This window comes from Periplaneta americana, chromosome 1 (assembly GCF_040183065.1).
Source record: "Periplaneta americana isolate PAMFEO1 chromosome 1, P.americana_PAMFEO1_priV1, whole genome shotgun sequence".
In the NCBI taxonomy this organism is placed as follows: domain Eukaryota; kingdom Metazoa; phylum Arthropoda; class Insecta; order Blattodea; family Blattidae; genus Periplaneta; species Periplaneta americana.
Genome location: NC_091117.1, coordinates 174,751,017 through 174,888,199, shown reverse-complemented (window position 1 = coordinate 174,888,199; position 137,183 = coordinate 174,751,017). Strand labels below are relative to the sequence as shown.

Below are 137,183 nucleotides of genomic sequence, written 5' to 3'. Positions count from 1 at the left end.
TGATGCTCTTGAGGTTGTAAGGGAGCGAAGAAAGCAGCTATTTGTAAGGAGGAAAAATATATAATGGCGAATTTTCCGTATCATATCACTATATTATGTTAATATACTTACGTTAATAAATACTTAAACCTGACATAAAGAAAATATCCTCGCTTCACAGCTTGTGAACTACGCTTTTAACTCATTTCAATAACGCTCCCAACTCGCTGATATTTGATCTAAATGTTTTCCAAATAAGCTATATGTAAATTTAAAATGAAGCTTAATATATCCAATTTATTAATTATGAATTTATATTAACATACTGCAAGGAAATGATTCCAGTGTAAAAGCCTCACAATGTCCTATTGCATGTAATCGGGAGTAAAATATTTTCTTTAACATTTATGCACTAATGGTCCCAATAATGCTTGACGAACAATGAAAGAGTATTACTTTGAAATAATCAGTACCTACTACGTAAAATGAAAAACTGTGTTCGTTTTTTGTTGTTTCCAAATTACTGCAATATTTATATTTTCTTCAAATACTGTATAAAAATCATGTTAATGATGATTTATAAACCATTGATTTGTGAATTATAACTGAATAGTTGTCAAATAAAGACACTGGCAATAATAATTGTGTTTTTTTCCTTCTGCTAAGTGTGTTTATAATGTCCAAATGTCAATTTAATTGAACACTAGAAGCGCAGAATAGATTCTTGTACATCCCTCCGGCTAAGAACTGGTAAGAGCGACACGTGAATGACGCAATCTGCAGAGACTGGCAATCCACGCACATACACTGCACATTCAGTGTTTTATTTCTAGCATGCCTGCCATAGTGGATCAAGTCACCAAAGCGTTGCATCAATTATCATCACAATTTTTTATATTTTATAAATCTAGAATCTGAGAATTGAGCAATAAAATTATTGCTAGTGAAATTAGATAATGCACTAGAGCAGGTTAACTTTAAGTCCTACTATCTCAAAATTATGTCTCATGGACTTGATCCACTTTAGCTCCGAACGCTTATGTTCAGGATAATCCTCAAGTCTGGCCACAAAAATTGATTAATATCTGTGTTACGAGTGCATTTCAAAATTGAACTTTCCCAGACTTGGATTACAAATAATGCTTATCTAAGGAAATCACGAGATAACTTCTGTCTGAAGACAAAACTCTTTGTGCGTGCTATCTGCATATCTCAACTTACAGCCTAAAGAACTTCTTCAATGTGTCAAGCTTTAATCTCTCATAAATTCTTAATTATGCATTTTAATTTCATTGTCGTCGAATCACACAATTATTTCTTAGGTTACATTATTTGTATAAGTGAAGCAGACAAAGCTAGGTTAAAAATTAATATCAAGAATACTAAAAAACTATGAATAAATTCAATAGTTCACACAAGATTAGAAGTAACGAGTGAAACAGTTGACTAATTCACTTACGTCAGCCGTGGCGAAAATGTCATCGTGCGCCGAGCCACTGTGTAACCTGCAGCGTGCATAGCACCTATGGAGGAAGGCGGACATCCGAAGGGGAAGTGAAGCAACTCTCTGACTTATTAACGGATTTTCATTTTCCTTACGTCAAGCACTTAAATACAATTTTATACAGTACAAGATTACAAACTATTGTTTAGTATCTGTAGGCCTAACGAAGAAAGAAATGAATAAGAAAACATGGGACACATTATCACAACCTGAAATTAACTCTCTTCAGAATGTCTCTGCGACAGAGTTTCAAAATCAGGAATTATGTCACTTACTGCCAGTCGTAGCTGATCACGAAGGTATTTGTCTGTCAGTCGTGATCTAAATTTGGTTTTTACTATTTTCATTCTTGAAAATAATATTTCACAAACATAAGTTGTAGCGAACATGGCTTCAAAAGAGCAAGCGAAAAACGAAGCTTCGGATATTTATTTTTTGGCAAAGATTTGAAAAGTTCAACATTTGTCAAGTCCTTACATTTAGCTTTCATTGTAACATTACATTGTAAATCTGTGAGTTTCAAATTGAAGATCTAACCGCATTATTCGTACATCTGGTGAAAAAGGATCGACGTACAGAGATGATGATGATGATGATGATGATGATGATGATAACAACAGTTAACCTTTTAATGTTTCATCAGTAACATGTAGTATAATGCCGTTTTATGTTATACAACCGTTTTCCTCGTAATACTTGTGAACAAATCATACATTCAATATTCTCCTCATATTGGCAGCAAAAAAAAAAAAAAAAAAAATAAATAAAAATAAAAATAAAATAAAATAAAATAATAATGCCTCCTCCCACCCTACCTGAAACTTTCGTTTCCGTAGAGGTACATGTATTCGAGAGAGACATTGCGACGATACGCCACTCGCAGGTCAGAGACAAATGCAAATGGAACGGAGTTTGACTCCAGTGAGTGAGGGGCGGGGGTTGGGGGAGGTAGAAATCGCATAGCTATCATTGCGAGCCACAATGTGCTCGTGAGTCACATTTTCGCCACGGCTGACTTACGTATATAGGTAGAGTAATGACTTCTAGGCCTATGTAGTCCACACCTGTGCAGTAACGGTCAGCGCGTCTGGCTGCGGAACCAGGTGGCCCGGGTTCGAATCCCGGTCGGGGCAAGTTACCTGGTTGAGGTTTTTCTGGGGTTTTCCCTCAACCCAATACGAGCAAATACTGGGTAACTTTCGGTGCTGAACCCCGGACTCATTTCACCGGCATTATCACCTTCATATCATTCAGACGCTAAATAACCTAGATGTTGATACAGCGTCGTAAAATAACCCAAAAAAACTAGGCCTATGTAAATCTCTGTTTGAGCAAAATACTTTGAATACTTGGCATAAGATGGACTATTCATCTATTATTCTCTCATTAGGGAAGGGCTGGGACAGGACTGTCCTCGCACGCAGGCCGTTCGAGTGGGCCCATTGTACTACCCGGAATGGAATGTTGTGGATATTCTAAATCCTCCGCACGCAGATCCCGCTGCGCTCCGCCTCCGAACTCTCCTACAGCCTACATGATTCCTTTACCATTCCGCGTAGACCTCACCGCGGTCCCTCAACCTCGGTTCCACGAGTTACCATGAGCCCAGTGGAGAGCCTACGGTGCGTAGCGCTACCACCAGCAACGAATGTCCACATATCCACGGGGTCTGTGTCCGGTGGCAGCTCGCAGCCGACTATACATCGAAATAAGCTCGAAACCTAGGAAAGAAACGGAAAAGATGATGAAAGGGGGGGAGCGTAATTATGATGGCGAAATGAGTCCGAGGTCCAACGCCGAAAATTATCTACTCATCAATTCTGTTTCGATTGGTTGAGGGAAAACTTCGGAAACAATCTCAACAGGGTAACTTGCCCCAACCAGGATTTGAATCCTGGCCCGCTCGTTTACGGCCAGATGTGCTGTTATTCCATTATTCCTCGGCGATTAACATCAGATAACGTAAGTAATTCTGCATTTTTTGAAATTATATTGTTCAGCCAGCTGTCTGAATAAATAAATAAATAAACAAATAAATAAATAAATAACTAAATAAATAAATATTCGTCAACTGTCCGAATATATATAAATATTACAGTTCAGTCAATATATTGTTGTTTAGTCAACTTTCCGAAGACAGGTTGGAACCTCATAACTGACGCCAATAAGGTATCACTCACGAGGCAACTAAGCCAGGAGTCGTTTGGATGAATGACGTAACTTAAGTATCCGCCATTAGATAGAAGAAAATGGTATGAAAGGTCACTGAGTGAATCAGTGATGTGATTTCGCAGAAATTATTCCAATTGGTGATATTACTTATACAAACTGAAAGGGAGAGGTTTGAATCCGGGCGAAGTCATGGATACCAACTTTGAACATAGTTAAGCCTATAAAATGATCGGTATTGAAGAATCGTGGTAATTGAAGAACAGATCTGCACCGCATGGTAGCCTTGTCTAGGCTAGTCGCTCAGCGACGGCTAATCAGCTGATAATGTTTCCTGTATCTTGATTTAGTTTGGCTATATAAAGCGTGATAATTATCGAAAGATTTAGCGTACTTGTGTTTGATCAGTTTAAATTGTACCAATTGTATGTATGTATGTATGTATGTATGTATGTATGTATGTATGTATGTATGTATGTATGTATGTATGTATGTATGTATGTATGTATGTATGTATGTATGTATGTATGTATGTATGTATGTATGTATGTATGTATGTATGTATGTATGTATGTATGTATGTATGTATGTATGTATGTATGTATGTATGTATGTATGTATGTATGTATGTATGTATGTATGTATGTATATATGTATGTATTTATTTACACTGCAAGTGGGCAAGCACCCGGTGGCAGTGGTATACACAATATAAACAATACACAATAAAATGATAAGCAATACACAATAAAATTTACAATACACAATACTATTTTACAACACATATACAATTTTATACACAATACAATAATAATACACAATACAATTTAACACAATAATAATAAAACATAAATAAAATACCTAATTTTACAATACAACCTACATAATTATGTATAGGTACTACATAAGTTTCAATAATCATTCACTTTACTCTCATCTCACTCCTTGTAGTGGCACTATGACGCATTTCACTGACACTTTAGCACACATTTCATTGACACTCTGTAACACATTTCACTGACACTATAGAACACATTTCATTGACGCTATAAATTATCACTGATCGGAACTGTTCACTGCACTGTAAAACCATAACTTCACTGACTCACCTCGCTTCACTGATACAACAGTTCAAATAAGTCAAATAATTACATCCTTATGCATACTTATAAACAGAACTATATTTAAACTAAACATTTCTAGTCTAAGGCCCTCTTACACGCTAGTTTTAAATAATTTACAATTCAAACCAAGGAAGTAAGCTCGTCAGCCTAGATAAATACATGTCACCTTAAAAAATTAAATGTTGAATGTCACCTTAGTTTTAATTTGCACTTTATACACAACTTTTTAAATTATTCTTGAATCTCCTTAAGGAAGGACAGCCCTCAAAGACCGCTGCAGGTAGGCCATTCCAATCATTTATAGTTCTATTTAAAAATGAGAATTTACCTACATCCGTTTTCTGTTTCCTACATTTGATTTTAAAATCATGATCGTTCCTACCATAGTACGTTGGCTTTTCTAACCGAGCCGTTATGTCTACCCATACTTTCTGACCTAGATGTGCTCTATACAATGATGTTATTCTAGTTTTCCTACGTCTGTTTTCCAAAGTTTCCCATTTAAGTTCTTTTATCGTATCGTTTCCATCTTCTCTTTTACCTTTAACAAATTTAGCTCTCCTATACTGGATTCTTTCTAAGGAATTTATCTGATATATTCTATAGGGATCCCAACATGTAGTTTCCTATTCCATTAACGGTCGCACTAACGTCAGATATGCTATTTCCCTCGATTTGGGGCTAGCCTTTCTCAAGATTCTCATAATAAAGTGAAGTGCCCTCCATGCTTTGCCCGTAACATTATCAACATGCTCTCCCCAAGAAAGTTTGGAGTTTAAATACACTCCTAGGTATTTACAACATTGTTCTTGCGGAATTACAACACCACTGAATTCGTAATTAAGACTAGTTTCCTCTCGGGTTTTACAAAATGTTATAGATTTACTTTTAGAACCATTTATTTTCATCCTATGCTTTAACGCCCAGTTATAAATTTTATTCAAGTCTGTTTGAATAGCATCTACATATGAATTATTTCTAATCTTTCTATAGATAATGCAGTCGTCTGCAAATAGCCTCACATTTGATGTAATATTCTGGCATAGGTCATTTACGTATATTATAAAGAGTAATGGACCCAGAACGCTGCCCTGTGGCACCCCTGAACTTATATTTCCAATTTCCGATATTTCATGACCTACTTTAACTCTCTGGGTTCTACCTTTTAAGAATTATTGGATCCATAGCACCACTCATTTATCTATTCCTAGCCTACTTAACTTATCTATTAATATGTCATGTGGCACCAAATCAAATGCTTTCGAAAAATCAATCACAACTGCATCGATTCTTCCGCCTCTATCTACCTCTTCAGCTAGATCCTGAACCAGCGACGCAATTTGACTATCACATGAGAAGCCTTCCCTAAAACCATGCTGGCGGTTGTAAAACCAGTCTTTCGCATTTAGAACCAAGCTTCTTTCAGCATGCGTTTGATATGGTGAAGTTAAATTGGACTTATCAGATTGAGTTCATTGCGGGTTTTATTAATAAACTTTATCTTAAAAGCAAACATTCTGATGGGGACAGATAAAAAAGTTACTTTTTTTCTTTCACCATGTTAATAATGTCAAAAGAAGTGCTTATACAAATTTTGGCCACTCGACCGCAATTACGAGGCCGTAAAAAATAAGTTCGCCAGAGGCCGCTAACGGAGAGGAAACACAATTTCATTGGAAACATTTATTGGAACAGACACAATAATAGTTGAACTATTTTTCAACAGTAATCTCACTAGAGGTTTTGATTTTATCGATAAATCTGTGAGTGAAACACGAGCAGATTTATCTAGAGAAAATCAAAACTCGAGTGGGATTTAATTGACTATTACACGATTAGAAGAAAGTATATAAAGATTAGAAGTAACGAAGTACTCCAATACAATAAAATATTAATTGGCTTACGAAAATACAAACCTGTCTTCAATTAATGCATTATTGTACCACCTGAACATTACAAATATTACGCGAGATGCATGCTAATTGGCAGTGGTGTGTTATTTATGTGATGTTATCAGGTGTGCCAACTATGGAATCTTCATTGAACTCTGTAGACGGTAACTAGTCAAGAAGACTTTGTTGATTTAATTTCATTTTTATTAAAATAGCTGCATTCCACCTCAATTATCCGGATCCCAGTAATCAACGTCACTTGACAGATAATTTTCAATAAATCTTAGTATTAAACCATCTCTGATACGTGACTATCCATAATATCATATAGCAGAAGCTGTAACATAACCTAAATAATATAAACAAGTGTTTTAATTAAAATTCTTAATTAGGGATGATGAAATAAACAAGAAAAGTTTTAATTAACGATGATGACATAAAAAATAAACATGAATAATTTTAAAAGAAACAATTGTTGAATGTTTTAGTGGTTGGTGTTAGTGTTTTATATTAGACGTGTGCGTAAAAGAAGTGCAACTCGTTGATGTACATGGTGTATTCCTAAATTTATTCAGGATTTCCGAATGGTGCTCTTCATTTATTTGTAAATAGGATTTCAGGGAAGATGCATAGGGATGACCAGTGATCTTTATTAATTCTTGTTCTTGAATGCCAATGCGAATGATATTTGAAACTGCTGTGCATCGACTGGAGTGGTTTGTAATTTTCTGTTTCTTTTTTTTTTGACGTCCAGACCAGCGCAATTTGAAATGTTGGCAGACAAAGAAACAAATGCTAGGGACGCGATAAAATTAAACAAATGCTAGGACGCGATAAAATTGTGCGATAAGCAGCCATGATTGGTTGAAATACGTCCTTTCGTACCGTTTTATTGGTCAAAAGTAGTATGACGTAGTAAAAGTGTAATAGTCAACATAATTCTCACCGGAATTTAGACATTTGTCACATCAAGGGATCGACAGGGAAGTGCCAAACGCTGGTTCCGATCCCAGGAGGCTGACTTCTACGATACAAGAATACAAAAATTGATTCCATGGTATGACAAATGTCTCAATTTCAGTGGGGATATTTTGACAAATAGCGCAACAATTTCTGTATCTGTTTCAATAAATCTTTTCATGCAATTGTGCTTTTTTCTGAAAACGTCGCCAGGGAAAATCACTTACTGGACGGCCTCGTAATTGCGGTCGAGTGACCAAAATTTTTGTAAGCACTTCTTTTGACATTATTAACATGGTGGAAGGAAAAATTTTAACTATTTTTTCTGCCCTATCACAATGTTTGCTTGTTAAAGAAACTTGACTGTTTTATCGGGCCCTTGGGGGAGGGGCAGTTATTCCAGCAGCTTCTACATTTAACCTAATTCCTTTCGTTAACCCCTTTGACATTTATCTTAAGGTCATGTGTGACGAGAACTGACGATGGGTATCCCGGTGCACAGTCCGTCCGTATCTAAATTGGCTTCTAAACAATTGGGTAATCTTTCACATTTTAGTGGAGAAATAGGATACGAAACAGGTTTTTATCAGAGTCGCTCAAGTACAGCAGCCATTATCATTATAATCTTGCCACATTGTAGTAATATTTTCATCTGCCAACTTGCAGTTTATTTTTGAGATCAACTTAGATGAGTGTTATCATTATTTGAGTGGAGATTAGATTTATCTGCTAAATATTTAATTCCACTTCACACAATCGTTACGGTTCTTCTTCGTATCATGTAGTTGCTGTCCTGAGTAGTTGATTAAAAATGTTTAGACTATTTTCGGGAAATCTACAGGTGATATCTAATACGTATGCGTAGAAACTAACAACTATCTAATGGCGATTACATGAAACACATAATATGATAGTTTATAAAAATAATAACCAAAATTAGGACATTATGATGTACCGAGGTACATATGTGCTATTTCCATGCAGAAATTCTGCGTTACCGTATGATGAAGGATGGATAGAACAAAGAAAAACTCTCTCTGGCACCGGGACTCGAACCCGGTTTTCAACTCTACGTGCTGACGCTTTATCCACTAAGCCACACCGGATTCCAGTTCCGATGGCGATCGAATCCCCTTAGTTTAAGTCCTATCTCTCAGTTTTCCTTTGGCGGCCTACCCTCATGTACTGTGTTACAGAATATCTGACAGTGACACAATATCCAACGTACTATGTACAGAGGTGCACTCGTTACTATTGACTAAGTGGCCGGGGTCCGACGGGATGAGAAAACTGAGAGATAGAACTTAAACCGGGGGGGTTCGATCCGGCATCGGAACTGGAATCCGCTGTGGCTTAGTGGATAAAGCGTCAGCACGTAGAGCTGAAAACCCGAGTTCGAGTCCCGGTGCCGGAGATAATTTTCTCTGTTCTATCCATCCTTCATCGTATGGTAACGCAGAATTCCTGCACGGAATTAGTATAACCTATGTTCTTCGGTATATAATAATAATAATAATAATAATAATAATAATATGATATGCGTAAGTAATCACTTAGTGATTCAAAACGGCGCTCATCCCGTCAGATCCCGGCCACTTAGTCACTCTTAATGAGTGCACATCTGTATACAGTGCGTTGGACATTGTGCAACTGTCACATATTCTGTTACACAGTACATGAGGGTAGGGGACCAAAGGGAAAACTGAGAGGTAGAACTTAAATTGAGGGGATTCGATCCGGCATCGGAACTGGCATCCGGTGTGGCTTAGTGGATAAAACGTCAGCACGTAGAACTGAAAACCCGGGTTCGAGTCCCGGTGCCGGAGGGAATTTTTCTCTTTTATCCATCCTTCAACAAAATTAGGACGTCACAACTACTTGAAATAGGAACGTCGTACTCAAGTTCTTAAATTTAATAAATTGCTACAACTATACAATAAATGTAACTCATTTTCAACTGCATCATTATCGCTATTAATTTCAGGAGATATAATTATGCAAACGAGTGAAGTTCATCACTTTTGTCGGATTTTATTTACAAATGGGAAGTTGATTCTAACCTATCACTGCGGAGCAATGATTATCATTCCCGTTTGTGTTTGAGAGATCCGTGGTTTGTTTCTGGGGGCAGACTATCTTGATTTCAGTGTTTCGTGGCTTTCCAAGTCTTTCCAGGCGAACACTGGGAGAATATAAACTTGAATTATTAAAATCTGGCTCATTTTCCATCCTAACTCAGAACCATTACTTGTCTGCTTTTCCGAGTTCCGCTTGGGTGTCGGTTCAATTTCCGCTTTCACTGGTTGCCTATACTATTTTCGTTGTGAAGCTGTAGTCGGGTGGTCCGGCGATAGTAAGATATTTTTTCTCCTATATAAGTTATAGTATAGTTTCATTTTAGATATTTCTATATTTCTTTGAGATGTTTGTTTAACCTACGCCACGGGGATCACCGAAGCGCGTAATAGGCTCTTTATTCACTCAGTCTGACAGGCGCCTAACGCATTTTAAACCAGTAGACGCGAGGTAGGTTACTGAACTTTAGTACAGCATAAAGGGGTTTTTCCTGTCTAGGAACGCGCTGGTAGCGTTGTTTGAATCTTGCAAACAATAGTAGCGTCTGGTGAGCGCGTCACCTTAGTGAGTATTTAAAAGGGCGTGAGCCGAGCGTGTGCCCCCAGACGATTGCCGGCCTGTGAGCCGAGCGCGTATTTTCGCAGAATATCACCGGCCAGTGAGCCGATCGTGTGTTTTTCTCAGAATATTACCGGCCAGTGAGCCGATCGTGTGTTTTTCTCAGAATATTACCGGCCAGTGAGCCGATCGTGTGTTTTTCTCAGAATATTACCGGCCAGTGAGCCGATCGTGTGTTTTTCTCAGAATATTACCGGCCAGTGAGCCGATCGTGTGTTTTTCTCAGAATATCACCGGCCAGTGAGCCGATCGTGTGTTTTTCTCAGAATATTACCGGCCAGTGAGCCGATCGTGTGTTTTTCTCAGAATATTACCGGCCAGTGAGCCGATCGTGTGTTTTGGTCAGAAGACTGCCGGCCAGTGGCGTGTTTACTCACTTATATAGTCTACGGCCTGTAAGCCGATCGCGTGAGTATTAATAATATTTCCGGCACTTGTTCCGATCGTGTATATCTTATCATTCTCCGTTTTCCAGCCGATCGAAGTGATAAAGTATAGATTTCGCACTTTTTAGCTTTGTGATTTACTCAAAAAGTGACAGCAGCGATTTTAAACTGGCGTTAGACGAGAAGCCGAAATCACACGGAAGACAACAGCCAGTATTCCGTCGCTTGGACTCAAGCAAGGGAAGTGAGCCGAATAAATACACTTAGTGGATCTTTACTCCTTGGTTCCTTTTCGTGAGAACGACGAACATCACATTATATCCTACGCCCACAAAACCACAAGGTCCCTGAGAAGAGATCTCCTCTACCGGGGGACAGGATCCTCCAGCATCCACCGACGTATGACTGAGCTAGTGGACTTCTCCTATGCCGGCGGCGCGACAGAGAGGAAGATAAACAACAACAACGCGTAATATAAACACAAGCACGTGGCTGTCATACCTGTGATTGGCTCCCAGTCGAAACACTCATATGACGCAGGAAAATATAGTTCCGTATTTGGAAACCATAATCTTGTATTATTTGAAAATAAAAAATTGAATCCTATTTGTTAAATACGATGAAACACATAACTTCACTTATATGTAAAAAGCTATGTAAAAGAAAAGCTACTTTTATGTTTTGTTATTTACTATGAACGCGGATGAATACCAACAGTAATATCGAGGTAACAGCTCTCTCATTTCGAAAAAATAGGAACCAATTATGACTGCAGCAGAAACAGCACACCATACAGTCAGCCTCAAAAGCAAGTGTGTTTCTAATCAGACCACACCACAGTCTAGTATATACAGTCACGAAGCTCAGTACGTAGTAAATATGCATCCATAGATAGTTGCTAACCACTAGGATCGCTAATATCGCCTCATTACAGACAATGTGCAATAGTACCGGCACAGTCTATTGTTCCTAGCACCCTCACAACATTTTCCAGAAGTTATTCCACGAAATCTGAAGAAAAATAATCCAACCAGACAGGATTTCATGTGTAGTATTGCGAGAGACTCAAAATACAAACAAATTCGACACGAGCAGATACTACTGTCCGGAATGCAATGTGCCACTGTGCGTAATACCCTGCTTTCGAGTCTATGACACGACAAGCAACATTTAACACCTTGATTGCAGCACTGGTATTGTACCTCATAAATTAATCCATAAAAAACACATAAGTTGGTAAATAGTTTAGTAGAAAATCAAAGTGGGACAACTACCAGAACTGGAATCAAAGTGCACGAGATAACTCGGGATAATAATTCAGGTATGTAAGAAAATTAGTGATGTACAGTGATTCTGTATTATTAAATGACCTCTATACAAAAATTAAAAAACATGTTTTTTTTTTTTTTTTTTTTTTTTTCACAAAATTGGTAAAATATATCTGCAGTGCTCGGGAAAAGTGACATAAGTCAGTTTCCACAAACCTTTTTTGATAATTTATTGACAAATTACACTGGTTTATCTCGATTTGATTTTTTTTGTATGAATTATTGTAATGGGAGAAATACTTAGGCCTATGTATTTTTTTCCAAGCGAGCAGATGTTCCTTAAGTTGTCAATAAATTATCAAAAAAGGTTTGTGGAAACTGACTTGTGTCACTTTTCTCGAGCACTGCAGAAAGGGAAGAGGTTAATATCATTCTATGATTTATACATTTAAAAAATAAATACAAGCCACTTATATACAAAATATATTTCAGTACATAACTAACACAATATTTATAACATAAAATAATACAAATATTTAATGTATTTACATAATTAACAAATCAATAAAAATCTTACATTGTCCATATTCATTTGTAAAAACGTTCTTCATATTAATTTTGTACTCTAATAAATGTGCGTATTGAGTTGAGTTGAGCTATAGTATGTTAATGATTTCTATGATATTATTTTTCCAGGAAAGTGAAATTTAGAGCAATATTATTTCAAAGTCTTTTTAAAACTGTACTGCAATGATAACTAAATAACAATAAGTGCACTGTAATGTCTACCGAGCACGAAATTTCCGCCCATTATCCTTGATACGAATTCCACTTTCTCTTCAATAGCTCACCGAGTGGCACAACAACAATAAAACACAAGACTGTTACGAAAATATTTGACATGTAGCAATTAATGGGCAATTTTGCGGTTTGCAAGCAGCCTTAGTTACGTGAGCAGTCTTTCTTGAAACAGAGACTAATTTTAAACTTTACTCTGCAACACAGATTGAAATGTATGTTTTTGCACGATCGTGTTTTTTTGTTGTTGTATTTACAGCTATTGTTGTTAGGTGAAGACTAGGTAGAACGGAAAAGAATTCTTTCCGGCACGGAACTGAAACCAGGGTTTCCAGCTTTACGCGCTGACTCTTTATCCACTAAGCCATACCGGATTCAAGCTTCGATGTCGGGTTGAATGCCTCTCATTTTTAAGTTCTACCTATTGTGTTCCCCTTTGTTGGCCTACCTTCGTGTACCGTGTCACAAAACAAAAATCGGACTTAAATAAAAAACTAAAGATTATATACAATGAAAAAAAAAAGTAAAAGCCGAAAGCATTTATGTTAATAAAATAGAAACTAAAAATATAGAAATATAAATAATAATATATTAATTAAATTCATTTACGGACTTAAATAAAAAACTAAAGATTATATACAATGGAAAAAAAAGTAAAAGCCGAAAGCATTTATGTTAATGAAATAAAAACTAAAAAGATAGAAATATAAATAATAATATATGAATTAAATTCATTTACGGACTTAAATAAAAAACTAAAGATTATATACAATGAAAAAAAAAAGTGAAAGCCGAAAGCATTTATGTTAATAAAATAAAAACTAAAAAGATAGAAATATAAATAATAATATATAAATTAAATTCATTTACGGACTTAAATAAAAAACTAAAGATTATATACAATGAAAAAAAAAAGTAAAAGCCGAAAGCATTTATGTTAATAAAATAAAAACTAAAAAGATAGAAATATAAATAATAATATATTAATTAAATTCATTTACGGACTTAAATAAAAAACTAAAGATTATATACAATGAAAAAAAAAAGTAAAAGCCGAAAGCATTTATGTTAATGAAATAAAAACTAAAAAGATAGAAATATAAGTAATAATATATGAATTAAATTCATTTACGGACTTAAATAAAAAACTAAAGATTATATACAATGAAAAAAAAAGTAAAAGCCGAAAGCATTTATGTTAATGAAATAAAAACTAAAAAGATGGAAATATAAAATATATGAATTAAATTCATTTACGGACTTAAATAAAAAACTAAAGATTATATACAATGAAAAAAAAGCAAAAGCCGAAAGTATTTATGTTAATGAAATAAAAACTAAAAAGATGGAAATATAAAATATATGAATTAAATTCATTTACGGACTTAAATAAAAAACTAAAGATTATATACAATGAAAAAAAAAAAAGCAAAAGCCGAATTTCTCCATACATTTTAACCAACTCACAACGTATTTCCAACACAACTCTATTCATCAACTCTCAACTCTTAAAATAAACATTAAAAATTGTGTGACAGACAGCAGGCACAATGTCCAACCACAAATAAAGAGGTGCACTCATTACGTGTGACTAAGTGGCCGGGATCCGACGGAACATGGTGCCGTCTTGAATCACAAAGTGATTACTTACGCTTTATCATACTACTATGATGTACCCCGGCCACTACGCTTCAATCACTCGTAATGAGTGCACATCTGTACTTGTGGTTAGACATTGTGTCTGTTGTCACACTTACAGCTCATGCATTTTGTCCAGACACTCCCCCACTCTTCCTACAGAGCTGCGCAGGAGACCGGATGAGTCTATTTACGAATTATAGGGGAATGGGTTAAGGCTCATTCACAATGAAAATTAAACATAACGTAAGCGTTAACTTAACGCTACAGTAAAATCAAGAAGTCATTCCATCATTCACGATGGGAACATAAACATAACAGCAAACATACTTGGTAACCATAGAAACATAACAACGACGCCATTTCCTCATATTCTGTCGTATAGGCTACTTCAGCGCTCCACGATTGCGTTCTGTTTGCAAATCACGTAAGCATAAGCATGAAAGTTTGGAGTTTGTAATGTTTATGTCAATGCTTATGTGAATCATTGTTAATGATCCCATTTGGTAGCCTGGGCGCAAACATCTGTGTTTATGTTACGGTTATGTTTAATTTTCATTGTGAATGGGCCTTTAGCCTTTGGCTTGAATTCGGTAGACACAAGCCCGACCTTCTCTTCTACTCCTACCCCCTCCATGGAAACGTTGTTTCCGTACTGCGCATCGCGTCTTGACAAAATGCATGAGCTGTACTGTGACACGGTGCACGAGGGTAGGCCAACAAAGGGGAACACAGTAGGTAGAACTTAAATGAGAGGGATTCAATCCGGCATCGGAGCTTGAATCCGGTGTGGCTTAGTGGATAAAGCGTCAGCGCGTAAAGCTAGAAGCCCAGGTTCGAGTCCCGGTGCCGGAGAGAATTTTTCTCCATTCTACCGATTCTTCACCTTATGGAAACGCAAAATTACTGCACTGGAACGCCATTATGTACTTCCGTACATCATAGTAATATTGTTGTTAGGCCTTGAAAGTTAGAATTCCCACACAGAAACCATGCTTCATAACATAAAATTATACTGAAATAGACCCGTTACAGTCAAGAATGATTAGTCAAAAATGAATTGTTGTAGGCCTAATTGCTTATTTACTGTCATATAAAAATTGTTTGTAATATAAATTAACGTAAAATGTTTTTCATCGACCTAACAATTTATTAATTGTACAACAAATCACTATTCATTCGCACACACATACATATATGTACAGTGCATTCCATTCACTCAAAGTCACACTCATACGTTTCATTGAGAACATTAGCTTAAAATCAGTTTCCTATAGTTAATCTCAATTTCGAAAAGGCATATTACCTCAACTCTTACGTTCTATATTATTATTCACTAGTCTACCTAAATTTAGTAAATACATTCAATGTCAAAAATTTGTATCACTGCAACACTTATTTGTGTTGCGTGAACTACTTATTTAGTTTATAAAGATCGAATTTCATATAGACAGTGAACCGTAAGTAATGTCATTAATTTAAAAGGGTTATTCTTTGAGATATTTCGAACAAAAAAGTTTAATACAATTTTGCTCGTTTTTGCTTCCTTTCCAAAAAAAAAATTGTTTTATGTCAAACATTTCCTAGCGTGTTTTGGAAAATCCATTGACATAATTCCCAATATGCTCAGTCAATTTAAGAGAGCAGTGTATTGTGATAGTAACTGATTGAAAGAATTTTATTTTTGTCCTTTAAATGTGCAGAAATTTGATCCGAACATATGTAACATTTTAAAATTCTTTCGCATTTGTTCGGATCAAATTTCTACACATTTAAAGGACAATACTAAAACTCTTTCAGTATTTTACTATCACAATACACTACTCTCTTAAATTGACTGGGCATATTTGGAATTAAATCAATGACTTTTCCAAAACATGCAATGAAATTTTTCGTATAAAACAATTATCTCGAAGAGGAAACAAGAACGAGCAAAATTATATTTAACTCCTTTGTTTGAAATATCTCAAAGAATATCCCCTTCAAATTAATTACATTATTTACGGTTCAGTTTGTATAATTGAAGAGTATGATCCCAAAACGCGTTAAGTCCATTTTTATGAAAAGACTGGGCTAGTTTTTGTATCCACCGGTCTACGGACTGAGCGAGTTTTTAAGTGACATGCACAATAATACAACCTTTTAGACAAGAATTGACGTTGTTTTGGAAAAAGATATGTTTAATATAACTTATAATGATAGAAGGCTCAAACTTAATCATATAGGCCTACATGTAAGTTACAAATATTATAATAAAAATGGCCAAATGGACTGAGCGAATTTTAGGATCACACATTTAATTGCAATTCTTAATATCGTCTACATAGCCACTTAATTGTTATTGTTGGTCAACTGTCCGAAGACAGGTTTGAACCTCAAAAGTGACACCAATAAAGCATCACTCATGAGGCAATTAAGCCAGGAGATAATGGGGTAGGGTGGCCAGTTCCTTTCCCTCTCCATTCCATACATCGCCGACTAGCTACATATTCCACTAATCAGACTTCACTTGCATACAAACTATTGTTCTTCCTCTGACGCATATCGTCAAGTGAGATGTAGCCTACTGCCTGCTAGATATACATATCAGCCAGAACCTCAATCAGTGGGACATTTAATTGTAAGAAGTATAACTTCGATTTCGAATATAGAAGTAATACAGTACTCTGCATGTCTTGTACAGTAGTGGCAAAAAAACCGGACCGACGGAATAATCGAAGTCCCCGAAATGAACCACTGCGCATGCCACGCCCGCATTCACAAGATAGCGAGTAATCTATTGAAATTGTTGTAGTTTGACTGCTGACGTAGCCCATTTCGAAAGCCATTAGAAAATAAGCTGGTAAAATTCCTGTTCTGGAAATAATAAGTTAATTAAGTAGTAAAATATCGCTGCGATCGAAAAGTATTGAGAATAAATTTGAATAAGGAACAAAAAAAGTTTCCTTCCCAGGCAGGATTCGAACCACAAAAGTCTTAGTTACCAGTCTATCGTGCTGTCATTGTAAACAAGGCTCTGAAATCAGCTACAAGAGTCGGTCCGGTTTTTTTTTGCCACTACTGTACATACTGTAATGTTCTGTAAAGTAACTAAATAATAATCTTATTAATAAACGGCAGAAAGATTAAGCCTATTGAGTACTCAGGATGTGCACAAAACGAGAGCTTACCATTTTTTTGCCGTTACTCACAAAGATATGAATGCTCTAAATTTAAAACCTCCTAAAGACCATTTTGTTCAGAACTGAGTAATGCCACATCTGCTTGCTAAGAATTAATTCTAAAGATTTATATACAGTAGCTTGAATTCAAAAAACTAATGAATTTAAAGCAAAAGGTTTATTAAAAGTCACTGTTAGGTTGAAAATTCCCTCTATTTGCCACCAGTTACTGTCAAATTCCTTTAATTTGTGATGGTGGATATAAGAGATTTTGAATCTATAGGATTCATATTAAAATTTCGATTTCGGAAAGAAGTTTTACTGCTATATTTACTCGTAAAATATTTTGTATAAATGATCACAATCTTAACAAATCGGGTGTGACCGTGTCGAGGGCACGATCACGTGTTTTACGTGAATACGTCTAGTTTAAATCGAAAGATCTAGACGGGATATTTTGTTTGGCACCAAAATCAGCGAGCTAGCACATTGGAGTCGCGAGATATACAGCCCGGAAATCTTCTCCCACTCCAGTCGTCGCGAGCTCTCATCAGTGGCTCGCTGACGCGTGGCACCAAGTTAAGCTCATGCTCGCATCGCAGTAATATACCCGATCGATCAAGACCACGTTTATTTCAATAGTCTTTTTAGTCACGAAGTTGTAGTGTCGAAATAAATCGCCCTGCAGACGCTACATCGCCGTTTCCGTCCTGGTGACTGTTTGATTTTAAAGACGTACTCATGTTAAAAATTTTATCTGTTGAATTATGATAAGAATGATAAGCTACAGATGAGCTTTTGTGGTCGAACAGATTCGAATCACAAATTTGGAATTCACTATTATTCGAAACGATTAAATGTCTGTGTTAAAAAGACGTTCTATCGCAGTTCTCCTGTTCGCATTTATTTCAAGACCTACGTTACACTGTTATTTAAATTTTTTGTCACATCGGTCGTACACAATGCCACAAGTGTATTAATTCAAATTTATAGTCAATTGTAAAATTTTTCTAACGGAACCACTATCAGCAGCATCGCAGTTTGCCCAGTCCGGGCTGCGAGAACTCATCTCCAATTTGTTTGAGTGACTTCTTGAAGGTTTCTGGCAGGAACACGAACACGAACACGGTCCCCACACACGCTACCGCTCCGAAGAAGAAGAACCCTCCTCCAGTCCTCTCGGAGTCACCCTTCAGGGAGTCCTCGAAGCCAGGATATAACTTGATGGCCGCAAACCCCATCACGTTGGCGAGGCAAGTGGTGAGACCGCCGGCTAGCCCCGCCACCCTCGTTGGGTACAGCTCCCCCAGCAGACCCCACGGGATCAGATTGAATCCTATCGCAGCCAAGCCCTAAAACGTGCAACATTAATTACATGCTGAATGAAGTGTATTAAAATGCGAAGTGTTACATAAAACAACGAAATACATGGTTGATTTTTTAGTAGTGGCAACTACCGATTCGAGTCTGGGAATTATTCTAGAAAGAAAAATCAAATATTTAGGTAATATTCTGTTTAGAAATGAGTCAGCAATTATGAAAACATGTATCTTTTGTGTGGAAACCGCTAATTGGAAATCGAATTGGCTGAAAGAGCTGGAACGAGAAATAAACAGATTAGGTCTAAATTGTCTATGGAGAGAACTAGGGTCTATAAACACGAAAACTATTGGAAGAATAGTAAAAGAGAGGGCAAACGAAATTTCGAGACAAGATATTTTTAGTAATATTAAAGACCTAGGATCACTAAAATACTATAAGGAGGTTAAACAGTTTTGGGAACAGGAAGAATATATTAGACTAAATTCAAGAGAAGAGAGAACAGGAATGGCATGGTGGAGATTAGGTATCTGGAGGCTCAAGAATAAGAGAGGGAACGTAGAGAAGGATGAATGTCCTTTGTGTGGACTAGCTGAAGACGCAATGCATATTTCGTTAAAGTGTCAGGCATCGAATGATTTGAGAAACGGTTGGGTGGATAAAAAATTTCTACAAATAAACGCTGTAGTAGGCCAGCTTATAAAAAAATGAATGGTCCCCTAAACGCCATAAATATGCATAAATTAGGAAAATTTCTTTGTAGAGTTAAAATTATATGGGAAGAGAAAGTCAAAGCTCTAACGGAAATGAAATTATAAATGTTGAGTAGTCGGACACGATAGGAAACTACGAAAAGTAGTCAATGAAGTTAACAGAATAATTTTTAAGCGATTGAGTATAGAAGTGAAAAAGCTAAAGTAAGAATTTTAAATACAAGAGCTATACTTATTAGTTTATTATTATTATTATTATTATTATTATTATTATTGTTGTCATTATTATTATTATTATTATTATTATTGTTATTATCATTAATATTATTATTGTTATTATCATTAATAATATTATTATTATCATTAATAATATTATTATTATTATTAATATTAATATTATTATTATCATTAATATTATTATAATTATTATCATTAATATTATTATTATTATTATCATTATCATTAATATTATTATTATTATTATTATTATCATTATTATTATTATTATCATTCATATTATTATCATTAATATTATTATTATTATTACTACTACTACTACTATTATTATTATTATTATTATTATGGTGCACAGAGGATAGGTTCAATATATATTAGTTCTTGTAATGTTTATACAGAGAATGATGGCGGATTAAGAACTGGAACACATCTAATCCCCCATGACGTGAACAAAGATTGATAAAATAAATAAATATTATAATTATCTAAAGTAGTGGCAACTATGCTACAGAGATTCCGTGCAAAGGAGCCAGACAATATAGTTTATACCACAGGTTGCTTATATGCCTCCTCTCCCTCAGAGCTAATGAACTCGCCCTCCCCCTTCATATTCGTTCACAGTGACAACAATAAGACAAGCAGTTGTGAGCAAGCGGCCGCAGAATACAGTCCCAGTGTTTCCGAAGGAGGAACAGAGAAACTGGTTAAAAAGGTGAGTTAGAACCAGAGGTCTGCATCGGAAGTTTTGGCTCGAGCGCCAAGTAGTTCATAGCATAATCCGATAGGTAGCGCACATGCATGATGGGTAAAATTGTCGCGAGCGATAAATCCTCGAACGGTATAAGTCGAGCGTTAGACATTCGTTATTGTTACAGTGATGAACTGTGTAGTAACATCATAGATGTTTATCATTTCAAAACTTTACAGTGTTTAACTAACCTCTCCACAGTACAACTACAAAACTTGCTTTAAATTGTAATATAAATGTTTTAGGCAATTTTTTTTTTTCCACACTGGAGTGATTTTGTTTTTGCCACATCTGATAGATGTTATTGGATGTAAATGTAATTATTATAAACGGACCAGTTTTGATTTGATTGGAGTGGAACGGATCTTATGGTCCATACCGTAATGCAGATGATGATTATAAACGGAAAACACAATCACGATAATGCAAGAACCGTATCAAGTTTTCTAGTAATAATAATAATCTCTAATATAATTAGTGTATCAATCTCTGTCTGTAACAGTTGTGCAGCATGATTATTCGTTTTCTCATATTTTTTGTGACGTTATCTCTGTACTAATATTGTTATTAATCTACTGCTATATCAATAATATTTTGTAAAACGTTTCTACATTGCCGCAGAATATAGGCGGAACATATTATATATGTGGTAAATCAAATATTGAATAATTATTAATTAGCAATAATAACTGTATCTCGAAGTTTTTCATACTATTTTATTTATAACTTCATGTTCCTGTTTTGGTACGTTCCATTGACTGTTCCATTAAACGTTTGTCATAAACGCAGAAAACAAAGCCTTACTTTTACCGTGTGAGCAAAACATATGTATCTTATCTGTCGCCTTCCATACAAGATAAGACATGTCGGTGAGATGATCTTGTAATGTGCTTCTATTTATTACGAGCGTATCACGACCGATCGTATCTCACTCGAGGTTGCGACATTCGACCGAGTTCAAGCGAGCAATTTAACTCCAATGCAGCAGTCTGGTTAGAACCTTCAGACAAGGACGCGAAATTGTGTTGGACATGCCTGGATCTGGTCCCCACCAGTAAGTGACGAACATGTACAGACTGTGTCCGCGTTAGTGGAGACGGATCGAAACTTAAAGATTCGTGAGTTAGCGCAATATACAGGATTAGCGCCTTCGACTGTGCTTTACATCCTGAAGGACCGCCTGAAAATGCGGAAAATTACCTCAAAATGGGTTCGAGAAAAAAATAGTTGCCAGAACTAAATAATCAACCTCTGTAGGCCTACAATCGTGAGTATTTGTAAGGCGAGCCATTTGAGTGAGATGAGAACTTACAATATAGGCCAGGATCAACACGAGCGGCAGCCATGATAATTCTGTACTTCCGTCATTCAGTTCTTGGTACACGCCGAGTCCGATCATGGTCAAGGCCATTCCTGTGCCAGATATCAATGACACTGGACGTCGTCCACACCTGAAATAATAATGTGACGTAAGTAATAACACGCATGCTGTACACAGATCATCGTACATATCTATACTAATAATAAATCTGTAGCCGAAATTTTTCTGGTAATTTTCGATTTTCCAAAAATAATTGCTCCTAACATATATAATTAACCACCCTGGAACCGAAAATCGCTTTTTTGACATTTTTGTTTGTATGTCTGTCTGTCTGTCTACATGTTTGTTACCTTTTCACGCGATAATGGTTGAACCAATTTATACGAAAATTGGAATATAAATTACGTTCGTCGTAACTTAGAATTTAGGCTATATGGCATTCAAAATATTTTATTTAAAAGGGGGGTTATAAGGGGGCTCGAATTAAATAAATCGAAATAGCTCGCTTATTATTAATTTTCATGAAAAATGTTACATAAGAAAAGTTTCTTTAAAAATAATTTTCTATAAGTTTTATTCTATGCAAAATTTTGACAGGACTGATATTTAATGAGTCAAATGAGTTTTAAAATTACAATAACAACACCATCTAAGGCGGTGTAATGAAATAAAAAAACAAATGACTTCGTCTATAAGGGGCCTTGGACAACAACAATCGAAGGCTATGAAACATAGCCTACAGAGAATGTTTATGTATATGTATGAAGTAATATCGGAAGCTAAATTAACCGATTTGTATAATTAATTATTAATCCACCATTGGGAAGTGTAGTTCCTATAGATGAACATAATGCTATAATGTTATTACAGTAACTTCTGAGTGAATCCAGGACAGGTAAGATTAAAATAGTTTCTTACGCACAGAAAACTTCATAGGCTGTTCTGTACATTCGTTATCTGTATTTCCTAAAATAATGTTTATGTCTCTGGATCAAAATGATCGCATTTTAATTTTTTTTAATACAAAATTAAGTAACATACTAAACGATGTATTCTTCTATCAAACACGAATGTTCCCTGGATCAAATGTCCTATTTTAATTATGTAATTACTTTAGATTTATTTCTAACGGGTGCAGCGGAGCGCACGGGTACGGCTAGTCATGAAATAAAAATGTGGCATACAGATTAGAACATAAGCGCAGAATATACAGAAATAAGATTGTAACATAGAGAACTGAACGCACATAGAAAAAAATCGCATTGGAAACTTTGAATTTCTATTCGATATACATGAGAGTCTGTATTGTGCATAAGAAGCTGTAAGTAATTCTGTTGAAACTTCTTATTTCCAGCGAGTTTCGTGGCATTGTGATGATATTACTCATACAATGAAGCTAAAATAGGCACTTTTAAGTTGAATTTCTTATACCAGGGCCGGGTATTTACAGAGATCGCGAAAATCACGACATAATAGATATACAATAGATTTTTACTCATCTTTACGAATTAAGTGATTCTGATTAATAATATGCAGATAAAACAATTGCGACAAATCGCGAATTGGATTTCGAATAGCGAAATATGAACACATTCGCGAATTATTACTATTGCGTCGTTTTATAGCGAATATCATTTTCTGAGTTCTTTTTCGTTTTTTTTTTCACTTGAATTTGTTATACTATATCCAATCAGGCTACATTATATGGTATTCCAGGTGTTCTGATTACATTAATGAACCCAGAAGACAGAGAATTCAACATTTCACTAATAATTTGAAAGTGGTAATTTGAGGACTGCAAGTTTTTTCCGTTTTTAATGAATGTGTGTTAAACACTGTCTCAATCCAACAAATATTTGCTCCTTGTCGAATCTTTCGTACACTACTTTTAACACTTGAATATAAATAATTGATTAAATGGCGATTTTACTCGTGTTAATTATGTAGGCATGTGCGTCTTACAGCTGTTTCGGTGATATTCGACACCATCCTCAGAGCCTACTAGATCTCGGCACTATCTCAAATTCAAAAACCATAAACTCAACACACTAGAACAATATGAAATATACAGACACACTAAAACACACCCCAGTCAAATTCTTAACACACAGATCAATTTCAGAACACGCACACTATTTGACACAACTCTTCATCACACGAATGCATATCACACCTTTATTAGAATCTAACGAACTTTTGATGTTAATTATTTGGAAAATAATATTCATACTGAGTTAATATTTCAAGTCCAAAATAATTGTAGGTCTATTTTCCAAAATTTTCATCAATCTCCAACAATCTCCGCCAACACTAATATTAGAAAAGACAAGTGATGAAATGAATCTCCGTAAGTACCTTCCCCTGCTTATAAGGCAATATATTTACGTCTAATTCGATTTATAGCTAATTCCACCGAAATAATTGCAATTAACAAATGAAACAGAACATTTACGTTGTAGGTTAAAATTTGTATTTCCAATCGAATTTACGATAAATTGAATAAAAGATCTGAACAATGGGTTTACTCTCCCCATTTGGAATGTGTTTCATTATTGTAAATATTATTATCTAATCAACATTTGACTTCTATAATTTAATATTGTGATTAATTCCGTTTCCGCTACAATTTCTTATATAACATTTTAAAGAATTGTGAAATGGATGTATGTTGTTTTCATATTATTTGCTGATGTGGACTACTGCATACAGTTCCACTTACTTATTGAAGGCAATGCTAGCTCCTATGCCACCCAAAAGCTGAACGGTCCCGAGCAGAACCGTAGCTATATAGAGATCTAGCTGAACACCGGCTGACTCCATGATCTCCACAGCATACGAAGCAACCACTTGGATGCCACCAAACTGCATGAAGAAGAAGTAGAAGTTATGGATGACAAGTGGCTTCCATGTATCAACACTACCCAAAGACGCCACAGAACTGCAAGCTTTGCTACAGCAAGACTCCTTCTTGGCAGCAAACATTGTTGGCTTTTCCTCCATGATATTCGAAATGGTGGAGATGCTTGGGGCTTCATCATTAATCTGGCCAACTCTTTTGGTGTTGGCAAGTAACTGTTGGAATTCCAGATCCAATTGTTCTGGCATTTTAACGTCGCTACCAATTTCTCTTATCCATCTAAAAGATTTTTCAGCTTCGGACAATCTTCCTCTCGATATCAGCCATTTTGATGTTTCCTTCAAGTATATGAAGGTTAGGATAGAAGAGAGAGCGGGCAATGCTATGGTGATGCCAGCTACAAGCCTCCAGTCGTTCTTGATGCCCAGACCGAGGATGTAGACAAGTAGGATGCCGGTGGACATTCCTATGGAGGGCCAAGTGACGAGCATCCCCCGCTTGCTGTCAGTAGCCATCTCGCCGATGTACACACATGCTGGGATGCTGACCATTCCGCTGGCTACGCCTGTGAGAACTCGTCCGAGGAACAGCAGTGCCAGAGGCGCTGGTTGCGGTAGGGAGCACATGATGATGTATCCGATGATGAAAGGGGTATTTATCACCATGAGAGTTATCCTTCTGCCGAAAGTGTCAAGAAGCGGACCGCACAGAAGGCACCCGACCACTTGTGAGAGGGACACTACGCTGGCTGTGAACAGAGAGAAGTAATCGTCATATCCCCTGGTGGTCTAAATTATATTTCAGACTTTTTAATACTTTCAATTCCACAAAGACTAAAGAAAAAAAATATACAGGATGTTTCAAAAATAGAGGACATAATTTCAAGTATGTATTCCCCATATGTAGACAATACAAGAACTTCAATACCACATGTGTACGGAAATGCTTGGTTTCCGAGTTATGGCCTTCAAAACAGTTATATTCACCGGAACGTTTTCTTTCCCCCAGATAGTTGCCTTTACAGCAGATGTTCAAAATGTCCATCTCCTGCTCGAATACAGGCCTCACATCGATGTCCCAAGGCCCTGCGACCGCGATCCCAAAATCCAGGAGTATTGCAAATTTCCTCACAACTTGTCACAATTCGATTCCGAAGGGATTCCATGTCAGGCACCGGAGAGGAATACACTAACGATTTTAAATGGCCCCACAAGTAGAAATCGATAGGGTTGAAATCAGGTGAGCGTTAAGGTCAAGCAATTGGGCCACCTCTACCTATCCATCGATCAGGATACCTCTCCTCGTACAAACGACGAGCCAGCGCAGCATTACTGTCCGCTTTACCGTACATGAATGCACTTCTGCCAGCTCCTGATTTGAGTACATGTCGCACAGTACAACGCCAAACACAACACTCAAAGTATTCTTCGCCTTGGAATTAACTGTTAGAGTGTCCTCTGTTAATATCTTCTGTCACGGCACTGTTTTGAAGGCCATAACTCGGAGACCAAGCATTTCCGGACACATGTTGTAATGAACTTTTTGTACTGTCTGCACATGAGGAATACCTGAAATTGTTCCCTCTATTTTTTAAACATCCTGTATAATATAAAGAATTTATTTCCGTCCACCGAGTTAGCCCCGTGGTAAAGCGTCTGCCTCCAGACTAGTCGGCCCGGGGTCGATTCCCGGCAGGGTTAGAGATTTTCATGTAAAATTTCTACCTCTGGACTATGAGAGATGGCGGTGCACACCTTCTAACCATTAAATTGTGCAACAATATGCCTGAGTTAAATCCCAAATCTCTCCGCAGTGCATATGAAGAGGAGACACATGTCACTGTTGATAGTGATTCGTCTGTCGGACGACGTTAAAGGCCCATTCACAATGTGAATTAAACATAAACGTAACATAAACACAGATGTTTGCGGTCACGTTACTAAATTGGATCATTCACAAAGATTCACATAAACACTGACATTAACATTACCGTTAGACGTTAACATAGTTAAGGTCCATTCACAATGAAAATTAAACATAACGTAGCCGTTAACTTAAGAATGTAAACGTTACAGTAAAATCACATCATTCATGATGAGGACTTAAACATAACCGCAAAGATACCTAGTAACCATGGAAACATAACGACGACGCCATTTCCTCATATTCTGTCGTATACTTCAGCGCTCCACGATTGTGTACTGTTTGCAAATCACGTAAGCATAAGCATGAAAGTTTGGAGTTCGCAAAATTTCATGTTAACGTCTAACAGCAATGTTAATGTCAGTGTTTATGTGAATCATTGTGAATGATCCCATTTGATAACTTGGCCGCAAATTTCTGTGTTTATGTTATGGTTATGTTTAATTTTCATTGTGAATGGGCCTTTATACTTAACATTTCTTTCGGGTCGTTACCGCAATAGAGCGCTGCAAACACTGGGCAAAGACTATTTAATCCCTGTTTAACGGTGTTTCATCGATGGACAAGTGTAATCAAAGTTTCGCTATTTATTTAACATGTAGAATCACCTCTTAAATTTTGGTGCATCGATCCCCTTCCACTCAGTATACAACGCACAATCATAGGAATGACAATAACCATGTACGAATGTGAATGAAAATATGCGATGTAAGTAGGACTAAATAATACGTCATTATCTTTATTTTGCTAATTATATTATTTATTGTTCAATTCAGAAAATATTCTTATTACATAAATATTAGGGGAAAGCCTCTTGTGATAGTAAGTTTTATAATTATAATTTAATAATATTGTTGTTGCAGAGAGTCCCTCAGCCTGTAGTTTACAGAACTAATAGAGGATTAACCACTGTCATTTTCTTGGGAAACAGTCATATAGCTTAGTAACATAAGGTATACTGTTAATAAGAGTAACATAAACTTCTACTTACCGAACCAGGAACTTTCATCATCCGTGAGATTATCGGAATTTTTCAGTTCCGTCAGAGAGATGGCGGGGAATCCCAGACTCATTCCCGACGCTACGAGGGACAGCGAAGCTATCAAGCTCGCTATCACCTAAAAACACATTATTATTATTATTATTATTAATATTATTACAGGAACTAATTGGTAGGCATACAAGTAAAAAGTACGAGTACATTATTCAAGTAAGTTAGAACTGCAACAGTTTTAAAATTTTACAGAACAATTTATTGGTATCCTCTTTCTGTTATAGGAATCGGAAACATGGATCATCACAAGAAAATATAAAAAAGAATTGAAAGTCGCTGAGATGTGAATTTTCAGGCCATTATTATTATTATTATTATTATTATTATTATTATTATTATTTTATTATTATTATTTTCCCTTCCCATTCTCCAATACAGTTAGTAATTCGTCGGTTATGTGTCCAAGATAAACTCCAGACCACATGTAGAGTACAGACTGATTATTTAGTCTTGACAGCTCGGCGACGCGAAAGAGGGGAAGTAATGGAATAGTGGGGATTGCTTCAGAGCAGAGATAAGGGCGAGTGGTCAGTAAAGAAATGCAGTACAGCTTAATTGTACTGGAAACACACAGCTCTACCGCACGTGTGACATCCGATCGCTCTGAATGCAAGCGATTGACTAACCCGAACACCCCTTGGCGTAACTTAATGTATTCGCCTGACCCAGGCGCACATTGTCGGCGACTGTCACGACTAAATAATCGTACTGTAGAGGAGGTAAGATCTATCCTGTGACCCTATCATGTGCCTTGGCAATATCACCAATGAGTATGGAAGGGGAAGATAGGTTTTAGTCTGAGATAAACTTCTGTGACAGTAGATTCGTATAATATTAACCATTATGACACAATCTCTCTTTCTGATACCGTAGCTCATTCTTTCCCTTCTCGCATGCCAGTTCTCGCTTACTCATTTGTCCTCATTGACCTATAAATCTCATAAAAATGTACAAATAATAATAATCCGTGGCGCTACAGCCCGTGAAGGGCCTAGACCGACCAGTCGGCTGCTCGCCTCACGCCCACATGCTGAAGCAGAGGTGGACAATCATCCAACCAGAATGGAGGTATCGTGTGGTTAGCACGATGATCTCCCCCCAGCCGTTATAGCTGGTATTCGCAACCGGATTTCGCTACCTATCGTAGCATCACGATGCTGGGTGGGCACCGGTCTCATACACTGGCCGAAATTTCATGAGAAAATTTCTTCCTCCATGAAGAATCGAACCAGCGCGCATTACGTAACGCGAGTCCTAGGCGGGGACAAACAATAATAATGCCTCGAATTCTACGTAGTATTGACTTTCTCAGTTGCTTTTTATAATCACCGATCCTATAATGATTACTAAAACGTCATTCTTCTTTTTTTTCTTCGACTTCTCTCTACAGGTTTGCCATCTACAGTCTCCACTTGCATCCATCATTCTAATATCCCTCTTTCAAAAGTCTATATATTCGATTATTGGTCTGACTTAGATTTTCCGTTTCAATTTTGGTCTATCACGTTTATTTCTATCCGGTGGTGATCATTGAAAAACATATTTATAGGTCATCATTGATTTCCCATTCTTTGCACATGGCCATCCTACCATTTCCGGTTTGTTATTCAATTTTACATGATTTATTTTCACAACAGATGTAGTGGCATTCATTTCCTTCTATAGAAGTGCATTTCTTACTTTATCCTGCAGAGTCCACACCTTTGGAGTAATGATTAGCGCATCTGGCCGCGAAACCAGGTGGCCCGGGTTCGAATCCCGGTCGGGACAAGTTACCTGGGTTACTTGGTTGAGGTCTTTTCCGGAGTTTTCCCCTCAACCCAATATGAGCAAATGCTGGGTAACTATCGGTGCTGGATCCCGGACTCATGTCACCAGCATTATCACCTTTATCTCAATTCAGACGCTAAATAACCTAAGATGTTGATACAGGGTCGTAAAATAACCTAATAAGAATTATCCTGCCGTGCCTTCTAAAGGTTTCTATAAAGTCTAAGTCAACTCTCCTAATTTTACTTTAATTTAATTTTGTTGTATTATTACTTTTTATATTATTTATTCATTTGTAAATCGGCCAATGACCAAGCTTCAATTCTATATACAAGAATACTTTGCATAATGCTCTTGTTATATTTTGTATTCCAAGTTTTTCTATGTAAAGTTTTGGTAGTATTTTTTGCCAAGGAAATTTTTATCTCTGCATCTCTTTCACATGTTACTAAACTTGTGATAATTTACCCTAGATTTCTGAAAGATTCGCCTTTTCCAATTTTGCCTGTTTCACTAAGAAGCTCATCCACATCCTTTCCTAGACACATATTCAGTGTTTTGCATGTCGATACGTTATATCATCTCATTTCCAACCATTTTCCCGAATTCTCATTCTCGAAACCACAATCTCGAACGTGAGGTTGGTTGAATGAACATTTTCCCGAATCCGTTACTCCGAAACCAGAATCCTGAACATAACCTTGGTCGAAAGGGAATTTTCGAATGTTTAATATCAGGAATACCGTATATTATTTGTAATTGTGACGAAGGGAAACGAAATTGTTACGGTATAGAATATATTTCTACATTGTTGACGTTGCTATGAGATTTACAAAGTTCATGGTGAAGTTACCAGTACATAATAAATTTAAAGTTCAATTTTACTTACACTTATAGGCCTACCAAAGCGAAAATTTTAAGTTGAAATGAAATTGTTAATGAACGGATACATTTATTGCAAAAGTAGAAGTGGTACAAACGGAAAAATTATCAAGATTGTAAGGAAGTTCGAAGGAATGCAGCTTACAGATTATCAGAGTGAGACAATGTATACAACTACAAAGCTTTCGGAGTTTAGAAAATATCACTGGTTATATAGTCGTCTATTTAAAATAACAGAAGTAAATCTACTCCATTTATTCGGTTATTGGAAACTAAAATAACGTATATTTATAAGTACTATAAAGCATTTGTATTTGAAACAATGCTTTATTACAGTCTTTAGATTTACTTAAGTTATTTTATACACGTTACAAAATACGTAAATTACTTATTTCAGTTATTTTACAATGAGGGGGATGTCCGCTAAGGTGACCAATGGTATTTTGTAAACACCGAACGCTCTATAAGAGTCGCTAAAATGATATGGACTCTCCACATTCTCATGCACCAAATAGAGAAATAATGAAAGCAAACCTGAAAATTGTGGTTCATCATCTTGAATTTCGTCTTGAAAAAGATACAGTACGTTTGGGGAGAAATGTACTGATACATCCAAAGAAACAATGACTGTCAATACAAAATTTGTTCTGAATAATCACTATGGAAATATAAAACTATAAACAAGAGAACAAAGTTATCGATTTCCTTAAACGTATTAATTGTAATTTCACACTTTAGGTAATTATATTCATTACAACGCAGTTATTGAAACTGTTCTGAATAATAATGAATTTCTCAGTATAGTGATATACAATTGAGCGAGTTGGCTCAGACGGTAGCGTGATTGAGACACGCATTCGGGAAGTCGCGGGTTCAAACCCCGTGGCCGACCAATCTGACTGGGGTTTTTCATGATTTCCCTTAGTCATAAAGGCAAATGCCGGATTGGAAAATACATGCCATGATTCATCACTGTCTCAATTACCAATACCAAAAACATTAATCAAAGTCTATAATCAGTTACATGAACATAAGCCATCTACAACACACAATAGAAACAGGAACTCAACAAGAGTAAAAACGGCCTACTGATATAGCCACACATTCTAAACACGCGACATGACCACGATGTTAAGTCGTGAATAAAATAAACTTAACAAAAAAAAGATGCACAGTAAGGTTAACATAAAAATTATCTTCTTACACAATCAACTCTATTAATTTGGAGTGATTTATTAAAGGATGCATTCAAGACTAATTTAGAAAAATGTTAAACGAATTATCCTTGCACCAAAAACGGATGTTCTCTGAACCAAATGACCATATTTTAATTATTTGCATGTAATAACAATTAAGAAACATGTTAAAGGAATTATCATTGCTCTAAATGAGTGGTCTCTGGATCAAAATGATCGTATTTTAATTATTTAAATACAATTTAAATTAAGTGACATTAAACGATTTATTCTTCTATCAAACACGAATGTTCCCTGGACCAAACGTCCTATTTTAATTATGTAATTACTTGATATTTATTTCTAACAAATGCAGCGGAGCGCACGAGTACGGCTAGTTTTGCAATAAATAATTAAAATTTACAGAGCCAAAAATAAAATCATTATTATTTTTGTTGTTGATTAATATTTCTGGCTTTGAGCCAGATGCCGTTTTCGGGTCTCACACGCATAGAATGCCCTCTCCAGCCATTATACATAAAGGCCAAGACGTGTAAAAAAAAGAGGAAATGAAAAAACATACAAGGGAAAACATGAGGCGTCCTCATATCCAGAATACACTTAATTTTCTTGAGTAGAAATATTTCAAGAAATACAAAGTTACACATATACAAAATACTAATCCAGAGTGTGGCATTATGTGCCTCAAAAGCATTGACACTCAACAAGAAAGAAGATACTTCTTCTAGCACTTGAAATGGACTGCTTGACGTTCTTGCATGATTCTCCGTATGGACAAAGTAAGGAATTAGAAAATTAGCGGAATGGTAAATGTACATGACACGTTATTAGATAATACACAAAACAAACAATTAAAAATAGTATGGTCACCTAAAAAGAATCGGGAAGAAAGAATACCGAGGCAGATATTAAAATAAACTAACCAGAAAGGACGAAGCAGAGTCGTCTCAGATTCTTCTGGCTGAGTGGAATAAAACAGATAATGGCAACAAGAAGACTGGAGCAAGATGCATTGATAAATAGAGAATAATGGCGTCCAGCTATCGGAAGACGATGAAGAAGGCTTTGAAATCTATTTACTACCACACCACCAAAAACCACCACAACCACCACTACTACAATTATGAAAACTACAAAAACTCTTTGCAATATTCTATTCATGCTTCTCAAACAATTACAAAAAAAAAAAAACACAATAGCCTGCACTACATTACGCACAAATGAGTAGTTCCTTGAGTAGCTCACAAAAAACTGAGGTGAACTGCACTCAAACAACGCCCGACAAATGTCCTTGAACTTCGGCGTGAAGCCTAAAATTTATATCATAATATATACCCAGATTGCTCGGCGTTATAGGCTTTGATGGTAACTTTTGTCAGGTTTACTATGCTGCCATCTAGTTGTTACATAAGGAGTCACGTCATAACTTCCATTTGAATTGCATTAGCGACTGTACTGCCATCTCGTGTTCGTTTACGGCGGATGGGTGACGATCCTGGCGGTTGTTCTCTTCAAAGTGCAACCGATTTTAACATAGGAATGAGAAATCTACAGGGTGTTTCCGGGCTAGTGTTATAAATTTTCAGGGATGATGGGGAAGGGCACATGTATCAATTTGAGATTATTTCGATATTAAATGTCACTTTCAGTTCACCAATGATTCATCATCAGCAGACAATCATCTAGGTAAATAGTTCTTAATAATAGTAATCCGTGGCGCTACAGCCCATGAAGGACCCAGACCGACCAGCCGGGTGATGGTCTCACGCCCACATGCCGAAGCAGAGGTGGACGATCATCCAACCAGAATGGTAGTATCGTGTGGTTAGCACGATGATTCCCCCAGCCATTATAGCTAGCTTTCGCAACCGGATTTCGCTACCTATCGTAGCTCCCCAAGTGCATCACGATGCTGGGTGGGCACCGAGCCCATACACTGGCCGAAATTTCATAAGAAAATTTCGTCCCCTATGAGGACTCGAACCAGCGCGCATTCCGTAACGCGAGTCCTAGGCAGGATGTCTTAGACCACGACGCCACGGCACGGAACAACTAATTCTTAATAGACTCTGCAATTTAAAAGAATATCAGGCCTAAAGTAAATAATTACATGAGAGTGACAATATTAATGAGGATGATGATGGTGATTGCTCTTATTTGTAACACTGCCGCAGTTCTTTATCAAAACTGCTAGAGCGTTGGTTTTACATGGTGTAGACCTGTGTTCAGTTCTGGGTGAATTTAAGTTTAATTTGAGATTAACATAGGGGAGAGTTGGGTAGAATCGGACATCGGGTAATATCGGACAGTGCGTTTCTTTCATCTACCACCAGATCGTAGTACCTGAATGACGTGGTTACGTTTCTGTATGCGACATCACAGAAACGTAACCATGTCATTCAAGGACTATCGTATGGTGGTAGATGAAAGAAACTCACTGTCCGATATTACCCGATGTCCGATACTATCCAACTCTCCCCTAAATGATGCTTCAGGCAGGTTCTCGCGGGATGCTTTCAGTTCTACTCTCAACATCCCATCATTTCTCCACTAAACATCACTATCTAATTAAAGCAATGCATCTCCGATGATGCATTATTGGCAACATCGAAGACTGTAAAGTTACCTACAGTATCGGCTCATTACCCATACAAGGGGACACTTAAGGTTAGACCATGAGTATGCAACGAATCGCTAACTTCGCATCATATGACAAACACCGTCATCACTTATGCCCTCACAACGACTTCACCAATGTACAGTAGTGACAAAAAAAAAAAAAACCGGACCGACCCTTGTAGCTGGTACAAAAGAATCCTGTGCTGTGTATTGTGTCAAACTGTGGTAATGTCAATATGGATAGTGAAGCCAGAGGTATCTTTGCCGAATAGAGGTAGAAATGTAATATTGATGCCAGATGAAAATAAAACTCTCAAAGTTTTTTCGTCTGTACGTTTGAGGCACTGAAGGAAACAAAAGAGGTAAGAATCGAACAAATGCAATAAATTTCATTGTTACAATTAATTATACAAGATTGATGTGTTTTGTGACTTGCAAAATTTGAATCTGTGACTCTGAAATCAGCTACAAGGGTCGGTTCGGTTTGTTTTGCCACTACAGTACACATCGTTAAAAATAGTAAAAAAAATTAATAGTGGTATAAACATATTATATACTACTATAATTAAGTTTCATATGGAATAAATTTATGATATTTACCTGTCTGATCTCCATAAATAATGTTGACTGGATCGAATGTTTCCGATGACTGCAGAGATAAAACTAGGCATGACTATCAAGAAGAACTAATATATATGTATAGCACGTGTCGGTATTATCTTGCAGAGATAACGATTGAGTGATGCGATGATATTGAATATATCAGACTAGTATCGCACAATGAAGTTCTTTCACACCTATCAAATTCCCACATAAACAAATTGCGAAACTCTGACCTTCCTCAAAGAAAATAAACTTACACTACAATCTAATGAATAATAATCTAAGTAGTAGTAGTAGTAGTAGTAGTGGTAGTGGTAGTAGTAGTGGTAGTGGTAGTGGTAGTGGTAGTGGTAGTGGTAGTGGTAGTGGTAGTGGTAGTGGTAGTGGTGGTAGTGGTAGTGGTGGTAGTGGTAGTGGTGGTAGTGGTGGTAGTGGTGGTAGTGGTGGTAGTGGTGGTAGTGGTGGTAGTGGTGGTAGTGGTGGTAGTGGTAGTAGTAGTAGTAGTAGTAGTAGTAGTAAAATATATACACCTATAGGCACCTATAGACAGTAATAGCGGCATCAACTTACATTACATTCTATTGAAGACTGAGTAGTAGGATAACATAGATTTCGCCTAATATAGTAATAACTGAGCGAAATTACACTACGATCTATTGAAGAACGGAATAGTATACTTAGCCGAAGATATTATTTTGAAAATGTCTCTTACGAAAATGAGGTTCCTGAGTCCCTGCATTCTTGGGTGCATTTAGAATCTAATGGAAGCATGAGACTCTTTGATTCCAAAGCTGAAACTAATATTTGGTCGCCATTTTGCTGTGAATAAGAGTCAGCTTGATTCCAATAGCCACTTTTAACGCAAGATTTTAGTGGTTTATAATAATAATAATAATAATAATAATAATAATAATAATAATAATATAATAATAATGATAATGATAATGATAATAATAAATAATAATAATTTATTTTAGCTGGCAGAGTTAAGGCCGAAAAGTATATAGCAAAAAGTATACCAGCAAAAAGTATACATACACATGTATGAACTTACAAGCTACAAAGAATTCAACAATTTGATTTAGATAAGAGTTACATGTATACAAGAATTATTTATGAATTAAACAGCAAAATACTATGAACTATTAATTAAACAATGAAATATAAACTGTGTAGGCTAGCGCGTCTGGCTGCGAAACCAAGTGGCCCGGGTTCGATTCTCGGTTGGGGTAAGTTACCTGGTTGAGGTTTTTCCCGGGGTTTTCCCTCAACCCAATATGAGAAAATGCTGGGTAACTTTCGGTGTTGGACCCCGGACTCATTTCACCGGCATTATCACCTTCATCTCATTCAGACGCTAAATAACCTGAGATGTTGATAAAGCCCCGCAAAATAACCTACTAAAATAAAAAACAAACAAACTGTGTAGCAGAATTAAACTAAAATATATAGAATGTTAATATATTTTAAATAATGTTAGATAATAGAAAGAGATTATTATGAGACAATTTTCAAAATACAGCGCTATCAGGACGATGTCTAAAGGAAGAAGTAACAATATAGTCAGTGATAGTTCAAGTCGGTATGATTGGAGTGAATTGCTAAGAAGATTATCCTTTAAGCTATTTTTAAAAATGTTTATTGTCTTGCATCCTCTAATACTTTGTGACAAGGAATTCCATTGTCGCGAGGTGGATACTGTAAAAGATGATGAGTAACAAAATATTCTATGAAGAGGTATACTTAGCGTGCCACAGATAAGTGAACTTGTATTTACGTCGTGGTTAGAGTATAGGTAAGAGAAACGAGATTGAAAGGTAATTTGGTGTTGAAGTGTGCAGAATTCGAAAGAGTAAAGACAAAGTGTGTAAAGTTCTACGGTCTTTAAGTCGGAGCCACGAAAGACTTGCCAAGGACGGTGATATGTGATCGTATCGTCGGGTGCTGCACATATTCTGAACTCGCTATAACTTGACTAACAGTTCAGAACTTAGGTCACTTTTAGAGGGGGTTCTGAAGCCAAGTCCTGGCATTTGTATGATTGTGATTTTATGGTTATTTAAATGTATGATATTTTTCTTGTGAATCATAAGAATTCTAAGAACATTTCTTCTGGAATATCTTACTTGTACGTAGGAATAATAGTATAAATTATAGTTAATATTTATTTAGCCAGTATACAACACATTGATTTCTCTTTTGAGAATCAGCCTATTGTGCGAAATTTACGGAAGAAACTACGAAATTAACAGTTTGAAGAATGGAAAAAAAAAAACAACCACCGTGGTAAAGGTATTTCGCATTATTCAGAATGGTCAAAATCAAATTCTGGGATTTCAACCAAGAAAGGCCTTTCCACCTCTCAACGGACTAACGCTATAAAAATGAATTGCAATGTCATCGCAGACGTATATTACGAAAATAATTTAAAAAATGCCTACTAAACTGTAGAGATCGTTTAATCTCATGAAAAAACATGAACTCCAGTAATAAGCATTTCATTTCATGAAAACATGAGACGAGGGTTGACTGAAGAAAAAAAAAATGGAAGAATCAAGAGCTTCTTTCTTGAGATTTCTAATCCTAAATACTTCACAATAATAATGAAATAAAGAATTAATCTTTTTAATACGCGCCGACCTTACTGCATCTGTCAGGAATCGAAACTCGATGCTTTTGATTAGATAATGTCTGTTCGTTATGCATCATATTTGATATGTCGGAAGATAACATTTTTATAAAAGGTTATCCAACATGGATTATTGCTTTGCACTTGGATGCATATCATTTTTCAAATATAGATTCGCGGCATTTAATGTTACATGACCAGTCACAAATTGACGGATTACACTCTAGATAACTATATAAATGTTGAATATATAATTTAACAATGGATATCAGGTGACGGGATTATTTGGATAAGTTTTTATGGAGATGAAATGTCCTCGATGACTTTGAAATACCTTAGACTGCACTAACATATTGCGTGTCTTAACCTCTAATTGCTTCATTAAGTTCCATACATTCAATAAGAAGAAAGAATAACAAATTAAGTTGCGGAAGAAATCTCAGGAGAAGGAAACACATTGGGCTGTACATAATTACGACATTTAACATAAAAGTTCTTAAAGTGCGTAAATGGGAGAGTTTAAATAATAGATAGCTATGGCTGGCCGAACACTGTGAAGTTGGCAACTAAGAACAGATATAGGTAGTCCATAAGTGTAATAATGTGATATGATATGATATATTTGATGTCAACATTTACAACCATGTAATGTGGACCTCACAATTTTTGTATCCGGTGCCACAATTACATTCGTTACAGCTATACCTTATGTAGACGCTCTTATACTTGACTTTCAACCCCATTTATATTGATCAGTATTCTCCCTTTAAATCCTAACAACTTAATTTAGATCATTCAAAATTTACACTTTTACGACTCCGTTCTTGATTTTCAGTACACTTATATCGTACACACACTGTTTCAATAATACTTGATACTAAAACGTACTATACCATTGTCCAATATCTTCGTTATTATGTCTGTTTCTTGTGTAAATTTCATTTTCAGATCCCACTAGTTTTCTACATATTATCCTTCACTATCCTAGCTAACCTCCCCCGCCATACTCCTCACCTATTTTCCTTATCTCTATCGTTTTACTTAATTCCTATTACACTACTCTAGTTCATTCACAATTGACACTTTATCACTCTGTTCTTGATTTTCAGTTCACTTCGACTATATCAAGGACACCTGTTTCTAACAATACTTGTCCTAAAACATATTACACCATTGTCAATATGCTCGATTTTTGTCTGTTTCATGCGTACCTTTCCTACTCCGATCTCACTCATTTCCTATACAGGGTGTTTCAAAAATACGGGGCATAATTTCAGATATGTATTTCCCACATGTAGACAATCAAAATAGTTCATTACAACATGTGTCCGGAAATGCTTCATTTCCGAGTTATGGCCTTCACAACATTGAAATTCACCGGAACGTTTTTCTTTCCGCAGGTCGTTGCCGTCAAAGGAGGCATTAAGAGGGCACTCTGACAGTTCATTCCGAGGCGAAGGTTACATTCAGTGTTGTGTAGGCGTTAGACTGTGCGACATGTATTCAAATCAAGAGCTGGCAGAGATACACTTCATGTACGGTAAGGCGGACGGCAATGCTGCGCTGGCTCGTCGTTTGTACCTGGAGAGGTACACACAGCGACAATGTCCAGATCGGAAGACATTTGTACGTCTCCATTACCGTCTGTGCGAGTATGAAAAATTTAACTCTCCTGGTTTGGGAAGGGGACGACCAAGATCTACAACTCCAGAAGTACAGGAGGAGATTCTGGAGGCTGTAAACATGACTCCTTCTATCAGCACACGAAGGGTAGCGTTGCAAGTCAATGTTCCTCATACGACTGTCTGGAGACTGTTGAAAGAGTATCAATTGTATCCTTATCATTTGCAAGTGTACAGGCCCTGTCACCAGCAGATTACCCTGCACGAGTTAGGTTCTGTCAGTGGTTCTTGCAGCAGTGTGGTGTAAATCCCAACTTTCCTGCCATAGTATTATTTACAGATGAAGCACAGTTTACACGAGATAGCATAACAAATTTCCACAATCAGCATGTATGGGCGTATGAAAACCCATGTGCAACTGTTCCATCTCATCACCAGGTGCGGTTCTCCCTCAACATGTGGGCCGGTATCATTGGTGATCGATTAGTTGGACTCCATGTACTTGTAAACAGACTTACGGGGCAGGTGTACACAAACTTCCTGGAAAACACCATACCTCATGTTTTAGAAGACACTCCACTGATCAATCGTCAACACATTCACTTCTTGCGTCCACACCTGTGGAGTAACGGTCAGCGCGTCTGGCTGCGAAACCAGGTGGCCCGGGTTCGAGTCCCGGTCGGGGCAAGTTACCTGGTTGAGGTTTTTTCCGGGGTTTTCCCTCAACCCAATACGAGCAAATGCTGGGTAACTTTCGGTGTTGGACCACGCACTCATTTCACCGGCATTATCACCTTCATATCATTCAGACGCTAAATAACCTAGATGTTGATACAGCGTCGTAAATTAACCCAATAAAATAAAAAAAATAAAAAATTCACTTCTTGCATGATAGCGCTCCTGCACACTTCAGTCGTACGGCTCGCCGGTACTTGGATCGAAGGTTTCCTGATCGATGGATAGGTAGAGGTGGCCCAATTGCTTGGCCTCCACGCTCACCTGATCTGAACCCTCTCGATTTCTACTTGTGGGGCCATTTAAAATCATTGGTTTATTCGTCTCCGGTGCCTGATTTGGAATCCCTTCGGAATCTAATTGTGGCATGTTCTGAGGACATACTCAATACTCCTGGAGTTTGGGATCGTGTTCGCAGGTCAATGAGACATCGATGTGAGGTCTATATTCAAGCAGGAAGTGGACATTTTGAACATCTTCTGTAATGACAACGACCTGCGGAAAGAAAAACGTTCCGGTGAATTTCAATGTTGTGAAGTCCATAACTCGGAAATGAAGCATTTCCGGACACATGTTGTAATGAACTATTTTGATTGTTTACATGTGGGAAATACCTGAAATTATGCCCCGTATCTTTGAAACACCCTGTATAATATATAAGTGTAATATTATAATAATAATAATAATAATAATAATAATAATAATAATGGTTTGATAGCCAAAAAGAACTATTATTATTATTATTATTATTATTATTATTATTATTATTATTATTATTATTATTAGGTTATTTTACAACGCTTTATCAACATCTTAGGTTATTTAGCGTTTGAATGAGAATAAAAGTGATAATGCCAGTGAAATGAGTCCAGGTTCCAGATCCAATAGTTACCCAGCATTTGTTCGTATTGGGTTGAGAGAAAACCCCGGAAACAACCTCAGTCAGGTAACTTGCCACAGCCGGGATTCGAACCCGGCCACTTGGTTTCACTATCAGACGCGCTAACTGTTATTCCACAGGTGTGGACTATTATTATTATTGTTATTATTACTATTATTATTATTATTATTATTATTATTATTATTATTATTATTATTATTATTATTATTATTATTATTAGGATAAATACAACTGGCGTTGCTTCTCTGCATCCAATTTCCATTTTACTGTATTTAAGCAGTTCTTTCCTTCAAGGCTTCCTGAATATCATTCTTCCAACTATGGTTCGGTTATCCATTATCCTTCTCTCTGGTGGTATCCATTCTAGAATTTAATTATGCTAATACTAACACTGACACAAGAAAATCTCTGTTAAGTTCATTTTAATATATAATATACAATTTCTAGTAACTGTAGCCTATGTGATTGCGACAAAACATAAAAAAACTAAGGTAAAATTTAAATTATTTATTCATTTATGTTGAACAACACATAACAATGATCAAAATAAGGTGAAACATTGTCTGGTAATTATTAGTAGACTTCTTTGTTATCTTGTCATGTGCATTCCTTAACATTAGATCGAATCGCTTAATAACCTTCACATGTTCAAGACTTCGAATTCATCAACAAAAAATATATATACAAGAACATGGCTAATTAAAGTTCTTATATAAAGTCTAATATTATGTAAAGCTAACAAGCGTTTTAATAAATAGGACCATTCACAAAGACTTGCTTAAACATATAATTATCTCTGTTGACTTATGAAATCTGAAAACTAATAATAACACATAGGCCTATCATATTTCACATTGATTTAAGTTCCAAGTTCAAGCAGAAATCTTAACTAACCGAGGCATAAGGAATAAGAAGTAAATAAACAAATAACAATAAGGCTTCTTTCTGATTTACTCTGCAGCTACTTACAAATTTCAAAGAAACTGAGTTTCACATGAATATTTTTTAATTAATATTAGAGGAGAAAAATTCGCTCCGCCGCCGAGGATCGAACCCGAGTCCTTGATTCTACGTACCAAGCGCTCTGACCACTGAGCTACGCCGAATTTAATCCACAGCACCGGATCGAATTCTTCTCCTTCAATGTTTCCTTTTGTGGCCTTACTCCAAGTTAGGCATATAAGTTGACGTTTATGTTCAATGTCAACTGCCATTATACTAGGAGCGCACTCAGCTGAGTGACTTGTTTGGCCGGGATTCCGCAGTTATATGCACTGCTAGCTGTGAGAATATTATGGAATATTAATTTGTCCTACAGAATAATATCTGTAATATTGAAAATTAATATTATAGGAGAAAAATTCTGTAGGACAAATTAATAAATCCATCATATTCTCACAGTTGGCAGTGCATATAACTGCGGAATCCCGGCCAAACGGGTTGGGGACAACTGGCCACAGAAAATTGGCCACAGAGGCAACTCGCCACATAATTGAAATTGGTATCAAAGACAATTCGCCACATAATTGAAATTCGTATCAAAGACAATTAGCCACACATTAAAATTCAAGGCAATACTCAAATTCGCAATAATTTAGAATATATTTCTATGGTAACACAAGACAAATCCAGAAGCTGTAAACTAATTCGGAACTATGGCGGAAGAAATTCGCTTCACAAAATCAAAAAGAGGCTCTCACAAATTAATATTATATAAAGCGCATCCTTCCTTTTATCACGTGCTGGAGCAACTGCAGTTGGAAGTGGAAGAAGTGGACAGATGCATAGAGAGATTGGAAGGTGGTCATTCTCCTACCAAATGAAACGGAAGTACATCGACATGGACAGACGAATATCATGTATAGTTGAAGAATACCCGGGGTACAAGGCAGAAGGCACCGTCATCCGGTACTTGAGAGCTGTAGGCCACAACCTAGCAGGACATTTTTGAAGCCAAATTTACATGTAATAGCAATACTTAGTGAAATTTACAAATTATTAATCTCTTTATCCATTCGCACATTATAGAGATTCTGGAAGTCATCGATTTATCTTTGTACCTCAGTGTGACAAATTGTCTATTTGTGGCAAATTGTCTATTTGTGGCAAATTGTCTATCTGTGGCAAATTGTCTATCTGTGGCAAATTGTCTATTTGTGGTGAATTGTGTATCTGTGGCCAATTGTCCCAGTTACCAATTTTCTGTGGCCAATTGTCCGGAACCGCGGCCAAACAAGACACTCAGCTGAGTGCGCCCAGTATAATGGCAGTTGACATTGGACATAAACGTCAACATATATGCCTAACTTGGAGTAAGGCCACAAAGGGAAACATTGAAGGAGAAGAATTCGATCCGGTGCTGTAGATTGAATTCGGCGTAGCTCCGTTGTCAGAGCGCTTGGTACGTAGAACAAAGGACCCGGGTTCGATCCCCGGCGCGGGAGAAAATTTTCCTCCTCAAATATTAATTGTCAATATTACAGATATTATTCTGTAGGACAAATTAATAAATCCAGAATATTTTTTAGATTTGATACACTTCTCCATGAACACATGAATATGATATCAATGTTATACTCTGCCTCCACAAGTAACAGTCAGAAATGTTCTGTTTAGATGAGAACTTTATTTTGCTAGTAATTTTTGCATTGTACAAAATGTATTTCTGTATTATACTAATGACAATTTATTTGAAGAACACAAAAGTTTTCTGCATTCATAACACTGAAAATATATGCTGTCTGTACGGCTTATTTTCCTTGTAAAATTTCTTCCTTTAAACTATTATAAGAATTATGTTAATAATATTTACGAGTTAATTTTTCTGGATTTTATATGCATATTATACTGTATTTAAGTGTAAATAAATGTCAAAAAAATACTTGCAACTTTAAAAGAACGTGGCAAAACAGTTGTGTTACAATGGATCCCAGGACAATGTAATCTACATGGGAATGAACAGGATGACATATTAGCCAAGAAGGGTGCCAGTCTCAAAATAAACCCACGGAAACCTTTGTCATTTAGCTCAGTAAAGCAATATATCAAGCAACTACAAAAAAATAATCACCAACAAGAACTGGACATAAACATTTCGCAACAACGTAGGAAATTACTGAAGGATATACCTCCTGAACCCAGAAGACTGGCAGTTGCAAGCTTTCGTCTTAACACTGAACATGACATCCTGGGTAAACACCTCAATCGTCTTGGTATCCTTCCATCAGCATCCTGCATTTTGTGCCATCAGCAGGAAGACATGGATAGACAACATCTTGGAAAATACCCTGCTCTGAAATCTTCCAAGGAAGTCGACCGCTACTGGGAAGCCAGAGCCCGAATGTTTTTAATTACTTAATCCGTACTTTTGTTCACCACGTTCTTGTTTTTTCCTCAGTCAATGATAGTAAATATCATGTACTAGCCATTAGACAAATAAGTGAATATTTAAATGTAATTTATTTTAATCTCGCTTTAAATTAGTAAACCGTTGCCAATATGAAGTCCTGTTTTGACATCAGTAAAGGCGCTTCTTCGTATGTATATGACTGTCAAAATGAACGCACTTGCAGAATTTTAATAAAGTTAACATTTCTGGTTATATAAATAGATGAAAATTCCAATGTTTAACGTTTCTCATTTTCTAATGAGCCAAGATTAGTTCGCTATCCCATTGTGAATGGTCCAATCGTGGATGAGACATAATATTGTAATGCAAGAAAATTTGGCTAGGAGATGAAGTATCACAGATCAGGTAGGGACTCCTCTATGGGAACGAGCTCGAAGATGTTGTTGAGCATTGCGGTGATGAACTGGTTTAGTGCTTCCCCCACTGCTGGCCCCATCTCCTTCAGCAGCTCCTGCCAGTTCTCGTTCAGGAAGTGGTTCATGTTTTCGCCTGCAATAGACAGGATACGACTATAATCACAGAAAGGTATAGAAATCAATTAGTGACTATACGGTCAAAGTACGAATATTATATTTATGGCATCGGCGTTCAACGTTTAGAACCCCGAACTCAAATTCAAAGTATACTTTCTGATAAACAAATGTGATATTGACCCAGAGGCCAGTAACACCCAATTGGGTCCTTGACGAATCAGGAAATAGATGTGAAGATACAGTCGGTATTCTGTTCATCAATATTATATACGTCAGAATCTGCTATTCTAATATTTTGCAAATCTGGTTTTCAGGTAGAAGCTCCTTGTGAGGCAGGCTTGAATAATTTCAAGAGAAAAATTGTTCTGGGGCCGGTTATCGATTCCAAGACCCTTCGCTTAGCGCACGAATGCTCTACCGACTGAGCTATCCCAGGAACTACACACGACACTGTCACAATTCTTCCCTTTATATCCACGCGACTCAAATAGGTTGACACCAGAACCCAACCCAAGTGCACACAATTCTGTATGACTTAAATTGTGGCTTTATGTTACGTTAAGTCCCATAGAATTGTTACGTTAACAGAAAGCCACAATTTAAGTCCCACAGAATTTTTATGTTAACGTTACGTTAACAGAAAGCCACGATTTAAGTCCCACAGAATTTTTATGTTAACAGAAAGCCACAATTTAAGTCACACAGAATTGTTACGTTAACAGAAAGCCACAATACGTCACACAGAATTTTTACGTTAATAGAAAACCACAATTTAAGTCATACAGAATTGTTATGTTAACAGAAAACCACGATTTAAGTCATACAGAATTGTTACGTTAACAGAAAACCACAATTTAAGTGATACAGAATTGTTACGTTAACAGAAAACCACAATTTAAGTCACATAGAATTGTGTACACTCAAAGTTGGGTTCTGGCGTCTTGTCAGTCCATTTGAGTTGTGTGGATATAAAGGGAAGAATTGTGACGGTGTCGTGTGTAGTTCCTGGGGTAGCTCAGTCGGTAGAGCAATCGTGCGCTAAGTGAAGGGTCCCGGGATCGATACCCGGCCCCGGAACAATTTTTCCCTTGAAATTATTCTCATATTTGTTTCAAAAGAACTGTGCAATATTGATAAACGAAACCCACTAACTTCGAACAAACTGCAAAACGTTACTTGCACCCATTAAGAAGTTCACGAAGGCTCGATGTGAAATAGAAATACACATATAAATTTTTGTCTTGTATCAGAAGTCGAATTAGGAGTCAACTATTATGAGGTGCTCGGAATAATAACGGCAGATTCCAACCAACCGAAGTCCATTTTGAGAAAAATGACATGTTATATTTTTTTAAAGCTTTGCGAATTTTTAACATTAAGAGCCTCGCTTCGCTGCTGAAGCGCTGCAGCTTGTGAATAATGGATTAAATGGGAGCCTTCAGATGCAGCCACAGCCACAGCCACAAAATAGTGGCGCTGTAGACGGTCTGAATGGTTGGCTTCGCTAATGCGCTAATGGCGTCCACTAAAATTGGCGCTTCCAGTCGCGATATGTAGAATTAAATTGTAGTTTTCAGACGGGGCCACAGTCGGGACACTGTTTTAGTGGCGCGTGAGTGGCGCGTCTGTGGCGCTACTAACAGGCGACTATTGAACCACCAATTCCTTATACCGCCACGACAGTATACAGCCTATTCAAATTCAAATTTATTCATAATTTACATTTGAAGTGGTATATTTGAATAGAAACCCAAAATGAGGATATGCTTGTACTCGGGTACAGTCCAGTAGAGTCTACATAAATTTTAGAGATATCAATAATAATGTTTATGATAGAAATAATAGTAACAACAACAATAATAATAATAATAATAATATTAATAGTAATAATAGTAATAATAGAATAACAGTGACGGAGACAAAACAAAGATAGTAATACAAATTAATTAATTAATTAATAATAATAATAAAATATAAATATTAACATTAATAAAATAAAACTAAGACTGAAAAAATAAAATGTAAAACCACTTAGCGAGGGTTAACACAACTTATATAAACATATAATAATCAGGAAAAAAGAAATAACGAACTCGAAAATCAACAGAAAAGTTCGTTGTATCGCAGACGACAGCAACCGCCGCGGTGTTTTTTTTTTTTTTTTTTTCCGAATTTCATTGGTAATTCCTGCTAGAAGCACTTGAAATGATTTCTTAAAATGCGAAAAAAATCATTTTAATATAAATGACAACGCCTTAACCACCATATTGTTTGCAGACGATCAAGCAATATTTAGCAACACAGAAGATGAACGAAATCCGAGCTGTAATAATAAATGTACCGAAAGTTTCCATCTGAGCATAATAATTGTCAAGGCTTCGCAATTAAGTGGCTCAAAGCTCTCCTTGACCTAGTTGTATTAAAATAAATCGACAGCTGTGATATCAAGAGAACAGTGATAATGATAGGCTACTGATAGTAATCTCCTCGTGGCAATGCTATTACATTTATAAAGCCTGATGCGGTAAAATGTGTTCCAAACTAACTCAGATAGAAGTCTGCTAAAGGCTGGTTCACAATAAACCGGGAACGGAAACGACAACGAAAACGAGAACGGAAATATTGTTCAAATAAATGTATTTAAATATGAGCATTCACAATTAACGAGAAGCTTTCCGGAGCCCTGGAACGGGAACGGGAACGTGAAAGTTAATTGTGAATGCTCACGTGTAAATGAATGCTAGCCATGATGTCCCTCCTCTGGTGGGGTTAGAATCCACTCGACAGGGATGGCTCAAGTGTACTCGCTTGGTGAGCCAATCCAGGTGAGCTTGTCGTGTATAGCCTACTGTCGTGACATGGTTACTAACCCTGTTAAACTTTACTTAGTCTCAGCACTTTGTTCTTTGTTCATTTTATGCACTGTCCACATAATACTAACACCAGCACTTTGACAAACGCTTATTGCTATTTACACTACTTAACTAACACTTTCTCAACATTGAATTCGCTATTTACAAAATTTATCTCACACTTTCACAAATACTGACTTTACTATTTACATTTAAATACATTTATTTTAACAATATTTCCATTCTCGTTTTCGCTTCCGTTCCCGGTTTATTGTGGACTAGCCTTAACTATTTAGGGCTATTAAAACTTGATGATTTAAAGGGTTGGTGTCTTTCAACAAAATTTTTATTAATTTCTTCCTTATTTACTCAAAATGCAATACAAATTAGTGTATTTAATCGTACACAGCCAGTACTATGAATGAATGGGTTATTTATGAAAGAAAGTCTTGAATAGTAAATTGTTAGTAATTTAAGAAGAACTGCTTATAGGCCGAAATTTTGAAATTAAGGCTGAAATAAAAATTGTATAACAAATTCTACTAAGCATTAGAGTCTGAAACTTAGTCCTCTTCATATCTAAATCGATGTATCTACACCTGAAGAGCAGTTGTTACATTACAAACTCATGTTCACAAAATTAGCGACTTAGGCCCTTTCATAAGTAACCCATTCATTAATGTTGTATTAAATTGGTACAGCATGTGAAATGCTTTAAATGTATCACAGTTTCCTTCAGTAAGAAGTCGTATGTGAGACACAAATAAGAGCGGTGTATACTGACCTAGAAACTTATCCCCATTGAAGAGGTTGTCGAGGTGGATTTTCATTCCCTTGACGTCGAACGTAAAGGTCGTGTTGGCAGGCAACCCGACTTCCTTCTTGATATGTGGATTCAGTTTCTTCAGGACGTCAAACGAGTATACCGCTGACACGTCGTCTGAAAAGTGACAACACAAAATACAGTGTTAAAACAAGTTCCAACGATATATAAATTTAAGTATACTCATGATGTAGTCTGAAAAGTGACAACACAAAATACAGTGTTAGAAACAAATTCCAAAAATTTTAAATTTTAGTATAATGATGATACGTTGCCTGAAAAGTGGCAACACAAAATGCAGTGTCAGAAATAAGTTCCAAAAATTTTTAAATTTTAGTATACTGATGACACGTCGCCTGAAAAGTGACAACACAAAATACAGTGTCAGAAACAAGTTCCAAAAATTTTTAAATTTTAGTATACTGATGACACGTCGCCTGAAAAGTGACAACACAAAATACAGTGTCAAAAACAAGTTCCAACAATATTTAAATTTAAGTTTACTGATGACACTTCGTCTGAAAAGTGACAACACAAAATACAGTGTCAAAAACAAGTTCCAACAATATTTAAATTTAAGTATACTGATGACACGTAGTCTGAAAAGTGACAACACAAAATACAATGTCAAAAACAAGTTCCAGCAATTTTTAAATTTAAGTATACTGATGACACGTAGTCTGAAAAGTGACAACGCAAAATACAGTGTCGGAAACAAGTTCCAGCAATTTTTAAATTTGAGTATACTGATGACACGTCGTCTGAAAAGTGACAACACAAAATACAGTGTCAAAAACAAGTTCCCACAATTTTTTAATTTAAGTAGGCCTATACTGTTGACACGTAGTCTGAAAAATGACGACACAAAATGCAGTGCCAAAAACAAGTTCCAACAAATTTTAAATTTAAGTATACTGATGACACGTCGTCTGAAAAGTGACAACACAAAACATAGTGCCAAAAACAAGTTCGAACAATATTTAAATTTGAGTATACTGATGACATGTGTGAAAAGTGACAACACAAAATACAGTGTCAAAAACAAGTTCCAACAATTTTTAAATTTTAGTATACTGATGACAAGCCGTCTGAAAAGTGACAACACAAAATACAGTGTCAAAAACAAGTTCTAATAAACTTTTAATTTAAGTATGAGAGTAGAAAATTGCAAAGCTACGGCTCTATAGAGGCGAGAAACGTCTTGGTTTTGAAACTTAGAAATTTGACACGAGTGGCTCAGATAATTCACAAAGTTAGGAATGGCATTAATTCATGCCGATAAGAGAAATTGCGATATTACTAAGGAACCTTAACTATATTTTTGTTACACATAAACATAAATGCGTATCGAAGCGTTCTCAAGTATGGTAGTCGTCCGTTCGATCTCACTTGTGTCGTCCTCCATTGCAAACACTTTGCCGAGTAGGACGCACTTGAAATGTTATTCCAACTGAAGTTCACTGCGTATGTCCCCTCTGAACGCTTCCTCGCCCCTTCAAACTGTCGATTAAGCTTGCTACGAATCCTGAATGTTCCGAGATGAAGATCCTGATCTAGCCTACCATTCTGCGTCATGTCAACGGTGTCAAATAAAATTTGAGTTCGAAAAGTCTTTAATTGAAATGATTTTCAACCGTCAACATACTGCATTGAGGAATAACGAATTAAAGTCTCATAGAAATCTGTTCCTTATAAATTGAGACCCTAACACCATACGGCGAGAATAATAATAATAATAATAATAATAATAATAATAATAATAATAATAATGGTTTATTTAACCTGACAGAGTTCAGGCCATACGGCCTTTTCTAACACTCAACCAGGAGTAATACTGCGATGCAAAAAACACTAGTCCACACCTGTGGAGTAACGGCTAGCGCGTCTGGCCGTGAAACCAGGTGGCCCGGGTTCGAATCCTGGTCGGGATAAGTTACCTGGTTGAGGTTTTTTTCCGGGGTTTTCCCTCAACCCAATATGAGCAAATACTAGGTAACTTTCGGTGTTGGACCCCGGACTCATTCCACCGGCATTATCACTTTCATCTCATTCAGACGCTAAATAACTTTAGACGTTGATAAAGCGTCGTAAAATAACCCACTAAAATAAAATAAAAAAACACTACAGATTTACAAAGTAAAGTACAGCAGTGGCAAAAAAAAACCGGACGGACCCTTGTAGCTGATTTCAGAGTCACAGATTCAAATTTTGCTAGTCACAAAACATATACATCTTGTATAATTAATTGTAACAATGAAATTTATTGCATTTGTTCGATTCTTATTGTCTTTTGTTTCCTTCGGTGCCATAAACTTACAGACGAAAAATCTTTGGGAATTTTATTTTCATCTGGCATCAATATTACATTGCTACCTCTATTCGGCAAAGATAACTGCGTATTTTTACATTAAATAGCAGTACATACCTCTGGCTTCACTATCCATATTGAAATTACCACAGTTTGACACAATACACAGCACAGGATTCTTTTGTATCAGCTGCAAGAGTCGGTTCGGTTTTTTTGCCACTACTGTACACTACAATTTTACACACAAAACTGAAGTAGATAATCGTAATATAATGTAAACAACAAGTTAGTGAAAATCAGACATAATATATAATATAAAGGAAAAAAAAAGGAAAATCCATAATAAAATGTGAACAGTGAGCCAAAGTTTAAAATACGAGACAATAATTTGATGATAATAATAATAGTAATAATAATAACAATAGTAATAATAATAATAATAATAATAATAATAATAAAATAATGAAGTACAAAGCATAGAATGAACACAATATTTTTAGGTACACACAGTAAGGAAAATTATGATTATAAATAGCTCAAGTTATCGCATTATAGATATACCATTATCGGGAAATATGATTAAAACAAAAAGATAAAATAAGTTAAATATCACTATAATATTAAAAAAAATGTACTGAATATGTGGAGACACGCAATACAACACTTATCATAACAGTAAGTTAGTTTGGTAACTCGTCATAAGACAATTTTCTAACTTGGAGTTGAAAGATTTCAAAGTTCGACAGTCCTTGACTTCAAGCGGCAGAGAGTTCCAGTGACGAGATGTAGCAACAGTGAAGGATGAGGAATACAGAGATGATGTGTGGAGTGGAAAGCTCTTGGAGAACGTCTCTAAATATCATGGAAATCAACTGCATACATCAGCGAAATGTTAATTTTGTTATACAACAATACTTGTGTAGCCTTACTCAGATTAATTTTGGCGATTCCATCTCCGGTGATGGGCAGCAGCAACACCCTGCCGGAGATGTTGTAACGGGACGTGATGTTGAGAATTTTGAACGAGAAGGCGTACTCCGTGTGTAGGCTCTTCGGGTCGATCCTGCACACAACACCAAATGACATACCTTAATCAAATTGTGAGGTATACAGAAAGCCTAAAAATTAGTAATATTATACATGTGTTTCAGCGGAGAAATTTAATAACAGAGTTTAAGATAGAGAAGTAAATTTAGCTCAACTACGAAACTTCATTCCTAAAAATGGATTCACATCTTCTAATCTCGCCGTTCAAATCAAGGAAGAAAAAGTTGCTTGTGTTAAGTAGGCCTACACCTCATCCTTATTTTTGATGTTATGAATGCCGAAATCTTTAAGACATATAACTGGGAAAAGTAATATTATCGAATCGCCTCTAAACTTCACACATCTACTCTGACTTATGCATAAAGGTTCAAAATGTCTATGGGGTTGTTTAAGATTGAACAGTGGTACAAAATGCACTGCGTTAGAATCCAATCATTACTGATACTACTACCACTACTACTACTACTACTACTACTACTACTACTACTACTACTACTACTACTACTTACTGGCTTTTAAGGAACCCGGAGGTTCATTGCCGCCCTCACATAAGCCCGCCATTGGTCCCTATCCCGAGCAAGATTAATTCAGTCTCTACCATCATATCCCACCTCCCTCAAATCCATTCTAATATTATCTTCTCATCTATGTCTCGGCTTCCCCAAAGGTCTTTTTCACTCCGGCCTCCCAACTAACAATCATTACTGATACAATTCATAATTTAAAACTCGATACCTGCAAATTCTAAATCTTGTAGTAGAGATAACATGTTAATGAGAATGAATTTCTCGAACTACTTCGGTTTTACCTGCAATTTTCAATATTATTTCGGCCAGTGTATGGGACCGGTGCCCATCCAGCATTGTGATACACTTGGGGAGCTACGAAATCCGGTTGCGAAAGCCAACTATAACGGCTGGGGAGATCATCGTGCTAACCACACGATACCTCCATTCTGCTTGGATGATCGTTCACCTCTGCTTCGGCATGTGAAAGTGGGATCAGCAGCCGGTTGGTCGGTCTGGGCCCTTAAAGGGCTGTGGTGCCACGGATTATTATTATTATTATTATTATTATTATTATTATTATTATTATTATTATTATTATTATTATTATTATATAGTAGCTTCATTGTCCTTATTCCAGCGACATCTAAATATAGGATCTTTCATAATCAACGTTCTATCAAAAAATAACTATTTTGGATAATGTTTTGAAATGACGCTCAACCTCACGAGAAAGAACCCTTCCCGGTGCCGTACAGTCGATTTGGAAACAAACACCGCCTCCCTTCGCAGCCAGAGCGATTAAACGAAAGAATGGTTAGTGTTTTAAAACTTTATTAAAACACATAAATGTAAAAACAGTATCAATTATTGACAATTTATGGTGTATAATTTTCAAAATGTCTTCCGTTCTGCTGAATGCACAAATGTAAGCGACGTATCAACTCTTCATGGACTCTGGTGAGCATGTCAGGCGTAACCATTTGTATCGTGTGTTCAATTCTTTCCACTAATTCAGGAATGGTGTGTGGCTTAGTCGCATAGACACGATTCTTGTTGAATCCCCAGAGAAAGTCGTCCAGGGGAGTAAAATCAGGTGATCGAGGAGACCAAAGGATTGGGCCTGTGCGACTGATCCACGTGCCTGGAAATACTTCGTCTACGGAATAAACGTTTAATTTGTGCGATACTGTTTCCAAGTTCAAACGAGGCAGCAATTTTTCTCCTCTGAAATAACGTTAAACGGCTGCGTGGCATTTTATCATTCCAGTTCTATCACAACAATGTGTATAGGCATGGCCGTGTGCTATTATCCTTGGTGTATAGAAGGCCATGCTCCAGGTGGTGGCAGGGGGAGAGGATGTTTGTTTCCAAATGGACTGTACGGCACCAGGAAGGGTTCTTTCTCGTGAGGATGAACATCGTTTAAAAAAAAATTATCCAGAATGGTTGATTTTTCGATAGAGTCGTTACTTATGAAAGACTATGTACTTTGTAATAGGTGTAATCTGCATGAATAGCCTACCTGCAGTTATTTGTTCTTAGAAAGTTCGCCGAGTGGATTCCACATTTGTGAAAGAAGGCACGACGCAATAATGTCCTATTACTACATTCTCAGAAATACGGATAACAAGGCATTTTGAAAAACTAAGATAATTGTGTATAAAAGCAAGAGTGTCCCAAGGAATTAATCCTTTCCAGACGCAGTTGCTGATTACGTGAAATTCTATTTACACTCAGTGAGGTTTGAACCTGGTTTTCAGCATAGAGTTCTACTTGTTACACTAAATGTACGTCTGCTCTACTGCTCCAAAATGACATTCTCATTGATTATATAAGAGTACTAATTACATTCTTGTTTTCCTCATGCGTACACTCACCTGATGGCGTTCACTGTAACATCTTTGAGGCCTGTTAATTCAGCCTTAGTGGCAATGAATTCCATTCCAAAATTATTTGAGCCTTTTTTTACACTTAATTCGTCAAGTATAATTGGATCCAGCGGTGGAATTCTGTACTTCGGATCTCCTGCAACAAGATACAAGGAAATGTTAAAAATTCATCATTGTCCTCCTCATTAACTTACGCACTGCCTATGCTTTTGATCTACAGTGCATTTATTTTACTTGGGCTCGCTACTATGCGGAATACGGTGGTGGCACTTACGTGAGCGCAAGCCGAGAAGACAGGTAGTTATAAGGTGGCATAATTCAAGGATCGGTTGTTTTGAGAGACGTGTACAGTACGGTTTCAGTTCTCTGTGTCTATTGTATTGCGACATGGTACTAAGATTAAGATTTACTAGCGAATAAAGAATATTAATTTGTTTTAAATTTTTAAAAAGGAATCACTTCCCAGTATCGTAGAGAACTTCGGGAATGATTTCCTGTAAATTATCCACGTAATATGAGAACAGTTAATAAAATAGTGAACAAATTCAAAACTATGTAATTGCTATTGGATAATAAATCAAATCTAAGGTGTCACAAAACATACGAAAAGAATAGTCAATATTTCGGAAGCAGATTTGCAATGTATGAATCAAGATCGGTTTAAACGCAACAACATCTGTCTCGCAGCAAATGGGGAACATATTCAGCATCGTCTTTGAAAAGGTAATCTTTTTTAAACTTCATATTTAAAAAAACTGTCTATTTTAAAGTTTATCTCGCTTGTTCTTGACTCTCAGCCGATCGCTCATCTGGCCGTGTGTGGGCAACTGCGCTGTTCAAAGCCGCTTTCACGAGTGAGCCCTAGCAAAATAAATGCACTGTAAAAGGACTTCAGACTATAACTCAGTTTATGTAACATTTCAGGACTTCTTTCTTCTGCTAATTAAGACTCGGTTTAAATGTCTACAATTCATCCTACTTAATCCTTAAACTAAGCTATTTGTACATCTTGATTACATAACTTTTAACACTATATCACTTCGGAATATGTATTTTATGTCTTTCTCGTGTTAAATTCTATCGTAGCTGGTTAACATGTTTCTTTTTCAGAACTGGTTGTTGCTGGTCTTGGCGCCTTTTGTTTTGTTTCCTGTGGGGTGTGTTTGTGTAGTGTAATGTGGAGTCAAAGAGTGTGTGTGTTCTGAAATTGAGTTGTGTGTTGAGAATTTCATTTGGATGTGTTTTTGTGTGTATGTATTTTTCTGAGTAACACCGTGGCTAAACCAACATGTTCACTTATACCAAGCCCATCCTTCAACATTAATTCATGTAGAGCAGCGGTGACCAAAACTCGAGTTGCAGTGATTACATGCGACAGACTATCTATGATGTAAGAAGACGGAGGAAAAGTACTTGGCATGAAAACTACAACCAGTGGTGTTTCCTGTACTAACATCTTGATCAATCCCGCGGATAAAAATCTCAAGCTTAGCTCTATCAGTATGGTCACTGCTGTCATCAAGAGCCAGTGAATAACATAGGCTACCATTTTTCTTGCTTAATTTTTTAACCTTCATCTTGAATATAATCACAAACTTTCTAAATTCTTCTCTCGATACCTAATCGAGAACTTCGTAGTTTTTCGAAATTAAAAACTTCTTATGGACAAGTTATTTAAGCTATTTTAATCATCACTCTTTTGAGAAATTCTGTTCTATTAAAAGGCTTTAGAACACAAGATATTTCAAACTCCATTAGGTAGCCGACTTCCTTGCATTTATTTATCTCACCTTTCTCTTCCTGGCTATGATTTAAGACATGTCAAATTCTGACGTTTAACAGTTCGTTAACACATAATATTGAATCAGTTTTTCTACAATATTATTATTAAATTAATAACTAATAAATAGTTACCCTCATCTAACGATTAAGAAGATTAAAATTGAGATAAAACCTTATAATTTTATCCTTCCAGGGAGAAGATCTAAAAATATCAATATCCATGCACGTACAGAAGAATTATAGAAACACATACTTAGTGGTCAGTAATAATATAATAATAATAATAATAATAATAATAATAATAATAATAATAATACATTATTCGGCGTGGCAATTAAAGCTTGTATATACTTCTAATTGAACCGCTGAGCAAAGTAAACATATTACATTTTGTCCGACAGAACAAGAAAAAAGTTCTCCCTCTCATCCTTTACTGCTTGTAGAGACAGAGTTTGTAGAGCGACATGATACCGCCACTGCTTGCCTTCAGTACGTGAATTAAACACACAGCAATGTACAGAAAACTCCTCGTACCCGTTTGAATGTCTGTGATTACACGATGTAATCACGACACCCGCTTTGGTCACCGCTGATGTAGAGCGTACAAAAATGTCAATGATTTGTTGCGGAAGATCGTCAAGGGTAACATTCTAATTGGAAATTATTCAGATTGTATTATATTATATTGTATTGTATTATATTATATTATATCATATTGTGGTCTATTATATTATATTATATTATATTATATTATATTATATTATATTATATTATATTATACAGTAGCGTGCAAATTAATCCGAACAACGTAATTACTTATGCAAAAACACTCAAACGGGATAAAAAAAGGATCTAAGACATACCTCAGTAATCTATGTGGCCTCCCTTGTTCCTAATAACAGCTCTGAGACGATTTGGCATGGATTCCACTAATTTCCCACAAATATTCTTCATTTCTTCATCGCGAAACCATACACCAATGAGGGCAGAAATCATCTTCTCCTTTGTAGAACAATCCATTTTTTGCATTCTTCTTTTGCAAATTGACCACAAGTTCTCAATGGGGTTGATGTCGGGTGAGTTGCCTGGCCAGGGGAGTACCTGAATATTCTTCTTGTTGGAGAATTCTGTAGTTTTTCGAGACGTATGGCATGGTGCCAGGTCTTGTTGGAACACACCTCTGCCATCCGGAAATAATTTTTGCAGCTGGGGTATCCAATAAGTGAATATATTTGTCAGAATTGATCATTCCCTTGATAGGTATTAATGCTCAAGGCCCTTCATGTGTAAAACAACCCCAAAACATTACTTTAAGGGGGTATTTGGGTGCTTGTTGGAGATGAGCTGCTGTTACTTTTTCGGATCCTTTCTGTACGTAAGAAACACGGTGGCCGTGGACCTCAAAATGAGACTCATCGGAAAAAAGTACATTCTTCCAGTCATTCACTGTCCAGTGTTGATGTAATTTTGCCCACATTAAACGTTTTTTGCACATAACAGGGGTTAGCAGTTGCTTCTTAATAGGCTTACGAGCCCTTCGTCCAGCTTCCAAAAGCCTACGCCGCACTGTTGTGACGTGAATATTCGCCCCAGTGGTAGCCATTAACTCGCGGGTTAAGTCGACAGCAGTTAGTCTAGGATTTAATTTACTTTTCCTGGCAATTAAACGATCATCTGCAGGTGAAGTCTTCCTTTTCCGGCCACAGTTTCCTTTTTTCTGGGGTGTGATGGATCCAGTCTCCCTGTATCGTTTTATGATCGAATTAACAGTAGCCAAAGCGATGTGAGATTCTGCAGCAATTTGCCTCTGTGTCATAGAAGAATGCTCCGCTAATGTTATAATTTTAGACCGTTTTCGTGGAGTTGTATCCATTTGTGAAGACGACAGAATGTACACAGGATTGCAGTATTAAGTCTTCAACACAACTGAAATGCTTATAAGTACAAAACGACAGGCAAAAGTCACATATTATAAAAAAAAAAAAAATAATAATAGCGACAGACCTTCAACAATGGAATTACACGTACTACAGATGTCAATTAAAGCGGTATGAGCAGCTGTGAGGCCAACAATGACAGAAAATGTAAAAATATGTCGTGTTCGGATTAATTTGCACGCTACTTATTATATTATCGTGTACAGACATTTATTATTTTATATTTTCCAATTCACGTATGTTTTTAAAATCACCCATCTACTAAAGCACGCAAGATGCAGTTCAGTGAAAGTATTTTACACTGCAAATTAGGTTCCAACCTATTCTCACTCGAATTGACGTCATAGAAACCGGCTCCTCGATGCCTTGACCAAGTTCCTGTATAAAGTGTCGTAACCTCGAGAACAAATCCTCTGGATTTGAACATGTTTTTGAGAAGCTTTGAGTGTATAATACATAAAAGTTAGGCATATAATGGAAAACACGAAGACTCTTTGGCTTTTAAAGTAGGCGAAGCTCTGTTGGCCTACTAAAGGGACGACGCGACACACTTTTTTAATATTATCTATAGTAATCTCAGACCTCGAGTGACATTTATTAGGACTATTTCGTGAATAAAATAAAAATGTAAATAATATGTCCCTAAAATTCGCTCACAAAATGATAATAATTGTATATTTATTAATACTTAACCTATTCAAATATTGTGAAGTCGAAATAAATGAATATCGATTACTTCAATAAAGGAATTGAATGTTATTCAGTAATACCAATTGAGAAAAGCGAAATACAGGATTAAAAATGTTAATTACATGTACTGCGCTTTTCTCTTGTTATAACAGAACTACGTTTTGATTATCTGCTGAAATCATAATTTAATTTAGACATTTTATAGTATTAATTACAAATAACATTATTAATACATTAATTAAATGAACAATTGTTATGAAGGAGTGTCATTTTCTTTAGATACAATGGACATGGAATTAGAAGATGAAGATGTAGATGTGGAAGTAAGATTTCGCACTTTATTTAGTACAATGGATTCATGCTCATCGATTTACGTGGAAACAGTTCACGACACTGACTAAACAAAAGAACGACCATGCGATAAATTGATAGTGATAACTCGAGCTACAGAAATTATCACAATGTATGACTGTGATTGGTTGGAATTCAAAATTTCATTACACTTCATTGGTCGAAAATGGAATGACGTCATATAAACGAAATAGTCACAAACATTTTTATAATAATAATAATAATAATAATAATAATAATAATAATAATAATAATAATAATAATAATCACATTCGAATCCCTTTATTAGTTGCTCATCATGGTTCGATATTTACGCTTCAACATATCAGCTGAATTAATCTGACTCCCAACCCAGGCAGAAGCGAGTGTATAAGAAAGTAGGGAGCATAAGCTTGAAACGCTGGAATCTAAAATGTGTATAAAAAATTTTCCTAGAAATACGAAGAAAAAGAATTCATGGACAACAACTAATGTCGCAAACTTGTTTAAATGAAAATGAGAGGAAGCAGTTATATTAAACAGCTAAAGCACATCGACTGCTGAGACAGATTCCTGTTTAACCTTGTCCTTGAGCTCGCTTTACGTCGCGCCATTGCTCCACCTTTTTGCTTCCTTCCGATTGAGGAACTTGACCTTTATCGGTTATTAGAGAGACGAAGACATGCCAACATTCACCTTCACATCAGGTATACAGGATGATTCACGAGGATTTACACGAGGAATTACACTAATTTAAAGTTGTTTGTAAAATACGTTTTTATTTAGTTTGAAGGTAAAAGAATAATACAAATGGAGAATGAACCATTCAGAAGTATCATTTCTTTAATTGGCAATGTGCTGTGAACTCCTTAGTTGCTTCGTACAGAATCTTTTTCCATTTTTAACTAGAAAATTACGTTATTCTTACACACTTATCACAACAATTATTACAAATCACACCACTTCCACCGACTTAACTGACGAAAGATTAATTTTGGATAATAGGAAAATGATGTAGAAAAATTGACATTTCACTGAAAACTACTATTTTTCTGAAAAACTTTGGATTCCAAGCTTAAAAATGAGGGGTCATTTATTAAAATCCGTTCAGCCGTTTTCCCGTAATTTTTACAAATTAACAAATTAGAGTAGAGCATTACTAATTACCTATTGCAAAATATGCAGTTTACCTTTAAGAAAAAATTATATTAAAGAAAAATAGTTATTTCTTTAGAAATAAGATTTTCAATGAGAAAATTTAAAATGAGTTAATTTTTTTTCAGTTTTTATGAGAAAAGATTGAAATTGCAATTTGTGATTATGATATTAATATGCATATTCAGTAACAAATTTTAACTCGTGTCGTCTCATCGAGGGTATAGCGTAGACCAGCCTCCAATGGCGCAACCTGGGCAACGATTCTGTCTGTAAATCGGTCTACACAACTGCCTTTATATGGGTGAATGATGAACGGTTAAGTATCCGCCATTAGTAAAAAAAACACTTTGATTTATTTTATGTTGATACGACTAATACATAATGCTAACAAGAGCGGTCATAGGAATGAGTTCTTCATCCATAAGAAACTTGTAAGTTGTGTAGACCAATTTACTGACAGCTCCTATGGTGCCCGAAAACTATGTAGTTTATCCCTGGATGTAATACATAGTCCTAATATTTAACGGTTTAATACATAACATTCGAATGTTCATAGCAGGCTTCGAGACTCCGGACCCAATAGAGCAGTTCAGTGGGAAATCCGCATAACGGCGTACTGAGTATAGGGGTAAAGCGTACAGTGGGTGGGGGTACTGTAGAATGAATGCCAACAAATACGCAAAGGAAAACGATCTGGATTTGAAGGTTCTGACGAATAATTTGGTTTTCATACAAACTGTGTCTGAAACTATTACACGGTTAGAAAAGTCAGAGCAAGAGATGCCGGAAGCCCTCAAATTAATTTTAAAAATGATGCAGAGAATTAATGAGACATCAAGTACACCGGTTACTGAACGTGTAAAACAGAAGTGGAAATCAATTTTAAGTAAAAATAACAGATATGGAACATTGTGTAACATAAACAGCAAATTACTGGACATAGAGTCACCCGAGAATAAAGGATTGTCTCTTAGAGACTGCAATAATGTTAGGTTTTTTTCGTTTTGCTCCTATCACGTCATGGGACGTAGAGCGCAGCTTTCCACAGTACAAACTTTGGCAGATAACCGAAAAAGATTTACGTTTGAGACACTGAGAATGTATCTTGTAGTAGGTACATTCCAATTCGGTACGTAACTGCACTTCCTAAAGACGACCAATAGGATAAATGAAAAAATTAAAATTGCTACATGCTTATTTCCACCACTAACACTGTGTATAATTAAACACAAATGCTTATAAAAGACAGGAGAATAACTGCTTTTCACATTCTTTTGACATTAATGTATATTTACTTTCAGAATATACATAGGCTATGTGTGTTTCCCCATACTACCGTACTCTACTCTAAATAGCAACGTTGTTACCTCAACACATCTCTATCTACCTGCAGTGAGTCAACAACCTATAGTGCATGCACAGTAAACTTATTATATCGGGTCCAAAGTCTCGAAGCCTGTTCATTACACTCACATTTATTTTAATTTCAAATCACTATAATTAAAAAGATGAAATTGCAATTAAAACAAAGCAGAATAAAATCAAATGTCAATAATAGGCTTCTAACACATTCACTGCCTTTTAGATCAAAAGGAAATAACTAAGCCCTACCAATTATTCTTAAAATGATAATAGCATAGCAGTAAAAATTTCGAGATGTTGGCGTTTTGAAGTGGTGAAATAAGAATCTCACAGAAACCTTTCGAGTGTTGGCTTGAAATGGTTATTTCGTCCATTACTAATGATCAGTTTCATATGGATTTAATCCTTTTATGCTGCGTATATACGCAACATTACAAATTGTTGCTGTATTGAACTGGGAAGAATAATTTTCTGCCATTCTCATGGTGTGTTTAACTCGAAAAGACTTTTTGTTTGGTTTTTTTTTCCCTTGGGCCGTCAATATATTGAACTTTATTTTCAAATGAATTTTTTTGCATGAATACTTAAATTATATCAGTACCGGTGTGCTAGCAGCTTTTTATGCACTATGAATACAAGTCTCACACATGCCTTACCATTGATAAAATGAGGAATGGACTCTATGGCACTTTTCTTGGCGCACTCGTTGATGTTTGGATCGTTTCTGGAACACGCTTTCATGTAGGAGGCTGCAATAGAATACAATGGATGATTTTCACTTCAACTCTTGCGTAATCAAGACAATGTACAGTAGTGGCAAAAAAAAAACCTTACCGACCCTTGTAGCTGATTTCAGAGCCTTGTTCACTCCAGAGCGCGATAGACTGGTAACCAAGACTTTCGTGGTTCGAATCCTGCTTGGGAAGGAAACTTTTTCTTTTTTTTTGTTCCTCATTCAAATTTATTCTCAATACTTTTCGATAGCTGGAACAATTCATGTTCTGGGAATAATAAGTTAATTAAGTAGTAAAATATCGCTGCAATCGAAAAGTATTGGGAATAAATTTGAATAAGGAACAAGAAAAAGTTTCCTTCCCAGGCAGGATTGGAACCACGAAAGTCTTAGTTACCAGTCTATCGTGCTCTGGAGTGAACAAGGCTCTGAAATCAGCTACAAGGATCGGTCCGGTTTTTTTTGTCACTACTGTACATCAGATGTAGTTACGGCTTCTTTCTCAAGGATCGAGAAATTAAGATTATAAAATACCTACTGTCTATACTGAGCAAACTGGACAAAACTGTCTTAATTATTTGCATTGTTTTCAGCTTCAACCGACATTACATGTTTCTTAAAAATGCCATGTTTTCTCCGACCTAGCTTAATTTTTGTTTGAAATATTGATAAAGAAGATGCAATGGAGGAAATTTATCTTCCGTCCACAGAACTGGAGGTTTTTTGTTTTGTGGTTGTCCTGTGATGTTTCTGCGGTGGCTCTGTATTATGTCAATCCCATATCCAGGAATTATGTGCTGAATAGTAAAGAGGCCTATGAAAAGTAATGCACTGACCTATTTATTTTTGTAGTTTGCTAAATTGACGTTAATTTAATTAAGTAATTTGTGTAGAATGTATAACTTCTTACTGAAACTCGTAAGTCTATAAAAAGTATAATTTTGAGTCACAATACGTCTGCATGAGTATAGTTCAGTAATATCAACGAAAACATTAATTTAATAATGATCGGTATTATATTATGGTAACTAGAAGTTTTCTGGTATAGCCTATCTTTCTCGAATTAATTCTCGTCTAATTTATAGAGGAAAGAATTGTGGAACTTCGTCTACCTATACTTTATACCAGCCATTTTCAATCTGTGTGTCGCGATAAAATGAAAATAGTAAAACTTGCCGTAGTAAATTGGAAAAATAAAAGTGAAAAGAGTAAAAGAGTAGTAAAAAAGTGAATCCACAAGAGTCAACATTGAGGGAACGTGATACAAGTCAACATTCAGCAAATATATTTCCTATAAGACCTTCAAAATTCCCCCTGGTAGGGAATCACTGGTTTAGATTATTTGAGTGTTCCGCGGATTTTAAATTACACCTTTAGTGTGCCACAGGTTGAAAAAGGTTGAAAAACGCTACAATAAATCTCAAAAACAATTCTACATTTTACTTTATTTACAGCAAATATCGTCCATTATTAAACGTACTTAGAATAAATTACATAGATAGACGAAATACTTTCTAATATAATGTATACTCTTTTTAGGGATAGTAGAAAAGTGTAATTAAGAAAAGACATTCATGACGTCCACACATAGCTTGACATTTACGTAAAATTATGTGTAAAATAATTTCCAGTTCTCTGCTTTCACATTTTTTGGAATGTACGTTTCAAACATTCTTAATAGTTTCATACCAATGGCGGAGGTAAGTTACTGGGTAAATTATCTATTTTTGTAATCGTTATGATTTAAGGACGTTTTGTATCAGCTTTATTACATTTATTTTCAATTTACAAAGCATTTATCAACAGATAAAAAATAAATAATTCTTCTAAGAAATATACAATTTTATTTACTACATTTATTTCATGTAGTCTAATATGATAATGCGTAGGGGAGACTGTTGTACTTTCAGCATAGTGTACCTTTGAACATTTTTGTTTTTTAATTGTTGCTGCTACCTAGAGGACTCAAACTGAAGTAGATTGTAGAGAAAGCCGCTAAGTAGCTCTGGTCATAGTTTCGGTTTGGTTTATTGCAAAGTGTGAGTTATGTGGACAAAACAATTTTTTTCAGTGCCAAAAGTAAACATTTCGTTCATTGATAAATGTTTCCTAGCACAAAAACAAATTGTATTTGTGACTATTAATCAAGTACGGTGTGTTTCCAATCATCCGCTGAGTAATAACATTTTTTAATTTCCATGATTTTATTTGAATCTCTAGTTTTGGGAGCCATATTTGTTTAAACGTGCACCCTCTTGTACCTTTGAACACAAAGTATCTTGTACCATGGAACATGCTCCAAGGTACACGATACTATCGGATTTTGTTTTTCTTTTATTTTAAGATCATGTCACGAAGTAAGTCAGGAGTTAAGAGGCCCCCAATTGATCCCGATGCCTTGAAGAAAGCTGTTGAAGCAGTTATTAATCCTCCAGGAAATAAAATTTAAATCAGAGAAGCCTGCTCTAGTTTATGATGGAAAATACCTTTTAAATATGATTGTCAGTTCTTACAGCTATATTCGCACCTATATTCCATGTGTTCCAACTTAAAAAGGGTATGTTCTAAGGTGCATGAACCTGTTGTGCCTTCGAGCGCACTACATATCTCTTCATTTTATTTTTTCCATCCTTAATAGTTCTGTAAAACGGGAAAATACATACAAGAAGTTGTAAAGGAATCTTCAGTAATTTTTTAAAGCATTTTTTTTTCATTTAAAAATTGCATTTCCAAAAATTGAAAAAAAAAAAATAAAATGTGAAAAGTGTTTCAAGGTACAACAGTCTCCCCTAGTTATGTAGCACACACAAATAATCATGTAAACAGAAACAATCATTCGATTTTTGCCTCTGGTCGTCTTGGACACCTTCGTACAGGCTGAACTTCTATGAAAAACAATAAGTATTTACAAGCAATAGGTAACCAGAAACCTGTTATTTTCTCATATGCTATTACAGCTTAAAATACACAGTCCGCCAAAAAATGTATACACTCTTTAAGCAGCAAAAACTATTTATTATGTGTTTGTTTTACATTTAAATACTGAGAAGTCGCCGCCGCTACGTCGGTCAATGTTTCAATGGAGATCGCTGCACATGCCGCTGCAATCTCCTGGCGAAGATTCTCCAGCGTCACAGCTTACGTCGATAGACTTGATCTTTCACAGTTCCCCACAAGTAAAAATCCATAGGGGTTAGATCTGGCAACCGTGCATTATCAAACCTTATAAACCACTTCAGAATGCATTTTCACTGCTCGAACGTCAAGCGTGCTCCAGCCATTTTGTTTGCTCTTTATCGTGGTGAAAGTACCGACATCTGTTGAGCGAGAGACCATACTATAACATATTCGTAATTCAAATCAATTGACAATATCAATATCCCGATACTGTCTGACAAAGAGTGTAGGCCTATAAATTTTTTTTTGGAGGAATCTATGGTATGATTTATAAAAAGAATACATATTTATAAAATAAATATAAAGCGATGTAATAATTATTCAGAGGAGTAAAGTATAAATTACCTTGTTCTTCTTCTGACTCGCTACGTTCTTTCTATTACATTTTGCTCTCTAGACTGCTGAATAACATCTTCAATATCACTCACTACTAGAACTATCAAATAAACCATGTTTCTGAAACCCCATTTCAATATCTTTTTCCGTCAAATACTTCCTCTTAGACATGTTTACAGTGAAAGAAAGAAAGAAAGAAAGAAAGAAATACAATCTTTTAACTGCAGTTGTTACTAATTGTGAATCTGATATAATAAATATGAAAATGAGAAATCCAATGTGCACATGTAAAAACTTACCTACAAAAATTAATTTTACTTGACAATTAACTGCTGCCGAAACTCGATTTTTTGTTGAAATGTCTATCATGTAACAACAATAAGTCACAAAAGCATAAAACAAATTTCCCTATAATAAAAGAGATACAGTATTATTAAAACTATCCTTTGGTCAGTAGCAGACTCCCCCTCCCATTGGTATGAGACTATTAGGTTCGTTCCAACATGAGGTTCATGCATCAGTTCATGTACGGTTCCTGTACCATCTTATGCGCATGCGCTAGTTGAGCATCTGCTAAAGCCGCGTTTCCACTATTGCAACTGCGCAGGAATAACGAGAGGCAAACAATAGTTTCACTTACATATTCACTCACTTAATCATTCATTCATTTTTAATTTCACTTGAAGCAAGTACAGAGATAGGTTTAGAAGTAAATCTTGAAAAGACAATGTATAAGATTATGTCTCGTGGCCAGAACATTCTACGAAATAGAAATATAAGAATTGAAGATGTATCCTTCGAAAAGGTGAAAAAATTCAAATATCTTGGAGCAAGAGTAACAAATATAAATGGCACTCGAGAGGAAATTAAGCGGAGAATAAATATGGGATATGTCAGAAATTATTCGGTTGAGAAGCTTTTGTCATCCAGTCTGCTTTCAAAAAAGCTGAAAGATTTAAAAAAAATAGTTATTGTTACCGGTTGTTCTGTGTGGTTGTGAAACTTGGACTCTCACTTCGAGAGAGGAACAGAGATTAAGGGTGTTTGAGAATAAGGTTCTTAGAAAAATATTTGGGGCTAAGAGGGATGAAGTTACAGGAGAATGGAGAAAGTTACACAACGCAGAACTGCACGCATTTTATTCTTCTCCTGACATAATTAGGAACATTAAATCCAGACGTTTGAGATGGGCAGGGCATGTAGCACGTGTGGGCGAATCTAGAAATGCATATAGAGCGAAAGAGACCTTTGGGGAGGCTGAGACCTAGATGGGAGGATAATATTAAAATGGATTTGAGGGAGGTGGGATATGATGATAGAGACTGGATTAATCTTGCACAGGGTAGAGATCGATGGCGGGCTTATGTGAGGGCGTTAATGAACCTCTAATTTCCTTAAAAGCCATTTGTAAGTAATGGTTTATTTGCCCTCCTGTCCCTGAAGTTACATAATATACTCTGTCCCGATAATCCAATTAATCATAAATAATTTTAACTAGATAATTATTGGGCTTCTTCTGAAAAAAGGAGCTTGATTGCAGAAAAAAGACTTTTATTCTATTCAATTTTTAATTTTTTTATTGGTATGTTTTACAATAAATTAATTTAGTAACATAATAATAATAATTTTAAAATCTTACTTTTACTTGAGTTTAGAGAGTCTTCACAATCATTGGGAAAATTTATTTTATAGCGTGACATAGTAGGACCTGACAATTTGAAAGTGAATCTTAAATTTGGAACGCTGTCACCAGTGGCTGAAAATCTTATACACATGGCCAGTGTGGTAATTGCTGAAACTGCTTCACGAAAAGTTCTTCCTGATCCAATCAATTGTAATTTAATTTCAAAATCTGATCTTGACATCCGCGTAATTAAAAAAAAAAGTGATTTTTTGGCCAGCTCACTTCCTCAATCATGATCCTAGTTTCATGCCTTCCTTTGTGGTATTTACTTATCCAAAATGAATATGTGCGCAGATAGAAACGAGATGTGCTCAAGAGAATCTGCAGTTTTAACTGGCAACTGTTGTTTGCCTCTCATTATTCCTGCGCAGTTGCAATAGTGGAAACGTGGCTTTAAGGATTGAAACTGGACTGGACGCTGTTGGGACGATTTCGCGGATCGTTACGTACTAAATCCAGAGATGCTATAACTGTGATCATCTTTGCTGAGAACGAGATGCTTAATTATTACCGTTTCGCAGTTAAGGTTTGATAATTGCAGAAAATAGAATTTCGATCATTTTCTATAAAAAGATGACCAAAAATATGAAATCAGGAATTCCGATAATTCAATGTCGTGAACTGGGGGATTCTCATCTAAAAATAGTTATTTTTTTTAATTATTAATTTATGTACGTTATTTATTATACTTTTAATCATAGCTGCATGTTGAAATTGTAATTAACTATTTCAATACCCAAATAATTTCCATTCCCTTTCTTTTTGGCGAAAATTTAAATTAAATCTCTAGTTTTATTATTCGTCTGCACTGTCACTTTTCATCTTAACCTCATTGATGTGAACAGTCGATAATGTCTTTCTTCAGTATCCAGGAGACGTTAGTGAGCTTATGCGCATGCGCGTCTCGCGTACTCTTCCGTACATGCCTCAATCCGCTGACTACTTCTGACCGTTCCGAACCCGTGTCAAAAGTTCGTTGGAACGCCCGATGCAGTATTATCGCCGCGGTCTCATGCCTAACATTCGGCAGGTCTTTGAAATTTAATTGTATTATTGTTTTCAATTTCTTGTGTCGCCGCTCAAATCACTCGCCTCAATTTCAATGTTGCAACCAATAAGCTGCTTCCACTATAAAATGACACCTACTTGTCCAATCCACGTGGACTAAAACCGAGGTTGCAACGTTTTGTGCTGGGGACAAACATTAAGGTATGTGATTAATAGTACATTATGCAACGAGCCTATAATGATGCATAGTAATTAAGACGCAAGTATGGATATTTATGAAACGAGCGCAAGCGAGTTTCATAATATTCATACGAGCGTCTTAATTACCATTATAGGCAAGTTTCATACGACTTTTTATGCTCGAACATATTTCTAACTTGAAATTATTCAGATGTATACATTTTATTTGTATCTAACAAGATCGGAAGTGACCTTGTTGTAGGTCGTGAATTGTGAGATGTGCGCAGACGCGAAAGTATTGATTTTTTCCGAGGAATAATAATGTCATTGACCTTGATGTAATCCCGTTAAACTTGATATAACCTTGATTATTGAATTCGACATTGAAAAACGAGATGACAAATTGAATTTATTTGAATATTATTCACAATTAACGCTATTTAACATAACCTTCTGCGACAGTATTGGATTTCCAGCCTCCGTGACTTTTCGCTAATTCTCTTTCGATTGCATATCCGAGAATAATCGATACTTGCGGTTTTATAACGGTACAAAGCTGACTTGTCATTGGCTGAACACCTGTAAGCTGAGTTGTTATTGGCTGAACACCTGTACTTTAATGAGTAGGTGTACTTTAATGACATGCATTAAAGGACTGCTACCAGGTGTATAATTACTACATTTCGGCATGGTCGAGCATAAAAATTATTATTGAAGAGTTATTAATAAGAGTTACGAATGTCAACGTACTCGTATATGAAATAATAATAATAATAATAATAATAATAATAATAATAATAATAATAATAATAATAATGATAATAATGATAATAATGATGATGATGATAATAATCATCATCATCATTTAACAATGTAACAAATTAGTGCTTATATTATCGAGAAAGTAGCCGTGATAACGTGACGCTTAGAGTGAAACCTACAGAGCAACAATCGGTCGGCAAAACTATGTTTTAAAAGCACACCGCACGTTAATGTATGATGCCGGCATGTTAAGTATGAGGCCGCGGCGATAATACATGTTTCCGGTTCGGGACTGGTTCGGATAGGGATATCCTGAACTAGCACCAACAGATAGCGCACGTGTACTTTGAGGGATGCGCTTTGCGTGTGCATTTGTTTTCCGGTATATAAACAATGAGATTTACGTAGTGTATTAGTATATTAAATACTCTTTAAAACAACTCAAAATGCCAAATTTTTGTTGTATTTCTATTTCTGAAAACCAGGAAAAGCCTTTTGTCTTCATTCAGGTCCCGAAATATTCTGAATACATGCTTTTAACCTCAAAAAAAATTTAATTAATTACATTGCGCCTCGAAAGTGGTAGCTATTAAACAAAAATAACTACTTCAAGTAAGGAACTGCTAGTTACAGTTTAATTTTGGAAGAGTGAAAAGAAAAATTAATACAATCATGTGCAACTCGACAGCAAGCTATGTTAGATTATATTCGGTATTTCTAGGAGTCTCCGAAGTTTACGACAGTATTTTACGCCTGCAGTAAACTCTCGATTAACTGGTATGTTTATTATTGAGGACGATCCATAGTGAAATCCATTTCATGAATAATGTTTTTAATGTGCTGTAGACTAATTATTAAAACCGTGTCTTTACTTCAAATTTTCAAAACCATCCTACATATTATTCAAAATTGCATATCCTTAACCTACAAAACACAACGAATGATCGTGATACTACTGCATTCATATTATATTATCTTATCAAACAATGCATTTGATCTTTCTGCAACTGGAGAAAAAAAATACGAGGAATTCAATCTCGATAGTCCCTTCCCTATTTAAAAAAAAAACACATTGGTGGCTGCATATCCTCTTTTTAGCGTATGGTACTTACAACACTAATGATTAAAGAGGGAATATTCACCTTCGACAAAGTTCCTATTTTTATTTATTTATTTTATTCGTACACCTCGTTCTCAAAGTTCTCGTTTAGGTTCATGAACATTCAATTTACTCGTACTATATTCTGCATACTGCAGATTTCCCCATCCATCTCTTACGAGGAATCGCTCAGTATTATAAAAGTTTACGCTATTATTTACGGAAAATTAAATTAAATTAAATTATGAGGTAAGACAATACTGAATTATATTAAATTACACTAGCTTATACAAAATAATTATAAATATAATTTTGACACGCACAGAAAACCAACAAGCGGGAGAACGTAATCAACTGTTGCATATGACATAATATAGCCCTACAACAAGTTGTGCCGCAAGGAACTCTCCTGTCATCTAAAGGTAAAACTTCGCATAAGATATCCCTATAGGGATATCTTATGCGAAGTTTTACCGCTAGATGGCAGAAGCGTTCCATTCGGTGCAACATGTTGTAGGGCTATGTTATGTAATATGCTACAAATTTTCCTTGACATTATTCAAACCTGCTTTACAGGGAGCTACTACCTGAAAGCCAGATTTGTATAATATGCTACAGTTGATTACGTTTTCCCGCTTTTCGTTTTCTGTGCGTATCAAAATTATATTTATAATTATTTTGTATAACTTAGTTAAATTTAACATAATTCAGATTTTCTTACCTCATAATTTAATTTAATTTAGTTTACAATAAATAATAACGTAAACCTGTATAATATTGAGCGATTCCCCGAGATGGGTGGGGAAATCTGCAGTATGCAGAGTATAGATACGAGTAAATTGAATGTTCATGAATCTAAACGAGAACTTTGAGAACAAGGTGCACGAATAAAATATTAGGAACTATGTCGAAGGTGAATATTGCCCTCTTTAATCATTAGTATTTAAGAACCGTACGCTAAAAATAGGATATGCAGCCACCAATGTGTGTGTGTGTGTGTGTGTGTGTGTGTTTTTTTTTTTTTTTTTTAGGGAAGGGACTATCGAGATTGAATTCCTCGTATTTTTTCTGTAGCTGCAGAAAGATCAAATGCAATTTTTAATAGGATGATATAATATGATCGGAGTAGTATCACGATTAGTAGTGCGTTTTGTAGGTTAAGGACATGCAGTTTTGAAAACTATGTGGGATGATTTTGAAAATTTGAAGTTAAAAATTGGTTTTAATAATTAGGGTACAGTACATTAAGAACATTTTTCACGAAATTGATTTCACTACGGATCGTCCTGGATAATAAACATCCCTCTTTATCGAGAGTTTACTGCAGGCGTAAACTTCGGAGGCTCCAACTACTGCATATAATCTAAGCTAACATAGCTCGCTGTCGAGGTTGCATATGTTTTTATTAACTTTTCGTTTTCCGCTTCCAAAATGAAACTATAGTCAACAATTCCTTACTTGAAGTAGTTACTGTTATTTAATAGCTAGCACTTTCGAGGTGCAATTTAATTACTTATATTTTTTAAGGTTTAAAGCATATTCAGATTATTTCGGGACCTGATTGAAGACAAAAAGCTTTCCCTGGTTTTTAAATATAGGGACATAACAAAATTTGCCATTTTTAGTTGTTTTTAAGAGTATTTAATATACTAATGCACTACGTAAATCCTCAATGTTTATATACCGAAAAACAATTGCACACGCAAAGCGCATCCCTCAAAGTACACGTACGCTATATGTTGGTGCTAGTTCAGGATATCCCTATTGTGTTGGAAAGCTTTTTCTGTACTGCGCATGCTCACGATAGTTACGGACGATTCCTGAGTGTTGTTGGAACGAACCTAATTAAAACTCTCCTTTGGTCAGACTCCCCCTCCCATTGGTATGAGACTATTAAAACCCAACCAACGCCAAACTAATTTTCACTTCTCATAATAAACTGTACGTGACAACGTAAAGTTAGCCGTTGTGATGTACTCACGCATCTTGAGAGCATGTGCGCCGACGCAGGAGCCGAGGATCAGGAGCAGCACCGAAGAAGTCGACATGGTGACTGGTGATTTGCCTCCACGCAGATCGTATTTGCAACTCCCATCTGACGGACTGACCGTCCTTCGCGGCGGCAGGTATACAATACGCCATTAAGAATTTACAAATGAACAAATAAAATCCTTAGAAACATACCTTTAGAAAGTAAGAGAAAAATGAATGAGGGAATTAAATAAATTAAAAGACATGTAAAATAAATTTTAAAATTTATGTGTGCTAATAATGTAAGAAGGTCTACCTATGTGTATCGTCCTATTACTAGTAAAGCCGATTAAATCCACTTTTTTGTGTAAAATAAGTTAAGTACAGTCCCTGACATGACTTTCCGTGCTCTGTATTCTACTAAAATGAAATAAGTCCGAAATGTTGCTTGCAGGCAACAAACCAATTACTTTATTTGAAGAATTTATTATGATTTTTCGTGCATTAATAAATTTTTAATTCCTGTTTTTACAAAACTTGTATTACTAGTCTTAACTGGTTTTACTAATAATAGGACGATAAATAAATTGTACGTTGGTAAGTAAGTGATAGCCAAGGCCCGGATCTTGGAGACTTGTGTTGCTGCACGTACGTAAGTAACCGACTTCAATGTCAACATAAACTCATTCCAACCCCGCTTCCGTAAAGGAGGTACTGTCAGATCCGCTTGAAAAGTGACTTCCGTCTAGAACAACATATATTTTATTAATAACCTTGGAAAATACATTGAATTTAATGGTGTGCTCTGTACATTTTATTACAGTGTATGACTATGTACATTCGAAGGTTTTCGAATTGAAAACTTTTTCGATTGTCAGAACCGATTTTAAGCGCGAAAAACTTCTTTCCACGTCACAAGACGTGACGGGTGCAAACTTAAAATACTGAATGTATTCACTGTCACTGTTATGTGTTTGATTTTCAGTACTTGCTAGCTGATCACGTATTTGGCAAAGATCAGAATATCCAACATTTTTGTCAATAATTGTTTTCAGTTTTTGTGTCACTGCTTAGGCGGGCCCCTCTCTGACTTGATCTAGGGCTGTGGGCAAGTCTTGTACTACTTTAAGAGACTTAGATATTTCCATGGCACTTGTTTCCAACAGCTTAATATATTTTGACATATCCTTGAACTTCTGTTCAATAAACATAATGCGATCTCTCAGCTGTTCCGACACTAACTCTTTAGCTATGGCAACTGAAGAACAATCCTCACTATTGAGCACTGCTAACACGTCTACTATTTTTTCGCAGTATTTTGCATAATAGCTTGCAGCATCCAACCAAGTACCCCAACGGATTATGATTGGCTTTGGAGGTAAGGGAATTTCTGGCGCTATATTTTTAAATACTTGTAACCTAGTAGGTGCCTTTAAAAATATATTTTTTCATATTTGATGTGAACCGGTCCACATCTGGATAGGAACTCCTCACAGTCTCGGCTACTCTGTGAAGACAATGAGCAAGACAAGTCATGTGACAGATGTTAGGGTAGCTTAATTTTATTTGTCTGCCTGCTTTCATCATGTAAGCAGCGCCATCGGTGACTAGCATGAGGATATTTTCACGTTTAACTCCGTCTGGCCATAAAAGAGACATAGAGTTTTCAAATAGTGTTACAATGGATGCATGATTCACTTTATCAAGTACCTCTGCGGTTAACAAAAACTTTTCACCAGGTCCATCAGGACTCAATGTTCTGACAACGACATATGCTACAAATCGCCCTGTTTCATCAGTCGTTTCGTCCACAGAAACCCAAATCTTATTATTTCCTACCGCTTTCCTTATCTGATTTAAAACATCTGCATAACAATCTGGCAGATAGTTTTTGCGAAGAGTTGATTCGGAAGGAAGTTGTTTTTCTGTATATTTTTCTATGAAGTTCTTAAAAAAACATTCTCTACTTTATGGAATGGAATGTTGGCCCCCACCATTATCTCACAGACGTCCCGAAAAAATGTATACTTCCGACTTGAGAGAGAAGTAGATGGAACTTTGTTTACTTCCTGCTCCAATAAAGCTACACTTGCCTTATGTTGTTTTGTGTTGCAATGTCTTTCAATGAATGCTCGTTTCCAGCCTCTAGTTTGTGTGCGGAAAAATCTACAAATTATAAATTCTCCATTCGAAGAAAATATTTCACCTCCTCCAAATTCCTCCACGAAACAATTCACCTACAATTCAAAGTAGTATTGTTAAACTTTTATAACACCGCTTCTAATAACACGTATGTTGTGAGTTCTCAAAACGTCCGCTTACCTGCACTTCTTTGAATGTAATTGGCTTCGCCATGACTCGGTTACCTCGTCCGTATGCTGTACTTGTATGTGCCCGCTTTGTTATTAGTTGTGACTGTCACTGTGCACTTGCAACGCAAACTACCAGCACAATCCCCCCGTCCTATCTGAAGCCGTAGTCGCGCGGAGAACACAGACGTACCGAACATCCGTGGCCTGGTGATAGCTATATGACCGGATGTCAATGCTGTCATTCAACATTGTAACGCACTACAGCCAAATAAATATATAAATAAATAAATAAAATAAATACATAAATAAATAAATACATAAGTAAATAAGTAAGACAGTAAGAAATTAAGTAAATAAATAAGTAAATACGTAAATAAATAAATAAATACGTAAAGAAGTAAATAAATACATAAATAAATAAACAAGTAAATAAAGGAATATATAAAGAAATAAGTAATTAAGTGAATTGGTAAGCCTAAATAAGTAAGTAAATAAGTAAACAAACAAACAAATAATACGCTTACTGCAGTTTAAAAAGAACTGGAACCTGGCAAAATTTAAACCCGTGAAGGAATACTACTTTCAAAGGAAATACAGTAGTAATAGGCTATGATTATTTTGTTGTTGAAGACGAAAGAATTGCTTGTTTACTGTGTCCCATCCAATTTATTTCCACTCGTCATTTCAATATTAAACTACATTTCAGCAAAGTCCATATTAAAAAATATGGAATGCACAAACTTTCGGATAAGCTCATTAATACGAACTGTATATTGAGTATTTATTTATGTACTGTAAAATTAAGGACGTCACTCGTGTTCATTTTGAATTGAAATTAATAGTGTATTTTCAAAGTTCATTACTTAAATGCTATAAATTTATGTTCCGTAAATGGCGATAGGAGGAAAGTTTTCGAAAATCTAAAGCAGGTTAGGTGCAAAGAAATCTCAAAGAAACTACCGACAGGAAATCTAGGATAATTGTAAACCTTGAAACGAGAACTTTATAAACCTTGAAACCTTATAAAAACAATGAATTTATTACAATCCTTTTTGAAAATTACATGCCGCCACTGATGGACGTTTGACGACAAGAGAAGGTAAATAACTATACGCGGAAGTCGATCATCCCCAATAGAAGTGGAGTGAGGCTGACGTCATATTTCCTCTTCTTACGAGTTCTGCAGGCCTGTTCTAGAGCCTCGCCCAAATTAATAACACGTCAGAAAACCACGAAATTAAAACCATTTCTATCCCTTATTTATTGTTTCTCACATCATGATTATTCCAACCACCGTGGTTCAGTCGGTTAAGGTGCTTGCCTGCCGGTCTGAAGTTGCGCTCGGGCGTAGGTTCGATCTCCGCTTGGGCTGATTACCTGATTGGATTTTTTCCGAGGTTTTCCCCAACAGCAAGCTGAATACCAGATAATTTATGGCGAATCCTCGGCCTTATCCCGCCAAATACCATCTCGCTATCACCAATCTCATCGACGCTAAATAATATCGTAGTTGATACAGCGTCGTTAAATAACCAACTAAAAATGATTATTCCTTCTCAAATTGCATTGTTATCACTGGAAATGTTCATAATTCATTTAAAATTATTTCCATGTCAGGTACCTAGTATGTCGGCTTTGGTGGCATTGCTTTAGAAGCAACCTTCTGACTCGCCCATGAAGAACAAAGGGCAAAGTGAAGCTTTTAATAAAACTTCTGTGTTCAATCAGAGAATGTATTTTTAAGGATAACTGATTATTGGCATTGATGAAACAAAGAACAGAAATGTTAAATTACTATTCAGAGAAAATCTGTCCCATATTCGCTTTGACCACAGCAAATATGGGATCTATATTGTTATGGTTTTGGACCAACAATGCACAGTTCCAAAGTACGTGACTTCCTGAATATGTAATCAACAATGGATTAAATAGAAATATTGATAAAATTCCATTCCACCCATACTTCACAATTAAAGATGTTATAGGATTTATAATCCTAATTATATTAACAATTTTATCACAAGTTCATCAAGAAAATCAGAGAATAATGGACATAGGACACCCCATCTCCATGGATGGGTTCATTGAATTACAAGCACAAGTGATATTTTATTTATTTATTTATTTATTTATTTATTTGTTTGTTTATTTATTTATTTATATATTTATTCACTTATTTATTTACTTATTTACTTACCTACTTATTTGCTTATTTATTTCCTTACTTATTTACTTATTTATTTATCCGTGGCGCTACAGCCCACGAAGAGCCTAGACCGACCAACCGGCTGCTGGCCTCACGTCCACATGCCGAAACAGAGATGGACGATCAACCAACAAGAATGGAGGTATCGTATGGTTAGCACGATGATCTCCCCAGCCGTTATGGATGGCATTCGCAACCGCATTTCGCTACCTATCGTAGCTCCCCAAGTGCATTACGGTGCTGAGTGGGCACCGGTCCCATACACTGGCCGAAATTTCATGAGAAAATTTCTTCCCCCATTATGACTCGAACCAGCGATTTAATTATTTACTTAATTAATTAATTATGTATTTATTTATGCATTTATTTATTTATTCATTTATTTATTTACTAGCTGTATACGTGCGCTCCGCTGCACTTGTTAGAAATAAATATAAAGTAATTACATAATTAAAATAGGACATCTGGTCTAGGGAACATTCGTGTTTGATAGAAGGATAAATCGTTTAATATGTCACTTAATTTGAATTTTATTTAAATAATTAAAATGCGATCATTTTGGTCCAGAGACCACTCATTTAGTGCAATGATAATTCCTTTAACATATTTCTTAATTGTTATTACATGCAAATAATTAGAATATGCCTATTTGGTTCAGAGAACATCCGTTTTTGGTGCAATTTGGTCCCATCAAAATTTTGCTTGGAATGAAACGTATCGGAAGTCATTTTTAAAGAATCATTTGTTATACAACAATTTTCACAAAAAATTCATAATAAGGGAGATATTTCGATTTTTTTTAATTCAAGCCCCCTTATACCTTCCCTTTCAAATAAAATATTTTGAATGCCATATAGCCTAAAATGTAAGTTACCACCAATTTAATTTATATTTCAATTTTCATATAAATCGGTTCAGCCATTATCGCGTGAAAAGGTAACTAACATCCAGGCAGACAGACAGACAGACAGACAGACATACAAACAAAAATAAAAAAAAGCGATTTTCGGTTTCAGGATGGTTAATTATACATGTTAACACCAATTATTTTTGGAAAATCGAAAATTACCAGAAAAATTTTGGCTACAGATTTATTATTAGTTTAGATTCTGTCCTTGTTGCCGTGCATTTCGGCAACTGTGAACTATGAATATGCAGTCCCGTTGACCAAGTCCAAATCCTCATGCATTCTCATTCTAAGCATAGCATAGGAACACGTAAGGATAATAAATTCAAAGTATTTTCATAAGCGTGGACAGAGGCAAATATGTAGTTTTATATTCTGTTTTATTGTTTCGCCTGAAGTAGCAGTAGCCCATTTCGTTCGACCTTCTACCTTACGTCTTCTGCCTTCTAATTTAATTATGTAGCCTAATTTCACGTAACACCATCCCTCGAAATGTTGTCCTGGCTCCGTCTAGAAGATCGTAGGAAAATCCACTGTCTTTCCCTTCTCTTTCACATATTACATTTCTCCACTCCTGTCTATCTTGCGTCTCGTTTTCAAAATTTATCCACCCATCATAACCTAGACACACGATCACAACACTCCTCAATATTATCCATTCCCTCCCACCGAACATCCTCATATTCATCTTCTTTCACTGTGGCTGTTCCTCGACTTTGGAATTCCCTACCGAGTAATGTCAGGGACTGTCAGACATCAAATCAATTTAAGAATAGGTTAACGAGATATTTTTCTAACAATTATTGTCAACAATAATAGCTGTTTCAGGTTTCTCAGTGTTTAATGGTTATATATATATCACAGATAAATATATAAATTATCTCATTATTATTATTATTATTATTATTATTATTATTATTATTATTATTATTATTATTATTACTATTATAATTACCATTATTATTATTATTGTTATTATTATTATTATCATTATTATTATAACTATTTCTTACCAGTGTTTATTATTGTCACACTAACATTAGTTATCCAATTTTCATCATTTACTTTCATGTTGTTTTATGATCTAGATATTAATGTAATAACTATGTAAGCAAATGTATTTAATTAGAATTAGAGTCTGGCTGGGCGGAAGAGAAGGCCTACTGGCCTTAGCTCTGCCAGATTAAATAAATAAATTATTATTATTATTATTATTATTATTATTATTATTATTATTATTATTATTATTATTATTATTAATTTCATATCATTCTCACGATTATTATTTCTGCGAAACACGCCAATACACTGACCGACAATCCTAGACCCATGAGGACGAAAGCAGACTGGAGATGTGACACGGAGATGGGAATGTATTCGTCCGCCAGTTTTGACAGATCCCAGCGTCGAGGTCTCAGGCTCTGCTTCTGAACGATGTCGCCGAAGAACTTGTCGGGGAAGCCCGCCTCCACTAGACGAGCGATGATCTCGTTCATGCGCTGCAGAAGTGGATTCCCTTTGACGAGCACCATGACGATGTGGAAGTGGATGACAGGATCTCGCACTTCGTGGTACATGAAAACTCCTTCCTCATCCAGGTACAAGTGTGATTTGTCCTCCACGTATACCTTTCCCGACAGCATAGCGGCTCCGGAGGTCTTTGACGCCATCTTCAGACATCGATTCGCGCTCTCACAATAGTGTCTGCACGAAAAATATAAATTCACTTCATTAAAAGGGAGTGTTTGTTCTAATTTGTATAGGTTGTCCTGTAAAGAAAAACAAACAGGTATATTTAATTTTATGTCCAGAGAAAGAAAAATAGTTTTTAATCTTTTCAATATCAGGCGCCCATTTAACCAGTGGCGGTCGCTCTTTATGTGCTGCAGTACACAGTTATACTTGTTTTTTTTAAAAGATGGGACATGACAGTTAAGCGGCCGAGCTTGGAACTACAGTGCTATGTTGCCAATATGGACTACCATGCTGCCAGCTGATGGAAGCTAGAAAGTGACGTTAAGATGGCTGACGTTAAAACATTCATTGACAATTGACGCGAAGGTAAGAAAACAATACAAAAATCGACAGAGAATTAAAGATGAAACTTGCCAATGCTAACATTGTGTGCACAATAAATGTTGGCAAGAGAGCTATTAAGCACTCGCCATGTGGAAACTGTAAGTTTGGCAACTCGACCCTTGTTACCATAGCAACAGGCCTACCACGCTATGTGACATTCAGTTGTTTTTCCGACCGCAACGCTCCTGTCATGTCCCATCTTTAAAAAAAAAAAAAACAAGTATAATTTTCTGTCCCTAGCATAATCTTATTTATATTTTCTTTCTTTCATTCGTGTTACGCGTTCCAATGCAGCAGAATCGGGAACTGCTATTGTTTATAGCTTGTGTGTCGTCTGCAAGTCCCAGTCGGTAATGTGTGCTGACTTCCTTATCGCAGAACTGCAGTGAAATGCAGCGAACCTTGCACATGCGCAGAGAGTTTACATTCTCTTGTTGTATGACGTAATCTACGGTTTCCCATTATAAACAGTGTGCACTGCAAGAGATAGTAGCGAATTGAATGACTCGTTCGCATTGGCGTTTTATAAAATCTACAACCAATCAGGAGTGAGTGACTGTATAGATGATTTGCAATCTACAAACAACGCGGACGTCACGACATCTCTGAGAAGCAGTCGTGTACTATTTGTGAGTTTGTGTCTATTTTACAAGTCCTGATCACAGAATGTAGGGACGACTATTTTATTCTTATGCTAATTATTAAACTTTCCTGTAAAACTCTAACGTATCGTTTATAACATTTATTATTAGCTTATTTATATGTACTATACTTAATACAATTTAATTAAAAGATGCTGTACTCCTATTCTACTCTTTCAACCTTCCGCCAGATGGCCTGAATGCACCGGAATGCTATTCGAATTTAAAATTTTGTTTGCTGGTTGACGACATGGAGGGGTTGAACTCCAAAGTAACAGAAAGTAGTGTTTCCAACTGGACGGAAATTCCGTCAGTTCCGTCAAAACTGACGGAATTTCAATGTACCGGACGGGAAAAGAATGGCTTTGACCGATGACGGATTTTCTGGCGGAAATTACGATTTACATCGTCTTTTGACTTTTTAAACTGTTGTCAATTTTGATTGTTTAATTTTTTAGGGAACGTAGGCCAACCCAGCACATAAATTGCAGAACTAGAGGCAGATGATGTGGATGAATTATTATTATTTTAATCAAGATGGTAAGAAAGTTGCGTTAATATTTGCTCTCATTTTTGTGTAGATATATAAGTGGGTCTTATATTTTTTTTTAATTTTAACGGATTCTGACGGATTTCCAGATGTTAGACTGACAGGGATACAATTTATATGTTGGGAACACTGATTGACAGATTCTGCAGTATGAACTTTATACTGTTCCACTAGTGAGTAGATCAACCAAATTTTAACAACTTTTTTAAAGTAAATTTTTCATATTGTAGCACACTCTCATTTTCAGCCACGAGCCGCCACTGCATTTAACTACCTTATCCTGTACTGGGGCAATTGAACTTATTGTAAAGACAACAATTTAAGGCCTTGAATCACAAGGCTACACACATATTTTGACGTACAACTGCCTTTGTTCTTGAATGGCGGATCATATTTATGGGGCACGTGTAGAAAGACTCAAAGTTGTTATGGTCGTATAATTTTAGTACCTCGCTTTCCTTGGTACATGAGAAGCTTTGTTCGAATAAAAACTACATTGACCTTAACCTTTTAACTTCTAACATTGTTACGTTTATAAAAAATAATAGTCCGCACCTGTGGAGTAACGGTTAGCGCGTCTGGCCGCGAAACCAGGTGGCCCAGGTTCGATTCCCGGTCGGGGAAAGTTACCTGGTTGAGGTTTTTCCGGGGTTTCCCTCAACCCAATGTGAGCAAATGCTGGATAACTTTCGGTGCTGGATCCCGGACTCATTTCACCGGCATTATCATCTTCATCTCAGTAACGTATATATTATGCAAATCTAGTCTTTGTGTACGTTAACAGAAAACCACAATTCCAAGTCACACAGAGATTGTGTGCACTCGTTGTGGGTCTCTGGCGTTTCGTCAGCCCACGCGAGTTGTGTGGATATAAAGGGAAAAGTTGAGACGGTGTCGGGTGGAGTTCCCGGGTAGCTCAGTGGTAGAGCACTGGTACGTTCAACCAGAGGTCCCGGGATCGATACCCGGCCCCGGAACAATTTTTCCCTTGAAATTAACCAATAAAATTGTTTAAATATACTTTTGTATTAGCAATATTAGTTCCATTTCATTAGTAGAGAAAATTGTACAATCGTACATATATGAATTAATACTAATACTTTTGTGGAACAGAGCAGTGGTAATTTCATTTAAAATTTGTAAGCATGGTGTATTTAATAAAATACAATTGTACACCATATTTATATGGAACACAATCCTAATTATTTATGCAAATTACTGCTAAATTTACTTGTAATTTGTAATAGTTATTACCATACCGTATGTATTTTTATGGAATAGGTCCCTGAAGGTACTGATAAGATTCTTCGTTCACAATATTGTGACGGCTGCAACGGGGTTCGAACACGCGTCCAACATAACGCGCGGCAGACGAAACGCTGGTACGTGGAGCATCTGCATGCTGACGCGACGCGACGGGGGGAGGTTGCGCGCGCAACTGCTACGTGCGGAGTGAAGGGGGGACGGACCCTCCCGACTCTTCCAGAAGTCCGTCCGAAGTGGAGATATCCAGATAATTCGAGAGGACACCCGTAGAAGTTTCTCGTAACTATGGTTTAGCTATAAAAGAAGAAACGCGAGCGAACTTGAGCAGTTTTCAGTTTATTCAGCCATTCAGTGAGTAAGCCAGTGAACAGAGCAAGCCAGCCAGTCTTGTGTATCGGAGTTCGACTTGAGTGTGCGTCCGCAACTGTGTCAGCATCCGAAGGCCTGAGTTCGAGTGCAGTGGACCGCAGTTGGAGGGCCTGAGTTCGAGTGCAGTCGACCGCAGTTGGAGGGACCTGAGTTCGAGTACAGTGGACTGTTTCTGAAGGTCTGTGGTTCGAGATACTGTGAACTCGAGTGACTGAGCTAGAAGAACTGTGAACTGAGAACTGACAGTTCTGATTTGTAAATAGTGCTTTGTGAACATTAGTTAAAATTAACAGTTCATTGTTGTTCGTAATATTCCAAGTAAATTGTCATTGTCGTCAGTGGAGTGCTATAACGAATACTGTGTTGAGTGAAAATCCCATTGTTGACGAGAGCGTTTAAGGTGAATTGTAGAAAGGAATTATTGTTGCTTTAAATAAAAGTTACATTGTTGAGTTGAAATAAATTTACAATATAAAGCCTCGGTTTTTCTGAACCGACGCATGCGAGTTGCGAGATGCGAGGCCCGCCTCGCACAAATCCGGACTACACGAAATAAAGTGAGTGGTTTCTATAACTGCGAGGTGCGAGGTCTCGCAACTCGCATGCGTCGGTTCAGAAAAACCAAAGCTTTAGCTTATTTAGCGGTCAGGTTGTTTTTCAAATACTACTGCCTCCGTGTATTTTTCATTTCACTAATACTCTATTACCGCCATTTCATAATAGCATCGTCTTTAAATAGCCTGTATAGTTGGATGGAGACGTTAAAATTGCTCATTCGTTTATCATTAGTTCACGTATATAGTTATACATATGTTCAAAATAGTAATTATTTGAACTTACTTGCGCTCATTGGGAAATTGGTCCAGCGTTGAGTCACTCAAAAAGTTACGCAAGAAATCAACGATCAAGACTTCCAAGTTGGATTTCACTATTTCTTCCATAGAATCGACTTGGAGATACCTCCCCGGATCAATTAGATAACTGGTGACGTATGCCTGAAACACAGTACTTATGGAAATGGAGTAGAGCAGCCAGGAGAGAAAGACCAATCGGAGAGGACCCAGTCGAGGGAGGCTGGGTACGCCAACGCCAACGACGGATGCCCACGCATTGCAAATGCAGGAGCCCAAGTGCCTGTAGGAGGCAGGCTCGCGATGTCTCATCAAATAGAAAGCGATACCTTCCACAACTACTGTCAGTAGACACAGAAACCATACGCTGGGAGCGAAGACTCTAGAAAGACTGAGAAGATGAGAGAAGGTTTCTGCACGGGGGACAAACCAAATGAATTCTTCTGTGAAGTAGCTTGTCGTAGGATCCAGAACGAAATTGTCCTCCAGAGTGAAGCACCACCCGCCGAGGGCTACATCGCTTCTGTCGTACAACAGATTTCCAATAGAACCCGACCATGTTCCGTTCTGGAAGACGCTGTCCACCGCATCGTCCATCCTAGGAGGCATTACTAGGGTGAAGTTCATCACTTCTGAAAGAAGCTTCAACATTTGCATGTCCACACCTGCAGCTGAAGTATCACCGCTCTCAGGAAATATCACGAAAGGTGGAAAGTGTGAGGTAGATACCCTCAACGGACAGGAATACATGTCCCGGGCAATCTTGTTCGGAAAGAGATTCACTCCAAGAAGAAAATTTTGCTCCTTAGATATCCAACTATCTAAAATTGTAATTTCTTTAAATGTTCCACAATGTCCCCAAGGAGGATGATAGGGGAACCATGTAAAGATCTGGAAACCTGATAGATCTCCAGAAAGACTTTGTGAAAATGGTACCAAGAGGATCGTGTTCAGAGCTTTGAATCGTGCCAGCTCCATTGCAGTGCTACGGATTAAATCTCTCGTGATGGAATCTCCTGACAATACAACCACGAAACGAGCCCTGGCATTCCAGGCCGACGCTGCTATCAGTTGTTCTATCTGTTGGCCCACTCCTGAAGTATGCGCACCCATTGGATAGTGTTGTAGCATAATGTAACTGCTTGAATGATGAACCACTCGATAATCTTCCGGCATTTCGCTGCAGCTGGAGTGGTAATGAAATGCTTTGTTCAAGATAATGGGCCACTTCTGTGAAAGATGGAGACGTTCCAACAATGAGCTTGGCTCATTCTCTCCACTTGACCAGGATAGCACCAAGCTGAGACCAGCCTGGAAATATGTTTCACTTATGGTGACCAGGCATTCGTGATCCATATGATAATCGCCAAGATCAATCCTTTTGAATATGATCGCATCCACTATTCCACTTGGAGATCGGAGCATCATGAATATCTGATAACAGACACATAAAGAAAACAATATTATAAATATTATTTGGGGCGTATTTGAGCTGTGAATTGTCATATCTGGAATTAATAAAACTCACGATTTCTCACGACAGTGGTACAGTTCATAACATATTTTATGGTAAATTTCCTTTCAGTTTTCTGTCCTGATTAGATACAGGATTTGTACATAAATAATATTAATAATTGATTAAATGGCGATCTTACTCGTGTTAATTATGTAAGTATGTGCGGCTTACAGCTGTTTCGGTGCTACTTGACACCATCCCCAGAGCCTTCTCTCAGGATGGTGTCAAGTAGCACCGAAACAGCTGTAAGCCGCACATGCTTACATAATTAACACGAGTAAGATCGGCATTTAATCAATTATTTATATTCAAGTGTTAAAAGTAGTGTACGAAAGATTCAACATGGATTAAATAATATTATTGTTTCAATGTTCAATAGATGGTGAAAATAATGTTGGCTTTCCTTGTTACTCTCATTCCAAAGTTGATTCCTTACCGCCATAATAATATCTCATCATTCTTCATTAGATTCTGTAGTTTTAAATGGAATTTTTATTTATTTGTACCTATTCAATATAATTTAGAAAACTTTCGGGGTTATTAATTTTCTGGAATTTGTCGTTAGGGGGAAAAGAATTTTGGGGGAAGATGATTCGGGAAATCGAATTCGGAGTAATGTTTATTAGCGTGATTGACTTCGGGTAGGCCTATATGTCCGGGAATCGATATTTGAGTTTTCTGTTTTTGATTAAGTACAGGATTTGTATGTCAGTTTAAATGTTCAACAGATAGTCTGAGAATATGTGCATCACTCTCCAGAACAAATGAAACCGCAGAATATTGGAATGGTCGAGAATTACTATAAATCTATGATTATACTCATTGTAGGTACTTGTCACTAAACTAAATAAATATTAAGTAGATTGTAAAAAATTCAGTGAGAATATAATTTTTTTTTTCGTTGTTGATAACTCTATAGTATCTATTAGATGCTTTATGGTTGTGCTAACAGATGGAGTTACTTGTCAACAATGTGACGCTGAAACCTGTGTTCAGGTTACTGCCCAGCGAGAGTCCTGATGTATTTTTATATTTGTGATGATTGGTTAATTAATATTAACCCGGCACACTTACAATCACGCTCACACTCATACAAATTTCCAGACTCTAGACACCCAGGGAATTCCTCTTCTTCAAGAAAAACTCACTGAGAGCCGAGCCCGGAAATCGAGCCCGGTACCTCCTGATCTAGCAGCCAGTATGCTGAACAACAGACCACGGAGGCAGTCGAGAATATAATTGAATGAATTTTATTGCAAATTTATAATAATGTGGAAGAAAACGAATAGTTTAATTAGAACTAAAATATAACGTAAAATAAAAATAGTACATTATGCAACGAGCCTATAATGGTATAATTAAGACGCGAGTATGTTTATGAAACGAGCGCAAGCGAGCTTCATAATTTTCATACGAGCGTCTTAATTACCATTATAGGCAAATTTCATACGACTTTTTATGCTCGACCATATTTCTAACTTGAAATTATTCATAAGTATTCATGTTATTCTTATCTGACTGGGCAGCGGAACTGACCTTGTGCAATATCTCGTAAATTGTGAGATGTGCGCAGACGCGAAAGTATTGATTTTTCCGAGAAACCAATGTCATTGACCTTGTTATAATCTAGAGAGTAAAATGAACATTAATCTTGATATAACCTTGAAATTTTATTTAGATGTTGAAAAACGAGATGACAAATTGAATTTATTTGAATATTATTTACAATTAATGCTAATTATTATAGTAACAGAACATAACCTTCTGCGATAGTATTGGATTTCCAGCCTCCGTGACTTTTCGCTAGTTGTGTTTCGATTGCATAACCGAGAATAATCGATACTTGCGCTGTCATATTGCTACAAGGGTGTTTCCTGATTGGTGGAACACCTGAACTTTAATGAATAGGTGTACTTTGATGAGGTCCATTAAAGGGCTGCTACCAGGTGTATAATTACTGCATTTCGGCATGGTCGAGCATAAAGAAAATTACCTGCCTAGAAATTCATCTTTTCTGGAATTCAGATAACATTTCACTGTGCAATAAAAACAAAATCTTAAAGAAGAATTTAACCTATACTTACGCATAAAATCTGTAGTCTCATGACTTTTGTGATTCTCAGGACTGCTTCCATGCGTTCTGATGAAGCCTTCTGTTTCACTCGACGATATTTATCGACTTTGTCCATCATTCGGAATGAAATCCTATTCTCACCAAACTTTTGTGTGGATACTAGACGTTGTCTTGTCACACAAAATTTATTGTTTCTAAAGGTCATTCAAGTTATGACTGCCTACTTTTGGTGGTAGCCTATATAAATACTAAAAAAGTAAACTTCACTAACGTTTCCCTAATTTATCAATTCTCGTATACGAGCTCATATTTATTTAACATTCAGTTAAACTTCAAAAAGGAGCTAAGTTTTCATTAACCACTTCCCTAATTAATCCGAGTTAACTCGGGTTGCTAACTTGTGTCAAAATTTATTAACCCGAGTTAACTCGTTTGAGTCCCATTTTCGCTGCTAAGGATTATATCCCGAATATAATATACGTTTCCATTCTTTCATTAATCTTTTCCTCACTATACTACAGAAGTTAGTGATATTGCTATATCTGGTGGTGTGTTTTGTACTTCTTCCTTGCGAGTGGAATTCTTTGCTCATATAGCATTCACACACAGTAGTGAGTAGATGCTAGTTAGTTTTGGCGGTTTCTGTTTGTGTTTAGTGTTTTTTTTTGTGCTGTTTTGTGTAAAGATGGATCAAATTAGTGATTCCTTAACTTTTGATCAGAAATATATTACTGTACAAGATTAGGAAATGAAACATCGGTATCAGAAGACGAAGTTATAGACCAACAAACAAATTCAGATCAGTTGATGTCGCGTCTTTTCGATAGTGGTTTGAATAGAAGATATCTGGCACCATTTCTTCTGCACCTCCGAGGTCCCCATTCCCTGAAATTTTAACATTGTTTCTGATAACGATAATTCTCAATTTTTTTAAATTATTCTTTAATAATGACCTCACCAACATTATATTCGAGGAGACGATTCGGCATGCCAATAAGTGTTCAAAGAATGCTGAAAATAATTCGTGGCGGCCTACTACAGACTGTGAAATACGTGTACTTTTGGGCATAATGATACTGCAGAACATTATTCACAAACCTGAAGAACAGATGTACTGGTACAAATATTCAATGACTGCTACACCATTCTTCCCAAAACGCTCTCATATAGGAGAGCAGATACTACTGTCCGGAATGTAATGTGCCACTGTGCGTAATACCATGCTTTCGAGTCTATCACACGACAAGCAACATTTAACGCCTTGATAACAGCACTGGTATTGTACCTCATAAATTAATCCATAAAAAAAACATAAGTTAGTAAATAGTTCAGGAGAAAATCAAAGTGGGACAACTACCAGAGCTGGAATCAAGGTGCACGAGATAACTCGGGATAATAATTCAGGCATAAATGTATGTCTATTTCATAGTGATTTTTTTAGGTATGTAAGAAAATTAGTGATGTAATGTGATTCTGCAATATTAAATGACGTTTTTACGAAAATAAAAAAATAAGACACTTTTTTCACAAAACTGGTAAAATATGTAGTAAGAGAAGAGATTAAGGCAGACAGCATACTGCATCGGACATTTCGTCTCGGTCAGGACGGTTTTGTTCGAGACAGGAAATCTGATGCAGTATGCTGCCGGCCTGACGAGTACAGTAGTATGGACTGAAAAAGCTAGAGATCAAGCCCATGAGGAGTCGGTATTCACCATATTGGTATAATTTCCAGAAGGATCCAGACTCACCCAGCCTCCTATGAAGTTGAGTGCTGCTGCATGGCGCTCGCCGTATGGCTTTCTATATTTATAATTATGCAGTTCAGTTTCTAATTCTATTATTTTTGTTACACGTGTCACTCTGCTTAACTCCCCAGCAAAAGTTCTGAGTTTCGGGAAGATTATAGGTCGTTTTTATTTATTTTAGTAGGTTATTTTACGACGCTTTATCAACAGCTTAGGTTATTTAGCGTCTGAATGAGATGAAGGTGATAATACCGGTGAAATGAATCCGGGGTCCAGCACCGAAAGTTACCCAGCATTTGCTCGTATTGGGTTGAGGGAAAACCCCGGAAAAAGCCTCAACCAGGTAACTTGCCCCGACCGGGAATCGAACCCGGGCCACCTGGTTTCGCGGCCAGACGTGCTGACCGTTCCTCCACAGGTGTGGACTTATAAGTCGTGAAACACAAAATAATTCTGTAGGCCTATACTCTCACTGAAATTTTGTCGACCTATATCTATGCGTCTAGATCAATATCCATGTTTTCTGCTTACGTAACAAAAATTTCCGATGTCGTGCTTCTAGTTTTCTGTTTCAGAAGTTAACTTTGTAACACTGTCACCAAAGAAGATAATTTTAAAATAAAACAACGAAGCAAATAATAAATATGTGGCAACAAATAATATTGACATTCATGTGGAAGACGTGTATACAAAAGTAAAAGTTACTTTAAATTTGTTTGAAGTTTGTTCTACCTATCAGTTAACTGTATAGAAGTTTTCAGTTCCATACGAATATTTAAAAATTGAATGTGACTTTATTGTCTTTTACGTTTATCATATTAACCGATATTTTCTCGCACAACATTTCCTTACACTCAGTGTTACACCACAGTCTAGTATATACAGTCACGAAGCTCAATACGTAGTAAATATGCATCCATAGATAGTTGCTAACAACTAGGATCGCTACTATCGCCTCATTACAAACAATGCGAAATAGTACCTGCAGTCTATTGTTTCTAGTACCCTCATCAACTCAAGTTTCGTGACTGTATATACTAGACTGTGGTTGCACCATATTTCTTATTTATTTTCGACACTAGTCACCTTGTGGTCAGTTATGTAGATCATGTCATTAAGAAAATTGCTTCCTCTGAATAATACTGTACTAATAACACACAGTTTTTGAGATCGGTAGCTGGATACATAAGAACAGACAGAAAATATAATGAAACGATAAGAGACGAACTGAACATATTCAAATTAAACAATGAAATAAAAGAATACCAAGAAAAATACTATGAACACGCACAAAGAATGCCAGGATACTAAAAAGATTATAAAGTACAATCCCAAAGACAAGAGAGAGACAGAGGAAGACCTACGAAGAGATCAATTTCTTTGAGAGGACAGAACAGGTCGAAAGGCCTAATCCCTGTGGATGATGATGATGATGATGATGACGATAACACAGTAGTGATTAAGATGCTTCTCGTGTTTCCATTAAGTTATGTACACAAAAAGTATTTGTTAAACAACGTTTTACTAATTTTTCTGAGTGAAATACATGTTGGAAATTTATATGTAAATTACACTGTATTTTAAAATTGGTAACAAATTAAATAAAACATACATTTTGATACAAGAATAAAACAACTTATTCGTAGTAAGTTAGGCATCACGGTGCCCTGCAGACGCCGTCGATGCACTCTCCCTCTCCGCATATCTGCTCAATTTCGTAAACCATACCGCATCTCGTCCCATAGCCTGAAAGAGTACAAGCGCTGTCAGCCACAAAGAATACATCAACACCTGAGTTAAAAGTTACGTGACGTTTACTTTAGCCTAGACCTTGACTTGATTTTTCGAGGATTTTCGGCCGGAGTTTCGTTGGGGTTTTCTTCTGCACGTATCTTAAGGTCATTCATAATTTTCCTAACTTCGCTCTCCACACCCGCATTATGTTGATGTTTTGCAGTGCCATCTTTATATACAGCGATGTCATCTAAGTCAGTGCTAGTCGTGCATCTTGCATTACAATTCTGTCGATCCTCACATCTCCAATATCTTCTTCTTCCATCTTTGCTGACAGAGTGGAAATGGTAGCAATACCCATTATAATGTAACACTGGTTGCCTCCGACGTATATATACAACTTCTGCCGTAATTGTTAATATTCAAAATGGAAAACATATATATAGGCCTAGGCCTACATACCGACTTTTTAATGTACAAAGCAGAATGAAACGTACGCCATCTAAAATCAGACGGCCATGATGACAATATCTTCTGTCGTAATTGTAAGTGAAACACAAATTTGTATTCTAAGATGAACGAAAGGCTATGGACATAAAAGATGTGGACAAAATGTATGGATGGACGTAAATTATATGAACCAATCGATTGTGGACAAGAGAACGGTGACGAAAGGTAATGGACGAAACGAATTGTGGGCAAAAGGTAGTGGACGAAAGGCCTGCAAACCATATAGAAGACCATTGCAACCTGTGGCGATGATCAAATTATTTTACGTGCAAATTAATCACTGCCTGAAGGTTGCGGGTAATAGTACGTACTGTATTGTCTGTAAACCTACAGCGGAACTACTTATTAACAATAACAAACTTTACGTACAAATTTAAATTTTACATTACTGAAACGCTTAATGATATGATATACTACCAGTATACTCACCTACGTACACTTCTGCAAGCGAGAATTGAGCAAATGCCACAATCAGTGTCAAGCAGAGCAGAATAATTGTCTTCATCTGATAGAAGAAAAGTGTGAGTCAGTACATTCCAACATGAAAACAAACAACAGTTCTCACTTTTTTAAATCAATATAGATATTAGTACAAACGTTTACTTGTTGAAGAAAACGTTGTAATGTACTACAATTTATAAACCAGTGCGCGGATATAGATCTTCATTTGCATTCATGAACAAGGCAATCTTTTATAAGTTATGCTCTACATTGGATAAACTATTAGATGGACATGATATTTATGACAGGCACGGTAACCATTAGACCATCGGAAACAATTACGTTTTGTGATGTTTTGCACAGCTGCAAGCTTACGACTAAACTTAATTATGAGTTAAATTAAAAAATAGGGTCAAGGAAAACAGAAATTCGCTGTGATGAATAGAGAGAAAATCTTTCTTCATTGTTATGTATATACACTTTTAACACTTATATATCACTGATTAACTTTTCAACTTCTTTACTGTGCTAATTTTTAGGAAATTACCTGGTTGACTAGTTTCGAAGTGTTGTTCTTCATTGTCCAAAGCCTAGTGAAGATACCGCTGGTTTCCTGTTGGGGTGGGGTGTATTCATGATTGTGTCGAAATGAGTATGTGTTTTGAAGTTGAGTTGAGTGTTCAGGATGTGTTTGAGGTGTGTTTTGAAATCTAGTTGAGTGTACGGGATGTGCTGGGGATGTTTTGAAATTGAGTTGAGTGTTCAGGATGTACTGGAGGTGTGTTTTGAAATTAAGTTGAGTGTTCAGGATGTACTGGGAATGTGTTTTGAAATTGAGTTAAGTGTTCAGGATGTGCTGGGGATGTGTTTTGAAATTGAGTTAAGTGTTCAGGATGTGCTGGGGATGTGTTTTGAAATTGAGTTAAGTGTTCAGGATGTGCTGGGGATGTGTTTTGAAATTGAGTTAAGTGTTCAGGATGTGCTGGGGATGTGTTTTGAAATTGAGTTAAGTGTTCAGGATGTGCTAGGGATGTGTTTTTAAATTGAGTTAAGTGTTCAGGATGTGCTGGGGATGTGTTTTGAAATTGAGTTAAGTGTTCAGGATGTGCTGGGATGTGTTTTGAAATTGAGTTAAGTGTTCAGGATGTGCTGGGGATGTGTTTTGAAATTGAGTTAAGTGTTCAGCATGTGCTGGGGATGTGTTTTGAAATTGAGTTAAGTGTTCAGGATGTGCTAGGGATGTGTTTTTAAATTGAGTTAAGTGTTCAGGATGTGCTGGGGATGTGTTTTGAAATTGAGTTAAGTGTTCAGGATGTGCTGGGAATGTGTTTTGAAATTGAGTTGAGTGTTCAGGATGTGCTGGGATGTGTTTTGAAATTGAGTTGAGTGTTCAGAATGTCCTGAGGATGTGTTTTGAAATTGAGTTGAATGTTCAGAATGTGCTGAGGATATGTTTTGAAATTGAGTTGAGTGTTCAGAATGTGCTGGGATGTGTTTTGAAATTGAGTTGAGTGTTCAGAATGTGTTGGGATGTGTTTTGAAATTGAGTTGAGTGTTCAGAATGTACTGAGGATATGTTTTGAAATTGAGTTGAGTGTTCAGGGTGTGCTGGGATGTGTTTTGAAATTGAGTTGAGTGTTCAGAATGTGTTGGGATGTGTTTTGAAATTGAGTTGAGTGTTAAGGATGTGGTCGGGGTGTGTTTTTGTATGTTCGTAAATATCAAATTGTTCTAGAGAGGCAAGTTTCCGGTTTTTTTGACTGGATGTGCAGTATTTTCATGTCGTTGTCTATGTTGCTGTATTTGTGATTGGAGTTTGTGTTGTGTTCTGCATAGGCTAAATTGTTGTGTAGTTTGTTATAAACATACAAGAACACACCCCCAGCACATCCTGAACACTCAACTGAATTTTAAAACACACTTCCTTTTCAACACAAACATGAACACACCCAACCACAACAGGAAATTAGAAGACAGCGCGAGATCTTCACTGGGCTTTGGACGATGAAGTACAACACTTCTAAACTAGTCAGCCAGATAATTCCCTAAAAATTAACACAGTAAAAATGTTGAAAAGTTAGTGACAGGGAAAAGAGCAGCCATAGAACAGAAAGGCGACAGTTCAGACGCAGTAGTCAACAAAATGCCGGCTTACCATTAATGGTCCTATTTGAGCAGACTTTGTCAGGGTTACAGAGAACAAAACGGTTTTGAGCTATGTAGGCTTTGACCAGTATTTCTGTTTCGCTATGTATCTCGGCTCACCACTGCTTCATTATCTCCATAGCGCCATTTTCTAATGTCTAAATAGCTTCTCTAGCTTGGAATGAAAGTTAAATAAAGAATTACCATTTTAAAGGCGACCTCTTGCCTTTGTGCTTCTCTGAGAACTTCAGTGTGTCACTCAACAAGGAGAGGCCAGTATCTGCCATATATACACGGTGAACTGCCAGTTTTGAATTCATTACTGCTAACAGCGAATGACAAATGTCGACGCTTGCCAACGCAATGTCCAAGTTGTGACTTTATCTTCACGGCATTGTGGGCATCCACTGGACGGCATTCACAACTTAATAATAAATGTATTTAAAACTAGAAAAGCACACAAAAAGTTGATATATTATTTCAAAGAACAGTCACACATTATCAGACCAAAAAGGAAAAGAAAAATAATGCGGAATGATAAGTGAAAGCGGTGTATAGCTGTAAAAATAACTGGATTAAATTTATTTTACGGTTTAGGGATCTATCAATTCCAGAATTCCAAAACCTATTTGGAAAATCCTTCGGTGAAGTTGACACACAATCTTTAAAACTATTTCGTGACGATTTATGGTGATTTAAAACTATAAGTGACAAAGTAGCAACAAACAAACAGTTCATTCGCGAAGTGAAGTGTTCGCTATAGACTCAGAAGTCTAAATTTTGATTCATAACTTCGTTAGTTGAACGGATAGGACATTCGCTTCTCATAATGAATATCTAAGTTCATATCCTGTGATCTGTGATGAATTTATAGTTGCACTATTTCACTATCTGTTGATTTCAAGCAGCAGAGGGTGAGACAAGCCCACATACAGGCCTACTTAGGCAGCGCATATAAGGCAGTTGTGTGACCTCCTTTGCATTCCTTCAGTCACTTACATATCATTTAAGGTATATGTACACCCACAAAACGCAAAAAATGATGAAAAATTATAATTTTCAAAATATAACTATTTTTTTATAGAGAATTTTCTTCTCTTTAATTTGATATAAGAATTTTCGATTTATGCCTTATGGTTTTTAGATAAGTCTATTCTCCAAAATGCTGCGTCATCAGCCACGGTCACTTACTTTTGTAGTGATCTTCGTAGCAGTCAATCCCCTCGTCCAGCATTGCTTGTAAAATAAACTTCTTTCTAGTTCCGAAATAGATGCATAGATATCTGGGCATAATCATTAGATTGAAAAAACTTTTTTACATAATGAAGTAATTTATAATCTTTTACTGTTAGTTATAAAACTGTAAATTTGTGTGTCAATGATGTACGTCATTTTAATAAGAGTCCAAAAATAGAAATTACAATTCTGAGGAGGATGGGCATAGACCCTGGGAAAAACACCATCGCAGGATTTGTTGCATCAATGGAAATAGGGACAAAAATGCAAAAAAAAAAAAAAAAAAAATTTAACACTGAATTTAAAACAAGACGGAGGTATATGAGAGGCAAGAGAGAAGCTGAAAGTGGACAGACATGAAGCTGCTTAAAGGGTGACATATGATGATGGAGTCTTCTAGGCTCTGAAATTTTGTGGCTCATTTCCTGTAAATAGTAATTTTAGAATATTTAATTATTTCAAACATGATATCTCAGTCAAATATGGTGATACCAAGAAGATATTGGTGTCATTTTGAAGCTTGAAATGTCCCCCAGTGCTTGACAATGAGTAAAATAACATTAATATAGTTAATAATTGTCTATGGATTTTTTACATGATTTATGCAACATAAAATATTATTGTAAGTTACATATATGGTAATATTTAATTAATGTAAATAAAAAAATAGCTCTATGTCAGGCACTAAAGAATAATTTTAGCTATAAAACAGTGAAAAAATTGTGGCTCTATCTTAAAAACTGCATGAGCTATCATGTTTCAAGTTACATGTCAAAATTATAAACAAAATAATTTTTAAAAACAATTGAGACATAATTTCAAGGGATCTGTTCACTTCATTCTCTTTTTGGTACCATTCTCAATTGTATAAAAATTATACAGAGCAAAATTATACAAAACAAAATTTTTTGATGTGAAGGTGTACATATACCTTAAATCATACAAGACGTTGGACAAACTTGAGGATGCTCGAAATGAGATTGATGATTTAGGCTAACAATGCCGGGCCAAAAATTTTCTAGTACAGATTCTTCTAAATTTGTGACAACCGAACAGTGGTACAGAACGAATTACGCTGTGTGTGTATCAGGATTATCGATCAACTTCATCCCATGCAAGTGCTTCTGTAAGGTACAATGACTTCTTAGTCGTGCACCTTAACGCGATAAACGTACAGAATGTCTGGTTGTCTTTTGTGAGGATAGTGATATACCAGTCCTTCCTTGCCGATAATTGATATTATTATGTAGAAATACGTCCTTCTCATCACTTTACCTTTAAATGCCTTGTGTTTCCCTTGTTTCCCTTGTATCTCTCTTTTCTTTTTGTATTCTTCTTGTTATACTCTTGTTTTCCTTGCATTCCTCCTATTGTCCTTGTATTTTCATTTTCCTCCATGTATTTCTCTTGTTCTGCTTGTATTTTCTTTGTTCCCCTTCTATTCCCCCTGTTTCTCCTTCCATTCCCTTTGTTCTCCTTCTATTCTCATTGTTAACATTGTATTCTCCTTATTCTTCCTGCTGTCTTCCACTTGATCTCCTTGTGTTCCTACTGTTCACCTTGCTTTCCTTTTGTTATCCTCGTATTCCCATTGTTCTCCTTGTATTCTCCTTTTTCTCTTAGTCGTCCCCTTCTTCTCTTTGTATTCCCCTTATCCATCTTGTATTATCTTGTTCTACTTGTAGGCCTATTTCCCTTGTTCACTTTTTATTCCCCTTGTTCTTTTTTTCTTCCATTTGATCTCCTTGTATTTCCCCTGTTCACTTTGTTTTTGCCTGTTCTCCTCGTATTCTGCCTTTCTCCTTATATTCCTAGTGCTCTCTTTGTATTTCCATTTTTCTCCTAGTCTTCCCTTCTTTTCCTCTGATCTATTCTTATTCCCCTTGTTCACCTTCTATTCCTATTGTTCACCTTGTATTCGCCATGTCTTTCTTGGGGCAAATCGTAAAACAGCGAACGCTAAGCTCCGCCCACGACCCCTTTCCACTTTTCCCCTACAAGCTCACCACACACTCTAGCGGGAAATTGTGGAAATAGGGGTTTAGGGTGGGATGACATCTAGTGGAGGAAAGTGAAACAAAAAGAGTGAATGCGGCACCTATGAAGCAAAAGAGGAACTTCGTCCTGTTTCCCTCTGTCTTTCTTCTCTGCTTCATGTCTCTCTCTCTTTTTTTTTCTTATGAGACTTACGACTATGCGGAAGGCAGTATTCGATCCGTTGATCTTCCTAACGAAACGCACGTACGCTTTTCTGTCACGCTTTAGACCTCTCGGCTACCGAGACGAGTTAGTGGTAGAAGGGCAAATGAATCTATTTATGTTCAAGGGAACTGCCATAACGTATTGCAGAAATGCAATGTGTGTCGTTGGATATGTCTTGTTGTCTAATGCATATTATTTTGGTTGTATTGTGTTGAGTTGTAAAATATGAAATACGTGCGAGCCGGTAGGCAGTGATCCAACGAAGCGGGACAGATAGTAGAGAGAGAGAGAGAGAGAGCAGGCGAGCGAGGTGTCGAGCGGGGAGGGGGGATAACTTCCCCTACTGGCGTTCGCTGTTTTACGATTTATCCCTTTCTTGTCTTCCACTTCATCTCCTTGTATTCCTCCTGTTCATCTTTTTCCCATGTTCTCGTCGTATTCCCCTTGTTCTCCTTGTTTTCCCCTTTTTCCTCTCTTCCCCTTACCTATCTTGTATTCCCTTTTTCTACTTGCTTAGCCCTTGTTCACCTTTTATCTATCTTTGGACAAACTGCGAAGAACATCCACCATGGCAGACGAATGGTTCGGCGTCACGCAAACACAACTGAAAGGAAGTTTTTAATTGGTTATTTTACGACGCTTTATCAACTGCTATGGTTATCTAGCGTGTGAATGACATGAAGATGATAATGCCAGTGAAATGAGTCCAGGGTCCAGCTCCGAAAGTTACTCAGAAACAAAACCCCGGGAAAAACCTCGATTAGGTAACTTGTCTCAATCAGGATTCGAACCCGGGCACGTTCATTACACGGTCAGACATGCTAACCGTTACTACACAGCGGTGGACTGGCAAGAAATAAAATAATAGGTACAGTGCGTTCGTAGCTAGGCCGGACCGTTCCGCGGAGGCCTGATCTTACTATCACAAATTCCATCGACACTAGATAACGATAATTTGATAAAGCATCGATAAAAATAACCGATTATGAATACCAAATGATTTAGAAATGACGGGAATTCAATGTTGAAACACATATTCTACTTGCTGATTTTTTTAGTTGGTCATTTAACTGTGCGGAACGGTCCGGCCGAGCTACGAACGCACTATACAGAGTGTTTAAAAAATACGGGGCATAATTTCAGGTATATATTTCCCACATGTAGACAATCAAAATAGTTCATTACAACATGTGTCCGGAAATGCTTCATTTCCGAGTTACAACATTGAAATTCACCGGAACATTTTTCTTTCCGCAGGTCGTTGTCATTATAGAAGGTGTTCAAAATGTCCACCTCCTGCTTGAATACAGACCTCACATCGATGTCTCATTGTCCTACGAACACGATCCCAAACTCCAGGAGTATTGCGTATGTCCTCAGAACATGCCACAATTCGATTCCGAAGGGATTCCAAATCAGGCACCGGAGATGAATAAACCAATAATTTTAAATGGCCCCAGAAGTAGAAATCGAGAGGGTTCAGATCAGCTGAGCGTGGAGGCCAAGCAATTGGGCCACCTCTACATACCTATCCATCGATCAGGAAACCTTCGATCCAAGTACCAGCGAGCCGTACGACTGAAGTGTGCAGGAGCGCCATCATGCAAGAAGTGAATGTGTTGACGATTGATCAGTGGAGTGTCTTCTAAAACATGAGGTATGGTGTTTTCCAGGAAGTTTGTGTACGCCTGCCCCGTAAGTCTGTTTACAAGTACCGTACATGGGGTCCAACTAATCGATCACCAATGATACCGGCCCACATGTTGAGGGAGAACCGCACCTGGTGATGAGATGGAACAGTTGCACGTGGGTTTTCATACACCCATACATGCTGATTGTGGAAATTTGTTATGCCATCTCGTGTGAACTGTGCTTCATCTGTAAATAATACTAAGGCAGGAAAGTTCGGATTTACACCACACTGCTGCGAAAACCACTGACAGAACCTAACTCGTGCAGGGTAATCTGCTGGTGACAGGGTCTGTACACGTTGCAAATGATAAGGATACAATTGATACTCTTTCAACAGTCTCCAGACAGTCGTATGAGGAACATTGACTTGCAACGCTACCCTTCGTGTGCTGACAGAAGGAGTCATGTTCACAGCCTCCAGAATCTCCTCCTGTACTTCTGGAGTTGTAGATCTTGGTCGTCCCCTTCCCAAACCAGGAGAGTTAAATTTTCCATACTCGCACAGACGGTAATGGAGACGTACAAATGTCTTCCGATCTGGACATTGTCGCTGTGGGTACCTCTCCTGGTACAAACGACGAGCCAGCGTAGCATTGCCGTCCGCCTTACCGTACATGAAGTGTATCTCTGCCAGGTCTTAATTTGAATACATTTCGCACAGTCTAACGCCTACACAACACTGAATGTAACCTTCGCCTCGGAATGAACTGTCAGATTTCCCTCTTAATGTCTCCTTTGACGACAACGACCTGCGGAAAGAAAAACGTTCCGGTGAATTTCAATGTTGTGAAGGCCATAACTCGGAAATCAAGCATTTCCGGACACATGTTGTAATGAACTATTTTGATTGTATACATGTGGGAAATACATACCTGAAATTATGCCCCGTATTTTTTAAACAACCTGTATTAGAATATGAAGAGTCCACTGCAAGAATGATGGATGTCATTTGGAATACATTTTGCAGGAGAAGCAATTGAAAGTTTGAAATGCTTAGCGCTCAAAGCTTAACTGTGATTTTCCTATCATTACTGGACAATGACTATCAGTGTTAATGCCACATAACTCTCTATGTACATTCTATATGTCTGAAGCTATGCATTGACAGTCTTGCTGCACTTTCGGCAAGAAAGTGACATCCATCATTCTTGCATCCATCTTCATATCATTTAACCGGCTGCATTCCACAACTGAGTCATAATAATATTTATTCAAATCAGCAATTTAAAATGAGCCATAGCATGTTGTGTTCCAGCTGAAGTACAAGAATTCTGATGGTTATATCAGTCTCTACAATCGAAAATCGATAGAATATTCTTCAGTGGGCCCTGGTCACTGTGGTCTAACTGTAAATGGATAAGTATACACACTGGCAAACTAAAGTAATTTCTCAGACATTTATCATGCAATACAGAAGAAGCTAGAAATTAATAATCCCGGAAATAACGTGATACGAAAGGACACCACAGATAATAATGGAATAATAAAATACACCATACCTAACAATTAAGAAGCAAATCAGTTTCACCTTATGTCTCATTACAGGATATGATCTAGGAAAACATCCGAATTGTATCAGACCCACACAGCAGCAGTTACTATCTAGGGCAGCGGTCATCAGAACACTGCACCCTTGGGCTAGCGTCTCTTACTCACGGACAAGACACTGCCCTAGCGTGCATTCGTGGCTGCTGGCGGGTACGCTGCCTCTCTATCCCTTGTGCACGTAGGAGCAGATTTACTTACTCCCCATGCACTCTACCCATTTCAGCGAGTGTTGACGACCACTGATAGGGATAGAAACAAACTCAAAAAATATCCAGTAGTCTTCAAAACAATTGAATCTACAAAACATTAGGAAGCGCGAGGTTTGTAATAAAGTGTATGACTAAGTTCATTGTTCACTTGTCACTGGAATAGATAGATAGATAGATAGATAGATAGATAGATAGATAGATAGATAGATAGATAGATAGATAGATAGATAGATAGATAGATAGATAGATAGATAGATAGATAGATAGATAGATAGATAGATAGATAGATAGATAGATAGATAGATAGATAGATAGATAGATAGATAGATAGATAGATAGATAGATAGATAGATAGATAGATAGATAGATAGATAGATAGATAGATAGATAGATAGATAGATAGATAGATAGATAGATAGATAGATAGATAGATAGATAGATAGATAGATAGATAGATAGATAGATAGATAGATAGATAGATAGATAGATAGATAGATAGATAGATAGATAGATAGATAGATAGATAGATAGATAGATAGATAGATAGATAGATAGATAGATAGATGGATGAGTGACTGAGTAAATAAATAAATGAATGAACGAATGAATGAATGAATGAATTAATTAATTGAATAAATGAATAAATAAATAAATAAATAAATAAATAAATGAGTGAGTGATTGAGTGACTGAGTAAATAAATAAATGAATGAATTAATTGAATCAATAAAAAAAATGAGTGAGTGAATGAATGAATATGTAAATAAGTAAATAAATAAATAAATAAATAAATAAATAAATAAATAAATAAATAAATAAATAGGAAGGGAGTACATCTATCTTCCAGGCACTGAAAAATTGAAATGCATTAAATGAAAACTGTTTACTGAGATCGTAATATTTAGAAAGAAAGAAAGAAAGAACACAGGAAAAATGCAGCGACTATAGACGTCGTGAGTGTAACAGCTTAATTCGTAACGTAATCCATCAACAACCTGCCTAAGAGCAAAATATCCGAAGTGTGCAGAAAAAAAGTAGAAACTAGTATTCAATTTCAACATTAATTACCTACTGCGAAAAATGAATAAAAAATTCTCTGATCAAGATAACCTTCAAATTATTGTGCGTTGGCTTCAAACTATAAAGTAGTCACGCAAGATTTAGTATATTTCTCTTGACTTCTTTTGAAGGTTTCATTTTCTGACGTCTTTCAGCCAACCTCTGACTTCAATGAGCAGTGTAATTCATTATGACAAACAGGTTCTTGGACATTCTTCAGTTTCGCCTCAATCTCAGTAATGTTGCAGTTTTTTATGGCATGGTTTATTTGAATCTTTCTTATTGTGAATTTCGGTGTTGCTTATCTAAGAGGTACTACACCTCCACCAACTTATGGCGACCCAAAGAAGTTTAGGACATTATATTAGGTTATGTTAACCAATTTGCTTGCTTTATGGCATGAGACTCAAGAATTCTGGTGCTAGAGCAAACTCCAGTTATTTCCATGGTTACTTTTTTCCGTAGAACATGCTCCAAGTACACCGCCATGGAGTACGGTTATAATGCCTGAGAGTGAAACGAGTGGATCCAGGTTCAAATCCTGGTTGGGACAAGTTACCTGGTTGAGGTTTTACCAGGGTTTTCCCTCAACCTATTAAGAGCAAATGCTGGGTAACTTTCGGCGCAGGATACTGGACTCGTTTCGCTGGTATTATCACCTTCATATCATTCAGACGCCAGATAACCATAACAGTTAAGGCGTTGTGAAATAAACCACAAAAAACATACCCTGTGAAATCGGTCTTCTTGGGAAGCTGATTTGCTGCAGATGCTTCTCAATGTCCAGTGGTACTACAGTGGTGAAAAAGATTATCGTGAATTCACTAGAAATGTTGGGATAATGCCTGAAAACCTGACAGTATCCCGCAGAAATGTGTCTTTATAGTATAATTTTCCACCATAAGTTCCTCTTGGGCTGATCGGTATTTTAACTCGTATCTACAGAGTGAAAAGTCGATGATCTAGTTGCCTGATTTAATTCCCTTACACACTTGACTCCGTCCAATGCGGGATTTTTAGTCAGGATATGTAAGGAAATTTCTTTGCGTTCTCATTTTGCCTACATACGGAAACATCATGATTATTAGACAGTCGCTTATCAGTTATCAGTATTCGTGTCAGTATATCAAAAATAGATTAAATATAATTAAGTTGATCCCGACGACTCCCAACTCCAACAGGTTATAGCTCAGCTTACATATATAACAAATTGCTCAACCTTATAGGATTCGACGGTAACAACTTTTGACATAATTATAGGGATCTGAGTTCTGAATTCACAACTGACCTACGTCTGGGTTCATCATGCAACGGAGTGGACCATGAAGATTTTAGCTCTCCTGGCAACAGTTTGTTGCTAATTGATTTGTATTTTTCTGACTAGAAATAAAACTGTTCTTGAGTTTGATTTACTTATTATATCGTATTCGCACTACAGTCATGTAGGGCTCTGAGTTCTGCATTCACGACTGGCTTACGCCTGTGTTCATTACACAACAGTGGGCCATGAAAATTATAGCTCTCCTAGGCAAAGGTTTGTTGTTATTGGATTTATATCTTTGTGTATGTTCGCTGTTTCCATCACGTCGTGATCACCAATATTGTAGAGTGAATACAATATAATAAGTAAATCAGGAACAGTTTTATTTCTAACTAGCCGTACCCGTGCGCTCCGCTGCACTTGTTTGAAATAAAAATAAAGTAATTATATAATTAAAATAGGACGTTTGATCCAGGGAACATTCGTGTTTGATAGAAGGATAAATCGTTTATTATATTACTTAATTTAAATTGTATTAAAAATTTAAATGCGATCATTTTGATCCAGAGACCACTCATTTGGTCATAAAAATTATTTTAGGAAACACAGGAAACGAATGCCTATCAAGTTTTCTGTGCATAAGAAGCTATTTTGATCTTATCTGTCCTCGATTCACTCAGAAGTTACTGTAATAACATTATAGCATTATGTCCATCTAGAGAAAATACACTTTCCAAAGGTGAATTAATAATTAATTATACAAATCGGTTAATTTAGCTTCCGATATTACTTCATACAAACACAGGAACATTCTCTGTAAGCTACCGTATGTTTCATAGCTTTCGATTGTTGTTGTCCAAGGCCCCTTATAGAGGAACTCATTTTTTATTTCATTACATCGCCTTAGATGGCGTTGTTATTGTAATTTTGAAACTCATTTATCTCATTAAATATCAGTCCTATCAAAATTTTGCATGGAATAAAACTTATCGGAAATTATTTTTAAAGAAACGTTTGTTATGTAATATTTTTCATGAAAATTAATAATAAGGGAGATATTTCGATTTATTTAATTCACACCCCCTTATAACCCCCCTTTTAAGAAAAATATTTTGAATACCATATAGCCTAAATTCTAAGTTACAACGAACTTAATTTATATTCCAATTTTCATATAAATCGGCTGAGCCATTATCGCGTGAAAAGGTAACAAACATCCAGACAGACAGACAGACGGACAGACAGACATACAAACAAAAATTTCAAGAAAGCGATTTTCGGTTTCAGGGCGGTTAATTATATGTTAGGACCAATTATTTTTGGAAAATCGAAAATTACCAGAAAAATTTCGGCTACAGATTTATTATTAGTATAGATAAGAAAGATACAAACCCAATAATAACAAACCATTGTCAAGGAGAGCTATAATTTTCATGGCCCACTCTGTTGTGTAATGAACACAGGCGTAGGCCAGTCGTGAATGCAGAACTCAGAGCCCTACAGTCAGGATTACTATGCTGCCATCTAGCTGTTACATAAGGAGTCACGTCATAACTCCCATTTGAATTGCATTAGCGACTGTACTGCCATCTGTGTTCGTTTACGGCGGACGGGTGGCGATCCTGGCGGTTGAGCTCTTCAAAGTGCCACCGAATTTAACATAAGGATGAACAATCTGTTATATATGTGATCAGAGGTTACAGCTTGGTAATTGCTGCATCTGTAATCGGTCATCGCTCCCATGAGTCCATCCTGAGCTTGTTCATTTGGTGCCGGATTTTTTTGAGCGGAAAAATAGAGCACAATCTATTTAAAAGATTTCATCATAGGAACGTGATTCTAAAAATATTCATTTTAAACGTTCTTCTTATCCGGAAGATCTAAGTTTATACATGTTGAATTATTATTTTTGCATCATTAATTGCAGTAGATGCCATTTTGTTACTTCTTTAGCAATTATTATGACGATTGTTTCTCATATTTCCAGTATTAACAAATTTTCCGAATCTAATTTAAAGAGTAAAGTAAATTTAAAATAAGTGACTCAGACATGTTAACAACTTCATATTATCAGAAGGAACACTATTTATTAAATGCTATCTTTGCTGCAGAGTGTTCCCTGGCATTATGTAACTTACGATAAACTTGTAAAGAAGCAATTTGTTCATCGAGTCCCTGTTTCGTTGACATTCCAATAGGCAATGATTGATGTTAACTATTTTTGTGCAGTTACGTAATAGATATTGTTCATACAATTCACACATGAATATAATGTTTATTGTATGTAAATTCCACAGGTTTTCTGGAATTATAAATTGAATCCTAAATTCGAAACCCCTTAAAGATCATTTTGTTCAGAACTGAGTTATTCCCACATACTGCGTGCTAAGAATGAATTCTAATGATCTATATAGTTTGAATTCGAAAAGCCACTAAATTTAATGCAAAAGGTTTGTTAAAAGTCACTGTTAGGTTGAAAATTCCCTTTATTTGCCACCAGTTCTGTCAAAATCCTTTAATTTGTGAAAGTGGATATAGGGGATTTTGAATCTATGGAATTCAATTGTGGTCTAAACGGAATGATATTCCCTTCATTCAGAATCTCAAACCCCTTCGTGCTTTAGGCATGCTAAATGCTCTCCTTACATTCTTTCCTTCATTCTCTTCCTTTCCCATTTCTTTTTATGTACCTCTCTTTCTTTCTGCTCTTTATTTCCTCTTTATTTTCTAATTATACAAAGTATATAAACAAAAGTATTGTGATGCTGTTAGTAATAGGCCTATAGGTATTTCGAGAATTTCGCGTTTTCACAGCTGTACGCTTTTCAGCGTCACTGATAAAAAACAACCAAAGGATACTATTGAGAAAGTATGTCGTTTTAATAACACCATCTATTTTCGTCCTTACTTTTCTCTGTATTCTTTTCGTTGATTCCCTCTTTGTACATTAATTTATTTCCATACTTATCCGTCATGTCTTATTCTTTCAATACAACTTCTTTTTATTCGACATATGTTGTATATTCTTTTCTCCTTTCTTCCGCCCTTTTATCTGTCTGTCCGTTTGTTCGACTTTCAGTGTAACTTATACGTCCCTCTATTCATGTATGTACCTACCTACAAACCCACTCATACTCCAACCCATGTATCTCTCTTGAAATATTCAACGTAATAGTGAAATATATTTATCATGTTTAGTGAACAATATATTTTTTATCAGATGTGAAGACATAAATTTCTCTGGTTTTATCCGTTACCATCTGAGTCATTTCATCAATTAATCCATTATGTATGTCGCTAGTGTTCTTTCAATAATTTATAGAAGGCACTATATCAAATAGCTACAAAAATACAAAGCAGTAACGGCTTGCTTTAATACTTCCCTTATCCCCATTCTTTCGCTGGTAAACCCCGACGAAACCTGAGCACTGAAGGTTATACTGTTCAAAAATCTTTATTAAGTGACATAAAAGATGTAATCGGTACGGGAGAAAAGTTTACGACTTCTTGGAAACATACAGTATGTATTGCTGGAGAATAAGATTCTCAGCAAATATTTGTGTGAGATGAATATATATTTTTAATTTGTACCACCGTTCCTTTTTGTTTATTGGTATAATTTGTCTGTGGTTTATTTTAAATGCATAACGACAATACAATATGTACAATAACGACGTAAAAATGCTAAAAAAGACATTTGACCTTAAAATAGGCAACGGGATCTAAAAATAGGCAAAAAAGGCAAAATAAAAATTGGGCCTATCGTCCCCAAATATGTGGAAACGTGTTTATCTGTACTAGATTTTTCATACATACACTCAGTTTAAAAAAGGCATTTTGCCTAACATCCGGGCTCTATAATGGAAGGCCTACAGACGTTATTCAGGAAGGGTGAGATAATGATTGTCAATAATTGAAATATGGAGAAACATCATTCATCCCAAATATAAAAGATTGGAATGGAGAAAGCATATTGGACTACAGCCATGTCCTAAAACAGAACAAAGACCTTTTTTTTTATCTTTAATTTTTTGAATTGAACTCCAAAACTTCTGTACAGCCAGTACACTTCAGCAATGTAATTGTCCCGCACGAGACAAATGATTGCACTGCACTGACTTCGTTAGCTTGAAGCGTCGTAACAGAATCCACACACATCACTCTTTGTTGTTCATAATTTGTAGAGATAGCGTTAAGTCGCGACGCTGCAAGACTAACAGTATCGAAATTAACTTTTCAAACTAAAATTAAGTGCAATAAATTAACAGTGACTAATGGCCGCTACTGTCACGTAATAAATTCTGCTTACATATGTCAAAACATAATTTATTTAGAAAGTTGACGAAGTGCCAACAATACAAAGGTCTCCCGATAACAAATTTCATACCTACCTAAACACGGTCTGACCTTCATCATAATCTACACAAAAAAAAGGTGCAACTCACAGGTGTGGGCTGCAGTCATTATCGCAGACCAAAAATTATACATTCTGCTACATGCGACGTTCGTGGTGACAGGCTTAGCAGCAATGATATTAGCAACAACAGTAATAGCCATAACGATAGTGGTTGAGGCAGTACTAATATTCGTAGTATTAGTACTGGCAGCAGGGCCGCCGACAGGATTTATTGGCCCCTGTGCAATATTGTGCTCGGGCCCCGTTAAAAAAAGTTAAACATAACAAGTTACCAATTATTCCGACCACAATAATTATTTGCAAAATAAATAAAAGATAACCCCATACACAGATACGAATCTAAAAATATAGCCTACTCTTTTGTTACATTGAAAACTTTTAGCGAAACTTCACATTAGCACAATATATTACATTCATCACACTTCTTTTTCAGTAGAGCCTACATACGAGGCGCGTCCATAAAGTAACTTTCCCACTCGTCCCACAGCTAGCAAACCATATGTTACGCAAAACGACTGCATGTACATGATAGAGTAAGGTCCTGGCATGGCGCATGCGCTAGCGGAACTTCCCGAGTGCTCTCACTAGCTTCGTTGCATTGGTTGAAGATGGACGTTCCTATCCCAGCTCCCGCCGTGTGTGAAGTGCGGTCAGTGTTAAAGTTTTTGAATGCACAGGGCATAGCGCCGATTGAAATTGATCGTCAGCTGTGCCAGGTCTATGGGCCTAACGTCATAAGCAAGCAGATGCTGCGTTGCTCCACAAGGTCGTCTGTGATGATGGTTGGCCTCCCACTGCGCTCCTCCTCATGCACATTTTGGCGTCCTGCTGAAAACTGTCTACAGCAGCAATGCACCATCTGCTTGCCCATAGACCATAGATGATCGCTCTTCAGACTAAGGAGGCCAAGGTTACTCAGTCTTTCTTGACACATTGTTACTCTGAATACATTTTTATTTTTTTTTTTTCATTTTATTTGAAGTTGGTGTGAAATTGAGCGTTACTAGTGAAAGTACAGAAAATAAACCAATCTCAAGCCCGTCTGTTCAGGTTGTCAAAAATGAAGACATTCATACTTAGAAGTGAATAGCCTACTGATGGTTATGGCTGTCTAGAAAAAATTCTGATAAGACTAGTATTGAATCAGAACAAGCAAACAATAGTAAAAATGATGTGTTAATATGTGCAAGTGAAATGAATTTACCCACACCAGTTCTAACTCTGAGTCACGGTAAGTAACATGCGACCTTGGAAAAGTAAAAAGTGGCAGACAAATTGTGTCATTGAATGTGTTGTTCGAAAAAGTACCCCCAACCTGCCTAATAACCTTCCAAGTGACGGAACGAGAGCCTTTCCAGTATTATTTTCAAAACTCAAGAATGAAGAATGTTTTCCCAAAGAATGACTAGTGTGGAGTGAAATAAATCAGTCACTGTACTATTTTCTCTGATTTGTTTCGCTTCACACTAGGCAATCTCTGGGAACACATTCTCCATTCTTGAGTTTTGAAAATACTGTAATACTGTTTTGGAAAGGCTCTTGTATTCGAACAACACATTCAATGACACAATTTGTCTGCTACTTTTTAATTTTCAAGGAGGTCAATTACACACCAACTTCAAACAAAGTTCTGCTCCCTTCCTTAATATGTTCCAATTTTTCTGTCTCTCCTTGCGCTTCTCAACTCCCGACTTTTGCTTCTACTTGTCCATTGTCCACTGGTAACACTAATGAACAGAATTTACTAGACAAACGGCAACGAAAAGACTAAAGTTTCGTCACGAAACATGCTATGTAGGCCCTACTGAAAAGGAAACGTGATCCTGCGGCTTGGATTTGGAAGAGTCTACTAGCATATTGCAGTGGGCCGGCAGGGGTTGGTAGTTAAGAGGACAAGCCAATTGAACGTGTTCGGTACAAGGACGGGAACATATTTCAGGCAAATCCCGGAGCCATCAAGTGTTATGTCGATGATTGTTAACGTGTGAAATCGATATTCTATTATATAAAAGTTAAACATTCACATAATAAGTGGTAATTTGTATTAATTCTACTACTGTTGGTTAATATGTCACATTCATGTAACAAATGTTCTTACAAAATTTTTTTGTACTGGTATGTATCTGTGAATAATTATTTGTGATAATAAAAAGTAATCAGACTCACTTAATCTGACGGGCCCTTACTGCTCGCGGGCCCATATGCACTTGCCCCCTTTGCCCCCCCCTTCTCGGCGGCCCTGACTGACAGTATTTGAAGAAGTAGCATTATTAGTAGTAATAGTAGTGGTAGTACTAATATTTGTAGCAGTAGTGTTACTGTTAGGGCTGTGTAATTTTTAGGTTTTTAAAAACAATTTTAGCCTTTTCTGATCATATATTAGCCTTATTATGTTTTTAAAAACATTATTTTAGTCTCTTATAGAAATGTTGACAAATTTGTAGTTGAGATGTAATACAGACAAAATAATTTTGACAATTTGCGTCATGACCAGACTGCGGCCTAGGGTCACCAATTCGCGAGACTGAAGTTTGGAACGCACGGAGTATACAAGACGTCATAACTCATGGGGTGAGATGGCACTGTGAGAGTACAGTTGGTTTCGTAAGGAATTACATTACGGCCTTTCTAAAATTCTGCTTGGCGTTGGTCCTAAACAAGTATATTTTATTTCTTTTCATTTATTTATTTCATTATTTTATATGCGTATTTGTGTTACTGTTCATTTAGTTGTTTTATAATTCACAGTACTTAGGAACATGTCGAAAATTAAGAGCACCAAGCGTTTCCTTCAGAACGAACTTATAGAGAAGTTCGGAAAGGAATATTTTCTTATTAAAGGAGAAAAAACACTGAATTTTGCAAATTGTTAAAAAAAGTATAAGGACAGATAGAACTCGATTCTTTCAAAAGCAGTGTAGTAGCAAAAGGTACATGGAAAATACTTAATTATACAGTCAAAACTGGTCTTCAACATCAAAATCAGACACAAAATATAAAAAAGAATTTAATCGAGATTTGTGTATAATGTTGGTACATACGAACATTCCTTTAGCGTTTCTTGAAAAAGTTATTTTGAGTGAAAGTAGGAGATATTTTTCTTTTGATACGTTGCGAATGTACTTTGTAATTCGGTGCATTGAATTGCGAAGAAATATATTTTGTATAAGTACTGTATATTTTTTTTCCTTTTCTGCTCCCATACAAATGATTATTTTATATTTTTGAAACTTGTACAGTTATAATGTAAATTGAAATATGTAATGTTAGGCAATTATTTTTTGTAATAGAAATGCACTGTATAAATTATATTTGTAAACGTGAACATTTATTTTGTGTCCTACTGTGACTGGATGTTTACATGTTGAGACAAGGACGAACTGCACTCTCACTCTCCCATTCCTCTCTATCTACACAACAGAGTGGTCCGTGCGTTCGTAACTTAATGCGTTTCGGTACCCTGGGCCGCAGTCTGATAATGATATAATTTATACTAATCTTGTATTGTCTTTTATGACAATTCATGCTCATACACTGGTATTTTCACAACACTAGCTTGAGGTAATTCACATTAGCACAACTATTTCGCCTTTATAATATAAGAGTGTATAATGCATTTCAATATGTGGCACTAACATTTACATAAAAACAGAGTTCACATTTCAGCACTGTTGCCATACATAATATTAGCCGCATTTCTAAGTTCTCGGGTGTGAAGCTTTTTCTGTTGTCTCTTAACACAATTGTATAGGCCGAGAAGGACTTTCTGCTGTGAAAGATATCATTGACATATATTTCATAGATGCCATTGCTCGTGGTCTCCAAGATAATTCCATTTTGAACTCATTCTCCTGAATAATTGCACTCACTGTTTTCATCTGTTCATAACCGGGATTCCTTCTCAGAATTGATTAGTACATGCTCTGCCTACAAATCTAGGTACTGTCTTCCTCCGACGAGTTTAGCGCTGGGATCTGAGGTATTCTTGCCATCGGTGCGGGGGGTTGCAGGTAGATTCTTTTGTTGCTACAGCCAAGCCGAGCCGAGCGGGAGTGGGAAGTATTAATCGTCCAAAAATATTCAGTCTTCAGTTTTCTTCCTGATGTTAGCTATGTTAATATTATATGAATTACTCATTAAATATTTCACCGTTACAAGTCATTTTTAAGGAAACATGCTGTGGAAAATTTTTGTTTTTATTCTATTGGAATTTTAGAATATGTGTGACTGGTATCGTGAAAAACAGATTCCTAAAATGTCATGCGAAAATCATTTGTTGGTGATATCTTAAAATACAAAATCAAGTAGTTATACTTCTCAAGCGAGTTCAGCAGTACAGTATATTTAAATTGATTACTTTACAAATTTAATTCAATTGTACTAATCACTAAATTTTATAGTATGATTCTTCTTTTTATTTATATTATTGTAGTTGTATTATGATTTTTCTTTTTATTTATTTTATTGTGTTTGTATTTCTGGTAGTGTGATGGCCTTAACTCCACCAAAATAAACAATAAATAAGTAGTAAATAAATAAATGAATAATAAATAAATAAATAAATAAAATTTTCTACAATACTTTCCTTCTCTGAACACGTAAGTACGAATGGTTGTATCTCTATCTCGCCAAAAATACGTTAGAAAACTAATAAGCATACTGCTCTCGTAAATTGGGCGAATATTTTCAGTATGATTGTACTTCCTTCCAGACTGCCGCTGCCACTGTTCCCTCCCACTCCAGTACCGCGCTAGACTAGTCGGAACCGCATTCCTCTCAGCACTAACTCCTCAGAGGATGACAGTATTTCGTTGACAGAATTCTACATCCCCTCCATGACGTCAATAGCATCTTTCAGTGACAGAGATACAGACTCCAAGTGTTGAATTGTAGCTGGAATATGCTAAAAGTCCATCTTCAAGAATGTTAGAGAGACCACATTGCTGTTGCTATGAAGGGCAATCTTGGCTTTAGCAATGCACGTTGATTCACCTGAATACATATTTCGGCATATCAAATATCTTACTGCAAAATCCACACATACTAGCTTAAAAAATGAACTGAATAGAGCACACAACCTCACAAAGCAACATCCGTAAAATATTCTGTTACACTCACTAGCGAAACAGAGACCACGAGAGGTAAAACCTAGCCAACACCCAAAAGTGAAATTTGTTTTTCAATATCTTGTTACCAGAGGCAAGGTTAATGGCCTATCCTACCCCATTTAAAGAACACTCTATTCCATTACTTCGTATTCTGCCAGCAACCCAAAGAAAAGAGATCCGGCTCTATCAAGGGCTGAGGCAGGATGGCCTCGGATTCACGAATGGTACTCGGCACGGCTGTCCGATGAGCGCAGTAGCGTGCACAATACGGACAAACATATCTTCCCCTCCCAACCGTACTTCACGTCACAGAGCAACCGTCCTTAGTTTTCATTCCAATGTTTGTATTACGATGCAAGCAATTGCAACGCCTGATTCACAGTGTGACGTTTGGATTTTTACGAATAATTAATTTTTAAACTAATGATAATCAGACCCAAGTTCATATGACATTTTCTGCTCAAAATGACCTATAGAACTGATTCCTAAAGCGCGAGTCATTAGTCTTAAATCTATCCGTATATACTAAATGTTAGTTACGGCAGACCGCAAATATAAGAATTTATATAATAATAATAATAATAATAATAATAATAATAATAATAATAATAATTTATTTTAGCTGGCAGAGTTAAGGCTGTAAGGCCTTCTCTTCCACTCAACCAGCAAAAAGTATACATACATATGTATGAATTTACAAAGAATTCAACAATTTGATTTAGATAAGAGCTACATGTATACAAGAGTTATTTACGAATTAAACAGCAAAATACTATGAACTATAATTACGAACTGTGTAGCAGAATTAAGCTAACATACATAGAATGTTAATATATTTCAAATAATGTTATATAATAGAAAGAGATTATTATGAGAGAATTTTGAAAATACAGCACTATCAGGATGCATATCTAAAGGAAGAAGTAACAATGTAGTCAGTGATAGTTTAAGTCAATATGATTGGAGTGAAATACTAAGAAGGTTATCTTTTAAGCTGTTTTTAAAAGTGTTTATTGTCTTGCAGCCCCCAATACTTTGTGACAAGGAATTCCATTGTCGCCAGATGGATACTGTAAAAGATGATGAATAACAAGATGTTCTATGAAGTGGTATACTTAGCGTGCCACAGATAAGTGATATGGTATTTACGTCGTGGTTAGAATATAGATAAGAGAAACGAGACGAAAGGTAATTTGGTGTTGAAGTGTGTAGAATTCGAAAGAGTAAAGACAAAGAGTGTAAAATTCTACGTTCTTTAAGTCGGAGCCACGAAAGATTAGCGAAGGACGGTGATATGTGATCATATCGTCGGATGTTGTACACGTATCTGACGCACATATTCTGAACTCGCTGTAACTTGACTGACAGTTCAGAACTTAGGTCACTTAACAGAACGTCATAATAATCGAAGTGCACCATTACTAGGGTAAGTTTTAGTTGCTGGGGCAAGAAGTTTCTTAAGCGACTCAAACAGTGAATGGAGGAACAGATTTTTTTTATCGTTTCTTTAACTTGAAAATTTCAATTTAAATTTATTATCGAAAAATATAGGTATTCCTTTAAAGAAATCATTCAGAATTGTTATAATACGATACTTAGTTTTCCTGCAAATTTCAGGAAACGCTGCAACCCTGCTGCCACTGATTGGTACCATTCTCAACCAATTAAAAGTATTAACCTCGAGGTCAGTGTCTCTTGCACCTCTTCAGTTTCCTTACCTAAGCATGTACTCATTGTATTTGTTCTGATATCTTGTTCCGAGTTTTTAGATGTATTGCTTTAACCGTGACTGTCGAGGTACTTCTTACCTTGTGAGTCACACGCCTTAACAGCGGGTAGCATAAATGATTACCAACATTCTTGTCTGACTCATTGGATACTAGAGTCAGAAAAGTTCATGCGTGCAGGTAAATGTCCCTCTAATTGCCTTAGTCAGCGGTCAGCGCCTCATTGGATATTATCAACCTGCTTCTATTTCTGTGAATGTTGATATAGCCGAGCGCAACTAGAAAGCAACGACCACACTGGTAGAAAAGGTGGGTAAGGTAGAAGCGGTACGAAGGCAGTCGCTCTGAGGAGCTACAGTTCTGCAGGTCTGCATAAGAATGAAGCGATATGTTTCCTTCTTTCACGTATTTTTCTTTGCATCCAAAACAACAACTGTAGTTCGTCATTATTGTGCCTATAAATAATCAGTAGGACTACATAGTAACTTATCTTATTTTGAATACATTTCATGAATACATTTCACTAATCATATGCAAGAGCCCAAGTACAGGGACATCATTTTATTTTTACTAACATTTTTAATATTAACCTGGCTATATCTTTGAATTAAAGGTCTAGAACCGGAAACACCGCTTGCTCCCCCTTCCAAGACTGGAGTTCGATGATATTGGCGTAAAATGCAAACAGATCACTTTACTAGGTATAGGAGGGAAGAAAAGTAGTTCATCCAATTACGTAAACTAGGAAATATCACGATTTCGAGTTCGATAATTTTCATTAGGTTTTGTTTAATCAAAATACAGTACTGTATTAACAATAAGTGTTTTTACTCACGAACTGAGCTATCTATTCGGACGTATTCATTATGCAGTGTATATTGTACTGTTACAGCACATTAGCGTGCAATATAGAGAAGGAAGTTAAATTGAAAAATAATCATAATATGGATACTTAAACACATTTTTAAAATGGTGGCCGTTCATTTCGATACAGGCTTCAGTTCTTTTGTGCATATTACTGCACTATAGACTATTGTACCTAATTCCAATTACCAGTTTCGTCCTTCGTACTAGTAACTCATATTGAAATAATTCTGTACCTACTCTATAAAAGAGTACTTTACGTACTGTAAATTTAATCTTCACTTCTGCCCGATCCGAAAAGATAAAATTACTCATACATGCTATCTATTGTCCGTCCAAGTGGTTTTGTCGCAGGGTCGTAGAAAGGGGGGGGGGATCACGTGACAGTTAATTACTTAACGAGGCCCTTTTATTTAAGTTGTTTTAAACAGTTGTATAATATTACGTAGACGTCCAATTCCTAACAGAAATTAATGTTTTCAGAAAAGAGCTAAGACAGCCCAACTACTAGACTTTACAGAGGGGCGAACAGAAGCAGGTGGGGGAAACCGGGATGCGACGTAGGCAAACGGACGACAGTACCTGTGCGAAAATATGATTCAATATTGAAAACTCTTTCGTCACTGGAAAACGCGAATATATTTCTGGAACGTGCTATACTCACTCAGTACTGCATACGCGGCCTTGGCTCTGTGTGGTGAACGATTGTAAGTTTACTAGTAGAGGGGGTGGGAGTGAAGTACATTAAAAAACTCAGGTACAATAAAAATTGAAGTAAAAATAAAATGATGTCTCTGTATAAAACACTACAGAATCGTCTGCAGCATGTGACTTACGTTTCCAATATTGATATCCTGAGCAGTAGACTAAAATCACTTTATCTATAAACTGTTTCGTTTAGATGTTTGGCCGGTCAAAACATTATGCGCACTAAACCAGGCAAGTTCATTTTATACTAATAAGGAAAAAAGGGATATATGGGTTAGTCGCTGTGCAGCTCGTGTGAAGTTCACTTCTTTTCCTTCTGAAAGTACGTAGTATATTAACTATTGCGAAAACATTAGTATCGCAGTGGAACCAATAAAAAGACATTACAGCTTCTCAGCTTCTACTAAAAATTTAAGGACATCCATCCAAAAGAGATGTTTCACTCCTGTTATTATACTTACGTCAAACCCCCTGATGTTTGTACAGGGACCAAATGTCTGTGAAAAATGAAGGTTTTTTTTTTTACTACAAAGCCAACCTCTCTAGCTTTCAAACTGTGTCTAATATAACCATTTTTCTGTTATGAAAACTTACTGAAAAATCACATTTTGTGTAGGAAAAAATTAATTATTCCAGAATAGGTGTTCTTAGATTAATGAATTTTGGGATATAATTAGATATTATTTCTAGTCATTCTTCCGCATCCCAATAATCTGCCACTTCACGTCCACACTCACTGAACTTCGACACATTTTCAGTTTTTCACGGAAGAAATCTAACCTTCCCACACTTGTATCAAACTCCACAACTGTTTTCTAAAATGTAGGGAATAAGCTGATTGACCAGTTTTACCAACTCCCAACGTTATGATGTAAGTGTTAGTGGCGGTCTCGGGTCAATTTCGCAAATTTGAAACACAAGAGAATAATTTTAGAAAATTACAATTTTCCCTGAAGAGAAAGGGATAAGCATGTGGATTATAATGCGTGAACGAGCTCTCACAAATTTTTTTTACAAAAAGTAATAATTGCAAAAGAAATCTTTCAGATATGTGATCTAAGTAAACCCATTCTGGAGTAATTAATTTTTACCTATAAAAAATGTAATTATTCAATGCGTTCTCATAATAGAAAAACTGTTATATAATACACAATTTCGAAGAGGCATTGGGTTTGCAGTAAAAAACTTAATTTTTCACAGGCATTTGATCCCTGTATAAATATCAGAAGGTTTCACATAAGTATAAGGACAGGAGTGAAATATCATTTTTGAAGAGATGTCATTAAACTTTTGGTAGAAACTGTATAGTTTATTTTATTGTGAGTGGAAGAGAGAAACTACTGGGTGTTCAGTTCAAAATGTGCCATGGCTCGCTGTATGCCGTCATGTGGCTAGCTGATGAGCCTAGAGAATTCAATCTTCCTACACTTCCGCAGAGGTGTATAACCTAAGAGGCAGAGAAGTTGCCTAGCAAGTACGGCGTTCATTCTGAAGAGTACGTACCGATACGTACGGTAATGCCGGTAGTGGCAGGAATGTGAACTGTTTGGAAATACGTACTGTCGGGATATGGGGAGAGGGTTAAGACGATTACTTACGTATTTGTTGACATTAACTTCGACGGTCAACATGGACACGGAGCATTTGATTTGTGTTGTGGAATGTTACCGTACGCAACCGATGATAACAAATACCCTGCGTACGACTTGCCGGCGCAAAAAACAGTTCGAAAGAGGTTATGGTAGCACACAGACCGTACAGACCGCCATCTGTTGCTACGACGTTCAAGTTATACCGTACACGTTCTCAAGTTCAGATTGAAGAACGCCTTAAATAATAGACAACTTCTCTAACATATAAGCTGAAACTCGCTTCAAATCGGTGACCCAACAACAGTGACGTCATGACACACTTTGAATTGAACACCCAGTAGAAGACTGCACGGTATTGTATTGAGTACGAGTGTTCGGATAACATTGAGTGGAAAAACTGTGATCGCCCATGAGTACAGTTATGTGATCAATGTTTTCAACATCGCTATTACTTACGTCAGCATGCAGTTCTCTTCCTTGCCCCTCCTCAAATACTCTCTAACATTAATACTGGAAAGTTCACGATAAGAGAGGCGAATGACTCATCAGTGCTATCTAGCGGCAGGGAATGTTGACATTGAGGATAACGTGACACGTAGCGCGGTAAACTGCATCTAACAAGAGTTTTGTACTTCAACACGTGGTGTAAGTCGTAAGGATTATTCTCATGGTTGTTCCACAAAATGTCAGGGAAAAGTGGAATTGTTTGTTCTGTGTTCTTCTGTAAAAACTACGCTTGGCAAAAAGATGCTAGATCGTTCTTCAGATTTCCGAAAGATAGAGATAGGTGAGAGAGTAATCATGTAAATACGAGTAGTCTATTTCTTTACTTGTTCTGTGACCTTATCATGTGTTGTGGCTATCACCAATGGGTATGGAGAAGGAAGATAATTAGTCTGAGATGAACTTTCGTGTCAGTAGATTCGTATAATTTTAATCATGAAACAAACTCTCTTTCTGTTAGCTCATTCTTTCCCCACTCGCACGATTCACATGACAGGTCTCGTGTCCTCACCATCACCATCATCATATTATTATTATTATTATTATTATTATTATTATTATTATTATTATTACTGTTATTTGTTTTTGTCTTATAGATGTGCCATATGGGTAAATAAATGTAAAAGACAGGACCTAGACGAAACGTTTAAAACTAGAGGAACAGAGTATCTGTACAAAAATCACAGAATATGTTCAGATCACTTTAGATTATCGGACTTCAATAACCCTAATTTGAAAAGTCGGGGGTAAGTAAAAATAAGGTGTAATTGGAAAAGTACCGAAGTTTCAAATGAGTCATAGACCTGTTAATTTTTAATATTTTTTTTAAATAACAGACTGAAGAGAACAGCTATTCCTTCACTGAATTTAACAGCTCCTTCTTCCGAAAATATGGGTCAAAGTACGATGAAAGAACCGCGAAGGTCCCCAAAGAAACGCATTAGACCTTCCATCGAGGAGGCGACAGGTTCTCCGATTCCAGACAGAAACGACGATAGTCCTCTACCAGGTACCTCATAATCAGATAGTACATTAGCAATAACATGTTCTCTTTGCTAAGTGAATCAGTTATTAAACTGCATAAAACTATTTTACTTCCATCATACCAAACACAATTTCTTTATAGTTTCTCCATATAAAATACTGAAAGTCATGACTTTTTCAAACTAAATAGATGCATATTGTGATACGTAACATAAAAATACGAATTATTGATTTTGTAAAGAAAGTGTGTGAACTCATGTTTTCTCATAAAAACTAATTTAGTTAGTTATTCGCAAAATATTATTTACCTAGCCCTAGACTTTCAAGACGTTATTAATATTTCACTAAATTAAGTCCCTGTTTATTTTTTAAGATGCAAGAAATCCTAAAATGTCAAAGATGGCTCAAGATCTTCAGATAAAGACACTTTCTAAGAAATTGATTGCAGCTCAAAAGTTGGTATCTAAACACAAAAAAATTATTTCATCTCTTCGGGCGGAAGTGAGAGCTCTGAAGACAACCAGTTCAAATACTGATTTCATCAAAATTGTTTCTAATGATGAATTCATTATGTCGCAAGTGCGCTTAAAAAGAAAGAAAAAAATTGGAAGGCGGTATTACAGTTGTCTCCGATTTGGGTGTAACTGTTGATGACAAAAATGTACAGCAACCGTGTTGCAAGAAAATGAAAGGGCTTATGTTGCAGGTTGGGTGTGTAGCAGAATAAATCACGAAATTTGTCGAAGAAATTTATCTTGTAAAGAAAACCCCAACGATAACGTAACAACGCACATCGCAAATAAAAAATACTCATCATCATCATCATCCTTCACGAATTAGGCCTCTGTAGACCTGTTTCGGCCCCATCTAGCAGTCTTGTTAAAGGTCTTCCTGGTCGACGATGTCCTCTAGGTTTATATTGCATCATAAATTTTGGGATTCTTGAATTTTCCATTCTTCTTACATGATCTAGCCAATTGAATTTGTATCTGCTGATTTTTTCTTCTACTGACTCTACTTCTAATTGTTCTAAAATTTCTTCATTCCTTTTTCGGTCTAAAAGAGTATATCCTACTGTCCTCCTCAAAAATTTCATTTCCGTTGCTTTGATTCTGTTCATGTCTTTTTTCTTTAATGACCAAATCTCGCTTCCGTATAAAAGGGTGGGTAATGCTAGTGTATTATATATTTTTATTCTTGTAGATTTTTGTACTAATTTAGCTTTTAATGCATTGTTTATTATTCCTAGAATTTGTGTAAATTTGGTAATTTTCTTGTTCACATCTTTTTCATTTTGATAAGATATTTCACAACCCAGATAATTGAAATTTTGCACTTGTTCGAGGCATTGGTTATTGTGTATTATCTTACTTCTGACTGGGTCTTGTCCTAAAAATGCCATTACTTTTGATTTTTGTGCTGAAATTTCCATCCCAAAATCTTTTAATATTTTATTTAATGTATACAATCCTCTTTGTAAATTATCCTCTGAATTGGAAATTATGACTTGATCATCGGCATAGAGTAAGGTACTTAATGTTAGAGCACTGGTTATTTTGATTCCTGATGTGTAGATTTGATTCCATTTTAAAATAATTTCATTTATATAAATATTAAATAAAGTTGGTGATAGTGGACAACCTTGTCGAACTCCATTATTAACTAATTTTCTTTCGGATATACAGTTATTTATTTTGACACTTATTTTGCTGTCTGTGTAGATTTCTATTATATTTTGCAATAGCAAATTTGGAATATTTTTTTCTTGTAATATGTCGAATAAAAGGTCTCTTCGGACTTTATCAAAAGCTTTCACAAAATCAATAAAAGCTATATGGGTTTCTAAATTAAATTCTCTTCTTTTTTCTAACAATAGTTTCATACTAAATAATGGATCTACACATGATCTTCCTTTTCTAAAGCCATTTTGACACTCCAGAAGGAAAGTTTCAGCATGTTTTTTTAATTTTTCATTTAAAATCCTACTAAATATCTTATAACATGATCCAATTTCGTTTAACCGTTGACTTGCTCTGGGTTGTCATCAAATTATCTGTCCTTATACTGCTTGTTTGAGGCTTGAAAGTAATGTAATTTTCCCTAAGATAGGTTACTAGCCTTATCGTTAGGTAGTCCAGTAGTGGGGCTGCCACTTTTAGCCTCTGGACAGGCTTGTAATGCAGCATTTCCTCTGCATTTGATGAAACAGTTATACCGCTGTGACTCGGTCGCCATTTCCTCGTTGGTAGAAACAGGGTGGACCACGGGAAGGTGAGGATGGCATTTGGATAGGAGAGGCTGTATGTTTCGCGTCACTATCCCTTCTTCACCCCATAAAAAATACTGTAAAGATTAAAAAATTGTTTTCCCTAATGATGTTTCTCTAATGCTCAGCCAATTGTGTTCTGATGTTTTCAAAGAAATTGATCATGTTATTTGTAAAACTAGAATTAGTGTAAAAAAAGAACTAGTTAAAATGGTAGTGCTCCCTGTTAACATGTCCATTTGCAGTGACTGTGCCAATGTCTTCATTGATAAATATTTCAATGTGTTAATAAATTGTCACACCAAAAATAAAATGGACAATCATACAGCTAAAAAACGAAACAAGCGATGTATGAAAGCTGCTAAAGTCATGCACAACTAAATTTCATCAAGTTTGAAAATACGAGAATTTATCAATTCATTTCTATTCTAATAACTTTGTAATTTGTTATTAATTAAAAATGTTATGAACAAAGTGACTCTAAAGTGTACTATTTGCAGCTTCTTATTGAAATCAAATGCACACCTCTCCTCTTTTCTTCACGTAACCCAGCACGACTCGCAGAATGTGCGAACGTTTCAAGCCGCTAGATGGCAGCACTGTTACTTTTCGCCGCCGCTTGCAATGCTAAACAGGAAAGCTTTCCAGTATTATTTGCCCTCCTGTCCCTCAGAGTATGGTGATAAACAAAGCTCGGAACTTGGGGACTTGTGTGTCGTGTGCATGAGTAAGGTTACAGGTACAACGTATACAAAGCTCTCGCTGTAAGCGCTCAAGGACAGTCGTATGTACTAAGAAAGTGGTCACATCTACGCACGAGGAAACTGTGTCATGTTGAAGCCAATGGCAATCAGAGAATTACAAATAAACGGTCTGTTAGAGAAATTAGAAAATACGTGTTATTCTAATGGGCTAGGCTATGTTTTATTTAACGACGCTCGCAACTGCAGAGGTTATATCAGCGTCGCCGGATGTGCCGGAATTTTGTCCCGCAGGAGTTCTTTTACATGCCAGTAAATCTACTGACATGAGCCTTTCACTTAAAGTATTCGAATGGGTATTATAGGAGTTTGAAAATACATTTTTTTAAACTTTAGGTACAGAATTTCGTGGAGAAATTCGGAGGAGATACATTATTTTCTACGAATGGAGAGTTTATATTTTGTAAGTTGCGCCACACACAAACTAAAGGCTGGAAACGGCATTCATTGAAAGACATTGCAGTCCCTTAAATTGGTGGGAAATTTGTCCATAGCCATGGATCGAGACGTAGAGGGGCCTGCCCTAGTAGTGACACACTAATTGAAAACTATTTTCGAGAAAAATTTAGGATACAATTATCTTTCTCAGATAAGAGATCAGCTAGCAACTGCTGAAAATCGAACAAAACAGTGACAGTTAAAACATTTATTTTAAGTTTGCTCCAGTCATTTCATGTGATGTGGAAATAAGTTTTTCTCGTTTCAAATCATGTTTAACTCACTGACGAAGAAGTTATGGGTTCAAAAATCTTCGAATGTAAGTAGTCATACACTGTAATATAATGTACAGAGCAGAACAGTAAATTTGATATATTGCTGATGTTTATTTTTATTATATATATGCTATAAAATTACGTGTTTCAACCTACCACAATACTATCAATATGTTGCTTCAGCCAGAAACCACTTTTATAGCAGACCTGACAGTACCTCCGTACTGGAAGCGGGAGTTTGTTGACATTGAAGTCCGTCGCTTAGCCACGTGCAAAGACACAAGTCCCCAAGTTCCGATCTTTGGTGATAAAGTTGACTCACTCCACATCACCCCTACTCAAATGTTCGCGCATAACACTGCCCAAGCTATCTAATCACAACAGTAGGTAGTTATTCTGTGAAATGTACCTAGCGTAGAACTACGATCACATCCAGCACGTGATGTGATGTGATGTGATGTGCACGTGTTTCACGAATCAAAGTAAGTTCCTGCGATTTTTAACATTTTTTGTCTTCATTTGTTTGTAAATTGTAAGCAAGACATTGGGTTCGGTTCTGTAAGAATCATCTTGTAGATTTAAGATCTCGCATGCAAGTTTTATAGAAGACGTATTTCCTTGTGAATGTGAGACATAGTCGGCAAGCTGACCATGGAGTCCATGGTGTTATCCATGAGTCCGAAAATTGACAACTCGTTAGGAAATCTTAGATTTTGAGAGATAACTATAGTTTTATTACAGTGTGACACCTGAAACTCCATATTCATAGACATTCTTAGCGCGGGCTTCCGGTGGATAATTATCAGCGAACTAACGTTTTTCGTATTCATAAACCAGTGTTAGCGATATGATATAATATGAATCCTGTACAAGTAATCAGTCGATAGCCGGGGCTAGTTTAGCACGCTCGTAGCGCAGGCTAGCGAAATGTCTATGCATAAGAGTCCATCCTTCATATGTTAGGTTCAATGAAACATCCAGTCTACACAAAACTTCTAATACGATTAATATTGATTAAACCCAGTTATTTCAAGATAAATTACTGTATGTATAGACCTACTTGCATCCTAGTTGCGAGGTACGATGTTGATAAGTAACTATAACAACTGTGTTATTTTCTTTATATTTAATAAATAATACCTATTTATGGTAGCAAATTACACCAATACACCTTACATATTCTGTTCCTCAGTTTCAAGTTTGTGGAAACAGTGAAGATACAAATATACAGTACAAAATGATCAATGTACAATACACAATGAAATTTGTTTCACATAAATCTTTGTGAATAGTGACGTCAAGCAGGTAAACTTGAGCAAGTCCCTTCCAAACAGACGCCGCCATCGCAGGCGTAGTATATGTCTCCCTGGAAGCCGCAGTTTTGACCGTAAGCTGAAAAGGAAATTGAAGTTATATAACAATTTGTTCTATATGCAACATTGAAGAAGCGTTATTACTTATTATAGAAATATAGCTACAAAAACTTACAAACAGTCAGGATGGTCATGCCTTGAACCACTGCAACACCGACGATCAACAGAAACAATGCCTTGAAAGTTACCTGTAAGCAAGGTGACACTTTTTCTTATCTTAGCTAAGACATGAATTCGAGATTTTTGGTCTTCTATTCTTAATTCTGTTACAGCTCTAATTTTATTATTATGTTAATTTCCGGCTTATACAGGGTGTTTCAGAAATACTTTGACAAACATTGGGGGCATGTTACCCACACCAAAACAAGAAAAAAAAACGTTCATATAAACCAGCGGGTCCACACCTGTGGAGTAACGGTCAGAGCGTCTGGCTGCGAAACCAGGTGGCCCGGGTTCGAATCCCGGTCGGGGCAAGTTACCTGGTTGAGGTTTTTCCGAGGTTTTCCCTCAACCCAATACGAGCAAATGCTGGGTAACTTTCGGTGCTGGACCCCGGACTCATTTCACCGGCATTATCACCTTCATATCATTCAGACGCGCTAAATAACCTGGATGTTGATACAGCGTCGTAAAATAACCCAACAAAATAAAATAAACCAGCGGTGACCAAAGCGGGTATCGTGATTACATCGTGTAACCACAGACATTCAAACGGGTACAAGGAGTTTCCTGTACATTGCTGTGTGTTTCATTCACATCCTGAAAGCAAGCAGTGGCGGTATCATGTCGCTCTACAAACTCTTTCTCTACAAGCAGTAAGAGATGGTTTCATAAAGAATGAGAAGGAGAAAATGTTTGTTGTTCTGTCAACGGTTCAATTAGGAGTATATAGAAACATTAATTGCCACGCTGAATAATGTTTTATTATTATTATTATTATTATTATTATTATTATTATTATTATTATTATTATTACTACTGACCACTAAGTACCGGTATGTGTTTCTATAATTTTCCTGTACGTGCATGAATATTGATATTTTTAGATTTTCTCCCTAGAAGTTTAAAATTATTAGGTTTTATCTCAATTTTAATCTTCTTAATCTTTAGATGAGGGTAACTATTTATTACTAATAATATTGTAGAAAAACTGATTCAATGCCAACGAACTGTTAAACGTCAGAACTAACATGTCTTAAATCATAGCCAGGAAGAGAAAGATGAAATAAATAAATGTAAGGAAGTCAGCTACCTAATGGGGTTTGAAATATCTTCTGCTCCAAAGTCTTTTAATAGAACAGTATTTCTCAAAAGAGTAATGATTAAAATAGCTTAAATAACTTGTCCATAACAAGTTTTTAATTTTGAAAAAGTATGAATTTCTCGACGAAGTATCGAGAGAAGAATTTAGAAAATTCATGATTATGTTCAAGAGGAAGGTTAAAAAAGAAGCAAGAAAGATCGTGTATTATTCACTGCCTCTTGATGACAGCAGTGACATTACTGACACAGCAAAGCTTGAGTTTTTTATCCGCGGGATTGATCAAGATGTTAGTACAGGAACCACCACTGGTTGTAGTTTTCATGGCAAGTGCCTTTCCTCCGTCTTCGTACTTCATTTTTTTAGTAGTAGTCTTTATTTATTTAACCTGGTAGAGATAAGGCCGTCAGGCCTTCTCTGCACCTCTACCAGGAGATTCCAACTATAATATGAAGAATAAAATTACAATTAGTATTAAATTTACAATTACAATTACAAATGTCTCTTGCATGTAATCACTGCAGCTTGAGTTTTGGTCACCGCTGATATAAACATATTTCCGAAAATCCTTAGTTTTTTTAGTTATTAATGAAATAACATAATGAAACATCTGTAAGATATTGTCAGCTTGGTAGCAAGTGTTGCAACTTTAATCAATTCAGAAACTCATAACAATGAAAGTTTACGTTCAATGTGTTTCGAGGTAACCGATAATAATATTCATTTTGTTAGATGATGTAATTATGTTATCGATACAAGTCTGCTGATGCACCCATTGTATCTCGTTGGCCAGTGTTGCCATATTTAGCGATAAGTCGCTAAATCTAGGGAATTTTGAATCAGTCTCGGCTACAAATTTTGTAAAATACGATTAACGACTTTTCTGCTGATTTTTATAATTTTCCACTTTTTTCTTTCTTCTAAGTTAAAACATTCAACTGAAGTAATGCACTTCTTAGTTTTAGAAGAGGCATGGATGCATGTTGAGTAGTCTAATGATTCATACGTGAAAGCCCTGAGCTCATATATTTGTTATCAGTAGACTTCGTTGAATTGCCACACGCAGCATGCATTCAGGTTGCCGATGTACAGTAATATAGAAGAGGTGAGCGACCGCCTGGTCTCGTAGTATAAGCAGTTCATGTTAAGAGTTGTGACCGGTCCAAATAGATTGAGCAGCTACAGCTAATGTATAACTATGTAAGCACTTGTTTTTGCATTACTGTGGTTGCAACAGTCAAAGCTTAACATTTGTTCAGTGCAGACAAAAATTCAATCAAACATGCCACAATGAGAGTGTTGCTGTTCCAAATAATATTTTCTCCTGGAATACCCTTACCCCCGCAGCCAGTCTTGACCCGTTGGAAAACGAGGTTGGATCCTGTTAATTATTATGTAGAATATTACGGCAAAATAATTGAGGTAATTGATGCATTGGATAGCACAGACAGTTCCGCTGTTGCAGCTGTAAAATCATTTCCTTCTGAACAGCTATTGGAAGATATTCTGTTCATTGATTCTAATTTTAAAATCGTGCCCAAAAGCATTATCCTATTAGAATCGTCTAAACTACAACTCTCAGAAGCCCTTAATATATTGTATAAAGTATCACAAACCGTCATCCAACATAACAATTAACTAATTTCAGAAAAAGTGAAATGTAAGTTGAGAAACATTATTGCTAAAAAATTCTGCCTATTTACAACTTCGTATTATAAATGATGTACTATCAGGTCACGACAAGACGTCTGAAATTGGTGTACTAAAAAGTAGTGACTTTCCGTTCTTCAAATATGCTCCTATTACATCGTGTGATGTTGAACGTACATTTTCCCAATATAAAAACTGTTTGAGTGACCATCGGAGGAGGTTCACTTTGGCAGTCGCTCAAAATGTACGTAACTCTTCACTGCGATGCACATATTCAAGGATGATGTGAGTATATTACATTAAATTTTAAGAGTTAATATATCTCACTACAAAATAATTGTGTATTTACATGTTTAGACATTTCCTACTTCAATGATCATTCATTATATTTATTGAATGCAGGATACAGGTTTTATTGTAACCGCAGTATACTGCTCAGTGTTTACATCAGAGGCATACTTCACCCATTGCACGCGCCCTTCTCATACAGTCTATACCGAGTGCGTAGTAAACCTTACGATTCTCGTGGCAATTCCACGAAGTCTAGTGATCAGTGATCAGGGGTGAAAGATGCTGATTCAATTATTCTCACGGGCTAGGTCTCTCTCTCTCAATGCTACTGCTCCAAGACCCATAAACGGTGGCAACTTTGATTGACACGTGACGAGTTGCGAGATGCAGCTAATGTAATCTTAGTTCTTCCCCGCAACGGGGAGATTTTCCCCTCCGAACCGACCCGAGGCAATTGAGTTTTGGAATTTTGTGCCGACTCTTCGTGTGTAGCAAATAAGACTGAAGTTTTTGCTGGTTTTAATATATTTAATATATATTTAGAAAATTTTACAATTTGCTAGAAAGTGTAGTGTCAATGATTGGATCAAATGCAGTGTATTCATAATCAGTTGTTCCCACCTTAACATCACAGCCATCACCAACATAACCAGACTTCGCAGAAGAGGGTGACGACGAGGAAATGATATTTTTCTCCGCATATGTATGTTTTTCTTATTTTTATTTATTGATATTTATTATTGGCATATGACTCGGTTAAGAGGGAAGTATTATATGATATTCTTATTGAATTTGGTATTCCCAAGAAACTAGTTCGATTAATTAAAATGTGTCTCAGTGAAACATACAGGAGAGTCCGTATAGGTCAGTTTCTATCTGATGCTTTTCCGATTCACTGTGGGCTAAAGCAGGGAGATGCACTATCACCTTTACTTTTTAACTTCGCTTTAGAATATGCCATTAGGAAAGTTCAGGATAACAGGCAGGGTTTGGAATTGAACGGGTTACATCAGCTTCTTGTCTATGCGGATGACGTGAATATGTTAGGAGAAAATACACAAACGATTAGGGAAAACACGGAAATTTTACTTGAAGCAAGTAAAGCGGTCGGTTTGGAAGTAAATCCCGAAAAGACAAAGTATATGATTATGTCTCGTGACCAGAATATTGTACGAAATGGAAATATAAAAATTGGAGATTTATCCTTCGAAGAGGTGGAAAAATTCAAATATATTGGAGCAACATTAACAAATATAAATGACACTCGGGAGGAAATTAAACGCAGCATAAATATGGGAAATGCGTGTTATTATTCGGTTGAGAAGCTCTTATCATCCAGTCTGCTGTCCAAAAATCTGAAAGTTAGAATTTATAAAACAGTTATATTATCGGTTCTTCTGTATGGTTGTGAAACTTGGACTCTCACTCTGAGAGAGGAACATAGGTTAAGGGTGTTTGAGAATAAGGTGCTTAGGAAAATATTTGGGGCTAAGAGGGATGAAGTTACAGGCGAATGGAGAAAGTTACATAACACAGAACTGCACGCATTGTATTCTTCACCTAACATAATTAGGAACTTAAAATCCAGACGTTTGAGATGGGCAGGGCATGTAGCACGTATGGGCGAATCCAGAAATGCATATAGAGTGTTAGTTGGGAGACCGGAGGGAAAAAGACCTTTAGGGATGCCGAGACGTAGATGGGAGGATAATATTAAAATGGATTTGAGGGAAGTGGGATATGATGATAGAGACTGGATTAATCTTGCGCAGGATAGGGACCGCTGGCGGGCTTATGTGAGGGCGGCAATGAACCTTCGGGTTCCTTAAAAGCATTTGTAAGTAAGTAAGTAAGATAATTATCATTAATTTTTAGCGACATTTCTGGGGATCTTAGCGAGATTGTAGGGCGACATGTTGGCAACAGTGTAGATAGCTGTGTGTTTCAAGGAGTCCAAGATCCGAGGAGTGCATGCGTGTGTGGAAGCAAGAGGAGAAAATTTTGAACATTTGTTATGAGTTTCTGCCTCTTGGATATAGAGTACTAGTTCAACAGCTGCAAATTTTAATAAAACGACTTGTGGGAACTCTGGAAATATGGAATTGCAATATTTGAATATAAATATAACCAATATTTTCATAAAATAAGTTCTCCTTTCAAAATTATCTATTACCTATAAATGAGATTTTTACTAATGGATCTTCAAACTATAAATTAATTTCTAACCTCTTACCTGCAGGGAAAACATGTTGACCGTCACTTATGTCCGTTAAACTCGTTTGTATGAATATGAAGCCCGCCGATTCAGCTGCTTTATAGGAACGAAAGGGCTTCTGAAGAACGTATTAATTAACGTCACAACAGTCGCTGTTTGAAGAAAGATTGCAGTCTTGACATATGTTGATATACACCCACGCATTTCCATAATTTAACATGTCCACAAAGTAGCATTGTCACCACTATGGATAGCGATATTTCCACATGACGTTCAATTTGTTTTAATCATACATGTAGCTTCAAACAAGATTTTATGCGATGCAGATAATATGACATTTAAAAATGAATGCGTTACAAAAATTCTATTTATAGCGAATGATTGGAGAATCCCATTGTTTGTTTTTCAACTTCTGTGAAGTCCCCTGGCTATTTATTGCTTGTACTGCTTCAGTTTTGTTTGCTTCATTCTGTTTATGTTATTAATATTCATCATCATCATCATCATCATCCATAGCGCTACAGCCCGGTTATTAATATTCAGTACACGCGTATTGTAATCTTTTTATTCACTTTATTTTATATTATGCATTTAATTCTGTTTTAATCTATTTTATGTTGTCTAACTGTATGTATGTATTACATTTATTTTAGTTTATTTACTTTGTTTAATTTATTTGTTTATTGATTTACCCTATTTATTTTACAAAGATTTATCATTATTTCGCCAAATTATTACCTGCCTATGAATTTGGCCACGTTCTCTATTAATTATATAAGAAAAGAATATCTTATCTTCTGAGAAAAATAATAAAATTCTTAGTAGGGCTTTGGTGTAAATTCTGTATGTTCAAAATTTCCATCTGTCATCAATGTTTCACACAAACATTATACATAGTTTTATTGTTCCTCGAAATCTTCATAAATCGGCATTTTATGGCACGGAAGAAACATAAGATGTAATTTATATGTATTCTATTAATTGTTTAGCAATAGATCCAGCTACCACTCTACATATTGTTTCACGTGCAGAAGAACGCCCACCTCCTCTCTAATCTCTTTATTCCATATTTTGCGTAGGTAAAATCTGAGTGAGATAAAATTGCCATTGACATAAACTAGTCTGTATATATAACAATGCTACGCTACCCTGTATTCAATTTTTAATGGCGTTTCCTGCACTTGTTTCTGTATATCTATGACTTCATCATCCTGGAGCGATATTAATTTTCAAGGCATAGGTCATGTCTGTTGTTGACACTGGATATTGTTCTTTTGTTTTGTCAACAAATGAATGCAGCCGTGTATTAAAAACAAGAAATAAATGTTATTCGTGTTATTATCCCTCATATCCGGCACCCAAATAATCGGCAATACCAAAACAACGGAACTTTTGGCTAGACCAATATATATATAATCATTCATGCAAAAGGGATTAGATCGCACATGCCGCATATTGTTTACTCCTTGCATTGTTCATAAAAAACATAGAAAACACCGTATATCCCTAGGGTAGATCGGGTAGCATCAATAAGTTGTCGCTTGGGCGAGGAGGTGTTGGATGAGTCTAAATAGGAAAGTGTGAAATTCTCTGTTCCTACATCATGCAAAAGTTTCATTCGTATGATAGATAGCATCATGGCCACTACCGCTAAGCACAAGAGGAACGTTCTCACACTGAAGCAAGAGCTTGAATTACTCGAGAAAATAGGGAGAGGAGTTAGTAGATCCAAATTAATCGACGAATATAAAGTTGGAAGTTCAACTTTATACGATATGAAGCAAAAAGGCAGTCAAATCCGGCGATTCATAAGTAACACAGAATCTACCAAAGTCGCGGAACACTGTACATCAGTCCCACTGTGAAAAATTGGATCACAATTAAAAGCTCTGAAGGAATGTGCATTTCTGGACCGATGCTACAAGAAAAAGTCAAGAAATTGCACCAGAAAATGAAACTGCAAGGTGAGTGTGGATTTTCCGTTGGGTGACTTAACAGATTCAAAGAGAGATATGAATCCGAAAATTAGACATGTCCAGTGAACAAAGAAGTGCCGACGAAGTGTCCGCAGATCAGTTTATTAATCAGTTCCAGAAAATTGTGTCTGACAGTAAAGTTAGTGTGGAACAAATATATAACGCCGACGAGACTGGTTTATTATGAAGGTGTCTTCCTACAATAACACTGGCGTGTGTGACGGAAACTTCGCCTAAGGGCTTGAAACAAAACAATGATCGTGTAACTGTTACGGTATGCGGAAATGCTGCAGGTATATACACAAAGTGACACTGACAGTGGTGGGAAAATACCGAAATCCAAGGTGCTTCTAAAACGTAAATAATCTTCCTGTCCATTTATCAGGCACAAAAGAACGCATGGATGGATTGCCATAACCTGGCCCGTCATTGTTGCCACACTAGGAAGTTCGCACGAATTTCATGCTCAGTAAATATTCGAACCGCAAATTAGTGTATTTTTGTCATCCTCTGAGGAGTTTAGTACTGAGAGGAATGCGGTTCCGACTAGCCTAGCGCGGTACTGGAGTGGGAGGGAACAGTGACAGCGGCAGTCTGGAAGGAAGTACAATCATACTGAAAACATTTCACTCGTATATAGAGTACCTAACACGTGCACAAGTCCACACCTGTGGAGTAACGGTCAGCGCGTCTGGCTGCGAAACCAGGTGGCCCGGGTTCGAATCCCGGTCGGGGCAAGTTATCTGGTTGAGATTTTTTCTGGGTTTTTCCCTCAACTCAATACGAGCAAATGCTGGGTAACTTTCGGCGCTGGACCCCGGACTCATTTCACCGGCATTATCACCTTCATATCATACAGACGCTAAATAACCTAGATGGGTTGATACAGCGTCGTAAAATAACCCAATAAAATAAAAAATAAATAACACGTGCACACAGTCACACACTACTACAAACTGAAGACTGTCCCAGCACTAAACTCGTCGGAGGAAGACAGTAAGTGGTGTGTTTTGATAAAGAGAATCCACACAGTTTTATGTTATTTAGTTATGATCAAGTGACTGAGGAATACAGCGTATGCCGAATCTCACCGGACCGGTGGACAACAATGACGTCACGCTGCAGTGAAATAGGAACAAACTGCTGGAAGGTTCGATGGCTATCATGGCGGCTGTACAAGTTGTTGTCTGTGCTACGCTAGCAAGATTTTGCGAAATTTCCATACTGTCATCTCGTTCAAAGAAAAGAGAGCATAAATAATTTATTTCTTGAACCAGTAGTAATAACTGGTCCGTTGACATGTTCGCTCATAAGCCATTAACATATTGTTTTTACATTGTGCTCATTACAAACAATACAGCAGAATCAAAGCGGAACACACCGCCATGACACAACAGTGCACGTCTGCTAATTCCCGCCCTGTACAAGAACCAATCAGATTCACTGATGGCGCCTGATGGAGACTGCCACCACCTCTGCAAGCTAATGGCACCGGTGCGACACCGGTGGGACACCGGTGGAGCATCAGTGACGTCATTGTTGAAATTCGGAACACCGTGATGCCATCGGATTGCTCAGCGCTGAGATTCTGAATGCGCTCATAAGCTTCATATGGCTTCAGTTTCAACAGGTTGGCATCATAAAATACGAACAGGTAATTTTTTTTTACATTCTTATTCAATTATCCGGCAAAATCTCGTATTTGGCACCTGCCTGGTCCCATTGGTGCCGATTAAGAGGGGTTGAACTGTATTACAACTAAACTTTATTTAATTGTTTTAAAGATTTCTTAAGGACGAAATTAATGTTACAGCAGAACATTACAAATTTATTCTTAGAACTTACTTTCTGACAGGAGTTATAGTTCGACAGCAGTGTCATTATGATGTTCATCATTGCACGAATGAATTTCTGGCCCAAAGGCCACAAATTCCATCAACTGTCTCGACGAAATCTTCTCAGAATTGTTAACAGGTAAACTCATTGTTTTTTGTTCATGTTGCATGCTTATAAAATGGATATAGTTAGAAAATTAAAATACTAAATGCGAAACTGAGACACTCGTAAGTACCACAAATTATTAAATCGGTAAAATCAGCTGTCTTCGGTTACGCTTGGCAAATAAACTTACTGTCCGATCGAGTGGTTATGTCGTAGGGTCGGCGAAACTGGGAAAGTCGCGTGACAGTTACTTTACGGCCCCTTTTCTTTAAATTATTTTAAGCAGTTGTATAATATTATGTAGACTTCCAGGGTGCTATGCATAGACATTTCGCTAGCCCGCGCTACGAGCGTGCTAAACTAGCCCCGGCTGTCGGGTGATTACTTGTACAGGATTCATATCATATCGTTAACACTGGTTTATGAATACAAAAACGTTAGTTCGCTGATCATCCACCGGAAGCCCATGCTAAAAATGTCTATGAATATGGCCCCCAATTTCGAATAGAAAATATTTTCAGGAAAGAGTCTAACATTAACCACTAGCCTTTACAGAGGGGCCAGTAGAAACGGATGGGGGAATGGAGATGGTTACTCGGTTGGACTGTACCAGTCTATGTTTAGAACGTAAAAACAAATGCCGGAAGCTCTCATTCAAAATTTAACACGGGGTACAGCATCAATATTCATTAAAACAAGAATATTTTATTAATCAATAATGCAATCTTATTTCCGAATATTAAAACTAAACATCGAAATGAAATATAATATTTAATCAGCTAATCTGTTCTAATAAATCTATACTAATAATAAATCTGTAGCCGAAATTTTTCTGGTAATTTTCGATTTTCCAAAAATAATTGGTCCTAACATACATAATTAATCTCCCTGAAACCGAAAATCGCTTTTTTGAAATTTTGTTTGTATGTCTGTCTGTCTGTCTGTCTGTATGTATGTTTGTTACCTTTTCACGCGATAATGGCTGAACGGATTTCGATGAAAATTGGAATATAAATTAACTTCGTTGTAACTTAGATTTTAGGCTATATGGCATTCAAAATACATTATTTAAAAGGGGGGTTATAAGGAAGCCTGAATTAAATAAATCGAAATATCTCGCTTATTATTGATTTTTGTGAAAAATTGTTACATAACAAACGTTTCTTTAAAAGTAATTTCCGATAAGTTTTATTCCTTGAAAAATTTTGATACGACTGATATTTAATGAGATAAATGAGTTTTAAAATTAAAATAACTGCCATCTAAGGCCGTGTAATGAATTAAAAAACAAATGACTTCGTCAGCAACAATCGAAAGCTATGAAAGATAGCCTACAGATAATGTTTCTGTGTTTGTATGAAGTAATATCTTAAGCTAAATTAACCGATTTGTATAATTAATTATTAATTCACCATTGGAAAGTGTAGTTTCTCTAGATGGACATAATGCTATAATGTTATTACAGTAACTTCTGAGTGAATCGAGGACAGGTAAGATTAAAATAGCTTCTTATGCAGAGAAAACTTGATAGGCTATTCTGTACATTCGTTTCCTGTATTTCCTAAAATAATTTTTATGACCAAATGAGTGGTCTCTGGATCAAAATGATCGCATTTTAATTATGCAAATACAATTTAAATTAAGTAACATAATAAACGATTTATCCTTATATCAAACACGAATGTTCCCTGGATCAAATGTCCTATTTTAATTATGTAATTACTTTATATTTATTTCTAACGGGTGCAGCGGAGCGCACGGGTACGGCTAGTATAAAATAAAAATACTCACCGAATAAAATGTGAAATGTAGTGATCTGACCTGTTCCAATAGATAATACTGTATAATAGAACAACTGTTCCTGTAATCTCTTTCGTTTTCTTACTCTGAAACCATTTAAGAAATTACTCATGCACTTTTCCATAGCGTTCACAAGACTTTTTGGAAATTAAACCCATTTCCGCTTAAGGAGCTTCTTCTAAAATATGTTCTGGTAAATTTATTTCCATATCTATCAACAGTGTGAAGATATTCAACAAACCGAATCATGGCATTACGAGTATATTGCATGCTTTCATTTCAGAGTAACTGATTAGAAATTTGATATCTTATTTACCTATTTTGCCGTTATTAATTATGTAACGATGCAGTTATAAAGAAAAGAAGCATATTATGAAATTCGTTTATAATGTTACAGTTATTGCATTCGTAAAAATTCTTTCGTTTCTTAAAATGTTATCAAAGTATAATACTAGGGCATTCGAAAAGTGATGGAAACATAGTTATTATTTCACACTAAATTTATTTAGGTTACTTTCGACATTACACTCTTCAAATATAGTCTCCTGCCATGTCAACAATATCTTGCCAAATTCTTGAGAGTTGGCGGACTCCATCTGCAGCAGCATTTCTGGATGTCTCTCTCACTGATCAATCTAAAGCTCTTTGGATGTCAACTCTTGATTGAAAGCGAATTCCTCCCTTCCACCCAACTTGCAATACGTCGTTGTTCCTGCAATAACTCTATGTGCAAAATATAAAAAGTTTCAGTAGGAAGACAAACACATTTATTCATTCTATGGCAGTGGTACATAGGAGATTGTGAATTCTTACATTTTCCAAAGAAAGAAATATAATTACATATAGGAGATTTTATTATTTGCTGTAACACTATTTAAGTTATTTAATAGAGCAAAAATCTGAAAATCGATAAATATGTCATATAGGAGTTATTGCAGGAACAATGAGGAATGGTTCGGTATTGTAGGACTTCTCTCCCACAGGCTTCTTGTAATGCCCTAAAGCACTGAGTTACATATTTTTCTCTTGCAACTTGCATTTTTATCAAACACTTTTGTTCGTGCCTTTAGGGCTGTATTGTTTACTACAAATCAGAAACAGCCACTGTATACAACAAGATATGGCTACTCCGAGACTTTAAATACTGGAAATTTATGAAATAATCGCTGCTCTATTACGTAGTATAAGATTTCAATGGTCACCGCTAGGAGCATTGATTTACAGCATTGTTGACATTACTTATCTGTCCCTTTGGCGCAGAGGATAGCGCGTTGGACTTCTAATCCAAAGGTCGTGGGTTCGATCCCCACAAGGGATGAGTGAAATTTTAAACACAGTACAATGAAATTTGTACATATAAATAGAGTGCCCGGAAAAGATAATCATCTTTAAAAAATAATAGTTCGCTAAAATAATAATTACATTTGTAGTGCTTGGGTGAGTGAGGAGTATTGGACTTGTATACATTGCGGAAAGTTGTACTAGTTTTCATGTAATTAATTTTTTAGTAATTAGAGTAATAGTGGGTGCCAACTCTAGGGAATCGTGTAGGACCATTTTTAAAGAACAAATAATGTCCTTGGCTTGTCAGTATATTTTTTTCATTAATAATCTTCCTCGTATGTAATCGTGAAAACTTTGTAACTAATTCAACGTTCATAGCATAAATAAGCGTCAAAAATGACTTTCATACTCCATCGGCAAGTCTATCGTGCTATGAAAAAGGAGTGCGTTATATGACAGTAAAAATTTTTAGTAGTCTCCCTAAGGATATAAAGAATGAAACTCAAAATATAAGATTATTTAGGGCCGAATTAAAAAAGTATCTAATTTCTCACGCCTACTATTCTGTAGGTGAATTTATGACATTCAACAACGCTTCATGAATATTTCTGTGTTATATTAAATATTGGTACTAAAACTCCGTTGTGCAAGTAGACTATATTGTAAAACTCTTCTGTATATATTTCAATTAGACTGTGACTTATTAAGACTTTATAGTACTATTAAGATTTTGTTTTCGTTTAACATGTTCCATATCCTCACATCACATCATACCGTGACTTGAAGCATATTGAGCATGATGAATTAATCAACGATGCACTTAGCCTGCCTTGGACTGAAGTGTGGAATTTACCAGACATTGACGACAAAATCGAAAAATTTAACGACCTAGTAATTCAGTTATACGATAAACACGCACCCTTGAAAACCAGACGAGTTGGTAGACGCCCTGCGCCTTGGATGTACGATGC

The 137,183-nt window shown here is 36.4% G+C and overlaps 2 protein-coding genes, 3 long non-coding RNA genes and 1 other non-coding gene across 6 annotated transcripts; 2 read left to right on the top strand and 4 right to left on the bottom strand.

Annotated features, from left to right (window-relative positions):
* Positions 1-16,278: 16,278 nt before the first annotated feature.
* Positions 16,279-34,864, bottom strand: LOC138704399 (facilitated trehalose transporter Tret1-like). The gene is made up of 5 exons (XM_069832244.1): positions 34,814-34,864; positions 27,684-27,810; positions 24,632-25,517; positions 21,904-22,042; positions 16,279-18,925 (listed from the first exon to the last, which is right to left on the bottom strand). The coding sequence occupies exons 1-5, from the start codon at positions 34,826-34,828 to the stop codon at positions 18,599-18,601; spliced, it is 1,494 nt and encodes a 497-aa protein (XP_069688345.1). The 5' UTR covers positions 34,829-34,864; the 3' UTR covers positions 16,279-18,598.
* A 6,331-nt stretch (positions 34,865-41,195) lies between these two features.
* On the bottom strand, positions 41,196-72,378 carry LOC138704450 (protein takeout-like). The gene is made up of 6 exons (XM_069832335.1): positions 72,233-72,378; positions 61,929-62,021; positions 54,002-54,149; positions 51,498-51,631; positions 48,222-48,377; positions 41,196-44,601 (listed from the first exon to the last, which is right to left on the bottom strand). Exons 1-6 carry the CDS (start codon positions 72,297-72,299, stop codon positions 44,447-44,449), a joined length of 753 nt encoding a protein of 250 aa, XP_069688436.1. The 5' UTR covers positions 72,300-72,378; the 3' UTR covers positions 41,196-44,446.
* Positions 72,379-90,244: 17,866 nt separating this feature from the next.
* LOC138704395 (uncharacterized) lies at positions 90,245-93,872 on the bottom strand. Its single transcript, XR_011333341.1, has 3 exons — positions 93,776-93,872; positions 91,415-91,490; positions 90,245-90,487 (listed from the first exon to the last, which is right to left on the bottom strand). It is a non-coding gene; the product is annotated as an uncharacterized lncRNA (long non-coding RNA).
* A 24,443-nt stretch (positions 93,873-118,315) lies between these two features.
* On the top strand, positions 118,316-119,447 carry LOC138704392 (uncharacterized). The gene is made up of 3 exons (XR_011333339.1): positions 118,316-118,443; positions 118,534-118,706; positions 119,388-119,447. It is a non-coding gene; the product is annotated as an uncharacterized lncRNA (long non-coding RNA).
* A 4,097-nt stretch (positions 119,448-123,544) lies between these two features.
* On the bottom strand, positions 123,545-129,350 carry LOC138704386 (uncharacterized). Its single transcript, XR_011333338.1, has 3 exons — positions 129,230-129,350; positions 123,910-123,982; positions 123,545-123,813 (listed from the first exon to the last, which is right to left on the bottom strand). It is a non-coding gene; the product is annotated as an uncharacterized lncRNA (long non-coding RNA).
* A 6,823-nt stretch (positions 129,351-136,173) lies between these two features.
* Positions 136,174-136,246, top strand: TRNAR-UCU (transfer RNA arginine (anticodon UCU)). The gene has a single exon. It is a non-coding gene; the product is annotated as a tRNA-Arg (tRNA).
* The last annotated feature ends 937 nt before the right edge of the window (positions 136,247-137,183 follow it).

Excerpts from the sequence above, each read along its gene's own strand:
- LOC138704399 (XM_069832244.1), bottom strand. Across the intron at positions 22,043-24,631 it reads GCTAGCATTGCCTTCAATAA|GTGTGGACGACGTCCAGTGT; the intron begins GTAAGTGGAACT and ends TTATTATTTCAG. Across the intron at positions 18,926-21,903 it reads TGTTGATCCTGGCCTATATT|GGCTTGGCTGCGATAGGATT; the intron begins GTAAGTTCTCAT and ends TGCACGTTTTAG.
- LOC138704450 (XM_069832335.1), bottom strand. The coding sequence starts at position 72,299 with ATGTCGACTTCTTCGGTGCTGCTCCTGATCCTCGGCTCCTGCGTCGGC. Across the intron at positions 48,378-51,497 it reads AATCGCCAAAATTAATCTGA|ACGACGTGTCAGCGGTATAC; the intron begins GTAAGGCTACAC and ends GTCACTTTTCAG. Across the intron at positions 44,602-48,221 it reads CAATGGGGATAAGTTTCTAG|GCGAAAACATGAACCACTTC; the intron begins GTCAGTATACAC and ends TGTCTATTGCAG.